The sequence below is a fragment of the Cheilinus undulatus genome, linkage group 15 (genome assembly GCF_018320785.1).
Source record: "Cheilinus undulatus linkage group 15, ASM1832078v1, whole genome shotgun sequence".
Classification (NCBI taxonomy): domain Eukaryota; kingdom Metazoa; phylum Chordata; class Actinopteri; order Labriformes; family Labridae; genus Cheilinus; species Cheilinus undulatus.
In genome coordinates, this window is record NC_054879.1 from 16,964,789 (window position 1) to 17,108,967 (window position 144,179).

The window sequence follows — 144,179 nt, forward strand, 5'->3', positions numbered from 1 at the left end:
CCCACCATGTATGAAAGCTGTTGTTCTTGATGCAGGCAGCCCAGGTTCAAGTGTGGCTCTTGTCCTCCCACCTCCTTGTTTTTCACTCTATTCACTGGCCTATCCCTCAAATAAAGGTACAAAAGTCCCAAAAATAGAACTTTAACTCATTGAGTACCATTGACGTATATATATGTCAGTGTGTTTTTCGGCGGCTGGCACAAGGGGGCGCTCTCACGCTCCATGTGAGTAATTTTGGGGCTTCTGGGATATGTAGTCGGAACACTACAGTCGGAAGTGACGGTAGATCAAACGTCAGAGGTGGACACTCTGGGGTCAAAGAGCAGAGCGATCATTACGGAGGTAATCTAAGCTAAAAGTTCTAACTTAGAAGCTGGAGGAAATTTTAAACTTAACGACAGCGAATCCAAGGATCAGCACTTTTATCGATCTGCCTCGGCCAGCAAAGAGGCTAAAGAATGCGCAAGGTTCCCCCCTGTGCATCGGAGAAATAAGGCGGCCTCTCGCCAGCTGGATGCATACAGTGACAAGCAGGAGAGGACGTGGGCATATAGGCATATATAGGTGTTCTGCTTGACAGAGTCTCTTTCACAAAAATGCATTTTTCTCAGCTTTCTAGAAAAAAAGTGGTCTTTTTGGTGAAACTAGCCTCTATTCAACTTCAGATAAATCAAGAACGGAACAAGCTACAAACAAACATTTTTTTTCCATGATGAAATAGAGTTTCTTCTTTCATTTGAGCTATTTGGTGTTTTCAGAATCATAGTACAAAATATTCTGTGGGTCTTGAAAGATGACTCAAAATGGCCAAAAACGCTGGCACAAGGCACTTCCCATTTTATAAAAGGGCTGGCACTCAATGAGTTAAAAACAAAAATAAACAGCTCAAAAGCCTGCTAGACCACCAGTAACCATGGTACATTTGAAGTCACTTAAATCCCCTTTCTTCCCAGTTCTGATCTTGCATTGACCTTCAGCACATCAACCTTATTTATTTTATTTATTTAATGTTTATTTGCATAGGGACACGTATTATCACTATGTATAGGTAAGCTCTATGTGATCAGCTGATTAGATATTTGTGTCAATGATCAGTAGAACAGCTATACCTAATGAAATGATCGGTGAAAGTATGAACTTTGTGAACTTGAACCTGAGCAAATTTTAAGACCATATAACAACAACAATGATGGTAATACTGTCTCCGGTGCTATTCTGGATATGCTGTGGGGAAGTCTTGTTAAAATCTATTCACATTGATTTGTTTCACATGAAAAATCCAGTGAGAATCAGGCGGAAAAGGATTAAATTTTAAGAACTGGCTTGTTATCTGTTCTCCACCCTAACTGAAAAGACAAAGAAAGATCAATACTTACAAACTGCATCCAAGCGGAGTTTGTGTTTACTCGTAGTAAAACCTTTTATACATACAGTATACATGATCTTTGTGAGCACACATGCATGACACCCAGCATCACGGCCCACTGGAGGCCCCTCTCTCTGTTATGTTCATTAAACCGTATCAGTCTGTTTGATGGAATGACAAAGCACTGAGACACTGTGACCTCTTTAGTGGAGTTCCTTTCAGCTCACAGTTAATTACAGGAATTATTCTTCACCTTATTGTCCCTCAGAGAACTGTAGAGCCTGGAAAGACTACAGATAATGTATCAGAATCAGCGCTATGGCTGGAAAAGATCAGGCAGTGTCTTGTTGGGAAAAAAGGTGCTAGAATGTATGTCTTGTAGATTCATGCACCAAATTCTCAGCTCTCATACAGCTCTAACATTCATCCAGTTAGGCCTTTAAAATCCCAAACTCTCATTTTGAACACAGTCTAATGAAAAAGAAGCCCATGCATTCTCTCACATCCAAAATCACAGCCCAAGAAGTGGCCTTATGTGCCACTGCAAGCACACAAGAGGCCCAAGATTTATATTTAACTTTTGTTAAGAATGGGATGAAAATATCCTAGGGTTGTGTTGCATTGTTTCACTTATGATATAATGACGCCTCTTCACTATTTTAAATATGGGTTTTTAGGGCTGTTAAAGGGATACTTCAACATTTTGGCAAATTCGCCCATTGCCATAATCCTATAGTCTTAGTAATAGGTTTGTTACCTTCAGTTGTCGGTGCAAGCTATTTTTAGATCGGCACTGCTGAGTTTGGACCTGCTGTGCCAACTCAATGTAAGCAGATGGTATTCCGGCTTTCCCTCATCAAACTCTTCAAATACACAATCCAACAACTCCAAAACGCTCTCGTGGACAAGTTGTGACCTGTACATTCACCACGCTATGAAATAATCATGGAACATTACGAGACGGAGATGTTTTAAAGCTAGATGCAAAGCTGAAACTACACTCCAGACATGGCTGCTGCACTGTGTCACTCCGCCCAGTGGTTTACTCAAGAAATAGTTCCAAGTATTTGCTTCATGTGTCATAATGTTACATAATTATACGTTATTATTTCATTATTGTATGTTATTTATTTGAGAGGGGTCTGGCTGTAGACCATACATCTCTGATGGCTACTCTACTGTTCATCTGAGATGACCTATATCAGAAAGTAAGTGCCATAATTTTTCCAGTTTTAGATTTTTTCAATATTCAACTTCATTCATAAAGTCTAGTACAAGCTCAAGCTTTTTAGGGCTGCACAGCAGTCTTGACACACATCTAGTGTACGAGGTCGCTAGCCTTTGGTTGGAGCAAAAGTACCACACGTTGGATTGTGGCGCAGCCTGTATATGTGGACAGTGGAGGTAACAGTGGTACCCTGGCACTATTTTTGTATCAGTAAGCCACAGAAAAGGCTCTTTTTCTTTATTAAATAATTACTGCAATTGGAGAAATCTTGGCTAAAGATTAATGCATACTGGGTCAAGCTTTTAGTGTACAAATTTGCCACACATTCAAAAGGAAATGCAGTCTTCTGTTGAGCAATGAATCTGAAAAACTTGTCCTTTTTTTTTCTTTTCATTTTTTCTCATCCTCCTGAGTCATTTAAGTCAGTGGTTCTCAACTGGTTGAGCCATGGGACTCACCATCAGCTCCTCAAGAAGAAATGCAACATCCACAACCCACTGAAAAGGGCTTCATGATCCACATCTGGGTCCCGACCCACCACTGATTTAAATGAAGCGGAGCAGCAGCTGCAGCTCCCTCTCTCTCTCTCTCTCTCTCTCTCTCTCTCTCTCATTGAAACTTCATTTCAAGCACCTTTGTTGATAAATTAACTTGGATATAAACCATCAAACATTACAGAGAAAGGTCCAAATGTGCACTCATTGTCACATAACAGAGTCTATATTCAAAAGTTTTGCTCTCTCTCACTCTAGCCAACTCATCAAAGCACTCTGATGCCCAACTTGTGCAAATATCCAAAGTATATGAAAGTCTCTATCAGGAGCAGAGTGTTTCTTTTCTTTTTCAAGGAGCGAAAAAGCAAAAAATTCAAGACCATTTTCCTCATACTGCAAATTTTGTAATGAATAGATATGAACTCTGCGGACTCATCGTGTAAGCTTTGTGAGTGTGGTATTTTTTTTTTCAGATTGAGGATCTGAAAAATGCACTTTTGTGCAAAGAGCTGAAGTTTGGTGGCAGTAGAGTATTGAACTTAGGTCACTAAGAGAAATGTATTTAAGTCTAAAAGGATGAATAGCATTAAACTGATCATGAAGCTCCACGGATGCCAAACTGACAATAAGAATGGTACCATGGTGGGTGTATTTTGAAGGTTTTGGCCACAGAAAAACTTGCCTTTCATTATTACTAGATTATGAGATTATTTCTGCATGCTCTTGTTTATGATATATTCAGTCATAACATGATTCAGAAAACTCTTAAGTCTGGTAGCAGTAGAATCCTGAACTTGGGCCGCTGAGAGAGGCTGACAGCAGATGGTGTGTTGTAGTTTGGGATTCCCCTCATAAACAGGAATTATCGAATGTTTCCCCATTGTGACTGTGGACAGGAAATGGCCATCATGCTATAGGGAATTAAATCAAATTGTCCAATGTGTGCATGCATTTTGTGTGGGTGTACATTGTTGGAGCTATTGACTAAATGGACATTTAATTGGTTTTGCAGCAAGCGCCCATTCTGACGAGGATAAACAGATTTCTTTGTCTGTAGACGTGAAGATGACAGAGCAGAGATAGTTAAATGGAGCTCCATTTGTTCAGCAGCACTGCAACTCAAGCTGAAGAAAACAATTAAGATACCAACGGCTAATTCCTGCTTCAAAAAGGATTGGGCTTGTCTGCAGTGGGAGGGGAGTGCTCACTGTTTTCTTGGCAGCTCAGACAGAAGATCTCAAAGTCTGCCAGACCTGAGTCTTACACCAGCAGGGGACCATTTTTAAATCAGCCCTCCCATTTTATGCCATAAAGCCTTCGTTAAGACAAAATGTTGATTGTATGAAAGGCTTTTTTTATTAACAGACTTTATAACTCATACATGTACAGAAATCAAGCACAAAATAAAGAACAATACCAATGGAAACAAAGTCAATCAATAGGCAAACATTGTGCAGTAATTCTTTCCTCCCCTCTCATGTTTCTTTGTATCAGACTAAACAATTCTGTCAAACAATAGGGGAGTGAAGGAGAGTGCTAAGAGATCGATACACCACTGAAATGCAATTTTATTTTCCTTTAGAGCTGAATCAATAGAGTAAATCCTCACAATCTTCATTGTTTCACCAAAAGCAGATTTTGTTTTTAATTTACAAAACCTCCAGTGAATGCAACCCCAACAAAAGTGTTGATAATTATGATGGCAAAATGCCATTCAGACACTTCTTGCCAAGATGCTGTGCCTTACTGGTTATGAATTTACCTCAATTATAAATTCAATCAGTCGCTTTAGAGGGATTTTTTAATCCCTTTATTTTCACGTTTGCTTCTAAACAGGCTTTTTTCACAGTTTTTTCTGCAAGAAGCTGTTACATCTTAATGCCTTATGACTAAGATCGTATTGATTCTGCAACAGCATCATTTTGGTGTCCCTGTCTAGTAATTGTCATTGCATTCGCAAGTGATGTGGTTTTAAGAGTACTTAAACACAAATCTGGTGGTATATCTGCTGATAGATGAGTGAATAAATACTGTATTTCCACCCAGAAGACATTGCTTGATTAATGAACAGTAGTCAGTGTTGACTTTTGTGACACTACTTGAGTATTTTGTGTTTATTTAAAATCTAACCCAGCGCTGTCACTGTTATGGTATTTACATCACTTTTGTATTAAGTAAGAGTCAGAAGGTCAGAACACATTAGTTCTATATTTCAAATTATCCATTATCATTTACTTTTTCATAAAATTGATCTGTGACTGAAAAAAAACCCTGCCCTTTTTTTTGCCACTAAAAGAAAATCCCCAAAGAGTCTGCACAGTTTCTGTTTCTCTCCTTCCTGTTGGCTTGTAGCTGTGAGACAGTAGAAGGTATGAACAGCTGTGTTAGTTCATGTGGGTTGCTAACAGATTAAAGTAGTAGATAAGGCAGAGACGACAGCATTCCCAGGTGGAAGTGTTCCCATGTTGCTAATTTTTTTTTTGACAAAAGGGACAAAAGCATACCTGGAAAGAGTAAAAGTTCCTGGTTATATTGTTGATTTAATGAAACATGCAGCACAGCCTGTGCGTAATGCTGCATCCCTTTGCACAGTTCATTGTCAGATTGTGAGCATATTAACACGAGAAAGACCAAAAAAGTCATTTTGAGTGTTTTCACTTTTACATTGCATTGAACTCTGTTGCAGTAATGATATATTGCTGCTTGTTCCTGACTGTATTTTATTTACAAACGTAATCACGATGAGACAGTTTAAGGACAATGCTGGCAACAGTTGCAGCTGTTTTAACCTAGCTGTCACAGCCTTTATCAAGCCATTCGATGCTGTTGCTTGTAATTCAGTTCAGCAAGTTACAGACAGCTGGTCGCAAGATGTTGCAAGAAAATTAATGTAAAATGGGGCATGGAAGTCTCAGCTGAATGGGTAAATGAATTATTCTCAGCATATATCTCTGTCATAGCAAGACTGAGCTTGAAAAGCATTTTTGTGTTGTTTATATACCATTTATACCACATTTATGAAATGTGCTACCACCCTACCATGGTAATCATAATGGCATTAGAATTTATAAAGTATATTAAGCACAACAAACAGACGAGTCCTGCTGCTCCTCGTAATCTGGCATGTTTTAGATAAAGTGAGCCAATAAATAGTGTTTGGCACTATTTTCAGATGCAACCTTGCTCTCCCACCTCAAACAAAAACTACAACTGGTTATTTCAGCTCAGTTTTTCACCTCGACAACTGGCACATTGTTTTAATGAAGTAAACCTATCATGCTGACTGTAGCTAGGTTAATATTTAGGCGTTAGAAGAGTAAACCCACAGCCATGAATTTATTTGGATGATAAATCTCCATTCAACACCTCTGTTCGGGGTTGGTTTCCCCAGTTTCTCTCCAGAAAGTTGAAGAAGATCAGTAAAACACTGGTGTTCAGTAAAGAAGGGAACTCTAGATGGGGAGTGATGCAGGCTGCAGGTGTCTGTTGGCCACTATCCTCGCTTAGAAATGTCCTGAAGAAGTGTTGTGACTAGGCCCCACTCCTGACAGCAGAAGTTCTCCAGGTGAAAGGGGAAATGCACACTGAAATCTCTGATCTCACTGACAGATAAAGCAGACATCATCTCTAATTTTTTTTTATGAATTGAAGAAACTAGTCTTGCTGATGCCTAGGCCAAACTATCTTTTTCAAAACAGTATTTGTGTCTGTTGTGAAGACACAAATCTGACAAATCTCATGCCACCATGTAATGCAGCGTTAGGAGTTCCTGGTCATTTGAAATAATTTGTGTGAAATTATGCTGAGTATTTGCTAATGTTTCATGGCGTACATGATCTCATAAGCAAAGCGCAGCTGTATTCTGAGTTGATGACAGCTTGTCAACACCAGATCCAAACAGCTGAGCTCACATTCGAATAAAAAGATAATTAATGAGGTCTACATTTCATCACCATCATGTCAGAGGGCAGAGTCTGGATTCACTCAGTCTCATCTCTCTGTGCTCTGTTTACTCTCATCCATCTCTCTCTCTCTGCCTCTCTCCCTCTGCTCTTTCACTCTCTCTCTTTCTGGCCAAGCTTCTGAGAGTCGAGGGAGACAGACGGGGTCTTTGACTTTGGGCGGTGATGCTATCATTGCGAGCTATACAGGCCTGGCTTTGTTTTCTTCCTCCTCCTCCTCTTCTGCTTTCGCTACGCTCACTCACCAGGTTTCCCGTTGCACATGGAATTTCTGAAACATGGAATAATGAGAGGTGTAAATCAAGACACAGAAAATCAGCAGTTTGCAGAAACTCTCAGGGGAACCTGGGTAATATAAAAGTAATCACAAAGAGGTTCGTTTTTTTTGAATGAGTTGAGCAAAATGCACGCTTACCTCATCTACTGAACACTTGTTAGTTATGGAAACTTACAAAGAAGGCAAGGAAATCTATATCAGGGCCCCTGCGGGAAACCTCACATGAACTTTTGCTCTCTATTTATGCTGTCACTTCTAACAAACCATATCAAATCCTCCTCACAGGAGACTTTTTCAGCTAGTTTTCAGTATTTTGAGGTCATTTGGGCTCCAATATCTCCCTTTTCTTCGGACCAAAAAACCTCATAAAAGAATAAAAACCCAAGAGTTCAAGAAAACTGTCAAAAACATGGCTCGTGCACACATTGTTGATTGATAAAATAATTGCCTGTATTATAGAGGAACTGAAGTTAAAAAACAAAAGCAAACACCAGTAAAAAGCATAGAAAAACATCATAGTGTTCTCTGACACAGGGGCTTCAGTGCAGTCCTGAAATGGGCATTAAAATGTAAGGTTTGATTGATTTTTTCAGCTGTTACACAAATAGAAGTCATGTGTTTAAATCTTGAATGCAACACAAAAGTCTGTAGGAGGGTTGACAGGACAGGGTTGAAAGTCCTCAGTCCAGACAGCTGAAGGATGGGCAAGTCCTCAAGTCAGGAAGAAAAACAATTTACAAAAAATGAACTGCAACTTGGATGAATTGTATGCACCTAACTTGTTCCATAGTTTTATCAAACATTAAAATAGATATTCCACCACCAGTTATTATGGCATTGAAACAAACCTATTAAATTTGCACTCTTGAGATCAGTTCTAGATATTTTGACGATGACCATTGTGATATCTTCTCTAGTATGAATAATTTCTAACAGTAATTAGGCACTAAGAGGTTACAGTTTCATGTTAATCCTCTAAAGCAGGCCTATTCAATTAGCGGCCCAGAACCAACCCCCAAGTGGCCCAGCCTGTGGTCATGCCAGAGATGCAGAGGACAACCTGTTTCCAAGTTTACATAAACCCCTTGTCAAGGCGCTTGTCTTGTGGAATCATTTCACATAGATGTCTTTACTTATAGTTGTGAATGGCATTGGTTTAGCATTGGATTCTTTTGAACCAGACACTTTTTTATACTGCTATAGGCTTGTAAGTGGGTCCTAGACTCTTCCTTATGCTGCCTAGGCTTAGACTTGGATCTTCAACTCCCTCTTTTGTGTTTCTATAGGCTTAGACTGTGGTATAAGACTGTTGTCCATGTTTCTATAGGTCTTAACTAGATTCTTGTACCCTTCTTTATGTTTCCATAGATTGAGACTGGGGTCAGAGACTTTCATTTTTACATTGCTATATGCTTAGACTGTGGTCTCTGATTTCTCTTTGTGTTGGTGTAAGCTTAAACTTGGATCTTAGACCCCCATGTTTTGGGCTTGGAGTATGTCTTATGATGATCTTTATGTTTCTATAGGCTTAGACTGGGGTCTAAGACTCATTTTTGTGTTTCTTGTGGGTTCGGTTGTGTCCTAAGGCTCCTCTCCTCTGTATCTTGCTATCGGCATAGACTGGGGCCTTGGAGTCCTCTCTTTATTTTGTTGCTGTAAACTTAGTCTAAGGTCTTAAACCCCTCCTTAGATATAGGCTTTGCCAAAGGTCTCACACTTCTCTTTGTGTTACTGTAACCTAAGACTGGGGTCTGAATTGATGTCATTGTTGTTAAAAGCATAGACTGCGATCTTAACCTTCTCTTCCCATTATGTTGCTTTAAACTTAGACTGGGGTCTTAAAGAGCCAAAGATGTGTAGACTTTGACAAAGCTCTACACTTCTCTTTGTGTTACCTGAGACTGGGGTCTTACACTTCTCTCTTGTTGCTATAAGCTTAATCTGGGATCTTAGACTATAATTTTATGTTGGTATAGTCTTGGGGTATGGTTTTCACTCATCTTAATATTGCTATAGGCTAGGGCAGGGGTCTAAGACTAGTGTTTGAGTTTCAGTGGGGTTAGACAGGGGTCTAAAACTTCTCTCCTCTTTATAGTCTGGAGTCTTAGATTCATCTTTATGTTGCTATAGGCTTAGACTGTGGTCTATGACTGCAGTCCTCATTTTGTTGCTTTAAGCATCAGGGTGTTGGATTCATCATTATGTTGCCATAGGCTTAGACTGGAGTCACAGACTCCTGCAGGGACCTTGCTCTTCTCTGTGTGATGCCATAGGCTTGGACTGAGATCTTACAATTCTCTGTCTGTTGTAGGGAATTTGTCCAGCATTTTGAAATATACCTTTTGTTGTGAACAGTTTCTTATAAATGAAAAATACACCTCCTCTAGACCTGGATTATTCTAACTGCATGATCCACTTTTTAAAGCAGACATTCGGTTATAATCTGTTGTCTAAATAAATAAAAAGTCATGTCATCATCAGGATTGTTTCAAAGCCAGAATTAAGAAAACATCCTTACAGTAAGAATTAGCATCCTTATGATCAGCCGACTGACTATGACGTGAATTTCTGGAGCATTTCTTTAATTTTAGTGTTGCTAGAGCTTGACACATAAATCAGCCAATGGATTAGTCTTTCTTTCTCCTCTTGCAGCCTGCATACATTACTATCAAAGTGACAGTTTTGGCCCATAAGTAGCTGTTGTAATATGAGTTATGAGCCTTGCAATGTGAAAACCCCCCTCCCCTCCCTCTTCTTCTGCCTCTGTGTCTCCCTCCTGCCTCCTCTTTGATGCATATTATCTGTATGTATGAGTGTACACAAGCGGGGCACACAGCACCTCCCAGAGAGCCTACTCAGATTTATATTTAAACTGGGTTATGCTGGGCTAATATCAGCTGAAACCATCAACGTGAGAAATGATCTTACCTATTAGCCCTCACATGCATGTATTAAAAACCAGGAACCCTTTGTTCTGGGATTTGCATGTCTCTGTTTCCCCCAGCTTGTTACACTTAAGTGTATATCAGAATTAGTGCAGGAATGTTCTCGTTCTGCTTTCAAGCTTTAACATAATGCAGATGTTGATCCTGGACTGCATTCAGGTTCAAGAGATGATCGATATCCTCTCCACTGGAATCAGATCTGTGGGAATGGGAATTAAATATCCGAGTGTTTAATGCCAAGATCAGCAATAGATATAACTGTAATCTTTAAATCACTTCTTAAGACACATTTTCACAGACTCACTGTAATAAAATAAACAGTTAAAGTGCTCTGGTCTCGTTCCATGTGCTTGATTTATTTAATCTATACCTCTGGCTTTAATTTAACTCTGCTATTTGATTGTCTGTAAGTGGATATAATCCAGGTTATTGGAGTAAAGCATTTTGTTACCCGTGACCTGTGAGTCCTTAAGCTCGGCACTGTTTAGACTTAAATGCAAACCACATTTTCCCCAGTGCACATAAACAGTGATAATTACAATATTGATAATAAACATTTGTTACCTTTACTCTGACAGAACATTGGCTGAACCTTTGTTTGCACTGACGACTATGAAACACTTCAGTCAAACACATTTCTGCCATATTTTTCTCCGCACATCTTTTCCACATCACTCTCAGCTCATATGGGTGTCACATTCAGGTCACACCCGTAAAATAAATACAGTGATCTAAATCCAGAAAATAAATGATATCAGACATATGCAGGAACAATTCCAGTAAGTAATCAGGTTAGGAGCTGTTTATCATGACTTTGGAAGGAACAAATCTTTCACATAAATCACAATTTATAACATTGTTTAGACCAGACGAATCAAGATGTGATTTAAGGTTATGCTTTAAATCAGCAAATACTTCCTTTGCTTCACTTTGCTGCATAAACAAACTTTTAAGCGCAACTTTGGATTCAATTCAATTTCTTTTATATATAAGTTGAAGTGAAAAAAGGTTTTCCCTCTTCTAATTTTTTTTTTTTTTTTGCATGTTTGTCACACTTAAATGTTTCAGATCATTAAATAAATTTTGATATTAGACAAAGATAACCATAGATAATGAAAGCTATGGTTTTTAAGTGACACCATCGAAACGTGTAATTTATAAACCATAGCTTGTATTTTCTTGGGATAGTGTCAGTCAGGGGGTCATGTGGGGGGTAAGGCCCCCGCGACCCCCAATGGGATAAGTAGTATAGAAAATGGATGGATAGAAGGATCTCAAGGCGCAGTCAAGAATTTAGAGTGGCCTTGTCAGAGTCTGGACTTAAATCTGATTGAGATGCTGTAGCATGACCTTAAGCAGGCAGTTCATGCTGGAAAACCCTCCAATATGGCTGAATTGAAATAATTCTGCAAAGAAGAGTGGGCCAAAATTCCTCCCCAAATGATATAAAAGACTCTTTGTCAGTTATCACAAATGCTTGCCTGCAGATGTTGCCGCCAAGGGTGGAACAACCAGTTATTGGGTTATGGGGGCAATGGCTTTATCACATAGGGTTAAGTAGGTTTTGATGGATTTTTCCCTTAATAAATGAAATCATCATTTAAAAATACTACATTTTGAATTGACTTGGGTTATCCTTGTCTAATACTTACAATTATTTTGATGATCTGAAACATTAAAGTGTGACAAATATGCAAAAAAAATCCTCCAAAATCTAGACAGTTCACCTTCAAGTGTACGTAGGTTCACCTTCACCCTGAATGCATTCTTGAAATATTGTGCTCACAGGAAATGGCATCTCAGCATAGGACCTAATTTCCTGTTGTCTGCAAAGACAAACTTGTCTCTACCTCATTCCCCAGCTCCATAGTACATAAGAGTGAAGTGGCTGGACTTTATTTTTAATTGAAATGTCCTGTCCATGGTTTGGGAAAACTTGTTGATGTGTGCCAAACATTTTATGCCTGACTGCCTCATCAACCTCAGGCAGTACAATAGAGGATGGCTGCCAAACTCCCTCTGAAAGACGACGCAGTACCCGCTGTCTTTGGCCTGTGGAGCTGGGACTGTGAGGATGGGATGGTTGGTGGGCTTCGTCTCCTGCAGGTTGATTGGCAGGAGTCTGAACTGGTTCCACCAGAAGATGGTCAAAATCAAGTCATTAGAAGTGAGGAGGTCCTTTAAGCGTTTCGGGTGGTCTCTGAGCCCAGACATTCTCCTGATCAGACCCAAAATACACACTCAGACATCAGGAGCACGTCTGCCCCTCTACATGGTCTCAGTGTGAGTGTTGGAGTGTCTAGCAAAGATTATAATGTGCCAGGACTGGTCAGGAGTACAGAGAGGATCAATGGTGGAGCTCAGTCAGCCATGGCCGCAGACTGTCAGACACTCGACAGATAGACTGCTGTTACAGACGTTAGGAGGGATCTCACTGTGCACACAGACATCATTTCTTTTCAGACATTCTCAAGTTCACAGCCTTTTTTAGACCCCGCCACGGCCCGAATGTTGGAGCACTGACTCGAGAAGTTGTGCTTCTTGAAATAAGAACCCTTTCTGTAGTAAGCGTGCCGTCTTGTGTCTACATTTGTCATCTTAATTTGGATGTTTGTTCTTGTTTTGTTGTGCGGTTTGTTTTCATGTCTTCATTATCCCCTGGGAAACTCTCACCTGAGACAATTCTTTATCTTTCTCTCCTCCTGTCTGTGAGGTGTATTTTTATCCTTATTTGGTTGTCATTTCACTAAAGGCAGAGAGAAGCTGTGCAAATAAAGTAAAAACTCAGCTAGATTCAAATTGACGTGGCGCTGCTGTAATAAAACAGATTAATGGCTTTTCTTGGAACACCGAAAATAACAGATACACAATTAACAGCAGTGCCTCAGGTGGAGGCAGAGCCACTGCTAAGTGAATATGTTTTCTGATTAAAGTAATAAACATAGATTGGTTGCTGTATAATCTATTTTTTAACAAATGCTACAAGTAAACTCAGAGAATTTCCTCTGAGAGACTAAAGTCATCGAACTGTTTAGTCTGTTTAGTGATACAAACTATAAACCAGCATCACCCATATGTTGTCCTGCAGAAGCATGAAAAGGACCACTTACTTTTTGTATCACTGAACAGCTAACAAGAGGAAGAAAGTAATCAATACTCTTTTACAGTGGATAACACTTCTTAATGGTCAGACATGGTCACATCACAAGAGCTAGTAGCTCTCTATTACCACTCAAGAAGTGTGAATGTATCAATACAGGCTTAACAGAGTATCCTGAATTGAGGAGGAAGAGCCTTAGAGTAAAAGAAATCTCTCCTAAACCATCGACCTTTTTGTGTCCCGCAGACTATCATTCAAGAAGAAGACAAACTTAATAACCTGCAGGTGTGCTACAGTTACACCTGGCACCTAATAGACGTTTCTTTCTTTTTAAGGGAGGTGATTTGATAGTGTTCTGCCACATTCAAGATGGGCCAATCAGAGCAACAGAACAGATGATGTGGTAGGTGTGCAGATGGTAAATCAAACTCTTGCTGAAGCTGGTTAGAGAAGAGCAAAAACAAATATTGCCCAGTTTAAATCAAACTTCCTCTATAGGTTGTTTGCGATCATGGGATCGAGAATATCTGCAGTCCTGCAGACCTCATAGCTTTGACTAGCCAGGCAAACAAGAGTCTTGAGAAGTCTTGTACTGAGCTAAGAGGCTAGTTGAGCCCCATTAACATAAAAAAAATCCTCATATTGTCCAAAAATATTTCTAATTGAAACAGTGATATACTACCAACCAAATAAACCTTGTGGAGTGAGCAATCAAGTGATGATGTGCTGTTCACGAACAAGACTGTGCTACAAAGTGGCTCTTTAATGTGAGCCATTGTTGCTAGCTCCCGTTTGAGTGCCAGTTTCCTTTCCTCCATCCCTCAATCCACATTTAAAAAGCCAAACTGGTACCAAATGAAGAGCCATTTGGGAACCACACAACCAGCTCTACTGAGCTGAGCCGAACTATCTGGATCTCTAAATAGAGATGGATTTCCCATCACAATGAGAAAGACTGGATGTTGGTGAAACGGGCCTCAGGGGAGGAAACAGGGCTAAGATCAGAGTTTAATGAGCTATAACATGACACACTGTACTGGACCAAACTGGACCGCTTTGTGAAAATTGGACCATACACAATGGCTAGTGCAGGCTTTAGACAAAGGCTGTTTTTTTTTTTTAAATCCTGCCTGCTGTGATTTCTCTGTGACTTTTTAAAACTTTTTTTTATTTTTTGGCCTGAATATTTCAATACTTTTGGGATGCAAAAGTAGCTTAGGAAATAAGAAAGTTTATATTTTCACTCATTGAACAATTGGCATAGTTATAAACAGCTTAAAACATGGCCTTTTGGTAATGTTTCTCTATGCAGAAATCTCTTCTTGTGCACCAAGGGGAGTTCTCCAATGCTATGTGACATTATCTGCAAAGCACCTATAGCTGCAACCACGCTAACCTCTCCACCAGCGGTCAAAAGCTTGAAGTTGCTTTAACCAAACCACACTGGTAGATACTGCCTTTTTTATGGAGTCATTACTGTTGCAGACATTTTAATGTTTTGAAAGCATGAAATATTGATTTTGGACTCAATTTTTAAAGAAAACTTTACCCTAAAACCTACCTTTGTTCCCAAAACCTGCTCTTCGAGCATTGCTGTTTTCGCTCAAAATGTCTGCTTGAGCTCAAATCTTTAGCTGCTTGCTCAGATTTCCTGTGCTTATGTGCACAACATTCCCCTCTCCCTTAGGTAACTTCTGCTTCCTTTCAAAATTGCTGGTTTCAGATATCCCCCTCTCTATGGGCACAAAGCATTCTTTGCACACTTGAAATGTATTTCTGCTTTTGGCTTTTTAATGCATTGCTTATAGGAAACAGGCACGGGATTGACCAATTGTGTTTACTCTGCCTGTTGTCGGGTGCCTTTGCTTCACTGCTCAGAGTCCAGTGAAGGGGGCAATCATCCCCCTTGGTACCCTAATTTCCAAAAAGTTTCACTAAAATGAAATTTAAAATGTCCCGTATTGTAAATAAACATGATAAAGTGCTCCTTAGGGTTCCCCTCCACTGGAAAAACTTGGTTGGGTGCCCCCAGGACGCCCTTCCAGTGGGCAAAATGTACCCTACCCTGACTAAATTAAAAACTGTATGCCATATTGCCATTGACTTCTGCTTGAGTTGAATGATACAAGCAGTTGGTTTGCAAATCCACCAGGAGGAAAGAAGAAGAAGCAAACAACCATTCAAATAAACATTTATGTTTCATGCAGAAACTGAAGTCTATCCTGCAACTTTGAATGTCTTTATCATGTTCTTAGGTGTCAACAATGACCTTCATCCTTCTTCCTCATACAGAGCAGCTCAGAGACGTTTAGACATGCCTGGTACCCCATACTCAACCATGATTGCTTCCCTTTGCTTGCCCAAAATAGCCTCCTCAAGCAGACTCCGGCACAGTCCCTGAGTCTGGTATGCTAGTGTTCATTTTAATTAATTGAACCAGACTTTGGGATCATTTGTACTCAGGACTTGGTCCGTCTACCTAATGTGCGCCTCATCACTACCCCCAATGCCAGATCAACTTTGTCTCACCATCCTGCCTCCATCAGTACACATTTCATGCTAAAGACAGCCTCCAGGCTGATATCTATGACAAGTAGGGAGTAAGAAAATGCTGGATAAACAACACAACATATTACTGTAAAAACCCAAACAGTGATTTCCTTTAAGGAGCTGCCATCATCAAATAAAGCCTTGAATTACTCAACTCACAGTCAGAAAGCCTTCATCATTGTTGTTTGTCATGAAGTCTTCACATTTGTTTTACATAGATGAATAGGTCTTTGAAGAAATGCAATTTAATTTGATGTCAACAATGTTGTTGTCTTTCCTTAGATCCCAGTGTAAAAGTTCAGATTTGAGAGCCAGCATTCATAAACACAATTAAGACTGTGAGTCACAGTTTGTTTGTGAGAGCAAGTTTTGGTAACCCATCATCCTGCCGTCATCTGTCTCCTTTTACCCGTCGCTCTCGTTTGTCAGCAGTTGCTCCCTCATTAGCTTGGATAAAATGCTCACAGTTTTCTGGAAGATGACTGAATCCAACATTTGCAGCCATTTGGGTGGGGTTATTTGGAGCAGCTTTGGAGTTTGAATAAACCCCAACGTCCTCGGTGTGCAGGCGCCATAACTCTCCAGTCTGCCTCTAAATTATTCCCAATGGAGCCGCTCGCCGTTTCATCTCATGGGTCACATCACAAACGGTCTTTAGGTCCTGTGGACGGCAGCCTGAGTGAGGATGAGTTGTTTATGTACTTAATAAAGCAGAGCTCAACAGAGTAATGTATGCAGACCCAGTTTTAGCCTGGGTTTTCACTTTAATGTTGGGGGGAGTGAGACTCCCTGTTCAGGCCCGGGGGATTCTGACATATTAAGACATATTTCTCCATAGGATTACATTTACTAAGATAGGCCACAAAACATTAAGGATGGGATACATATATCACCATGGCTGTACCTTTTTAGAGAGGATGCAGCATGAGGGACTGAGCTGTATGTAAACTTATTCATTTATAATGAATGCTAGCACTAAGATAAAGACATGAACCTCTGTCCCCTCTTTCATCATCCTCCCCCTCTTCTTCTTTGTGCTTTATGTTTCATTCCTTTTGTTTACAGCATTCTGTTGTGTCCTTTGTTTGTAACATGTGTTGTATCTTTTTATTTCTGCTTCTCTGTCATCTGAAAAAAAAATCAAAACCATGAAAAGGAAACTGCAAGTACCACAACAACCAGTTTTAACTGGAGGAAATTTAATGTACATTATTTGATTATGCCTTAATTATTTTGGGAATTTAAACTGTTACAGTTCTAATCAGTTCAGATTAGTTTGGGATTATTATGTTCTAACTTCAGGCTATATCTGAAATGAGGAAGTTTTTGAAAATGCAGCTAAATATGGTGCTCACTTTCAGTGTCAAGATCTAGACAAGACTGGGTCAAATAAAACGATGAAAACTTGGATATACTCTATAGTATAAGTACTGATGGATTATTAAGGTAATGCAGTAATTTGGTACGGAATAGCTTCAGGAGTGAAGCAAAAACAATGCTGCACTCTGAGCTTAAATTAAAAATGACAAGGAAAAGTTGAAATGTTGAGGATAAAGTGGAAAGAGTAATTCTGAAATACAATTTCAAGAAAAAGGCAAGAGTGCCTGGATGCAGACAACAGACCTTAACTTCATAGCATAAAGTCAGATGGGCGCCGCCATATCTCATTTTCCAATTCTGGAAGTCACTTGAACTGAATAGTGGAAGTTTGTCGTCTTCTTAGCTATCTTTGTGTGTCACTGCCATATTAATGGAGGCAGGTCTGCCATAAAAGGCAATACAAGCAGACAAAGAGTATGAAAGTTTGTGAACTAAAAAACAAAACTATTAATTAAACTACTAATCAATTTAGTGTAAAAGTGATTTTGATGAACCAATTTGTATCCATATTCCCGTATCACTGAGCAAGGACATAATATGCAAAGCTGGATGCCAGAAAATAAAACAGAAGAAACTGAGACAGCTTTGTTTTTGATATATAATGAATAATGAATAATTGTAATGAAAGAAAAAAAATGGTGAAAGTGGCAAGAATGGGTTAAAATAGTAAAAGAGATGGCATAAATGGGTTAAATGGAGCAAGAAAGGCAAAAAGTGGCAAAAATAGGTGAAAAGCGGCAAAAAATATGCAAAATGAGGAAAGTGGCAAAAAGAAGTGGTAAAATCCAGAGGGGGTGTGCAAAAATGGGTGAAAAGTGGCAATTGGCTCAGAAGTCGCAAAAATGGTCAAAAAATTGGTATAAATGGTGAAAATATAAAAGTGACAAAATGGGTTAAAAGTGGCAAGAAATGAGCAGAAAGTAGCAGTAATGGGCTAATAGCACCATTAAATGCCTCAAAAGTTAGCAAAAATGGTCAAAAGTGGCATAAACAGGCAAAATAGCTAAAAGCGACAAAATGGGTAAAAGTGGCAAGAAAAATCTGACAGAACTTGTCAAGCAATGGCAGAAAGTATCAGAAATGGGCCAACAGCTGCAAAATTGATTAAATGCAGCAAAAAAATGGCAAAAATCAACAGAAAGTGGCTAAAGTAGGAAAAAAGTAGAAAAAAAGATGTTGCACAAATAGGTAAAAAAAATGAGAAAAATTATGGAAATGGGTTGAAATGGCAAAAACATAATAAAGTAGCAAATAAGTTAAATAAAAAGTTGCAAAAATGGTGAAAAGGTGGCCAAAGTAGGCAAAAAGTTGCTAATAGACGTTTCAGAAATGACCAGAAAGTGGTAAAAAAAAAAAAATGTAACAAAAAACAGGCAAAGACAGGTGCGAATATGGACAAAGAATGGTTCAAAAGTGGTAGAAATGGGTGAAAGTGGCAAAAAATGGACAAATAGTGGCCAAAAATGTGCAAAAGGCAGAAAAAAGGTGTGAAAAGTTGCAAAAAGATGTTAATAATAGATGAAGAAAGTGGTGAAAATGTTAAAACGCAGTTCAACATCAGAACCAACACTTGAAAACACTTTTCAAACCCAAAATGAAGTAACTGTTAGCACCAATGCTGCTAATCCAACACACATGCACTGATATCATCAAAACAACAAAACTGGAGGAGGCCATTCTCAGGGGTTTTCAGGCACCCAGCCAATTCTGTGGGTGGGCCTTCCCTTTTAGTTACCTGGTAACCAATTTAAATCTATGTATAGATTATTTTGCAGTTAGTTGCTCTTTCTTTGTCTAGATAATCTGTAACATGGTTGCCCAGTAACTACATCAGTATTTGTGTCGATCATTAAGCAGTTTGTTATTGTCTTGTTAATTAGCAGCACGATACTCATGCATGTTTGGAGATCATTTAGTACTATTGCCAAAAAATAGTCTAGTCAAAGTCTGCAGTCTGGGTCCACATAAGTCTAACTGATGGTTGTTCAAATGCAAGCATGATGCAAAGTGTTAGGATAAAGTAAAAGTTTATGGCTTATTCATTAAACTGGAGAGGATATCTGCCTTCCAAACCCTGCTGAACATCATAGCAGCTGTTTAGGGTTATTATTGATTTTTGAGACATCTTTCTGTGAAATCAAGTTGATCCAGTTATTCTCTGGTCATTTATGTAATCTAACAAGATGTCCATGCTCCATCTCATCTCTTCTCTCATTTCGTTTCCATCACATCTCTGCTGTCCGCCAGGAGTCCTCTCATTATTCATACACCATGATATTCAATCGCCTGTCGCCCTGCATGTGATTAATGCTACATCCCTGCTCATCCTGACTCTGTGTATGTGTTAGACACCTCATCATCAGCCCATCACACGGATCAGTGCTGATGATCCAGCTGGAGCCAGAGGAGGGAAATGCAGCCCTTTGTTTTTGGACCCCTGTACTCTTTTTCGGTCTCCACCACAGAGGGCCAAACCTGTCACTGACACTCTCGCTCTAAGAGCCAAAGAGCTAATTTATCCATTTATATTTATGTATGCAAAACCTCTTCAAATCTGTTATTAAAACAATGCAAATGAAATTGCGTTGCTTTGTTAATTTGTCTCCTTCTCTTCATCCCTAAGACCCTCAGATAGATGTGGATCAGAGTCGTTATGCTGTAGTTATGCACTGCTGAGCTTTATAACAGAATCACTGTAAGGTGATGAGATGGACAAAAGAGGGCCATGGTCTCAGGGACAGGGACTTCACTGCTGAGGCCAGGAGGAGATGAGCAAACGGGACGAGCTGAGCTTGAACACTGATTTAATATCCAAACTGTCTCTGGATCACTGAAAGAACTGTGAATGAAATGCTAGTGAACTTTTAAAGATCCATGATGCTGATTTATCTCTTACATTTTTCTTTTGACATCATTGTTCTGTGTTAGCCAAACACAAGAACTACCGTCTAGTGGTTCTATCCCTCTGCAAGGTATGCAGTTGTTGGACAGTTTCAGTACAGAGGTGGGTCGAATAATTGATTTTACAATTCCCACAACCTTTCCAGTGTCTTTCAGTGTATTCTGCATGAACACAATGCTGCATTCAGGTCTTCCACCGTTCAAAACACTGCAGTAGGTTTTGTCTCAGAACCTCTGTGGTTCATTTCTTAACTTCTAACACAGACTTAAAAGTGCGCCTTTGAGCACTGGTTTGATCTTAGAAAAAAGTCCCATGATGTTAGATCAGGTGAGGGTGATCAAGCACTGTGATTTGTTTTTGAGCCAGAAACCGCTTCACTGAGAGTGCCGTGTGAGCTGGAGCGTTGTCTTGATGAAGAATGAAACCGTCTGCCACAGTTGTCTCTTTCTACTGACTTTCTCTTGCAGTTTCTGTAGAACCTCTCCTTACTAGTGTTGATTCACTGTTGACCCTTCTGGACTCCTCAAAATTTTACCCTTAATGTCGAGGAAAACAATCAACATGGCCCTAAATTTGGACTTGCTTTGTCGTGCTGTCTTCATACTTGGTGAGGATGGTGTTTTCCAGTGCATTGACTTCTAAATAATTTGTGATTCCTTCAGTTTGTTCCAAAATGTCTCCACATATTTGCTTCCATTTTTCCTTTTGATCAGGAGTCAGAAGGTTTGGAACAACTTTGGCACACACCTTCGTCATGTTCAAATGTTCATCCAAAATTTGTTCGTTATCAACTGAGACCTTTTTTGCTAATATTTTTGGACTGAGTTGCTGATCATTTCCAACTTTTTAATTCTTTGTTGAATGTTTACAGAAGTTTATGATCTGCATGGGTGCCCAGAACGTTCATTATCAATGTCACAGAGTCTCTGGCGCCAAAAAAACACACGTGCACATGACATGCATTTTTTTTCCATACATCAGTTGATGTACAAAAAAATTCAGCTGCTGTTTTGTTCAATTTCACCAAAAATCTCAAGTTGATGCACTGATCAACTTTTTAGCTAATCATTTTTTAATGCCTTGTGCATGTGACCACTGCAGTGAAGTGTTGGAACCTCCTCACACCAACACAATCCCAAAACTAATCACCATCACTGGGAGAGGAGAAGTAAAGACGGCTATTCCAGCCACGGCTCAACTACTTAGCCTTCACATTCCTGCTCCTCTCGCTCTCTTCTTCCCCTCATTTCAAAAAGTGGATTGACCTTTTTGCTGCAGGAGGTCTCACAGATTCACTCTCCAGTCTTTCATCCAGGGCTGAAAACTCATTTCAACCAAAAATACCTAGTGTTATCCTTTTTGCACATAATCATATCCCTTCAGCCACATCTTCATCTTCTACTACTGCTACTGTAAAAGTCACAAAGTCAAGATTCTACCACCTCCTCTTTATTTGTCCTCTTCTGAAATCTCACTTTAATAGGGTATTTTTTTCTTAAAATTATCATTTCCTCACTCAGACATGTAAAACTGACAGTTTCCTTAAAAGCTCTAAATGTTGGCCACAGGGTCCTCCAAGAAAAGCTTGAACGAACCTCTAATTAAATGTCTAACCTTGTCAACACAATCAATTGATTCTAACAGAAATCCTTGCTCCTGCTCTGAAACTGAATTTCTAGTATAATATCTTTCCCCTGGTTCCTGCTTGAATCTTAAATGCGTTTCCTCTGTGTCTCAATTTGTCACTGGTATCAGGTAAAACAGTCTTATGCTGAAGTCTCACCTCTCAAGGACATCCTTTTGTTTTCAGCCTGTTGTCACTGAATTTTAAATCCATCCACTATGATTCAAAGAGTTTCAAAATCCTCTAAATGTTTAGGGGGTTTCTTGAATTTCCATAAATCTCACTCCTGCAGAAAACAGAAAAAAAATCCAAACAGATGCAGCAGTGTGAGTGTGTTTCTCCAGTGTTTGTGTGTTTCACCTCTGGGACAGCAGCAGCAGAGCTCAGTGAACTTCAAACAGAGAGGCAGCTCCTCAGGGGTCCATTATGGTGGGACTGATACGCTTCTAATGACGCCGGTGAGACTCTGCCAACAAAGGTAGCTGTGCAGTTAAAGCCAAGGAGAGTCCCGTGACAGCAGGATGACTGACAGCCCCCGGGTCGTTACGGACAGTGGGAGGGAGGGATTCCTGCACCGATGCACCCCTGGAACTGTTGTCCATGAGCATGATTGACATGTGATGGTGACACGGCCTCAGAGCTGCTCATTTCAACATCCAAAACTCAGCTGGGAGCAGCACGACATCAGAGTGGAGAAAGTTTCTTCAAAAGGGATAGAATGATGAAGGCTATTTCAAAGAAAAGGTTCAGTTCACCTCACCTCCTGAGACCTGAGTTTTTGTTTGGATGCATTTTGGGATCAGTAGGACCTGATCAGTTTAAAAGCTCAGCCTTGTCTTTGTCTCCTGAAGGTCATGTTTCTGCAGAAAATACAGACCTGGATCAGTTTTAGAGCATCAGTTGTTGGGGGTTTTCAGTCAGGAAGAAATGCTGTCAGTCATTTCGAGAGGGATGGTGGAGTCATTTCGATGATGGACCACAAGGACAAGGATTAGCACTCAAATCCACACAAATTCCCTAAAATTTCAAAGGAATTATGTACAATTTCTGTGGAAATTTTTTAACATACTTGTAAAATAGCCCATAAAAAGTACCCCTAGATTTCTTCTAATATTGCTGAAATGTTCAGGTAAAACTTTATCATAAGGCATACACATTCAAATAATACCCCCACCATCCCTCCCAAAGAAAACCACGTAAATTACTGAAGATTTTCAAGAAAATTCCTCAAAATTTCAAAGCAAATTCCCCCTAAACTGTATCATAAAATTCCCGCAAAAAACTAGAAATACATGGTCCCAAATTCATGAAAATGGTGCAAAATTTCCCCCAGAAATCCAAACAAATTCTCTGAAAGTTCTGTGAAAATTGACAAAAACTCAAAGGACAACCCTCCAATAAAATCCCTCTCAAAGTCCCCCAAAAATTTAGATTTTTTTTTCTAAATTTCAGTGACGATACCTAAAAATTATAAAACAACCCCCCTCCCCACCCCCCAAAAAAGCAAATAAAAATCTCAAAAATTACAAACACATTTCCCATATTTCAATGAAAATTCCAGTAAATTTCCAGACAAATGTCTTCAAACATCCAAACTCTTGCTCTTCTTCTAGTAAAGAAATGTTGTCCAGTTCTGATAAAGCTGAAGCTGGATCCGAGCTAATCCATACACCGGCCGCCATTGTACAGCAGCTTGCAGTACAACTGAACCCAGCTGTTACTGCCACAAACTTGTGCCAAGGCCAGTCTGAAGTTGGAGAGGAGCAAAAATGTCTTCCTACTAAGAAAGCTTTTAGTGCTGTTCCTCTTTCTTCTTCTGATAAAGAAATGTCAAGTTCTGATAAAATGTGCTTCTAAACTGGAACTAAATCTGGGCATATCACTACACTGGTCACCATTGTTTACAGGTAGAACTAAACTCAACTCATTCTCCTCAAATGATGCTGACTGGTCTGGTCCCCTCTCATACCTAGCATGATCATTTTAGATTAGTGCATCCCATGATGGATCTACCAGAGGACAGGCTTGGAATCTAGACGAGGTTAGATTATTTCAGTCGTCCTAGTCAAAATGTGCACCACACAGTATATGATTTGTTTGTTTTTTGTTTGTTTTTGGTTTTTTGTTTGTTTTACAAGTATGTTTTTAGCACTAGCATCCACTGAATACCACGCCCCAAGCTTGATCTGGATTTCTAATTATCAAACATATCATAGTTATGAACCCAGATCAGAAGGCTCTAAATTGATTGGGAATAGTAAAATAAAAGCCAACTAATAACTTGAGTATTATTTAGATCATGAGTGGACAACTGGTAACCTGGGAGCCACATGCAACCTCACGCTTTGTGGCCCCAAGTCAAATTCTAAATGTAAAAAAAAAATATAACCATAAAGAAAACATGACAAAATCTAGTGAAAATTATTTTATTCATTTTCTTATTCAATTAAAAATGACCTCTATTTCTAAATTATGTATATTTTTATTCTAATTTATTTTTCATTTTTTATTTTTTTATCATTTATTTTTATTGCATTCTTATTTATAAATGTATTCTTTGTTTCTCTTTGTTCTTAATTTATTTCAGTGTTTTTTTTTTGTTTGTTATTTAATTCATTTTTTATTTATTTTATTTTTAATTTATTTTTGATTTAATTCATTTTTTATTTATTTTTAATTTCTAGAATTTAGTTTTTGATTTAGGTATTTATTTCTTTTTCCCCCCTTTTAGTAAATATAATTTGCAACAATCGTTAATATATATATATATATATTTTTAATTCATCACCATATGAAAATAAATATGCAAGTAAAATATAGCAAAATAAGAAGCAACTAAAATGTTCAATGCATTGAAAAAGCAGCTTGAAGTTAGTTTAACTCTGTGTTTATCTCTTTAAACTACCCATTTTCATTTGCATTTAAGATTAAAAACATAAATGTTGGTAAAATAAAGCACCATAGTCTTCCTTTCATTTCATTATTTTAATCTCAATGGTTGGACTGAGAATTGGATTGAGACGTTTTTAACAATCTGGCCCTTTGGCATTTAGATGAAAAATTGGTTGAGACAAGTCTTAAATCAGGTCACTCTCCCAGATCATTTGAGGCAAATGAGTCATTTTACCAGGCTTAAAACTGTCCAACATTTAGCCAGCCTTAATGAAAATAACCAGCACTTTGGAAGTGAATCAAAATAATAATTCACAATTAGTTCATATAGTGTGCATTAAATAAATAAGTATTTCTTACATATTTGAATACTTAAGCATTACTGCCCAGAGCTGCTTAGGGAGTTCAATGAACTCCCACCTTAAAACCTCACCTATGTGCCTAACTATGTTTAAACTTTTTCGTGTCACACATTCATCATCAAGTTTTCACGAGCTCTTTGCCTGTTGTAGACATTTAATGTTAAGCTAAAATTACTGGCTAAAGACTTTTACATTCAACACTTGGCAAGAAAGCCAGCAGGTTTTCCAAAAAATTAACAATTCCTGTAAATCTTCTGTGGTTTCCTTCACACCTGCATTGCATTGTGGGTCTTCCTGTTATTTTGATGACCACAGCTGAGGCTGAAACTGTAAAATTGTACCCCATTAGTCCTGGGAGAAACATTCTGTCTGAAACCTGCAGTTAAAAATATTAAATGGAGCACAAAACCTCAGAGTTGAAAAGCCCTCGCCATCTTTTTCTTCTTCTCTCATCATTATCTAATGCAGCGTTCCATTCTTTGGCACATCCGCTGCGAGTATTAAAGATATTAAAGCCACTGGCTATATATTCATCATTTCTAACCACATTGTCTTCACAGGCCGCTGTTTATGAGGCTGCAGCTGAAAATGAAAATATCTCCATAGCGGTGCAGCTCAGCCCTCCAATGTTTATCAGAAAAAAAAAGGAAAAAGCTGTCTGAGAAGCTGAGATGAAAACGGAAAAGCAGGAAACAAAAAGAGAAAACAAATTGTGAACCTCCCATCGCGGTACTCCGTCATCTCCTCACATCTCACTCTCACACTTTGATGAGGAAGAGGAGAGGGAGGGGGGGAAACTTTCTGATGTTTTTCCTATTTAATGTTTCTGTGTTATCTCCCCGGCTTTCATGGCTCGGGAAGCGGAGTGCTGTTGAGAGGCGATGAGGCGTTGCGGGTGTTTAATGGGTTTTTCGTTTTGAGGAGGCTGAGGAGTTTATCGTAGGGGAGTTGTCACGTTTTTTGGGCCTTCACCCTCACTGCACATGTCTGTAATGTCATTTAACGTCACATATATGACCGTCAGTCGGTGTCTTAAATGCCTGGGGGCTCAGGATGTCAGAGAACATTTTCAGGAGGAAGACGACCCCTCAGACTTTGGTATGAGTAGTTCGAGTAGAAGTCTCTGGAGGCTGCTTTTAATGCAGACCTTGTTGACATACTGCACACATCTTGTTCTGGGGTGTGAATGAAAGAAAAACAACTCAGAAAAACCATACACTCTTCTGCATACTAACAGAACGACTTCAGAAACTTGAGTCTTCAATGGGAGGAAGTGTGTGTGATCTGAGATGTTCCTCTGCAGAATTCATGGGCAGAAATATCGGGCACATCTGCACAGAAGAGCTCCAGTGAGTGAATTAATTACTCACTGATGCATATGGAAGTATCATGAGAATGTGGAGCTCCATCCTACTTTCAGATATGTGGAGGGAGTTACCATATAAATCATACGGCTGCACCCACATCCTACATTAAGACCATAATCCACTCTGAAACTCTCTGACTCACCCAGGAAAATGGATTCCTTTCAGTTTGCTCACAATGGAGATATTCATCATATCATCGAGTTTTACATGGAGACTGTGGCCCTCAGGCTGATCATGTTACTTACTGGGTCAGGTCCCTGCACATGTTGGTTTGTGTGTTATTTCAAATAAAAGTGAAATAAAATAAAACAATTTCTCAGTTTAATAGTCATCATAAGGATGGACTTTTAAAATGATATTTTCATTTATTAAGTGAAAAAAGCCATCCAGACCTACGTGGTCCTATGTGAAAAGTCATTAACCTCCTAAACCTAATAACTGGTTATTCCACTCTTGGTGGCAACAACTGCACACAAGCATTTGTGTTAACAATGAGTCTCTCATATCGCTCACTCTTTTTTGCAGAATTGTTTTAATTTAGCCACATTGGTGGGTTTCCATCATGAATGGCCTGTTTAAGGTCATGCCACAGCATCTCAATCAGATTTAAAGTCCAGACTTTGACAAGGCCACCTCATGAACGACTAGTCGAACATTCTCCCGAGGATTTTATGGTAGAGAGCTACTTTGTCTTGTCAGTCCACACAATATTTTCCCAAAAGTCTTGGGGATCATTCAGATGTTTTTAGTCAAGTGTGAGATGAGCCTTTGTATTCTTTATTGATTTTTTGAACTCTCTGTGACTTTCTAACAAGCTCTGAAATCATGAAGTACATCCTTGGCGCCTGTAGCGTAACCAATGGAGGGAAAACCACCCTCACCAACAGACCGGTCAAAAACCTGCCCAACTGTTGTGTGGTCCATCAGGAGGACTTCTTCAAGCCCCATTATTAGTCTGAAGTTGGTGATGATTGATGGAACCATGAATTCCTCTCACTCAGAAAATCCTGAAGGAAAATGTCTGACCATCAGTTCATGACCTCAAGCTTAAGAAAAATTGTGTTATGCAGCAGGACAATGATCCCAAACACCTCACTAAGTCCAGATCTGAATGGCTTGAATACTAATTGAAGATTTTGGAGTGGCCCAGTCAAAGTCTGGACTAAAGTCTGATTGAGATGCTGTGGCATGACCTTCAATAGGCTGTTCATGCTGGAAAACCCTCTAATGTGGCTGAATTAAAACAATTCTGTGAAGAAGAGTGGGCCAAAATTCCTCCACAGTGATGTGAGAGAGTCACTGACAGTTATCATGAATGCTTGCTTGCAATTGTTGCTGCTAATGATGGAACAACCGGGTTTAGGGGGGCATGACTTTTTCACATAGGGCCAGGTAGGTGTGGATGGCTTTAGGCCCCTGATAAATAAAATCCTCATTTAAAAATTGACTTCTGTATTTCCTACTCTCTAAAAGTGAAGATCATCTAAGGTCATTGTGAGTTTAGTGAGGTGTTTCAAACAAGAGTGCTTCTGTTTACATAACTTTCATCCATACATATCAAACAGAGTTTCTGTTGTAGTTGTTGGATCATCTGAAATATTTCTCCTCTCCTGGATGTTTGGGTGGCGTCGTTGTTGACATACCACATAGGTATGTACACAGAGCCAACACCTTCAGCTAATCAGGCAGCAGCAGCACCGCACACACAAACACACACTTATGAAAAAAGTATTTAAGTTCCCGGCAGGTAGAGCCTCCCTTACCTGCTCCCAGCTCAGGTATTGTATGTTCAGACAGCCGGCTCCACCCCTCTTCTTTGTGTGGATGAATGGAAGTTGTTAGCGCCTGCAGCTCACGCTGTTACGTGTAGAAAGAGAGACTAAAATAGATACACTGAAATCACTTAATCCCCTAAAACATGCCTCTTCGACTGGCTTCACCTGGACCCAGACTCTGTTTGATTTTCAGCTCCATACTCCCACGTTTCTCTCATTGGGATCATTAGTCATAAACTCGTCATCGCTCTGTCCTCTGTTCTCACATTAGTCATAATTATAAGGTCACATGTGTCAGAGACAGTGAAACCTCTCAGTGGGAGCGCTGGGGACAAAGTTTTATTTTTGTATCGGTTATGTTGTTTTTGACTGTTTCTTTGCAGTTTCAATCTAAAGACAATAAAGTCAAATAATCTTTGGCAATGGTTTAAAACATCTAAACATTGTTATTAAAATCTGTTCATTTAGACTATTAAATATGATTTATTACTTCAGTATAGCCTAACCATGACAGTTGTTCATACTTACTATGGTTCACTGAAAGAGACTTTAAAATCTTGATGTCTGGCAGCAACACATCCCAAAAAAGTAGAGACAGGGCCATGTTTACCATTGTGTAGCATCATCCCTCCTTTTAACAACAACCTGTAAACATGTAGGAAGTGAAGAGAGCAGCTATTGCAGTTTTGGGAGAGGCCTATTGTCCCATTATTATTTAATGTATGACATGGTATCCATGGCTGCCAAAAAAAATTTTACATCTTGAGACATCTGACCACAGAACAGTTTTCCATTTTGTCTCAGTGCATCTTAAAACAGCTTTGGCCCAGAGAAGACAGTGACGTTTCTGGATCTTGTTCACATATGGCTTCTTCTTCATATGATCCAGCTTTAACTGTCATTTGTAGATGTCACAGTGAACTGTGTTGACAAACAGAATCCAGCACAGAATCATGCCTGTTTTTAATGCAGTGGCCCCTGAGGACCAGGTGACCACAAATATCCAGTATTGATCCAGTATCAGAGATTTCTCCAGATTCTCTGAATCTTTTACGGTATCATAGACTATAGATGATGGGAAATTCAAAGTCTTTGCATGTTTAAATTTTTTAATTGTCCACAATTATTAGACAACTTTTTCAAATATATGTAAACATGTGCCCATCTTTACTTCTGAGAGACTCTGCCTCTCTAAAATGCTCCTTTTACACCCAGTCATGTTGCTTACCTGTCCCCAGTTAACCTAATTAGTTGCTAAATGCTCCTCCATCTTTTTTTACATTAGCCTTTGTTGCCCCATCCCAACTTTTTTGAGTGTTTGCTGCTGTGTTTGCTGCCTTAAAATCCAAAATAAGCTAAAATTTCCTTGAAATGGTAAAATGTCTAAGTTTCAACATCTTATATCTGTTTATGTACTACTGCAAATACAACATGGGTTCATGACATTTGACAATAACTGCATTTTGTTTTTATTTACATTTTACACAATGCCCCAACTTTTATTTGGAACTGGGGTTGAAAAACTAAAGAACAACAAAGAAGCAGGACTTCTTACATCAGCTTTGTCAGTGATGGAGGAGAAACTAACCAGACTCATCTTTTTGAAAACAGAATTTTGCTGCTGCAGGATTTCATTCCTTTTTAAATATTTGTACATTGTTTTTGTTAAACTTCTTTAAATGAAAGGAAATGTTAAGCTAACTGAGCAGTTTAGAACAGACTGCCGAGGGAAGAAATACTGCTGTGAGCCAACTTCATAACTGGAAACAGGAAGCGCTGGAAAGAAGCTCTCTGTAAGTGAAGTCGTGAGCATCATTGGTGCAAAAAGTGATGCTAATAGACAGAGACCCTAAAGCTTTGTTTTTGTTGTTCTTGTGTGAAAGTGCCTCAATAACTATCACTATTATTTACTATTATTATCACTATTACTGTAAATGCATGTTGTCAAGTGAGTTGCAACCACTTACAGTTAAAAAAAACTCAAAGTTTTAACTAGAAACATCAACACTTGATGATTGATATTGATTTACAAAATGTTCATTGTTCTTATAGTACATTTAAAGACTTGTGCATGTGCTTGGATAGTAATTTTATTTCAGAACAATGACAAGAACCTTTTTTAGCATGTTTTGTTCTAACTATCCACCACAGCCTTCTTCAGAAATGTTGAATTCTCCCAGTAACAGATGCCCAGGTCTTCTTCATCTCTGATCCACAAGAGGGATATAATCCAGAACCAGCAGCCCTCACTAAAAGAAAGTTTTTTAAGCTAATGCTATTCTGCCCTGCTTCTGATAAACAGCCCCCATTATCCACTGGAGAACAGCTTTTTCCTGGGTAAATGTAAAACATGGTTCATTCCAGAAGCTTGAACTGATGCTGTGGTTTCCTTTCAAAACGAAGGAAAGTGTATGAGGGTCTGTTGTTGTTTTAACAAACATGATATTTATTTTTTTTGGACTTTGTTTGCACCACAGACTGAAATATACTCTAAGGCCAGGGGTCTAGGGTTGGCTGCAGAAACAACCAAAAAAAGATTGTTTCATTCTGATCACTTTGCATATCAGAGGTTTGTTGTTTGTTGCTCCACATGGAAATTTGTGGGGTTTTTTGGAGGGTGCATTGTTCAGAATCCCATTAATGAATTTATAAAATCATGGAAATTGATGTGCTGTTGTATCCAAAGGTCATAAGCCCCAAACTGGATAGTTCCATGTCTTAAAGGCAGATTTAAAAGCACTGAAACAGCACAAACACCGTCTGGAAACATAAGGAACCTCTTCTGCTAGTCTGATACATTAAATCTTGCTGCAAGGATTGCATCTCAAATTCAACCTTTTTTTTTCCAAAAAGCAATTACAGACCCAGTGGCCGAGTGTTTATGCAAAAATAAAGCCAAAGCTCTGACCGCCCTAATGTGGACTTGGCTGAGAAGGCGGCCTATCTGGACGGCTGGCTGTCCCAGCTATAATCTTGCCTGTTGCTCGATAGCCTGGCTCAAGGACTCTTTGGCTGAACGGACAGTTAATGGTGGTAAGATGACGGGTTATACGAGCTGATTTGGTGGCTGGCTGACTGGCGCTAACCAGCTCGAGTGGAAGCAAAGTCTGGCTCGTTGCGGCTGAGTTTCTGCCTGGTTGTTTTCTGGCTGGTTCTCGTCCTGACTAACTGGCAGCTCGGCTGGTTATACAGGCTGGTTGCCTGGAAATGTTGGCTGACAAAACAACGTGCCTGACTCACCAGCTTAGTGATAATTTGGCCCTGAGCTGGTTGTGTTTCAGAGAGCAGCCTTCATCCCACTGATAGGAAACAGGATCCTTTAATCACTGCCTCCATATTACACCAACAAAGAGGGAGCCACAACACACTCAGCACCCACACCTTCATCGCACTGTGTGTGTTCTCTGAGTGAGGATGGCATTTAGGCCTCCTGTCTTACTCTGACAATCAAAACTAAGTCAGAACCAAGTCTATTTCTTTGATTGAAAGGATTCATTTTATACAGGAGTTTCCAAGCTATGGCGCCCTGCAGTAAATCCTTAAAAGAACCTGAAATAAGACCTTCATTAGAAAACGAAGTTCATACTTTACCGTATTGTTGTCCTTATCAAGTAATTGATTAAATCTGTAAACAAACATCTAGACGAGAAGAATTAGTTGGCATGTTTTTTTAATTACTAAACCGAGATGACAATGAAAAATGGTTGACATAGTGACAACCAAAAATAATATCCCCATTCACTGTAATGGATGTCCCCTTCTTGGATGCCCCTCTGTAATGGTGAACTTTTAAACATGCTTGTTTTGTCCCTCATAAGGTCCAAACTGCAACTTTAATATTGAATAAATCTGAATTTCTTTGAAAAAATGTTGGTCCCATGTTCTCGTTTGGAGGGACTGGTGGATTCTGATGCCTAACCAGTCACATGCCAAACCAATTCTTGCTACCCAAGGTCATGTTGTTGTTTTATTTGTATTTCCATTTTTAATTTCATCAGTAACTTATCCTTGTCTCTGTCCTCCTGGTCCTGATCCTCATGTTTCCAGCCTTCTCAGTCCACCCTGCTCCTGATTACCCATAGTGGTGTCTTGCTATCCTGTTTGTCTGTATAAAACCCAATAATGGTTGCTCCATTATGGCAAAAAAAAAAAAAAAAAAAAATCATAATCCTGATTATTTAATCACCTCAGGGATCATGGTTATCAAAAATGATTACTCATTAATTTGACAACATTTGAATCAGATGCAGATTGTGATAATGAGTAAATGTTGGTGTTTTCACAAGTTTTCAACTGAATTATCTCCTTTACTCCTGAAAAAAGATAAAGTTGTTCCTTGAGAAACTGCCAAAATTTCCATCCATCCATTTTTCCATAGAAAAATGAAGTACAATAAAGTTGAAAAAAAAAAGCTTGGATTTTCTTCTGTAATGTTGGACCTAAGGTCTAAATGCAACATTCGAAAAAATTAGACTGTGATTTCTTCTCTTTAGCTGTGATTGATTGTGGTACCTGGGAGGCAATAACTGGGATCAGCTGTCCGTCAGCTTATCATGGCTGGGCGTGTGACTAAGGTGTCTGGCATGAACTAACACAGATCTTTATTGATTTTAATGTTTAAAGATATCCACAATATTTCTATAATGAAGAATTTGTGTTATGAGAATAAAGTTGTATTGCCTGTTCTGATATTAAAATATTAATTATCAAAGTTTAAAGCAAAGGTAATCCACCTTTTTTCAAATTTATTTCATAAAAATAGTTTCTTTTGAATGCCCGTTATTGTCATTCTGACAATATTTTGCTAGAGATTTGCTAAACTTTTGAATATCTTGAGTATCATTCTTACTCAGTTACATGAAAATGATTTGTGTATTTAGAGAAATTGTAAAGCTGATAGAACACGTTCACATACTGTGCACTTTATTTGTACCACAGCTGTAAAGAGAGCTGTGTTTGAGGTTATGTGGCAGAATTTTACCACTGAAGTCCCATGAAGTAAAAACTTTTTCTCACAAATATGTGACATTAAGGTCATAAATTAATAGAATATAATAATTCTTTTTAGAATTTTTATTATTTTTGGGCTTTTGCCTTTGTTCGATAGGGCAGCTGAAGAGAGACAGGAAATATGCACCAAACAAGTGGCAGGATTGGGACTTGATCCTGGGACCAGTTGGTTGAGGACTGAAGTCTCTGTATAAAAATGCGTAATTTACAAACTGAGTTAATTGAATGAGGTGATTTGAATCTTCTAAATTTAACACTGATCTCATTATTTGCAACGTTTCACTCACAAATTTAAGCTTCTATTGTCTCACATTCACAGCTTTAAATCTCCTCAATTTGTGACTTTATTTAATGAATTTAAGACATTACTCTCAAATTGTATAATTCAGTTTAACAAATGTATGACTTTTATATTTTAGATTTCCCACTTTGATCTCACAGATTTATAAAATTAATCTCAAAAAGCCACAAATCTAGTCTCCTACACATTTAACTTTGATCTCATTGAAGTCAAATTTAATAATACACTGAGAGACTGCAGGCAGTTTTTGAGCCTTTGAGACCTCAACAGCATGACCAGGGCCTTATGGCAACCCTAATACCCACCCAGACAGTACCCTAGAGGCCATGCTTGCTGTATCCACCCCTTACTCCACCCTAAAGGTGTGGACTTTGTTTATTTTCACGGATTATTCCCCCTGGTAATATGCAAGGACATCCAGAGCATGGCCGGGGTAGTGTCAGTCCTGCTTCCTGGTGCCCTCTGGTAGCTTAATCGTTACATCTATGCCTTATTTCAGCTTCAATTTTTTGGCCCAAACATGGCTTAAAGCTCTGCAACAGTACTGTATAGACTTTAACTTTACCATAGAATAATATGCTCCATCACTATTCCTAACTGTTTTATGAGATGTAAATACTTCAAATGGCCACATTTAGCAGAACCGGTCCATTACATGTAGTCTGACCCATCAAGTACACCCAAACTGAGATAAATAAGATATAAAATATGCAAGTAGACAGTCAGATCCTCTTTCACTGTCCACTAGTGGGAACAGATGAAAATGTTGTGATGATTTATTCATGCAGTAAAGAGAAACAAAGCACCACGAGCAGACAGCGCGTCCATAGGAAAAACATTTTATTGAAAAACATTTTCAGTTTGTAACAGACTGGTGGAATGTGTGTCATTTATCCTCACTTTGACTTGTTTTAATTTTTGAAACCATTTTTCACAGCCTGGCCATCTCATACTGCGAGGAAGGGAGGGGGGACAAAAGGGCAACAGCCACCCAGTAACCATGACATGACTAAAGAAAAACCAGGGGAGACGAACAAACGATGCAAAGATAATACTGTGTTACTCAAAACTGGACTGAAATCAAATCAGAAACAGAACAAAAAAGAAAAAAAAGAAACTAATTCAATAAATATTTATGGTACACACTTATGGCACAAATATGCAGCAGTCGGTTTGGCAACTTTTCTCTCATTTTTTAAACCAAATTACCATGAAACAGTGCAAAAGGGGAGGGAGTGGGGAGGACACGGACTTTCCATCGAGCGCTAGCTAAAATACATAGCAAAAAATTCAAATTTTATACAAAACATCTTACTTTAAGAGTTTATAAAAAATGTTTTATTGGGTTCTGGTCAATATTTACATAAGCTATTTACCAAAAAAGTAGTATGCTCTCTTTTTACTGAAGTGTAATCCATTTTTTCTGAACTTTTTCTCCATTTACTTTCCTAAAAAGGTGAATAAGGCTATTGTAACAACCCAGGATCCATATACAATACAAACATTAATGTATTTACAGTTTTTTACCTACAGAAGTACGGTGCAAAATTACTGAGTCAAGTGACCAAGGGCTGACCATACGAGCAAGGCATTTTACAGTAGCCTGAGGTGCTTCTCTGAGCTCCTGTGCTAAGACTCTCGCAGCATCGCCGCCACATTTCAAACAAAGAAGCGATCCGGGTCAATGTTGGGAGAGCGTTAGTCGAGCGGCAGCTAAGAAAAGGACGTCAGATTAAAAGAAACTAATAAGATTGTCATATTCTGCCGCAGACAGACAGCAACTAAACAGCCACTTCTTTGTGTTTCGTCTTTTCTTGAATACCTGTCCAGGTGTGATATAGATGCTTTAATGGTTTCATTTTTCACAGTTTACCTTTGTACTACGGCACATCGTTCTAACAGAAAAAGGATCAAATAATACTCGAAACAATGTAGGAACTCAAACTGAACAGCAGGCTTGTGTGACGTACTTTTGTGTCGTTTGTTTGTCGTTACATCTTTCAGTGGTTAAGAACACTTTCCATAGGTGTTTTTTTTTCTCAGAATTGATTAAAAAAATAAATAAGAATTGCATATTTGCAGATTTTGTAGCCTCTTGGAGGCACAAACCTCAGATCATACAAGGCTTGGCTTTTCGGTGAAATTTGATGTTGTTTAAAAACAAATGACGATGGGCTGAAAACATGCTCGGGGAGCAGCTTATGATCCTAAGCTGATGATTTTAATGAGTCACTGAAACTTTCTCAACACTCACACACGTACACACATGCACAGAGAACATGAAGGGTGTGAATGAGGAGATTTGGGGCACTGGGTGTTCATGGAGTTATCCTTTGGGAGATGCTACACTGAGTGAGTGTGGTAGACACAGCTACTCTGCCCTTTTATACACCAATGTGAGCTAGTCGGGGTCCCACCACCCCGCGCCCCAAGGGCCGGGGCCCAGGCCGCCCTAGTCGAGCCCAGAGTCTGTGGGCGAGAGCTCGTGAAAATACAGGACTCAGCGGGTCGAGAGATATCAAATAATCAAAAACCTAGATTGCATAATGTGCACTTATACCATAATATATTAACATTACTTCTTCTTTTTCTTCTCCATCCTGCCGACAACGCCTGTGCTCTATGTGTCTATCATAAATAAATTCTGCTTTTTATTTTTATTTTTTCATCTTTGTAACATCCTTTTTTAAATGTACATCTATTAAGTAAAAAAAGAATAAATCAAAAATCACAATATGGAAATGCTAATGGAGAATGGGAAACAGTGACAATGTAAGTAGATGTCCCTGTGCTTTTTATAAAATCAAAAATCATCAACACGGTCTCACTCCAAGCCCTGTGAATACATCAGCTCAGTCAGAGACCTAAAACTTCAAAATAAGAGTCCTTGGTACTCCTCAGAGACTTTCTCTACATGTGCATAGCTCTGTGGTCAAGTTAGATATATAAATGTGCAACGTCATGTTTGATTTCACATAAAGAGTTTGGGACATGTAACATTTATTTGCAAAACATTGGTGCCTGATAAGTTAACTTTTAATTTCATTTGATTTCTTATTTGTACATGGGTTTTGTCAAATGTGGTAAACAGGGCTCAATCTTTCTTCTTCTACAGTACAGCTCTTCTCTGCCCCTCTCACTAAAAAAGCTCTCACTTTAATTTAAGGAAGGAGCAGAGGGAGTGATTTTGAGAAAACAGACTTTGAATACTGCAAAATAACTTGCAAAATTTGTAAAAAGGATATGGCTACCATTCAAGGCAACTATTGTATTTTATCAAATCAAAAGGTCGTTTTCCTGCAAAAACAAGTAAATCTTGGTCTTTCACTCAAGTTTTTTTAGCTCCTTTACTTGGTTTTCCTTAAGGAAACAAGGTAATTCCTAGCAAAATTTCCATGCTATCTCAGGAAAATAGCCAAAGATGAAACCTATGGTAGGACATTCTGCTGTAATGATGGGCTTTGTAAACAATTAGCTTCGTTCATTCATGTTTTATTCCGACTACAGTCAAAAAATGGCAACATTTTTCATTAAATAAATCTTAAATAATCATATTCATGATGTCCCTTTAGGAGGTGGTGGTGGGTCCTGATTCCCGACCAGTCAAGAACCACTGATGCAGATGTCAAACAATCAATAAAGTTTAGTGATAAGGCTAAACAATTTATCTGAATTTAGATTAAATTGCAATATGTCTGATTGCAGTTTTCAAATGGCAGAAAGTGCAATATTTCTTTAATGTGAAATGAGTGTCAGAATACAGGTTTAATACATTTTTTTTTGCAGCAAAGATGTTAAACTCCACACCTCATGCAAGCATTCAAGTGTCATCCTTTCCTTGTGTTTGCGTGATTTTTGTAAATGAAAAGTGATAATGATTGCTGCCATGACCGAGCAGCCCTTGTAAACGTTTTGAAAATACTCAAATTTGGTTGAATAGCGGTGCATAAAAGATGTCAATTTATGTTTGAGGGTTTGATCATTTTTAAATGCATAACTTGATGTTGCATAGTTACCTTTCCTGACTTGAACTCAGAGCGTTGCACATGCAAAATTGAAGCTAGAGAAGAATGTATAGCATCAGATCTTGAAGCTTTAAGCCAGTTTCTAAGCCGATGTATTCTACCAGTTAAGAGTAAGGGCATGCTGGAATAGGAGAGCACCGATCATGCAGACTTTGGGCCCTCAGGGCACCCTTAATCATCATTGAACCCCTCAGGGTAAACATTACAGTACCTAGAGCTGTTTGAGCCAGCTATGCTAACCTCTACTCGATCTCAGGCCCTTCTTCTTCTCTTGCCGTGGCAGTAAGGCGAAGTGGATTTCTTATTGCCCCTAAAACTCGTCTGAGTGAGAAGCTCTGAAGAGGCGAGCCGTCGCTGCTGCTCACTCTGACAGGATTCAGCTGCTCTCCCATCTCTAGCTATCACTGCGTCTTTCTCTCTCTCTCTGCAAAGAGTGGAGGTACCAGGGGGTTAAAAGTGCTGCTCTATGTTTATGAAAGTCCTCCACTCTTCCCAGGAGCCACCTGGGCAGACGTGACGTGCACTAGAGTCCCTAAACAAGGGCACAAATAGAAAAAAATCCTCACTCTGTCTTCTTTCACCACTCCCTAGCCACTGCGGGGTCACTTAACATGATGCAACATGTCACTAAAGGAAAGAAAACCTGCGTTTGAACGACAACAGGATATGAAACAAGATACAAAGAAAGCCTTCAAGTAAAATCTGAATGGATGAGGAAGAAATGGCGCGATCCACATTGAAACCCAAACAGTTCACATTGAGACAGCGTGTCTGTGTGTGTGGGTGATGGTGTGTATATGTGATGGTGGGCATGTGGGTGGCAGGGTGAATGGGTGATCTCCGTGAGTCAGTCAGGAAAGTCCCAGAGAGGATCGCTGCAAGGATCTCTCTCCTTTTTCCTCCTCCGCCTGCTAAATCCACAGAGTCTCTCAACAGTGGGCAGCCATTTTGAGAGTTCATGGTCAGCCGATACTCTCCTTTTTCTGTCCTCCTCACTCTTTTTTGTCTCTTTAGCTCTCTTTTTCCAAGCAGTAGTCTCTTTTTCTTCCCCTCCTCTCGTGCCAGGAAACCTTCACGTCCGTACATCCATCTGTCCGTCTCATTTGAAAATAGCAAAAGCACAACTTTCCAATCCCACAATCCTTGCTGGCTGCAGTGCACAAAACAAAACAAGGAGCAACTTTAAGGGGAAGAAGAGTTCGTCTTCTTTATTTCCCCGAGAGCTCCGGCAGCAGCGGCAGCGTCAGCCATTCTCTGCCCTCCACCGTTTTAATCCGAACCAGAGCCACAAAGTATCAGCGAAAAGAAAAACTAGTGACAAAACATCAGAGGAGAGGAGGAGGAGGAGTCGACAGAGTGAGAGAGAGAAAGAGCAAGAGTTTGCGGGCGTGCCGGCTGTGCCTGGCCAAATCAAAAACCCGCTCTGCCCGAGGATTGTTCCGGTAAAAGTTCCACGTCAGACTTTGTAGTAGATGTTCGCCGGACTCTGAGGCGGCATCTCCTGAACTATGTAGACCGGGTGTCCGTAGTCGCCGCTGACCTTCTCGTAGTGCGGGCAGAAGACGCTGTCAGCAGTCCTGAGCGGGATGATGATGTCGCTGGGCTCCGAGCCGTTATTGTTCCCACCTCCGCTCCGTTTGGGCGTGGCCAGGGTGCTTAGAGACAGCGTGGCCGCGTGCTGAGGTGAGTGCTTGCGGTGCCGCCGCCGGTATTTCAGCAGCAGCAGGACCAGCATGATGATGATGATGATGAAGATGACGCTGCCCGAGGCGATGCCCACGAAGATAGCCACCTCAGAGCCAATGACACTGGAGGACTTTCCCCCGTTGTCATTGTCGTTGCTTTCTCTGGGTGATACACCTGCGGGAGAGACGGAGGAGACAAGGTGAGTCAGTGACAGAATGAGCTTTGCTTCATTTACATCCAAGAGTCAGGCTGTAATTATAAAACCAGTAATTCCTTCATAAAACACAGATTAGACTCAAAACAAGTTAATTTGTTTGACATGCCATCAAATTAAATCTAAAGGCAAACGAGTTTACAACGGCTCCTAAAGGCTATGATCACAGGTGAGGAGCACAGACGGCGTTTCTATCACTAAGGCAGGATATGCCCAAAGAGAGTTCAAGATTTCATTTGGTTGAAAACTGGTTGAAAGAAGTTTTTATTTCAGTCAGGACCACGTTGTCAAGAAACACAGAAAGTTTTAAGTTATTAATATTTTAATTTTGTCATAAGCTATGAATTGCAGTTATATATATTTGACTGTATGGCTGTTCTGGGACCCCCCCTGCCCTATCATGAGCCTTTATGGAAAACATCAAACAGGACCAGCAACCCTCCTCCTTCCTTTGCCTACAAGGAAAGCCTTGTAGGAAAGGCAGGGAGAGAAGCAGCAAAAAAACCCCAGAGCATAGCAGAAACCAATATCAGCAGAATTGTACTGATGTCACATGCAGCATAATGGAGGAGCTGGGGTGGAGGAGTGTTGTGAAAGCAGATTGCAGCAAGAGTAGCAAAGAGTAGGCAGGATAGAGCAGCTTAGATACAGCAGAAAGAGTGCAACTAGCCAACTGGAAGCTTAGTATGAATAAACTCGCCATCAGACTTGTGTTAGATCAGCTGATCTCAGTGAAATGGCAGCGCTTGGCACTGTGACCTGCCTGAACTAATCCCCTATGCTTGATTTTTTGAAAGCTGATTTAAAGTTAGAAACTGTTGAAAGCAGAGTTATTTCAGTCAGGATTACTTTTTCTGTAAACATACATAGTTTGTAGTTATTAATATGGTTAGATGTTGCATAATTGAGGAGCTGGGGTGGAGGAGGGCTATATGCCATATGCTCTATTTTTGATAGCTATTTCAAAGTTAGGCTAAGTTCTTAGTTTTTATATTTAAATGCTATCTAGTTTTAGTCACATTTTAGTCATTTACAGGGCTGAACAATATATTGTTTTTCAAAGCTGTCAGGGGACTGCATACTACAAGTTCAGCTTCTTTCAATAAAGTTCAACACTTTTTTCTCTTGCACAATTTGTTGAAATAACATTTCAAATAAATATAGACTCTTTTAGTAAAAGTCAGAGACCAGTAGCACTATCACTTTAAATTCAGCAAAGTTAAACACATTACAAATGAGAAAAAGTTTCCTCACCAGAAAAACACTTTGAAAATGAACATTATTGGTAAAGGTAATTGGTTACTTATCAGAGCAGCTGTGAGTGAGTGCTTTTATCACTCACTGTTAAAATAATGGAGGAATGTATGAATGAAAATCTTTCATTATGGAGTGCTGAGGCACAATAATCATCAAAACATTGATGAAATAATTGCTTTTAGAGCAATTTTCCTAAAAGAAATTCATGTGTTGCAGCAAGTGATTATACTCTGTGCAAAATTGAGACAGAGGGAGAATCACACATCCCGGCCAGTCGTTGTGTGAAGTTGGCGCGAATTTGTGATTTTTTTTCCAAAGCTACAGAAATGTGATTCTCAAACAGCCCACGCAATCCTGACATCAGAAAGGTGTGTTTTCTCAAATCCAGTCGAAGCTTTCTGCCTTTAAAGAAAGGAGAGGAAAGAAGTGGAAGTAGGAGCTTTATGATGTTTCTTTTCCTTCCTTCCACCTTTTTTATTCTCTGCAATCTTTTCATCATGTCAGCGTGGAGAGGAGAGACCAGCAGCTCAGCGGCTGAGGGCGTAGCCTGCCTATAGAAAGCTTTTGTATAAAGGTCACATTCGATCCGTTGGCTATTCAAATTCAGACGGTGAAGACTGCAACCTTGAAAGTAGGGCGAGCTCTGCCTGATAGGAGCTACAATAGCCGGGGCAGAAACAGGCGAACAGCACTTAGATAAATTGCAATTTAAAAGACATAAGAAGTAACTTCATTTTCTTACTCAGCTGAACAAAAAATAAGAGAGAAATATCTGATGTCCACATGAGACATGATTTATGAAAGGCGAGCCCCGCTCTGACTCCCAGCGATAGACGCTCTGGTTCTCGTCCAACACTCAGGGGCCGCTGTGTTGTGTTCTCCGCGGGACAGGAACGGGGGGGATTATTGTGTCTCCCTGTCTGCTGCTGCTCTCCTGAGGGCCTGACACTGCTACTCTCTCATCGAGGGAGTGGATACGGGATGGCAGACAGAGCAAAGAGAGGAACCTCTCCATGTTCTACACGGGGATTATGGCGCCTCAGACTCTCCGCCTGTAGCACTCCGCCCATGCGCTATCCTGAGAGGAGCCGGGATGGAGGGATGAGACATGAAAAAGGACAGAGGATGAGAGGCTGGTGTCTGTTGGCGAGGATGCCAGTGTGGATTTAATCCTTTAAAAAGCAGCTCTCATGGCATGTCCTGGGAAGGAGCATTATATACAAGCTCATATTTAAATCAATTAAAAAAAAAACAACCGGTTATAATTTATTATTTAATGTTTATTTGTATAGGGTCAAGTATGAGCTAAATTATGGTTTATTGTTGGAAATGGCCTTGAGATTTGCTTAATTCTAGAGTTGATAAGCATATCAGAAATGTAAAAATGCTGATGCATGCTCTGTTAGTATACTTTCTTTTGCAGAGTTGAAAAGGTTAGCAGACAGCCTTTTCATGCTGAGGTTGTAAACAGAAAGTGTGAGGAATGACCACACCCTTCATGAATCAGGATCCGGCTCGGTCAGCTTGTTTTTGTACTCGTTCTCTTCCTCTGACTTTCTCACTGAGGAAATTGCCATTCTGATTTTTGTCATTTGTTTTTTTTTTAGCTGCAATATAATATGAGCGATAAGAGTGAGCTGCGTGTCTGAGTCAGGAACAAGCGTTCGTCTGTGTTGAGAACAGGTGGTTAAAAAAAGATGGCAGACAGCGATCGGATCATTTTCCTGAAAATGTCACTTAAGCGGCGGGTTGAGGCTGGACGGCGTCCAGTGTGGAGATACCTTATAAGTCCTTAAGAGGCCACAGATGCCTATCAGCTTTATGGGCAACATTCAATTACTGGCTGATGAATCGCTGACCTTTCTTTCCTTCACTTCTACGCACACACACTTCTCGGTGACTTTCCCAAACACACAGGCTTCACTTAGCGCTATCTGCTCCTGCTGCTCTAACAATCGTCCACCCAAATGCCAAATTGTTCCAATAAATCCTCCTCTCAATTACCGCTTTCTCTGGATTTGAACACTGAAAATGTGAGCTCACCTGGCTTCTGCAGCACTTCGTTAGGATTGAAGGTGTCCTTGTTGTCTGGGTTCTTGGGAGAGAAGGGGACTCTGGTGGGGTTGTCTTTGGGTGAAATAGGATCAGAGGGATCTGAAAAGAAGCAGATATGACAGTCAAGAATTAATGTATCATTGTTTTTACATCAGTGCATGCTATTGGTGTTGGGACTCAAGTTAGAAGAAACTTTGATTGACATTTTCGGATAAAGGTGAAAAAAGTTTGAATTTATTCAGGTGAAAAGCTCAAAAAGGGACCAATCCTTGGAATCATAGCCCCTGGTTAAAGTCCATGCATAAAAATGCATTTTTCCCAATGAAAAGCTGAGATTGTTATTCTTAGGGTCTTTTTTGGCTTCATTTTAAAGCTACAAGACTCCACTGAAAAAGGCCTTTAAAGAGTGTCCATGCACAGTTAAGGTGAGCTACAGTTATGGCTTTAGTAGGTCATTTAAACAGGCTGCCATTCTCATCTTGGTATGCAATCATTGAGGCAAAAATTGATTTATTGTCCACCTCTGCAAACATACTTGTGATCAAGGCAGCCCATAAGAGGGGATCGGGGTAGAACTTTCTGGGGCCCAGACAAATGGGGGGCCCATGATGGTCAGTTATATGACAGTCCATTGTAATGTCAAGCTGTGGTATCCATTTTTTTTTTTTTTTAAGTTTATTTTTGGGCATTTTTGTGCCTTTATTAGATGGAGGAGGACAGTGGATAGAATCAGGAACAGGGTCAAGAGTGGGGGAGAGACATGTGGTAAAGGGCCTCAGGCCGGATTTGAACCCGTACCGCCCGCGTACATGGGGAGCGCCTTTAACCTCTAGGCCACCTGCTCCCCTGTGGTATTCATATTTGATTTCGTTTCACTTATCCGTTTCACCTGAATAACCACTCTTACCAAAGCAACAATTATCTTATTTATTTAGGCTGTAGTATATAGCATTCTTAAAAATGTAGATCCTTTTCCTTAAACAGAATCAAAATGGGTTAAACGTAACCAAAAACAAAAGCCAGAAAAGGTGGTGCAATGAAATTGTAACAGTAACAGAAATGGGTTAAAGTGGCAAAATAGTGTGTGTTAAAAAGGGGTTAACAGAGGCAACTACAGCTGGAATGTGGCAAAAAAAGGGAGGAAAAGGGGAGGAAAGTGTTTACAAGTGGTGACATGGGGTTAAAAGTAGCAAAAAATGGTGGAAATGTGGTTAAATGGGATTACAATGTTGTAAAAACTGAAAAAAATTGGTTTAAGAAGTGGTTTAAGAAGTGGCAAAAATAAATAGTTTCAACACCAGAACTCAATAAGAGTTTGACACATTTTCAGGTTCAAAGTAACAAAACCGTTAGCCAGGATGCTAGCAACAATGCTACTGATTCAAGACATGTGCCATACTATCAATAAATCACAGCTAGGGAGGGTTTATTTCTGGGTTTCTCAGGGGCCCAAACAATTCTGTGGGCAGGCTTGGATGTTATAAAGCTGATTTTGGCTTCTTATTGATGCAAAAAATGTACAGAAAACATTGCATGAATCACCTAATTTACACAATCCCACCGATGAGCTACATAATCAAGGCACAGCCCTTTGTCTACAAAGCAAAAATCATGTTACTTTCTGTGTAGTTTGCAGAGTTACTCAAAGTGGAGAAGAAAGAAGGACTTTTGTTCAAAATTGAACTAATATCATCAAAGCAGAGAGATTAACCCAATATGGAAATCAGAGCCAATATAAATGTCCTTCTTTTTCATCATTAAGTCTTTTGGGTTAAGACTCCCACGCTGCCAACATCTTCTCTCATGTTTAGCCATGAAAAGATCCTCTAGTCAGAAAGGTGACTTCTGCCAAATAAAGAACTGCTCTGAGTCAGGATGTGGATTTAAAAGCCTGAAATTTGATTTACAACATCAGATACTGACATCAGTTATGCCACTATATTTGCTGATGTGGCTGCATCATTGCATCCCTGGTAACTGTGGAGAACACTTTGTCTGTCTAGTGTGTGGTCTGACCTCTTGGGATGCAACTAGGGATGCACAATATGTAAGGGTATCATTAGTTTTTTTGTTATTATTTTGTTTTCACTTGTGGATATCATGGTAGAGGACAAATAAAAATACAGCTACATCCCAAACAAGCAGGTAACCAGAGCTCACAATCTGTTTCTGCGGTGCTTCTTGATGGATATATTTGTATCCCTGCATAAACAGAAGCTAAAGGCTGTTTTTATTTCTTCAATGGGCCCACTTGGTTTAAATATTCAGTATCTGTTGTTCTTCTTCTGCTGAACAGACTCAGTAATAGTCGCTTTAAATGCTGAAGTAATTCACCTAACATCTGCTGTCATAATGAATACGACTCTCAGAGCTCAAACATAACAAAACCACACTTTATCTACTGGTTTTAGGCTGCTTTTCTTAACACTACAGTTGATTTTAACCAATTTCAGCACATTTTGCTTCCACTAACCTTCAAAGGTCCTCAAAAGTGCTGAAAACTCAAGGAGCAAACTGCAGGAAATTAGCACCCTGGGTGGCATCCAGGCAGCTGATTCATGACTAATTTTTAGTGTAATTAAGAAAAGCGTCTGATCTGTCTGATGTGACTCATGAAAAATATGTTTATGTGCATCTAAACCAGATCTGCTTGAATAAAAAGCCATATAGTTAAAGTGCACAACAGCAGATGCTCGTAGTGCATGTGTTTGTGCAAGCATGCTCAATGTGTGTGCGTGTCAGTGTGTGTTTGGTGCATTAGGACTTCCGCTAGATTACATCTCCTGCCCCCTCACAGCCCCAGGTGTCATGGAGACGATGGAGCTGTTTGCAGTGCAGCCTCCCGTGACCTTATTAGGGCATTTTCAGACACTCACACACCGTTAGGCTAGTGCCTGCAGGCGCTAGGAGCAATAATAAAATACTTACTTTGTCCCACTTTCATGATTATCTTCATGGACTTGGTCTTGCACACGCCCCCCTCCTGGTTGTCGATGCCCTCCATGGTGCCGTTAGATGTAGCTGCAGAAAAAAGAGAGAGGAACAAGGTGAGGATTTACGGCTGCTGAGAGCATCTGGCGAAGAAAACGATAAAAAAAAGACCAAGGCAGCCATATTGACTGTTTTTAAACCCTGCAGTGGAGTAACCTTGTGTGCAATATCACCTTGGCTTTCTTCAACTAGCATTCACTTTTCCTTATATTTTTCTATTAAAACTGCAAAACATGAAGCCTTCTGACTTTTTCTATCCTTTTCATTAACAGTCATGATGGCTGCATGCATCGAAGAGGGTTTCCTATTTCATTGTTTGCTTTCAGTCTCTAGAAAGTCAGTGTATTTGCTCCTTTGCAATACTTTTGCAACCTGTTTAAAAATGTATTTTATTTTTGAACTTAAACCAAGGTGAAACAACCTCAAATAACCCAAAGACAGCAAACTTAGAGGAGAAAACTCATTTTTTGTAGGAATAATCTTATCCTTGCATCAGATATCGCTCTGATCCTGCAGCAAAAAGCTCAGTCATGTGTAGGTTACACTGGCTGATCTATGAGACCAATCTTTCCCATTCAGTTCTATGCTATTCCTGCAGCAACCACAAGCATGTGTGCATGTTTATATGCTAGGCCAAGGCGACAAAGATGCAAGAACAGAGCTAATGTAAAAGGCAAAGTAGCTCATGGTTTTAACACCAACATCTTCTGCAAGCAATTTCTGCAAAGCTCCTGTTCTGAAGGGTCGTGGTTTGACAATGAATGTAAACTAATAAAAAAGGCAGGCAAAAAGAAGTTAGGTTGCATTTGTAACAAGGGGAGGTTTGAAAGTTGCAAAACACTTGGAACCACAGTCATCCTGTTAATTTTCTTTCTGCAAAAGCTCTGCCACGCTTCTGCAAGAATATTTGCAGCTTCACTGCAGATATCTGGAGATACTATGATGATACAGCACAATGCTACAGGCTAAAAACATCCACAGATCACACACTGGGAACAACTGCATGAAGGAAACACTTTCTCAGTTTACCAAAGATATTTTGAAAGGCAATGCAAGCAATGTGGACAAGACGGGGTCACAGCATCATACATATAGTGCAGCTAAACCAGGGTTCACTGTGACAGCAGAGGACGAGTAATGCATGTTGGTGGTAGGAAGGTTTGTGATTACAATTTCACTTGATATGTAGTTATTGAAAGTTGCTTAAGGCTTATTAGACAATATCTTATCTTAAGCAAAATTGTAACAAAAATTGAAAAAATGAACAAATTTAAATGACCTAAAATGTTCCTTGCTTTTGGAAAGCATCCCACTACCCATCCTTAAGAGTCTTGCAACCCACAAAGGGGTCCTCGCCCCAACTTTGGGAACTACTGCATGAGACAACTCGAGCAGACCTCCAGATGACACTGTCGGTAAAAAATGATTTAGCATTGGAGATTCACTCAACACAATATCTAAACTCGCAAGGTCAAACATGACTTCAGCAGAAAAACAAAATTGTAGGACAGTTGACCTCCACAGCTGATCGTCCCAGCAGGTATTACAGTTGCAGCAAAAATTTTAAAAATGAGGAAAAAAAAAAAATCCAGGCTGCATGTTTGATAGTTAGATTACAGGTTGGAGAAGCTCTGACAGGATGTGGAGCTGTGAAATAATTGCAATCACAACATGTACTTGAGGGGTTTTTTTTAATAAATAATCATTTGTATCAAGCCTTGAATCAGGATATGCCTCCATGATCACTGGGACAGGGCAAATCTGGCCTAAAATTTGGCCTAAAGTCAAATGGACTTTGCCTTGCAAACCCAGTCTCATCCTCATACCAAGGAATATAAGTCATTGGTCAAAGACTATCTTATGTTATCTGCAGATACCCAAAGGCCTGGTATCTAATCTGTATCAGCTACAAAAGCTTGTGCAGTGCATGATTGTACGCCTTAGCTTGGTGTAATCATGCAAATTTTCAACATGCAAATGTTTGTTTTCATGCAGTTAGACAAATCTTCTTTTTTATCTGTTATGCAGGCTGACCATTTCTGGTCTTTTGGGAATAAATCCATTTCAGCTGTATCCATAAAATCCTTTAATGCATTTTTGAAAAGCTTTTAAAAGTGACAGATCAAAGGTAGAATGAATTTGTTTGTATTTCACACCCAAAAAACATAAAAGGTTTCATTTAGTCTCGTTTCTGCAGGTTGTTTAGCTGTCGATTTATTATTGCATGTTTATGTTTGTAAGAATACAAATCCATGTCCTGGTGTTTACTTCTTCCTATTCCAAGGCATTTGCATCATCAATGTTTATGGATATATTCATCTTTGGATTGTAAAATGACCAATTAAATGTAAATAATGTATAAGCAGTAAGAAACAGAGCCATGGCCATTCCAGTAGTTCAGTAATTCGTGTGAGGCTTATCTCAGAAAAGCAGCCACTTCCTAAAGACAACAGAAGCGATGAACACCCCCCACTGTGGAGCCAAATGAGGCATCCCCCTTTAATAAAACCACAATTCACCTGCTCATCACCTTGGTGTCTGAATATTTCACATCCCCAGAGTCAATTAGCCTGAGTAATAGTGATGGTAATACCTCTAACTGTGCTGATGGGCCTCGTCAAGGAGGCAGTTAAGAGACGAGAGGAGAGGTGGTGGAAGACGAGCGAGAAGAATGCAAAGACAGCAGCAATGCTGGTGAGAAATTTGGTGGTTTATCCTGTGTTAGCTCCAACAGCACTCCAGAGAGAGGTAGCCAGATATTTCAGATCTAAAAGCCAAACTTTGCTGCCAAAGGGAGATCTGCCGACACGAAACTTGAAAAAAAATCAGGTGTGTTAACATGAGAGGAGCAAAAAATTGTTGATAAAAGTAGGGCACTTCTCCAGGAGAGGCAGGGAACAGACGGAGGGGATAAATACCTGGATGACTCTCAGATAAAATGAGCTTTAAGGATCTAAATTCCTTGTTTAAACTCAGGAGAAAACAGAAGTGAAATACTAAACGCTGTGTTTAGAGGACAGCAGCAGATGTTGCAGGAATCTGGAGGGGTGGAGTGCGACGGCGGTCCACATGTGGCTGCGTGCAGGAACAGGGAGGGACTTTAGGATGGAGACTGCTCTTAGTATTAATTAAGGAAACTGGAGCCATGTAAATGTCACGCATTTTGAAGCTAATTTAAATAACCTTATGATGCATAAAGACCGTCTTTAGTAATGTGAAAAATCAAGGCTAAGTAGCTCTGGCAACAACAGCTGCTTGTATGTAAAATCCAAGACAAAACCATAACAGAAGCTGTTTTTTGAGTCATTCTTGCATAAAATCTTAAAGAAACACAAATATAAGTTTGTTTGTGAATCATATCCAAGCATTTAAAAGGTGTCACTGGCATTAAACTTGTTTCAGACCTGCACGTGGCCCTTAAATATAAAGAACTGCAGACCCCATTGTCTGCTTCTATCACTGCTCCCCCCACTGGCCCCTCTGTGGCACTGCAGCTAGCTTAGAACATGAGTGGGGACCAGGACCAGGCAGAAAGGAAGGGAGGGGGCTGAGTGAGTCAGGAGGAGGGGGTAGTAGAGCTTGTGGTTTATCAGGTCAGTAACACAGAGGCTAACGAGCTGCCGGGGCTTAGCAGCTTGGCTTCCCGCCAGAGCGCAGTGGCCCGCATTCACTGCGACTGCCCCCCTCCGCCACCACCTCGCTGACCCCCTCTGCCCTCCCCTCTGCTTCCTCTCTCTCTGCCCCCTTCCTTCAGCAGCACCCCATCCTCCCCTGTTTCCTCTTTCCACATCGATGCTACCACCTTCTTCCTTAAGGGTACAAAATGTAGAATTTTGACCCTGAAATGCCCAAAATAAACTAAAATGACCACTCCTATGTCATGTTTTTTAGTCAAGTTCTCCCATTACCTCAGGGTTTTCCAACAGTTTTTAAAGCAAAAGAAATTTGAGAGCTATAAAAGGGCACATCTTGTCATGGAAACACTTACAAAGGCTGTCCATTTGTGTGAAAATAGCTCAAAGAAGAAGTTTAGCTGTTGTTTTTGAACAGGCATCTACACACTTAGCTATATTTTCTATCCAAATGTACATCCACTTACATTGTCTTCATGATGTTAATGTCTTTGAGGGCCTTAATTATCTTTACAATAGGAAAGCAAGCAGTGTAACTGCATATTTTAGGTTATTTTAGGCTAGTAAGAGTCATCGATTGCCACACCCTTGTAACATCTACCTGGACTGTCACTAGATAATCCAGTACCAGTTGCACTGGCACACCAGGGCTTCTGGGTGTATGTTGACACTGATAGCAAACTAGATAAGAACAACCCATCTGGGTACTTTGCCTCAAGGATTCCAGCCTCTACATTTCTAGATGAAAACATTCCATCAAAAATAAATGGCAGTAAATGAGGAAGATGAGATCTTGAAAGATTTAGAAGCTTAAAATACAAACAAAGGGCATCCTATGAGCCACACATGACCAGAGATGATGTATACTGACCAAAGCTGTGATTTTTTTTTAAGCTGGATCAAAAATGTCAGTGTCAAAGCAAAAAATATAGTTTCTTTCATGTTAAATCAACAAGGTTTTTCTTACAAACAAAATGGCATTCTCCTGGCTTATGCCTTCCTGGTGAAGAACCATTCAACTCCCCTGGTGCTACGGCTTCCTATCTTACCTGCCATTAATATAGATGTCTTCTGGTGCCAATACTGCAGATTCTATCAAACAAGGAGCTTATGTGTGTCAGTTTGCTTTCATCGAGAGGTGATATCAAGGAACCAGTACCATGATTCTCTGCTACCCTCACTGCTTGTTGTTGTTTTGATTCAGAGCCCCCTAGTGATGGAAGACACATACAGGGCACTTAAACTCCCCCATCGTCTCCCGTCCTTGTTTCCCCCACTCCTTTTCCCATCACCTTCAGAGCGATCGAGAGGCGGCTGCTTCTCTGAGAAGGATTTGAAAAATGAAGCTGTGCCACTTCCTCCTCCTCCTCCTTGTTGTCCCTTTTCTCTTTCTTCCTCTCTTCCGCCCTCCCAGCCACCAATCATTTTGATCCGAATCCCCTTGCTGCAATAAGACGGTGATGGGAGCGGACACAAAGAGCATGTTAACAAGGCCTCCCTCCCTCCTCTCCTCTCTTCTCCTCGCCTCCTCTCTCCCCCATCTCCCTCTCTCGCTGACCTATGGCTTTCCAGCGGAGCCCGAAAAGCACATTACAGACAAAGCTCCTTAAAGGCTTGTGCTCCTGTGAGTGTATGTTTGTTTGTGTGCTCATTTCATAAACCTTTTAGCACAACACTCATGATTTTTACAACCCGGCTGCGTGTCGCTAACCATATTAGCACTGTTTACTTTGCAGGCTGATTGGCTCGTTGTCGACATGTTGTGTCGTTGTGTTTGGGTGCATGCATGTTAAAAACCGCCTGAGCCTAAGAGGTCAAAGGTCCCCGGTTGCACAGAAGGTGTATTTAGGCCACTCCATCTTTTGTTCTCTCCTCCCGCCTTCTCTCTGCTCTATTAAATCATTTAACACATCACCGCAGAAGTTAGAAAAACACAAACCTCGCCAAGCCTCGCAAAAGTAATTTTTCTTTAAACTTGGCTGCAACATTTAATAGAAATCTGAAATAACCCTCCAATCTGGAGCCATCTTAAACTTTAAATCTTCCCCTTTAAATGCAGAGTAAAGCGGTGCCAGAGCTGCAGCCAGGAGAAGCCTGACTTGGATTTAAACAGAATGTGATTGTTGAGTCGGCTGAATGACTTGGCCCTCCTCAGACCGGGCCCAGGCCGGACCGGCTGACAGACGAGCTGGATAGAGTTAACCAGCTAATCCGTAATGACCGAAGGGGGGAGGTGTGCAGGAGGAGGTGGAGAGGGGGGAGAGGGATAGGCCTGGTTTGTACAAGATCCTTAGAAATATTGCTGGCATTACAGCAGTCTGATAAGACTCAGGAGGAGAGGGAGAGGCAGGAGGAAAAGAAGAGAGGAGAATCAAATCTGCTGCAGCTTGAACATGACCTTCTTCGGCAGTACCAGAGAGGAACAAAGACCCTGTTTACATTTTGCATTAACATCTATGCTCAGTAATCAGATACCAAGACGACTGCTGCTTTACACTTTGCATTTTCTCTCTATCTTAAGTGCAAGCCTACTCATGCAAACTACTGCTGCACAATTTGGCAATCGTGCAATTATGCTGCATAATACTGCAATTGGATTGAATTCAGAAATGGTATCATGAGTCTGTATTTCTCAGCTTGAACATTCATATATGAAGTAGCATTTACAAAATACAAAACAGAAGTTTTTACATCACTGCTAAAAAAAACACAACTTCATATTTTCCAAAAATACAAAGTTTTCCTTGTTTCAAGACAAAAAAAAACCTCCAAACATCTCAAGTTGAAGAAATAATACACCTTCTGATTGATCTGAAAATTGATGTAGGATGGGCAATATGATAGCAAAAGGCAGGCAAAGTAGGAAAAAGATGCAGAAATTGGCAAAAAGTGGCAAAAAAATCGTAAAAAATAAGCAAAAATGTGCAAAAAGTGGCAAAAACATGTGGTAATACAGGATGGGAAAAAGGTGCCAAAATGAGCTAACAGTTAGCCACCAATGCTACTGATCCAACTCACATTCACTGATATCATCAATACATCTAAACTGGGGAGTTCCTATTTTCTGTTTTTTTTTAGGGACAATTCAAATAAATGGAGGTGGATTAGCAATAAGCTAAGTGGCAGGCAGTACATCTTTAACAGCTTTTCTCCCTCATTTTGTTATAAACATTCTTTAAAAGTGCTTTTAAAGGCAAAAACAATCTACTTTGTAGGAAATAAACCTTGTGAGGGTGTTGGTTAGATCAAAATGATGACTCAGTTTCAGTCTGGACGTACCACTCAGCACCATCGCTCCTCACATAAACTGAACCAGTCACATAATACAAACTACCTTATCTAGTCTTATTGCTGTAATCCAACTTTCCTCTCCCCCTCACTCTTTCTTTCTCTCTTCTAGTATCCTATGACATCCACTCATAACCTTTTTTTGCTCTGTATCTTTGTTATTTATGCTGTTTGTGCTTCATGTCATTGTGTCACTGGTTCATGATTTTTTTTCACTGATAAAGGTTGAAAAAAGGGATTACAACTCAATATCCGATTAGCAATGTGGATGTAAATGCCAGGTTTAAACTGGGTCAAAGAGTGAGAAACAAAATAGAAAAACAGGAATTTCATCTTTACCATCTGTGAAACCTCTGCAATCAAAAACAAACCAGAAACAGCAAAAAAAGGGGAAACAGTGCTGAGAGAAGCACAAATATATGCCTCTAGTAAATAGATAATGTGATTATTTTGCAAATTCTTTAAAGGTAAGCCTGATTATGAGAGCCAAAGAAGCCAGAGATATTTTTAAAAAGAAGTGCATCCAAACATAAATGAAGCACGCAAAGAAAAGATCTCTCGCTTTGAAGGAAGTGCTTAAAACCCAAGCATCCATTCTTGACTTTATGAGAGGAGAAAAAAACCTTGGAACTGGCAAAAAGTCGAAAGCTTTTTCTTCTGCTGGCTTTGTTAAAAACAGGCTGAGTAACAACCCACGCAGAGCTGCAAAGCCAGCGTTCTTTAGGGTGATACTTGTTCTAAAGTAATGCTATATAATCTGGAATTCACAGAGAAAAATGGCATGTGGTGCATGAATTATTTCATCTTGATTAAATGTACTTGTATAGAAATTAAACTGGCTCGTTTAAAGACAGAACAGAAGAGAAAACTCACCAAACAAGTCAAAATTTAAGTTTGGGATTGAGCAGAATTGTACAAATGACTCAGAGTGTATGCATTTCTTTCAGTGCCGGGTCTATTTTTGACATTTTAACACTTCTGATGTGGTTGAAATGATGTTTTTCTTCAACAAATAGCAGGAGTGTGTCCAAGAAGGGCCTTTAATTTGAAAGCCTGAAGGTGTAAAATTAGGTTAAACCATGCAACGAGAAATCAGACCCCCTCCTGTTCCTTATCCTTGACATAATTTTGCTCCCTTAACTTAATTTTGTCCAGTTTATCAAATCAGGAGAGCAGAAAATCACCTTAAAAGACTTGTGAGCCTCTAACTGCCCTTTATTAATGTAACTAGCAAAGAAAGAAGTTGAGCATATGTCATATTCTATGTTAAAGGAGTGTTTTTGTAGTTTTCATATAACATATAAGTTAGTGATTTGGTTCAATAAGTAGGATAACTTCATGTCTGATTTAAAATAGGAGCATTTTTGCAAGCTTTCCATAGCTCTGAGCTGCAAAAGTGAACCATCTGTAGTCCAGCGAAGCTTTGCAAAAGCCTGAGAAACTTTGCTGCTGAAATCTGCTGCTTTAAATTTGCCAAAGTCTGTGGGTATAATTAATACACAATGCACCGCCGAAAGACAAAGCTGGGCCACTCATAAATAGTGGAAGAGAGCAGCATGGCAGCAAGAAGCAGAGACAGGAGGAGATAGAGAGAAAGAATTGGGGAACGAACGGACAGACTGAATGAGGACAGAAGAAGAAGAAGAAGAAAAGGAGGAGAGACAAAGGCAGCCATGATCTAAACGGCAAGTGTAATTGCCGTCCATCAGGTTGCTGTGGAGCGTGAAGCCATCATCACAGCACCGGGGTTATGAGCTAGTTAAGAGCCGTCAGCACCGAGTGCACTAATCTGCCGTGACAGTGGGCGCCTTCGTGTTCAGGACCCAGGTGACCCTCGGAACAAGGCCAGGGCAGAGCTGGGTCAACCTCAATACCCAGACCGGACTAATGATGACCACAGCAAGCAACCAATCATGGTTCTTCTCTCAAAACAAAAGCAAGAACATGCAAATTTATCTAAAATCAAGCCAAATAACGGAAACTTATTAAGACAGTCGTGGGTGGTTTCTTGTAAGCTGGTGTGCCAAAAGTTGAACACCATAAAACTTTATTTAACATCCCAACAGGCCTCAAAAGGAGACATGCCTCTAATTATCTCCTGATAAAACTTGTAGACAGCAAAGATGGTACAAGTAGAGAAGAAAGAACATTAATGGGTGCGGAAATTAGCATATTAATCAAAAAATCTAAGTGGAAACCACAAATCTGATGGTGCTTTAACCAAAATCAAACAATCTCTATACCTGTTTGACACCACAACAAAAAAAAACGAAGTCCTAGACACCCAATACTGGGACCTTTACAGGTTTTAATGACTAAAAGTTGCAGGAAAAAATCCTACACACCGCCTGTGCTTTGCTCCTCTCTAGCTTCACCCTTTTGTCTTAACTTTGCCCTTAGATTTGTGCAATTCAAGCAGTGTTCTCTTTCTTTCAGGTACACATTAGAAATAAAACTTGAAAAATAAACAATAATAATATTTTTTCTCCTTATTTTCGATCTTGTACTGTAAAAGCACAAAGCTATCTTATTGAAACCTGCCTTTATTGGTGGAAACGTGCAGCAGCACCAGGCTAGCAAGCCTTCAAAATGTAACGGGCATTTATCTTAAGTTTTACAATATTCTGAGAGATGCTGATGCCATTTGGCACACTTAAATTTTCCCCATGCTGACACAATAACACTGACAGCACTGTGAAACTTTGAACCTGGCTGGATCATGCATCTTACGCTGCATATCTCCCAAAAAGTCTCTCTCTTGCCTCAAGCTTTTTTTTAAAAATGCTGCAGTTTGTGTCCAAAATTGTGCCCATCCCTTTTGCCTCTGCAAAAGTATCTCGAGAATCAATATTTGAACCCATTTAAGAGTAAATTCATGCAACATTCATATTTGTATCAGAGCTGTGTTGTTGGTGCAGGACTAAAAAATCTGCATTTAATTCTTCAATCAGAAACATTTATCTTTGCTAAACCTGGACTTCTTTTGTGTTTGCTTTATTTTAAAGGCTCAAGCTCTGGCCTCTGAGCAAGGATGATGATGTATCTGAAGGCACTACTTTTCTTTTTTTTTTCATTTCTTGCCCGCTTGTATTCTTTTTCTCTCTTTCTGTCTCCCTTTTTCTTTTCCAAAATTATTTTTGCTCAATTGTATTTCATTTACTTATTTTCATCTTGCATTTTATTGCTTTGCATCTCTTTAATGTCTTTATTTGCTTAGTCTGACATGCGTTTTAATGCCTTTAATGCCACATATGTTCTTACTGTTTGAATTGTTTTGTGCATAAGTGGTGCTCATCCTCCCTTACCTTAAACTTCTTACAAATATTTTACACATTTTTCCATGCATTTTGCGCATCTCTCCATGCATGCAGTGCTTATTATGACTTTATTTTGTCAAGTGCTGCATAAATCAAGTCATTTCTCTTCTAATTATCATGCAGTTTTGGTTATTCTGATCAAACAAAGAGGAGGAATGCAGATTTTAAATGCATGCCAGTTATAGGAAGTATTTCTTCCCTCTGAGCTGAAGTTAAGTTCTCATGACAATGAGAGCAGCATCAGGTGACGGGACTATTTCCTGTTGTGATGGAGGTGAAAGGTGATTAAAGTCTTGATGAAATTTCTCTTCGCACGTCTGCGCTGACTGTAAAATCATGTTTGTCCTTCTTCTGCCCTCTTTAGCTCATCTGTCTCTCTCCATGCCCTCGTTCCCTTTCACTCCATTCCTCCTCTCTCTCTCTTTAGCTCTCTTTCCTCTTCCCTCCCTCCCTCGCTCTCTGACGTCACTCTTTCTGCCCCCTTTCCCTCCTCATTCATCTCTCTCTCTCTCCCTCTTTAGATCATGTAATCATCTAGCTCGCTAGTTTCTCGGCTGCGGGCCATGCTGCCTCAAACAATCACATCAAACTCATCTGCTCTCAACTGGAGCAGCATTGTGCGCCGCCACTTTAGAAAGGGCACACACACAAACACACACATGTGCATGCAGAAAATACACAAACACACCCGCATGTGAACGCAGGGGGATCTGCACGCAAACAGACGCATTCACACACAGTCTGCATGCAAAACACACGTATGTGATGGCATTAAATATACTCTGACACGCTTAATTTGTGCACCTGACACAGGGCTAACCACCTATCAAACTTCACAATAAGAGCACAAGATGAGACGTCAATTACAGGGGCCTGATGATGCTTTTGTTTAAAGGTGGAGTGGGTTCAATTCTTCCCATCTAATCAAGGTCTACGCTCCAACACAATACACAACACGAGGCAGCACTAATCCAATCGGTGGAGGCTGAGATGGGCAGCATTGATGTGCAGGCCTCGGCGATTGTGAGAAGAAATGGAGGATTAAACGGCGGTTAATTAATTACGTATCGAGTGCTCACTCCAAAAGACTAATGAAATCCTCGCGGTGAGTTTTCTGAGGCCGTGTCACACTTCGATGGAGCTTAGACAGCTCCAGGGAAGGAGGGGTCCGATACACTCAAACACATACAAACACTCTCAGAGTGATAGAGACGAGGTACTTTCACATAAAGGTGTAGTGGATAAGTACGGGGTAACTACAGGTAAGTACAAACACTTCACTGCTGTGCTTAAGTAGAGTTTCAGGTGTCTGAGTTGCACCAAAATGGTTTGACTAGATACAGGCAGATATTACTGCCTATGATATAAACTCATATTTATTTTTACAGCCTGCATATGCCAATAATTACGGCAAATATGAGGTGATATTTATGGCCAGTGTAGACTGATTTATACACCTGATCTATAAATTTATACACCGATATCTATAGGCAATATAGGACAACATTTACAACCAACAGAGGCTGGTATTTATAGCTGATATAGGCTGATATTTACAACTGATATAGAGCTATATTTGCAGCAGATAAAGGACCATTTTACAGGTGATAGAGGCAAATATTTACAGTCAGTACAGGCTGATATAAATGCTAGTATAGGCATACATTTACAGCCAATATAGTGGGATATTTACAGCCAATATTTACAGTCGATTCAGGCTGATATTAATAGCAAATATAACCCAATATATACAGCTGATAAAGGTCTATATTTACAGCCAATATAGCCCTATATAAATACCTAGTAAAGGCATACATTTAAAGCCAATATAGGCTAAAGTCTTTTGCCAGTATAGTAATATAAGCTGTTATAGGTATAAGCAGTTAGGTATATACTACTGATAAGCAGAATTTACAGGCAATTAAGGCTGTTATTTATTGCAAATCAAGGCCAATATTTACAGCTGATACAGGCAGGTACTACTGCCTATATATAGGTTTAGATTTAGAGCCAATGTAGGCCCATATTTATCCCTGGTATAAAGCAATTTTTACAGCCACCATAGGCAAATATGTACGGCCAGTATTGGCTAATGTTGTTAAAGGCTGATATTTACAGCTGAAAAAGGGCAATATAACATCTGAAATAGGCCCATATTTACAGTCAATGTAGGCTGGTAATTATAGCTAATACAGTCAGATATTTACAAATGATGTAGGCCCATTGACCACAGATATACACCAATATGTACTTCAAGTAAAGGCTGGTATTTACAGCTGATATAGGCCGGTATTTACAGCTGGTATAGGCTGATATTACCTCCAATATAAACCAACATTTACAGCTAATAAAGGCAGATATTACTCCTGATATAGACTCATATTTACAGCTAATATATGCCTGTATTTACCACTGATATAAGCCGATTATCACTGCCTACTTGAGTGGATATTTAAAACTGATACAGCCTTAACCTTACTGATCCATGAGGCTAATATTACTGGCAATATAAGCCAACATTTACAGCCAATAAAGGGAGATGTCAGTCCTGATATAGGATAACATTTACAGTTGACATTTGCTGATTTTTGGACTTGGTTGTAACAACACTGAAACGACATAGTGGGACCTATTTCTTTCAACCCTTTCCCTGTATAAATCACAGAGTCATTCATTAAGTTCAAGAGTAAAAAACTATGTTTTCATAGGTTTTGCCCTGCTGAGTCTTTAAATGAGCTTCTTTTAGAGCTAAAACTTAACTTTTACTGTTGTGAAGATGCTGAATGGGTTCTTTTTCTGGTTTTAAAGTATCTGTACTCTTACTTTAGCTAAGCATGTGTGTGATTTCTCCACCTCAGAGTATTTGTGCATGCATTAATTCTGATACCTTCCTCACGCCCACAAGCAAAGACTGACACTAACACCGCTGCTGCAAATAAAAACATGAATGTGTCTCCACCTCCGCACACCTCTGTGTATTTCTCTCATTCTGTCTCTGATGTTTGTGTTTGTGCTTTCCTCCCTGTGTTTACCCATGCAAAGCTGGAGCTTCTCCAAACGGGCCGTTTCAAAATAAAAAAAAAAAAAAGGAAACAGCACTAAGTACACAACGCAGCGTCACAATGCAGCTGCAGTGGGCTGTTAAAGCTGCAGGACTGGAGGCCAGAGCTCGCCAAGAAGAGGCAATTAACAGCAAAACGTGACACGCTCCAGCGGAGGAACAGCTCCCTCTCTCCCCTCTTTAGGCTACACATTAGCATTTCGGGGGAGATGTGGAGGGAGGTGGGATGGCGGCGGCAGTGGTGGCGGCACAGGGAGTAGAGAGGGAGAGAGAGAGAGGGAGAGAGGGAGAGGGGAATTTGCAAGAAGTGCAAAATTGGATTTTTCCAACCCTCGTTTTAAAGTTCTGGATTGAACTTTCCAAGCGCTCGCTCTGTTCCAACTTGTCGACTCGGCAGGCTGATGAAGAGGAGGGCTTTTTACACCAGGCGTCGGGAAATTGAATATTCTCGTCTGCTCAGGCTTTGATAGAAAGCCACGAGGAGAGAAATGCATTTTACAGAAAGAGCGATGGATGCAGCTCCAGCCTCCTGAGGGACGATCTGCCACTTACACGTACCTGTGACAGTCTATATTGTACTTTCCCACCCAGATTACACTTAACTCAGCTGTAAGATTCTGTTTTACCTGATTCTATTTGGATTCTGATAAAAACCAAAATAGCTGCTACTTTCTCATTCAAAAACACATTGATACATCTTAAAAACTTGATGCATTACTCAGGCTTAACACAGTGCACAGTATGCTTTAAACTGCTGTCTGTAGATGTATTTAAATATTATTCTGGGCTCTGCAGAGCTCCGGCGTCCTGCAGAGAGATCTGTCAAGCAGCTGCTTACAAAGAAAAAAAAAACAGAACAGGTTCACTGACACAGTATGTTCATTCAGCTCAGCTTCAGGTGGTTTAAACCAAACAGTAACAGTGTCTGCTGTGTCACCGGTGTGTCGTAGCTGCAGGATATTTGCATGGCAGGGCACATCTCACTGTGTGAGCCTCTAACAGGTGCTAAAGTGGTCCTGCAGGTGAGACACGTATGCAAGCAAATACTGCAGGATGAGCAATTAGAGCAAAGCAGACAACTGAGCTAAACCCCAGCTGATAGAATGTTTTGAGACATTAAGATGATCTTAATAAATGAAAAATTCTCGGATTTTGAGCTTGAGAAAAAAAATAGTGCAGGGCAGTTAATGGAGTTACAATTTCAATGTGGAGCTTGATCTGTCATGGATCTATAAAGGGGCTCTATTTGGCAGAGAAGCTGATGACAAATATTTAATATTTTATAAGACTGTGTCCAAACCAGAAAACTTGGATTTACGGTGTCACTTCAGTAGCAAACAAAGCCAACATGGATACCTGACTGACTCTTTAATCCACCTGTAAAGCACCAATGTGTCTCATCATCCACACCCACGACAGCACGGCATTAGATGCGGTCTGTGCGAGTCTGTGTGCTCAGAAACTACAAAGGCTTCAGACTGAGGAGACGCAGACACCATCATCCCTCCTCTGCTCCCTCCATCCAAACGCTGCAGTTAATTATTGATGAGCCGATGCTGCTGTTTACTTATCCCTGATCTCCCAGAGCTCCGAGTCCTGTCTCTCAATCTGATCACAAAGTGGAAGATCACAATCTGGGAGGAAATTTCATTAAACCTCTGAACTCTGCAAGAGAAATGAACTCGCATGTGCATTCGATGGCATTTGTGCTTGTTGGGACGTCATTTATGGGAATACCTTCAAATATTTCACATTCATAGAGAGGCTATGCAAGTCAGTAACCATAATCACTGATGTATGTTTGAAATTATGTCATATTATGAAAAAAATTCAATGATTTTAGACGATTTGTTTCCATGGTTGTCAAAATGCTCTATTCTTTTAAGGCAATTTGTTTCAAAATGATCCTAACTCAGTTATTTTAATGATCAGTGGCATCAAAAAGTACAGAAACGCCATGATCTCCAGTCAAACCAAAAAGAGAGTGTTGTCTAAATTGCACACCAGCAACATTTGGGAACACAGATGAAACTAGCAAGGATCAAAGGTTCTGCTCCTGCTCCAACTCCTTTTACTGCTGAAAATTGCATGCAAACTCCTTCAAACTGCCCAAATTGCGCAAAAACATTGGCAAACCCTTGCATCGTGCTCGTCCTCCAACTACAAAAGTTTACTTTCCTTCATACTGTGTTTCAAAATGGGAAAATCTTCATTTTTAATTGATCAGTGCCATCAAAAGTGGAGACATAGCATAACCTTTACTTATATTTTGGACTATCACTGCCTAAATTGCAAAAACATGTTGGCAACTTTTGGTAAAGTGGGAGCAAGGAGTGAGGATTTGCCACTGAATTTGTGCAGTTTAGACAGTGCACAGAAGAATTTTTAACAGTCAGAAAGGCAGAAAGAACTAGAAAAACGTGGCCCTTTCAAGCTGCATCAACCTTTGAAAGTGTTGCCAGTATGTTGGTGCAATTTAGACAGTGATGGTCATAAACATGCCATTAGATCAGTACTTTCTGATACCACTGACCACTAAAAAAATGAAGATTTGATTATTTGGAAACACAAAGACTTTTAGGATATTACAAATTTTGACAACCTCAAACGGGTAATATATTTGCAATTTTTTTTTAGCAGTTTAGAAAATTTGTTTTTGAAGTTGTCAAAAAGTTCTATTTTCTTAAAACCCTTGTGTTCCAAAATGATAAAACTGTCAGTCATATTTTCTTGTTTTTCAGTGTCTAAATTGCATAAATACATTTGGAAATGTTGGTGGAACTGGCAAGGTCTAAATGTTTGCCAACATGTTTGTGCAATTTTGACAGCATGCAGGAGTTTGCCAGCAATTTCAGCATTTCAAAATATTTAAGAAAGCTAGTATAACTGGCTGGAGATGAGGTTTCCTCACTTTTCTCCTGTTGCCACAACTTTGTCAAATGTTGCCAATGTATTTGTGCCATTAGACAATGTTCTCTCCCTCTTTTGGTTAAAAACATGATTGAATATCATCGCGTCTCTTTTGATATCGCTGATCATTGAAATAGTGGAGATTTGATCATTTTGAATAGTAAACGATTACAACCTCAATATAAGGCCAACATTTTTGTAAAACGTAGGCAATTTTTAGGGGTTAAACTATAATTTTTGATGACTAAATTAAAGACTTATCTGATATTGGGTGTCTAAGACTTCTGGTTTTGTTGCCATGATATCAAACAGGTTGCAATATTGTCTGAATTTTACTATAATCACGTCAAAGCTGGTATTTCTGGTGTTGTGACAACCATTAGTCATTTCTTCACATAAAAATGCCCAGATATGTAGAGTGTTTCACCATTCAGTGAATAAATATGGAGCTCTGATTTTTGGTCCAGCCCTACAGCATGCCATCCATTTGTTAAACAAATTTTTGCTTCCTCTTTCACAGCGAAGCATTCGGATTATAATCAGTGTTTCCTGCTCCTCTTTCCTCCTCCCGTCGCTCTCCTTTCTTCCCCTTACTTCTCCTCAGTCAGAAATATGGCTCTCCACTCAGTGTGACAGCTCACAGATGGCTGTGGCACAGCCTCACAGATGGTCCTATCTGCAGTGCACCCCCCATCAGCGCCACACAGATGGTTCAGTCCACCTCCCGTGTTCTCAGACCAGGGGGCCGTCGCTACAGCCCATCACTACTTCCTCCCAGGACGCCGCGAGTACATCACATGAGCACATCACAGGGAATCAGTAAAGCGGAGAGGCCACACCCTCACCAGGAGACTGGATGCTGACTCATTTCTGAAGAGCAGCTGAGACGACCCTTCAGCGTGTCTCGATCAAAGAAGTTTGTTTGTGATGGATGAGGGGGTTCGGATTCTCTTTAATGATTCCACGAGCATTTTGGGATCTCTGAGCATCAAAACTGCTCCTCGAAAATTTTCTCCTTCAACTTCAGAGTCTTATAATCACATTTGGATCTTTCTGGAGGCTTCATTTAGATGAGCTGTGAATTTTAAAAACCCTCACGCTTCCTGTGAACAGACTCCCAGCCTAACTTCAAATGAGTATTTACTCCTTTATATATGGTATCTTTCGGTTCACTCAACAACCTCAATTAGAACCTAAAAAGTAGAAAGTTGATGACCAAGGAAGCAACTTTACCCTCAACTTAAACCTCAGCCTCATCTGCTTCAGTTTATTTCCAATATATCCCAACCATATAAAATAATTTACAGCACAGAGGGAAACTTGATGAACTTGTGTTCAACTGCTGTAGCATCAGATGGCATTACAGGAGAGGTCCTCACAAATATAGAGCTTTAAATGCTGTTTTTAACCAGAAACAGTCCCTCCAACTCTCCACAGTCATCTAACCTCACACACGGACAATTAAAAGAAAGCTGTGCCATTTAGGCTGCAGTAGACCAGGAATTCTAGTATCTTGGAGCTAAGAGTCTTTGTTTTGTCAGTGGAGTTTTGTGGATTTGAAGAAAGGATTGTTTCTGGCTAGAAGAGTCAGTAAAACTGCCACTAAAGAAGCTGAATTTTTGTGATAGTCTGACTAAAAGTGGGCTTTTAAAATGCATGTAAGCCTGTATCAAATTGAAACAAATCAAAACTTTCCAAGCAAGCGTTTGTTGGGAAAAACCTGAAGGTTTTACAGTACTGCCTTTAAAAATAACTAAATATTGCCAAAAAATGAAAGCTTTCCCTGTTCTGAAAATAAAGGTTCTTCTACAAAGTATAATAGTGGCATTATAAACCTAAAGGCCTTTCTGCAGGCATTTTTGTAAGCCTTTTAAGTACTATTGAATACTAAAAAAGTTTCAGCCTTTTATGCAATTATGTAAATGCACAATCTGACATTTGTGCAGTACTAATCAGGAGATGGAACTGTTTCTGCATGTGCACGCCTCATCCAAACCCAACCCAAGTCTTGTTCCTACCATAAGCTAAAGGGAAAATGTGCATCCTATTTGAGCCAGAAATAATGCAGACAGTATTTAAAAATGCACAAAAATGTAAAGTTTGTCCATGTTTTCACTATTCAGCACACAACCAGTTAGCTGCCTGCTCATTTGTTTGCAAAGACAAAGAAAAAGAACCAATAATAACTAACTAAAAGTTGGCCTTTTACCACCTAATGTTGTGGAGTTGGTGAATAAATCTGTTTCCCTCAGTGCATGTAAACTGGGATAAGTGCAGTTGTCCAGTTAGATATATTGTGCTAGTTTGACTAAAACAGACTTTTAAAATCCACTTCAACATGTCAGTCTGACTTAATAAATATGACCTAACACACCTTAATAATGCAGCTGGAGATGGATTCACTCTTGCATGCATATGCCTCCATCAAACCTTGACTAGGAGTTCTGAGCATGCTCCATGGTCTCCGACCTGGATTTAGGCCCACAAAGCATACCGCAAAAATCCTATTCTTAGCAGAGGTTGGATATCATCATGAGTTAGAGGGGTATTGTGCATCAAATTTGCACTAAAAGTGAAGTGTAGAGAATGCAGGAGATGTTTAGAGCTATAAAACTGTTCATGGTTTCATTGTTTGACTTGCAGCTGTTATATTTAGCTGTATGACTGCTTGTTATCAAGGTCATCTGAACCATGTCCAGTAGGAGTTCGCTGAAAAGGGGGAATATCGCCACCTATCACTGTATCAGTCAGAGATACTGTCGTCAATCAATGGATTTCCTCCCTTGCTTGTAAACTGGAACAAAGACAATATCCCAGTTAAATATATTCATGGAGCTACAACTGTAGCTTGGGTTAAGTGTGAATGCAAGCATACTGAGAGACAAAAACAGCATGCTTTGATCATGCACATTTCCCCTGATTCCTTTGTAGACATTAATGCTTATGTTGCAGCAGGCTGAAGCAATCTTCCAGATTTATGGCAAAACTTTTGTCCCAATAAGTCATTCATGCCCTTAAATATGTCAAAAAAACATGAGTGAGGTTTTAAATGCAGGAATTAGCCTTCAGCGCAAATGCACAACAATCCTGACCCTGAAATGTGACACGTGTCACCAACAGCTGGTGCTTCAACCTTGCCTGACTGTTTAAAAGGCTGCTTTTCCCCTTAAATTATGCAGAGCCTAATTTATTATCCCTTCAGGGAAAGACGTGTACTTACAGATGATGTAGTAGTCCTTCCCTCTGAAGAACTCCAGACCCCACAGATTGGGGCTGAACTCCTGAAACTTGAGGGTGAACTTGACGTCCTGGTCGGGTTTGACACAGTTGAGGAGCGGCGTGTCGGCCTTGGTGATGGTGCAGCTCTCCAGCTGCTCCCTGGGCACCATGTACACCTTGTAATACTCCACACCATCGCCCACCCCGCCATCCACGCGGGGGCACACAATGTCCAACTTATCCCCGATTTGGGGGTACAAAACCACGCCTTGGCCTGGCACAAATCTGAAAGCAGAAGCAGAGAAAGAATGGAGTCAGCTGCAGAAAACTGATGAGAAGTCATTCATTATGCATTTCAGATTGGAGTGTTTGCCACTGAGCTCTCTATATCTCACAAAAAAGAGAAAGCTTAATTATTGATGTGGTAATTACTGATTGTGTTCATTAATTTCAGATGATGGCGGATAATGCTGGAACGTGTGATGTGTGTGATGGATGTGTGCATGGGCTGCAAAGTGACCCCCATATCTGACGATGAAATCATAAAGCACTTTTTTCTGCAACATGGTGGCAGCGACAGAGACGGAGAATAATTAACGGGATAAATGAGGAGAAGGCGGCGTTCCTCTCGGATGCGAAGGAAAGCGGCAGAACGACGACAGCATACAAAACAGAAAATTTCAAAAAAACAATAACAAAAGCATGAGCGACAACAGGAGGAAAACACACTGAGAGCTGGAGGGGATTTGTCAGGGAGTGGAGTTAAATTTGCCTAAAAGTAGAATAATGTTGCCATTTAGTCTCAGAGTCGTGTGATCCCCTGCAGCATTCCTATGTTTGCACATGCTCAGACTCTCGCACATTCACAGCAGAAGCTGGAGTTGGGGTGAAACCTCGTGTTTATCAGCTAAATGAATTTGCCCCATGCTTAAATACGATTTGAAATGTTAACTGTGACGCCCAGGAGGATTTACACGGCACGCTGTGAACGCTGTTGCATGAAAACAGACGTGAACACATTAATCAATGATTTATGAACGTGTTGTGGATATTATTTAGATTTATAAATGTCGATCATGAGCACTTGTGACTCCATGTGTGTCTGTTAGGAGGGAGAATCAAACCATAAAATGATAAATCAATGACCCACAAACTATTCTGATAACCAGTTAATCCTAAAAGCATTTTAAGCACACAATCCCTCAAAAGTGAGGATTTCATGCTTTTTTGCATCAACGTGACCGTAATCTAATACATTTATGATTCTCTAATGAAATAAGACATCTGATTGTGTCTGATTGAATGTTTTTAGTATTTTCTGCAACTTTTCTTATGCTAGAATGGGAACTACATCATGGAGTATGCATGCAACTTGCAGTGTTTCTGCAAACAGCCTCAAGTAGCTGAACCTGGCATTAACCAACCACAGGATTAACTGATTTATAGAGCTGGAAACTGAAAGATCAATTGATTATGAAGGTAACTTGAGGTTACAGTCTGTTTTGAAAGCATTCAGTTATATTTCATTTTTAATTACTAATAAAACAGTCCAAAACCTTTTCAAGGACATTCTGTTTACCAAGAGAAGAGCCCTTAATCCTCACACTGAAGTGGGCCAGCTAATGCTGTTAATAATTTGTGTTATGAATTTATTTTCATCTTTATTTCTTTCATGTTTTAGCTTTTATAATCAAGTGGCACTCTTTTTCCATCTTATGAGTGTCACAGCTCTTTATTGCGGTTTAAATCTTCATTATGTCTATTTCTATGAGAGGCTCTTCATGCATTTAATTTGCTTCTTGTAAAGCGTTCTAAGGGCAATTCCACACCGAGGGTTTGTTTGCTTTACCATGTTTTTCTATCACTTTTTGCATAATTACCTCAGCTCAGGTCTGTGTTTGCACAAGGACATTTACAGGGGGACCAAAATGCACGATGCAAAAGGAAAATGCTCTCTTATTTTTCTGAATTTCTTGCAGGGAAGTTTGTGAGGTAAACAGCTACTAGGTGACTCTGATTGTTGTTTCATGTATGAAGACACTGTTATATGATTTATGTCTTATGCACTTCATTTGTACTGTATGTACTCAACCTGAAGTTGCAGCAGCCAAAACACATTGTCTGATCACAATAAAGTCTTTTTCAGTGAATATACAGCCTGCTCCTGCAACCTGCCCCCAACTGACTGGCACTCCTTGACGCCTGCCTAGCTGTGGCTCCTCCCAAGACACTTTAAATTTCAAAATGCACAAAAATCTACATGCATCAATGTAGGATCTGCTCATTGTTTTCTTTGTAAATGATACCATTTGGAATATAGGCAGAACTAAGACTTGAAAATGATCTGTTGATGAGCTAGAGCTGCTGAAGTTCATCGAGAGAGTTGAGAAGATGAGCGCATTGATCCTCTATTCATAGGAAGAGTTTCCATCAGGTCTGCTTGTGCATCTGAGCATGCAGGGCTGGCTACAGTCAGGTTTAATCCAAAATGTGCAGTGCTTCCTGATTTTATGTTGCACTGAGGCTGGTAACTTCAAAGAGCTGCACTAGAATCTGAATAAGTGGACTGCAACCCACCTGTGTTTTCAGCACAGTTGTTTGGTCTTTACCGGGGTTTGATTGCTAGCTTTCACACCAGCATGAATGCACCACATTAACTCAGCAGATGGACTCAAGTTCACTGATAAGGTGTTTGTTTAACCCTTGACAAAACAGGTCAGATGTGAAAATGCCTAAAGTTTAATTTCTTCGAAAAAAGGGGAAATTAATCCAGTTTTAATTTCAAGTATGATTTGGTTTCCCATGATTATGAAAATAAGATATTTGTAATTGTATATATCTAAGTTTGATGAATGAATTTGATGCAAATGTTGTAAAATTAATGGAAATCCATGTATTTTAATGGTGATCACAATCTCAGGATTTGGATTTTTTGCCATAATGGAGTAGCCCTAATGAATGTTGCAGGACAAGTCAATCATTCTAGGGATGCAGGGTTGTAGAGTGTTCAGCATTGTCACCTTAGAAGGGACCAGGTTTGAATCCTTTCAGCCAGAGCCTTTCTGCATGGAGTTTGCATGTTCTCCTTGTGCAAGTTCTCTTGCTTCCTCCGGATGCCAAAAAACATGCAAGTTACGTTAATTGTTGTAGATATGAACGTCAGCTCTGTGATTTGCTGGCAATCAGTCCAGGATGTACCCCGACTGCACACAAAAGTCTGTAAGCATACTTTTTGTACCTAAAATGTCAGGGCAGGCTGAGCGTCATGACCTTTACCATATATCCTGGAAGAAAACACATCATCTCTCATCATCTCTCCCCTAAATCCCTCCCTGCTCATCTCTCCCAGTGACGACTGAACGCAGCGTAAAGTTTTTTTCTCCTGACTACAAAGACATTCACCGCGGGGCAGCAGGGGAGCCTGCTCGCTGGGGAGCAGTGGCGAGGCTCAGTCGATTCATAATTAACAAAGAGCGCTAAATGAAATAGTGGGGGGAAAATCGTGGCATAATCAGTTTTATATATATAAACACAGAGGCTGCTTGCTCTCACAGAAACATTATTTCTTCTCTGTCACACACACTTAGACGTACAGAAACAGACACATGCATTATTTCTTTGCCTCCTCTTGCAGCATGCATCATCTTCAAAGCTTACGGCAGGAGCATGTGCACAAGAGAGCACGCATATACACATGCACAAGTAACGGCTAACTAGGCCGAGTGAATATTTCTTCCTTCGCCTAAGGACACACTCAGCCGCGCAGTGTGTCCGGTGACAGAGAGAGGGAGAGAGATAGAGAGAGGGAATGCACGTCTATGCATTGCAGCGTTACACATCTGTGAGTTTGTGTAAAGCTGGAGGGGTGGGGGTGATAATGTGGCGTATGGTATGTGTATGCATTGACCTTGTGTGAGCGTGGTTGGAGCGATCCACTCATGCATGGATGTGGTGGGCTTGTGTGTTTACACGGGGGTGAAAGCAGGCATGCATGTACTGATTGTGTCAGTGTGGGTGTAGCAGAGCTTGTGGTGGCCCTTATTTATCCACAGAGGTTAATCTAGAAATGTTTCAGTAGATTTAGCGAGATCACATGACAAAGAGGTGAATGGCGGATCCATACAACACAGCTGAGCCTCAGTGATGCAGTCAGACATGTCTGCTACATTGGTAACCAGGCTGTTGAGTATTGTCCTCAAAAATTAATACAAAATTCAGGATGTTTTGTGCATTTGTAAAGAGGTATTTAACCAAACAAGCAGCTATTTAGACTATTTAGAACAGTGGTTCTCAACTGGTGGGTTAGAGCCCAGAAGTGGGCTGCAGGATGCTTTTCAGTGCCTTGGGAAAAAATCAAGCCCTCTAAAACATGCTTGTTGTCCTCTATCACTGTTTAGACACATTTGGTGCTGTCTGAGGTCCAAACTGGGATATTTTGTCTTTATATAAATTTAATGGGTTGAAAATGATCAGAAATCTGGGTCATTAAGAAGCAGATAGTCAGTCCTGAGTCTCAGTAAGTTAAGGGGCACTGGCCTGCGTGGTTAACAGGTGGAGTGCTTCTGAGTTTCTTCAGGCTTGAATATGATCAGTAAACATTTGACTCTTACTATCATAATGAATTGATTTTGGACTATTTCAATCTCAATCTGATCTTAACTTCAGATTTACCTGTTTGCAACATATTGCAAAATCTAAATCAAGCATTTTTAGCACAAAATTTTCAGCACTGAGGGTTGCTGATAGCTCTCTGAGTGCATGAACATGTTGTGAGAGCAATGCTAAAATCATTTTTCTTACTTACTGTGATTAATTCAGACCTTTGTAATCTGCTTATTGCAAAAGCTCATATTATAAAAACATTTTAACTGGCATTTATTGTATTTCCTTTATGAATACTATCCAAATATTTTACAAATTACAATACAATCAAGTGCTAGACAGTAACGCCAGTATAAACACTGGTATTGGCAGTTTAGTGGCTTTTTTCTGCAACTTTTTGATAGCATCTCTGATGCAATGTTTTCTGAATTGCATAGGTTTTTAGTGCCTCTTTATCAATCGTTTAGTGCGGTAGCATCCAAACAAGCTGCATTTTCCCAATAGACAGAGCCTTTTGTCATGATCCGATATCAAACCTCTAACCTGCAAATTTCCCAGGATTTGTGTGCACAGCATGTTCAAGACAGAATCTGACCTTGCTTCAAATGACAGCATGCACCTTTGCCCATAAAGTCCACAAAAGCAGAGCAGAGGATCATGCAGAAAAACATATAAACAGCATGTTTCTTTGCACTGAAAAGGTTGATTGGCTGCTTGTTTGCTTCCTGTTTTGACGGATTCAGGGGTGAGACAAACGATCAGGGGTTGTTTTATTTTGAAATTGACTAGATGCTGTGTGCATTTCTGTGCATGACTTCCTGTTTGGGTTGATCTACACAGTGCAGTTTGATGCAGGCTTAATAAAGACTCTACTGGAGCAGAGTGGAGCAGGCAATTCTGCGATGTATTGCACAATGCAGACAGAACGCGATGCAGAAGGACTATGTGAAAATTGGGGCTAAATATGAGCAGATGCAAGCAGAGTTAGAGACATGCATCTGTAGCAGACCATTTACTTCTATCACTGCCTGATTGATGACATGCCCATGCTGCCGGTGAGCGTGCGGACAGGTGGTTACGAGTGAATTCTGAATAAACCAACATGGCAAACCCTGAAAGTTAAGCATCACAAGTGCTCTCTGCACTTTCTGTTCACCGATTAAATTTGCGGATCACTTCTTTCCAGCTGTTATGCAGGGAGACTTATCATTTTAAGCCCGTCATTTATGTAAGGAAACATTTAAAATTAGCATTTGACAAAAAAACACAAATTGGTTTGATGTAAAATCAATAAAAATGCAAATGAAAGAGGAAATATCTTCCTGTGACATATGATCGCTGTGTGCGTGTGGGCCTGTTCGGCATGTCTAAATCTGATATTTGGAACCATAAAGGCGACATCCTGCTCTTTCTCTGTCTTTACAATTCAAAAAATGAGCTCTGCCTTAGCCAGGGGCAAAAAAAACAAGACGAATACCATCGTCTCGATTACACTGTTGTGTTTGAGCCAGCTGATTTACAGCAAAGTGCTGCATAATGAAAGCATTCAATAACACTGTCAGAGGAGATAAAACTGTGCTTTAAATGTGGGTTTAACGATGAGCTGCCAAGAGGCTGATTAAGGCTAAATATGACTTATTCTGGTTGGTGTCTTTGAAAACACAAGGAGGAGGAGAGATGGCAGAGTTGGACACTCATTCAGGATTTTCTGCTGCCTTCTCTCACGCTGGGAGATTTGTGACAGGTAAAAAGACGCTACATTGAAATGGCAGGTTTGACAGGAGTGGTTTCATTCACATTTATGGCAAAATTTAAACAAGAAATTCTACAAAAGAAAGAACAAATGTATGCAGGTTTCTATCTGCTACAGCTATTCCAATATTATAGGTCAAGATGTCGAGCATAAAGTGGTGATACTTGTGGAAAAAGTGACTACAGAATCACAGGGTTCAACGCTGTGTTGCTTCACAGTTGATAGCTCATATCTTGGAAGCTAGATAAGAGATAAACAAGAGGAAGCAGGGTTTTATCAGTGGAAAAGGAGTTTTAAACAACTTTTTTCTAAACTTAAGCACTCTTGGAAGAGTTCTAGTAACAGCCTTGGGTGCTAAATTAGGCGTGCTAATAAAAAGACGTCATCGCTTGTTTGCTAAATGTGCTTCAGCTGCAAAAAGTCACACTTTCCTTTTATTGATGCACCAACCACCTCCTTCAAGTCCATATTTTGAGCGTTTTACACTGCAGTGTGTACACACATGTTGGATGACAACCCCAGCACAGACAGGAGGAGGATGCAGCTCCAGCGTGGACAGAGAGGATGAATAAAAGGACACAGAGAGGGAGGGACGGACAACAAATAAAAGCCTGCTCCGCCGTCTCATGATTGTAAATGTGTTTGACCCCTCCCCACCCTCCTCCACCGGGGCCCCCCAGCCCGGTTAAAGGCACACTTGGCCCTTCACCCCTCCCCTAGTCTTCCTCAAAATAAAAGCCTCCTTCTTTAGGAAGACTCCCTGCACCATAAATATTCTTGCAGCAAAGAGCCGAGAGCCGTTTATCACCGAGGTCTGCTGCTCGTCTGGATGTTAAAAGCATCAAAGGCTGATTAATCAAAATGGGAGAGAGGAGTGAAGTATGTAGTGACAGATAAGAAAACAGAACTGAGATTCATTTACTCTAAGTCATCTAGAGGCTATATAACTGATTCAGTGAATAAAGTTAGCCTTTTAACGCCCTGTCATGTCCTGCAAGTGGAACTTTTATGTGATTGTATTTGTACTTTTAAAGTTACATGTGCATGAAATGACTCTGTAAACATGCAACTAAAGCCTTACAGTCATAACATCTCAACTCCTAGAAAGCTATTCTCTAAAATCACATTTCAAATATCACGATACAATCATAAATGTTCTATTCTTTCAAAATAGGAAAAACCTGTCGTATAAACCAACTAAATCTGGCAAATGAACTGTAAATAATGCCGAAACAGGATGACATAAACAGTTCTGCAATACAAAGCCCTAACAGCTGATTTCTTGAAAACAACTCGCTTTAAACAGCCATATCTGACTTTGTCAGCCTTTACAGGAGTTGGTAGAATATTTTAAAGAAAGTCTATGTTGCAAAAGATAGTATAATTTCACATTTATTGTTATGTTGCATAAAAACAAAGCTTTTAGTCTGGAAATCAACATATTAATTAGCTTTAAATGATTAAGCAGCTCAGTTATTCTATTTTAGAAGATTAAAACAATCCACATACAATCATATATTGTAGCAACAAATCAACTGAACTTTATGGCAACGATAGTACAGCAAAAAAGCTAATGGTCCAATAACCTAAAACTAATGTATAAAATGCTGAATTCTTCTCTTTAACAAGTTAAAAAATAATTTATGTAATTATTAAATGTTGAAGTGTACAGTGAAGTGAAAAAGCAACCCAATTTCATGCTTATCATTACAAAACCAAAACTTAAAAGTCCGATGATCATTTTCTTTTTAATAAATAAAACAAAAATATCTCGTTTAAAAGAATAAATAGCTTAAATAATCATGTATGACTCTATAAGCTAGTAAAAAGGTAACAAAAATCATTTATATGCTACTTAATGCAAACTTGGTGAAACCAAGAGCCAATTAATCACCATGGTGATGGGTTACTTGCATTTTAAAATGCTCATTTATTCTCTTTAATAAGATTTTAAAAACATAAAATCCAACTTGTGGTGGTTAAAAAATAGCATACTCTTAAATTATATTATGTAGCTAAAAAGCTTGTTAAGCAAGGCACAGCAGTGAGCTAACAGGCAATTAATCAACATGTGAGCTTTTCTTTTTCATGAAAATGCATCAAAAGTTGAATTTCTTCTCTTTTACGACATTAAAATGTCAAATGAGCTTAATCACAGTTTGCTTAAAGTATTAAATGATTTGTAGTTACAAAGCAAATATTGTTTATATCATATATGAGATCCTGATAGTCAATTGATCAAAATATTATTTTTTTTTCTTTAATTAAAAAATGAAGGAAAAAGCTGATTCTATTTAAGTGGATTAGAGCAATACAATTGAACTTTTAAAGACTGTGGAGAAGCCAGTGCAATGGTAAAAGTAATATTTGAATCAAATGATTAAAAAAACTTCATGTTCATTGTAATATAGCAAAGAGTTAAAGCTATAAGTCGACTAATCGATGTCTTACATTGTTTTTAATCATTATAAAAATACAAAAAGATGAATCCTTCTCTTTTGCATTATTAAAACAATTCAAAACATATATAAAGTGGCATAAAGCTGTCAAACTTGATCTTAACTGTTCCATAGCAAAGAGCTAAGAGCCAGTTAATCCATAATTAAGTTGTTTTTATGAAAGAAGCAAAAGCTGATGCCATTTTTAAAATAGACTGAAGCAATCAAATATGTTTGTATAACACTTTTAAGAGACTACAGTAATATTTATATGTAATATTCAGTAGCAAAAATGCTGATAAATAGCAAAGAGGTGATAGTCGATTAATCAACATGTTGCACGGCTTAATCAATTAAATACAAATGATACTGCTTTAAACAATGTTCAATATCAATACAAAGTGATGCAAACCTGTAAAACTATGTAAACTGTGAACAACAAAGAGCTATTGTAAATTAACAGGTAAATGTATTAAAAAAGTAGAAAATCCTTCAATTTGACATGGGTCAAACATTCAAATATGACTTTATGAGGCTTTAAGAGAGTAAACATTATGTTAATAAGAGGCAAAAAAAGCTGGTAAACTTCATGTAACTGTAAAATAGCAAGGAGATAGAGTTAATAGCTGATCAAACAACATATTAATGGGTGTTTAATTATTAAAGAAGAGCGGAAAACGCTGGATTCTTCTCTTTTACAAGATTAAAACAATGTTAATAAGATATCAAATAGAAAAAAGGGGACAAACTTCATGTAATACAGTAAAGACATGAAGCGCAGAGTGGATTAATCAATGTGTTGTTTGATTTTAATGAAGATTAATCAAATATTTTCTTAGCTTTATTTAAAAAAAAACAAGGTAATTAAATTTCACTTTGTGCTTTCTGAACATTCAGGTAAATTATTAACTTAAACAATAAAAGATGGAAATGAAAGAACAATGTTTGCTCTTCTCTCTCTTTTGTCATGTCGTGCACTATTTGTCCGTCCCTACGTCGAGCCTTACGCTCCTCATGAAGCGTGACTCAGCAGAATAAACCAGCTCGGAGGTAAAGAAAGCAAAAGAAGATACAGTAGCACTCGTCTTTTCTCCCCCTCTCATCGCTGTTTATCTCTCTGCTAAACAAACACAGCTAAAACAGCAGAAGAAGAGTTTACAGGATGAGGCTGACGCAGCTAAAACCCCCATCTCTCTCCTCGCCGCTCGCTGTCGGCCCATTTGGCAGAGGGTGAGAACGGCCCCAGGTGCTGAACTCACTGCCTCTACATCTGCGCCACACTCAGATACATTTAAAAAGAGGATTTTATAAGACTAAGAAGATGAGGCGGTAAAATCAGACAGCTGCAATTTTCTGCTAACAAAAGGCCTTCGCTGCTCTTCTCAGAAAAAGCTTTTTAGAGCGCTGACCTCTGACAAAGATTGCTCTTTAAAGTCGGAGCTCTTTAGAGGTTGGACACTGACTTTTAGTTCATTTTTTCTAATATGGAGACACAGATCTGAGGTGAAAGTGGAAGTAGGAAAGGGCTGGGCAATGTGGACATTCCAGTAAAGAATCAAACCATAATAATGAAACATGTTTGATATTATAGAGACAAAATTAAAGTCATGGACACCAAAAGCTAAAATAATACAATCATAACTTACAGACTCCTCCAAAGTTATTTTCTAACCAGAGGAGAACATGTATAAATTGCATACTTAGGTTGGCAACACTATGTAAGGTGGGTTGCCAACATATTTGAACAAATTTTCCTGCATTTTTATGATAAAAAAACATATGAAAAGTGGTTGGAACAGGCAAGGAGTTAGGGTTTCTCCCACTCTTTCCCACTAAAATCCATTGTGTTTAATCATTTTCGCACCATTGTTTTTATTTAAATACACATGATTATATTTTAAAACACCACATATTTCCCTATATTTAAGAAAAGCTTGAGGGGGGAACCATCGCTCCTCTCCAGACCCACCCCAAATTCTGTTGCATTTGTGCAGTTTAAACAGCGTGCCTAGGACTTAGAAACATTATTTTAATTTAACACAAGCTATATCGATATTGATGTTTTTGTTTGAACTATTATCTTGTGTATATTGGTGTATCTCTCAAAACTGATATATTTCCCAGCCCTAGGATTGTTTTCTCACCATGTGTGACAGAATGAGCTGACCAGAAGCACAGGTGGGTGACACCCGGGGTGAATCCTGCAGAAAGTTTACCACCTCACATCTGTTTCCCTCATTTATCTTCGAAGCGGCTCGCTTCACCTTTAGGTTTGGTGTCTTTCTTTGGGTTTGTGTAAATGTGTTTGGGGGAGGAAAAAGGAAACGTTTGGGGCAAAAGGAGCCACAGGGGAGAGGAGGAGGAGCTGGGATCTGCTTCCTGAGAGGTTACGACCGCTGCATCTGTTGCCAGTAAAAAACAAACTAAATGTGATGACTCTCTCCTGTGTTTTTCGTACCTTTCCATCCTCATATAACCTCTTCCTTAATGTTTATTTCTATCAGTAATTTGGGGGGGTTTTGTGAGCCATGGTGACCGCTCAGTCGTAATCCCTCCGTCCTTGTTCTCCTCCTGTGGCCCTGAAGTTATCGGAGCTCAAAGTGGAGGCTGAATATTCACCACAGATCAAGAGCAACTGTTTGAATCCCAGCTGCAATGCAAGGATTCATTAAGGCGGCAGACAAAGAGGCCGGGTCGAGGCACAGTGAGGGTTAATCCACTGTGATTCTTCTCCGCGCCCCAGCTTTCGCCCTCTGTCGGCCGAGAGAGACGGAGGACTTTACGTTGAGTGTCACCCAATCCCCCTTCTCGTCCTCTCTGGTTGTGTCTGCCTTCGGCCCACCTTTCATCCAATAATCCAGGCCTGTGGGATCTGAGCTGGCCTAGACATAATTACCCTCCGTCCCCCAAGGGGCCCCCACGCTTTCTTCTCTCCCTCTCTGATTCATTTCTATAGTTTTTTTTTGCCCGATTCTTCCACTTGCACACAATCTTAATCATCATTTTCTAATCATTAAAAGGCCACGTCAACCTCCATAACCCCAGCAGGGTGAGCCTGCAGTTGAACGTGGCAGGATTTCACTTTCTGCTTGAACTGTCGGTTGATGTAACAAGGGTTTTTCCAGCAGTCAAAACTCGGAGGCGGCACTCTCGGCCTAATTTCTCACTGACATCGACCCTCGTCAAAGCTGGACGTGTGTTTTTGTAAGATGCACCTTTAAAAGACGACATAAATGATGAATTTGTCATTTTTATGAGCAAATATGGAAACACACTGATGTGGCAGGGGTATCAGGATCAGTCCAGGGCACCAGAAAGTTTCTGCCAAGCTACCAACGAGAAAGGAAGGACAGCAAAGTCATTTTGCATCAGCTCTTCTGTCTTCTCAATCGTCAGCAGCTTTTGAAAGACTTTATTAGATATTCGGCGCCTTCACAACTTGGTTAAGGTGTTTTATGTGAAAAAAAACTTAAAGATGCACAAGTATTTAGGAAAAAACATCCAAAACTATAAAAAAGGAAAAAAAAAAAAACTTTTTCTAGGGATAGTTCTGAAAAATGATCAAAACCTTCAGAAAAAAACTCTTACACACGGTCAAAACTGTACAAAAACTTAGGCAACATTTCCACATATTTTGGTTGCCAAAAATGATCTTTCTTTATGAACTCAGTCATGTTCTATTACCCAAATAAGGGCAGTACTGTCTAAATTGCATAAATAGGTTGACAACACTTAAGAAAGTGGTTGCAAAATGTGAGGAGGGAGGTGAACTTCTTCAGATTTTCTAAGTTGCACAAATTGTATGTCGGCAACTTTTGGAAGTGGTTAGAACTGGTTAGGAGCAAGGGAAAGTACATATTTTTCAACATTTTGTCAACTTCTTTATGCAGTTTGGACAATTTGCAGGAGTTTGCCTGCAGTTTTTGACATTTATACAGGAAGAATTGCCTGCAAATATGATGACAGGACTTTAAAAAGTGTTTTTAACAGGTGAAGAGAGAGAAATTCTCAGACAACACACGTATTTTCCACATTTTGTCAACTTATTTGTGCAGTATTGATAATTTGCAGGAGTGTTCCATCAATTTTTGACAATTAAACATGACAAACTGCCTGCAAAAATGTTGACAGCACATGACAAGTGTTTCTAATAGGTGAAGAGTGAGAGGGGCCAACATCTGAAAATGTTTTAATTCATAAAAACTGCAGGCAAACTTCTTCAGACTTCCTTAGTTGCACAAATATGTTGGCAACTTTTAGAAAAGTGAGTATAACTGGTTAGGAGCAAGGGAAACCACACACTTTTTTCACATTTTGTCAACTTCTTTGTGCAATTCGGACAATTTGCAGGAGTTTGCCGGCAATTTTTGACAATTAAACTGTAGGAAAAGCCTGCAATTATGAAAACAAAACTTTAAAAAGCAGTTTTACCAGGTGAAAAGTGAGAGAAGCTCACTTTCTATATGTTTTTATTAGTCAACATTGCAGGCAAACTCCTCCACACTTTCAAAATTTTACAAACATGTTGGTAACATTTGAAAAGTGGGAGTTTTCCTGACAACTAAACACAAAGATCTGCCCGGCAACAATGAGTGAGTAAAACCAACTTTCACATTAAAGTAAATCTTTAAGTTTATTTGTCATTATATATCATTATTTGTAGATACAAGTTTCTCACTAATTTATCTTATTCATTGTTAGTTTTTTCAACGTGTTAAGCATGTTTAAGTTAAATAAATGCATGTAATGTTGTGTTTAATAATTAGGATCCCAGTACCAATCAAAATTATTTTTGCCATAATCCAGCACCCCAACAGTGTTTTCAACTGCAATGAAAATATAGAAAGTTTAAAAAATGGTGAATTCTGTGACAGGGGAGTACAGCTTAGGTGAAGAAGTAAACTTGTCTTTGTTTGTGTTCCTGAAAATAGTCATTTTGGAAAATGTAGAGCACAAAAATACAGCAGAAACAAAGAACTTAGCCTTCACTGTAAGACTGAACTGAAACAGGTGGAGTTGTCTCAGCTTGAAAATCCAAAATAGCCTTTTCAGCGCTACTTTCTGAGCTAAGAGTGCACATTTTTAGTTTTAAGCAAACAGTACTTGATCACATTTGAATTATTTGGCAATCATCCTTTAATCTGCACAGTTTCCATAAGCATAATGCCTTTGGGCATCATGCTTTCAGACAAAAAAAAGCTGCTCTAATGTGATCTGATGTTGCCTGTTCAGGTTCTTTTGCACATGTTTCTGGTACTAGAGTTGGTTTTGTGGTCAGACACTTTTGCACCAACTCATTAAGAGAGCTTCCGTCCGTGTGGATCAAGTTTAATATTGCATGAATGCTGTGCTAAATGCAGTGGCAGAGTGTTTCCTGGTTCAGGGTGCCCTTCTCAGTCATTGTTACATTAAGACGCTCAAGTTACCCTAACTTGGGTGGAATAAATGTAACACATACAAATATGAGGAGCACAGTCATTCAGTTCGCAATCATTTAAGTCATAAATGCGTACAGGGTAAGAAAGATACCACCATCTGCTCAATTCGAGCCAGGGAAAACTGGTAACTAAATTAAAACCACTGATCTTTCTCCCTCTCTGTCGCTCGCTCTCTCAGCTGAAGAAAAGAAAATTAGAGGCTCCACGGGGGGTTCAGGAAAAGGAGGGATAGCTGGAGGAAGAGGGGAGGGCGTCCTTACAGCACAAGGCCTCGTCAGTCATTCATGATGGAGCTGCATCTCTCTGGCCGCCCCCGCCCTCCTCCATCTCCTTCTCTGTCTCTCTCTCTAACCCCCCTATGTTCACAAAAGGACCCACAGAGGTGCCCCCGTCGCTGCCCGGTCACAAAGGGTCTTTGGGCTTCTATGTAATCTCTTAATGAACTGCAGTGGAGGAGAGGCAGCGCTCCTTTTACATAAACCATGTAAAGCAGGCCTCGCTTTTGTTTCTCCCTCCCAACTACAAAATGGATTACCAGAAGAAGGGTTGGGGAGATCGGGGGAGGAAGGAGGGCGAGGTGGTGGGGTCATTCTCTTGTTTTTCTCTTCGGAAGGTTCATGCATAAGGGCAGTAAAGTAGTAAAGCGCAAACAACAATGAGGTTTAATCGACACAGCCGAAGGCCCTGCGCTGGGATTTTTCTATATGCACACACTTAGCATGCACATACGCACACACTCCGAGTGTTTCTTTATCCTCTCCCCCGGCCTGCACGCACAAAGGCATTAGACCGGCCCAGCCTTCACATTTCTAACATTCATCCTTCCTTGAATAGTCAAAGAGGAACACAAACTAACAGAGACACACAGAGGCCGGGACGACTCGGGCTGTGGAGCATATTGCTGACCTGCTGAATAAAGATATTCACGCTTTGGGCTTCTCTTTCTGCAAGCGAGGAGGAATAACCGGCTCACGCACAAACAGGCACCATGAGGACTGTCAACAAGCTGTGAAAGGGGATAATAAAAAGTTTGTGTGCCGTTTATTCAGTTTTCTATCAGGGATGAAAAGTGTGAAAATGAGAGCAACATTTTCCACCATGGTCTGTCATCGACGTCTCCAGCCTGGTGATGGAAAATTAAAGAGAACAAAGAGCGCTGGAGAGAGAAAAGTCCAAAGTATTTTTAAGTTTCTGTGAAAGATTTATTTTAGCTGCAAACTGGAGTCATTGTTCTCACTCTGCATGCAAAAAATGCCACTAGAGAGGGGTTTTAACCTGCAAAGAAAGAGGCGTCTAATCGCACAATGATATCACTCCCTGCCCTTTTACCTCTGAACTTCTCACCCAGACAGAACGCAAAGAATGCACACATGCACAATGCTAATTCCGCCGGAATGCCCGCTGCATTTGCGGCAGCCCCGAGGCCTATATTTGCTCCAGGGACGCACTTTTCCTCCCCTTTCTTTGTTTCTTCCCCCCAAATCAAAACTGACACGCCAAGTGGAATGACATACTAATTTGGTGCAGCTCTAAAATGGAGGTTCCATGCTCTGGCTCTGTGAGAAAGGTGTTTTAAAAAAAGCACAAATGACTTGTTGGGTTGAGACTTATATAAAAGGAAGGCTCTGCCTAGAAGCTGCGTCTATACATAGCATCAAATTTTGAGAAAATATTCTTAGCAGTGTTTATATTTGCTGTGATCTGCCACTTTGCATTGGCTCAAGGCTACAAAATCTCCCAGCACGTCAAACTCGTGAATAGGTTTGCTGCTTGAAGCATTTTGGCTTTGTTTTGTCTTCACAGTCTCTCTATTGAGGCCAAATGCTCATCAAATGGGGCCGAATGCACTGTGGCATTAACATATCAACTCACAGCACAACACTATATGTGACACAGCGCCATTTGGGCTGGGAAGTAGGCGTCCTGAGAGGCACCTAAGCCCGAATAAACATCAAAATGTATCTTTAATGATGTAAAACCATAAATTAGAGCATCATGACACACGCTCTGCACACAGATGGCCGTGGCAGTTAAGAGGCGAGAAGGCCGAGCGTGCTGCATGAAACCCAGATCTCCGTCCTGTACATGAAGCAGCAAATCCTCCCTTTCTATATCCTGAATTTAACCACACAGCAGGCAAACACCTAAACGTAACTCTCATTTCTATGAGTTTCACAACACAACAACAGACACCTGTTAGACCATTATAGCGTTTCCATTGTGAGCGTTTTACCGAGGAAACACAAGAGACAGAGAGAGGCTTTCTGCCTGTACCAGAGCCAAAAGCTGAATTATTGAGCGAGTTAGAGTTTGGCCGTGACGAAACGGTCACAAAGAGCGGCGCCCCCCGCCGGGCTGAGAGCAGGGTGTCGAGGAGGAGAAAGACACCTTTTTATCAGCAGGAAAAAAAGGAGTTTAACCGCCTTTCTTGGCCTGTTGGGAAATTCAGGAGCTGAACGGAGGGAGTAGATGATCTTGAATGGGTGGATGGATACACAAAAAAGGCAGGAAAAGGAGAAAAACATCTTCGAGGGGCCCATGTGAGCGCCTGATTTCTTTATAATCGCCCACTAGTGGTCAGAGATAATGCACTATTTATTCAACACTAATACAAACGGTAAAGAAAACCCTGAAATATAAAGATCTGAATGCATTCACACATATGCTTCTATAGCTAAGTAGGGCTGGGAAATATGGACCAAAAACCTTATCAAGTTATTCTTTTTTGTTAAATGGCAACAAACTTAAAAGCACAAATAAAACAGCAACAAAAATAGAAGTCCTAGTCATCTTAAATTGGGGAATAGTCAACATCTACACCTTTAAACACCAAAATGATCTAATTTCCATAATTTTAATGTTTGGGGAGCATCAGAAAGCCTAGAGACTTCATAAAACATGAAAAGAGCAATGTCTTAATTGCACAAATGTGTCAGCAACATTTGGAAAAGTGACTGGAACTTGTAAGTAGCAACGATTTGTACCACCTTTCCAAAAGCTGCAGAAAAACTTGCGCAATCTAGACATTGTAGAAGAGTTTGCATGCAATTTGTGACAATTGAAACCATAAATTGCCCATTACCGGGTGTCTAAGACTTTGATTTGAGTTTATGTGGTATCACATAGGTAAAAAATTGCTTTATCTTTATCAAAAATCCAACTGCTTCTAAGATAAACCTAAAAAAAGGTCATTCTAATGACTAAGTTGCTCTAATATCTCTGCAACATTTGGAAAAAAAGACTTGAGCTGGCAAGAATCTGGGGTTTAAGCCCAACAGACAATTTGTAAGAGTTTTTATGCTTTTTTTTTGCAATTAATGCAATAAATTGCCCATTATAGTGTGTTTAGGACTTACACACTTGGTGCCGCAGTATCACATTGGCATAAAACTCTTCAGTTTATTAAGAATCTTCAAAAAATAAACAGAATAAACGCAATTGAAATGTCTAAACTGTACAAGTACGCGGGCAACATTTACAAAATAGTGTCTGGAAGTGACCAAAAACGAGGATTTGAGCCTCGTATCCAAAAGTTGCCGACGTATTTGTGCAATTCATACAATGTAAAAGAGTCTACATGCAATTTTTTACCAATAAATGCAATAAACTGCCCATTAATGGACATTACGGACTTCTATTTTCATTGCTGCAGTTTGAACAGCTGTCAAAGTAATTTGATTTTAACTTATAAATTAAAGAGAAAAAGTAATGATTATTCCCCATTTGAGGAAAACATTTAAAGACATTGTGGTCTATGCTGATGTTGCTGGTAGTAGTTCTTCTTTTACTGAACAATAGACTTGGCAGCTTTGACTAAACAAGATGGAAGCACTATGTGCTTACTCTCTAATTTGGAATATATAAATATATCATAAAACCTCGATGACTGCCCAGCCCTACATTTGAAACAGAAGCCTATTTATTCAAAGTTTTCATCTCTCAAACTATCTCCCATCCTAATGTGGCCTAAATGAGCTCATTGTTTGCTCCATTATTTCATTATTTGTGCACAAAGTGCTGTGCAGAGCATCAGAGGCCCCGAGCAGGAGCGTCCCAGCAGCAGTGGCTCCGTGAAGCCGGCGCCTCGTCATGTTTCCATTTTCCCTTCAATTCCTCTCATTAATACCAGCGAGGGTAAAAATAACGTCCAATAATATCTGATCCTGTACAAACACAAGTGTGAGGGAATGAAAGGGAATGTTAATGAGCTCAAAACGGCTTCAAAGCTCTGCTATTTTTACCGGACCTGTTACAAAGTAGAATGATTTAGAAGATGCCCGCTCCAAGTTCTTTCTGAGGGAGGAGGCGATGCGTAAAGTTAAACGTCAAAAATCCATTTCAGAGCGCACAGACACGACGATACATCGGTTAAAAAGCGCCAGAATTGTGTCGTGAATGATAAATAATGAATACATTTCAGAAACTGCAGCTCTGGTTCCTCATGAGGCGGGTTTGTGATGTTGAGTGGCACCGTAACGCACAGCCGAGCGGGGCCTCTGCGCGTATAGGCTACGTATTCCCCAACGGCGACGCGCACAAACAGCAAATCCATCTATTTGACTATTTAAGTGTGCACTAACGTAACGAGCAGCAATACGGCATCGTTTACCTTGGCAGATGTTTGACTGATGGTTCAATTATTTAGGATAATTGTTAGAATATGAGGCGGCTTTCAGGAATAAAGTCAGTTTGGGGATGTGTGTGTGGAGCTGCAGAGCGGGCTGAGGCTGCTGTAGGATTTTAATAATGCACATGGGAAATTCAGCGTTCAAATAAGCTGCAAAACTGCGTTATTTAGACAAGAGGAAGAGGCCAGGGTGGATTTAAATTTCAAACCACGCAACTGCCCAAACTCTTTGTTCTTTTGTTGCAGGCTGAGCTGATTTAAATAAACAGCCAAATGTCTTATGATTTGACGCACTGAAGCTTTGTGCCGACACTTAAGTGTCTGATTTTTCTACGGAGTCTGGCATGAAATCATCCCCACACTGGAGAGCGCGCACGGCGCTACGAGGGCCGATGACCAGCTCGGCTTGAGCCACTGGCTCGGTATCTAAGGCTGAAATCTCCCTGCATGTCACACTCAAGCTAAAGTTTGCATCTTAATCCATTTTGGCTTTGTTTGGTCTTCACAGTCCTCCTACTGAGGCCAAATGCTCATCAAATGGGGCTGAAGACTGTTGCATTTACATATCAACACTGTATGTGACACAGTGCCATTTGGCCTTGGATATAGGTTCGCTACGTGCCACCTTAACCGAAATTAACCTTAAAGAATTACGTTTTTGAATCTAAAATGAGGTAAAAGCATAAATTAGCGCGTCATTACGCGCAAGAATGCGCTCCACTTACTTGGTATTTGTTGTGTTCCAGTAGATGGACTCCAGGATGAGCGCTCGGCACAGGTCCACTTTGAAGGCAATAAACAAAACTCCAAAATAATATCTCCACATCGAGTCCCCCATGGTGCAGCCTGCGCGCCTCCGACTCAATCCTTCTCCAAATAAAAATAAAAAAAGAAATATGTCCACAAAAAGAAAGGACAAGCTCTCCGCGGCGACTGCTTCACCTTATATCCCGATCCAGAGGGGATACGCACGGACCACAAGCCCCGATCAGACGCGCCAGAGCATCTCCTGCTCCAAAAAGCAAGGGCGCACGGCAGCAGTTCATTCAGCAGACAGTGCGTTAATATTCTCCCGTGTTCAGAGCAGAGCAGGATTCACCCCGCTGTTATACATCCCTCAGAGAGATAAAGTGGCGGTGTCCGCAGCGCAGATAGAAATCAATAGAAATATAAATCCCCCAGCAGTGCAGTCAAAATCCAGAGCAGAGAAAAGCAGAGAGAGATGGCTGGTGGTGGAATGGTGAGATATTCCCCTTTCAGCTGGTGGTGAGCAACAAACTGTGGGTGACAGCAGCAGAAAAATGAGATGAGGTCGGATGGTCAAAATCAAGAAAATGACAAAATATGAGAATGAAAGAACTCAAAGGAGCTGAAATGGAAGTTCTCATACTAGTAGAGGTCCCCAAAACAAAGCACGCGCTGCGGCTGGCTCCCACAGATCCGTCCCACACACGGCGTACACGGATGATGCCTCAGCGCTGCTCCGAAACCTGGATGGAAAGTAGCTGCAAGAGCGCGACTGGGGATATTTGGTAAGGCTGATTTTGCACAGGCCCCGCCCACAACCGCAGCTGATTGGTCCCTCGGTGAGTAAGTCAGTTGGATTGCAGCTGTCCGTCAAAGGGGGGCAACTGGTTCAGTGGTGAGCGGAATGGGAGGAATCGCACTTTAAGGCCACTTTTACCAGTAAGCAGGTGGCTGAATCAGACGAAATCAAACTAAATAAACCCACAGCATTTCTTTCATAACATTTAATTCATTCATTATCCTTAAAAGTAAGATTTCACATCAATAACTACCTTAACCAAAAGCAGCTGTATGCTTCTGTTGCGCACAGATAAATAATAACGCGCTCTTCTAGCGTGTTTTGGACATCTGTAAATGACCCCGTAATAAAACCATCAGGAAAACATTTGCAGCACTGAAACACAGAGATGCATTTGTCTCCACAGAGTTCAATACAATGAGGTTCAAGTTTTTCCGAAAGACACGAGCGCCCACTAGCGGAAAATCTGCTTTGGAGAGCTAAGGAACAGACACACAGCCATCGAACTGTTTGATTTCACACCTAAATAAACTTCAAACATGCAAGTACATTTTTGGTTCATTAATAGTAAGAAATATAGCATTTAAAGAGGATAGATTAATAACTTTTAGGGAAATTTACTCGGTTATTTTGTCAACTTTAAAGGAGTTCTCTTGGAATTATTTGGCATGATATGGGTAGAAGAGGTGGGAGAAGGGGCATTAGGGAGGAAACACTAAAGGGGGGGTTGGGTCAAGCACCAAAATTCAAATGGACACAAATAATAGGCCCTGAACTTCAAAATAGCAGCAGACACTGACAACAACTTTCTGTTCTTTTTCTATCTTTTTAAAAGTTTGGATGGGATTTTGTCTTTGGAAATTGTGGATTAAGAAACGTTTTATAAGCTGCTGTCCAAAAAAAGATTATTTTGATTTCCTCATTTTCATAATCAGGCGTTAAATGTTTGTATCCTTAAGGATACATAACCATGAGAAGGATGGAAAGCATCAAACAAACTTTGGTTTTTGGCTTTAAAATCTAAAAACAACCCATGAAATAAAAGCCTGGCGTATCTGTTCATCTTGATTTCACTCCTGAATGAATATTACTGATGAATTCAGCAGCTCCATCATTTATCAGGGGTGTAAAAGGAGGATTTGCAGCCACTACATGGACAAAGTATCTGTAAAATTGGCGCACAGGATCACCACAAGGTTCATAAGTTTAAATAAGTTTGTTTACATGTACAGATAAGGATTATTTCTTGCATCTAAAGCTGATATGGTGAACGTTTGTACATTTGTGCACACTGTGCGCATAAAATGAATCAAAGAAGGATCTAAAGGATTATGAAATGGACTAAAAGTTGGTCAAGAACTAGTAAAAGATGGCTCTTTTACCGGCACATGTAACAATAGAAAGAGATGTCATAATAAGGCAAGATGGCAGTGAGAAAAGAACAAAAGAGCAGAAATACGCACGAGATAATAAAAAAAAAAAAAAAAAAAAAAAAAAAAAAGCATTTACTTGCAAAAATGTAACGTAATATTTCAAAAACAGCTTCATTACATCCAGGGAAATTCATATGGGTTTAGGGGCTTTCCAAGATGGCAAAAATGGAAAAAACGCACAAAAAGAGAAAAAAAAATAAACAGAAGGTAAAGTTTTTAAAACTGTTTATAATCCACAAAAGAAGTCCTAAAGCAATCAGGGAAATTAAATTCAATATTTTTGACTCTGAAGAAGTTTAAACCTCTCTTGCACTGTTTGGATGACACTCTAATATTTACGCTGTTAGTCCTTGCACTGAGCCATTTAATCACTAATGAAACATTATTCTAACGTGCACTAAAGTTCCTTCAAAGTCCTAACTGACATTCACACTTGCAGCAAACAGAACTTTTAGTGAATGGCCTCTAATTTGACGCGCACACCTCTGACAGCTGCAGCTCCGCGCAGGTAACGCGCGAACTTTTCACACTTTCCAACGACTTAATTCGATCAGGTTGGTTTCTTTAAAGGCAGCAGCTGTGGATTGGGGCTGTTTGCTTAGCTGATAATCGCGATGGTAGGCTATAACACAGGCTGGGTAACTGACGAGTCCGATCCCCCCCCTCTTCTCTGCTCGCTCTCAGCGCTGGAATCCACACGCACAAAGGCGCAGCGGCTTTACGCACAGCCTGGATGTTTATTGCAGCAGCCTGAACTTTTACATTAATTACATTCAGAGGCGGCTGAAAGGGAAATGTATTTTACAGACTGACATGTGCAGAAGCCCCTCAGGAACTTTCTCTAAATATTTAAGTGTATGGGTTTCTTCACTGGCTGCAGACCAAGGAGAAATCCCTCAAATATATAACCACCTCCTATGTAGCCTTGGACTGCGTAAAGTAACTTTTGGGGAGGATTTTGATGGTAGTTTGTCTTTTGTGGTTTTGTTTTCTCTCCATAATCTCTCCATGTGTCTAGGTAAAGTCTAGAAGTGGCTGAAATATCCCCCACTATTTTCTGCACCGCAGAAAATTCACAAATACTTTTTATTTTTTTAACTTAAAACGTGTCCCATGCTGCATGTTTTACCCTTCCTACCAACGCTGAATGTCTTTTAAATAAAGTTTGCGTGCTCCCTTCATTCTTCTCATCATCTCAGTGGAAGTTTCAAGTTTCTTTATTTTTTTTAAATCCCTCCTTTCTGCTTCTTGCGGTTGAAAACACGTCAGTCATTCTGTGGGACACATTTCAGCAGAGCGTCTTTTCCTGCACATCAGCTCCATGCACAAACACCTCCCTGTGAATCGTTGAGGCTGCATTTGCAAACAGGAAAAACACCAGGAAAGCACTTCGACAGCTACAATCAGACCTTGTGACAGCTAAATGGACATTCTCAGATAACTGGCTGCTCATTTAATGACAATTGGCGCAAAAACTCGCTTTAAAGTTTGATAGTCACCAAATGTAATTAAAGTCGTCAGATTAAAGGCTTTTGGATATCTTCTTAATTCGATTTTATCGTTTATCAGCAAAAGTAATATCTTGAAATTAATTCAAGTCAAGCAAAGTAGAATAAAAAAAGTTTTATAATCTATTTTAAACCTTTTAAAAGTTGTTTAAAGCTGCTGTATTTCAGCAGCTTGGCTTTCTGCATGCTTTTATTGACATACCATGATCCTGTGTGAGCTGTTCCAGGAAAAAGGAGCGGGGCACAGAGAGCACAGGCCCCGGTGCAGAGTGTTTGTTCAGCGGTGAGAGCGCAAGAGCAGCCGGCCGGGCACCGAGGGCCGGGGGCGTCCTGATACGACGAGGGGATTACACAAGCTCCATTTAGGGGAAATATGAGAGGAGTGAGGGGACTCTGAGCGTTTACTCCACGGTACAGACAACTAGGAGGTATCACTGGATGAAAGAGAGAGGGAATAACCAGTAATGTAAATTATGAGAGGACCAGTATTTGTTTTATTCCCCAAGGAGAATTAAAAAAGTATTCTGATGACTAGAATTCAAGGAGAAAATGAGCCAAATATTCTCCTAATCCTACTGTTACTATTTAGGGTAGTTCCAGTTTTCAGAGTTGTCATATGTCAGATTTAATGTCTTATTTTCACTACACCCTTTGTTCCGAATGACTTCAGCTCTTACAGTTACTCCATTTTTTAAAAATATGTCTGTATAAGTGTTAACGCCCGGTTCTGTCTGAATGCCAGCTTCAATAAATGGAAAACTTCATTTTTATTTGATTTAAAAGCTGGTTTAAATGATCACTAAACCATGTTTTCCCCCACTCTGTTTAACATGATGATTTCAGTCTTATTCTTTCCATATATCATAAATTACAAAATTAAACTACTGTAGTATTAGCTGGTTACTCTAACTCAACTATTCCATATGTTATTATGTTAAAAAGACTTTTAAACACCCAATTAAAGAGAATTAAAGCCATTTTTGGATATTGCAGCATTGGTGCTTTTTGGATTCCCTGCTCACCTTCCCCACTAATTTTTTATCTTCAAGTGAAAGTCCTTCAGACGTGCATTTCTCCATCTTCTCCTTCTCATGAGTATGGGCTTAATACATCTTTAATGCCAGGAATGGTCACATGAGCAAGCAAATCCACTAAAAAGAATATGAAACGTATACATCGCGTACTGGCATGGGCACAGCACAGGGGGTAAAATGGGTGCCGATTCCAGGCCCACATTTAGGACTGGAGCCCTTGAGAAGCCTTGAATAACAAGCATGTTTTATCCTTTTTCTTTGTGGTGTGTCATGATTGAATCAAAAGCGACTAAATGTCAGTCGGCATGAGAAAACAAGGAGATAAATAAAACCGAATGGTTGATATCTTGTTCAGGAGGGACCTAAAATAATGTCATACTTTGGGAATAGGCTAAAGACAAATTAATGTGAGGGTTATAATACAATTAAATTTAATTTGACCATACTAAAATCATTGCTCGTTAATATAAGGAAATCATAGTTCAAAAATATAGTAAAATTCATAGATATTTGCAAAATGACACAACCTTTTCACTTGGCTGGCCAACTAAGGGGGGGCTCTATGTAATTATCTTTCTGGGGATCCAAACTCCCTGGCAGCAGCCCTAGCCTAGTCCAGTCTAAAACAAGAAATCAAGTAATTGATTTCTGCTTATAATTCCAAATCAGTTTGGGCTGATAGGGATAGATACTGATACGTTAATGTAGTTCAGAACTGAAGCTTCAGTCCTTGAACACTTTGAAATTTAAGGGATGAGGATGACCAAAGGAAAGATTACAGCTGATGCTGAAACTTATTTGTACACGATAACAACAATACAATATAGACGATAATAGCAGCAGATTTATCTGTTATATATATCTCTCAATATTGATTATTAACTTCCTTAAGCTAGAATCTGCTAATACTGATATCATGCATCTTTATAAATTTCTCAAAATTTTCAACCATTCAAATTTATTTAATGACAGATGTTGCAGTTTGGATCTGAGATGGGACAAAATGTGACTGAAAGGGCAAAACAAGCATGTTTAAAGAGTGCATCATTACAAAGACCTGGCAGGAGATTCCACGGATAAACACTTTGGAAGAAATGCTCTCACTTTCTTTGCTGCGTTCACACGGATCCCTTTACAACAGACATTTAAACTGCAGACACATGTTCCTACTGGTCTGCTTGAAACTATGATAACTGTTTTGCTTCTGAAGCAGCTGTTTTTAGCTGTGCTGTTGATGTTCTTTGTATCATTTTGTTTAATGCATTTTATTGCTTGTACCCTGGACACCATTGAAAATGAGGGCATGCCCTCAGTGATTTTATAAGATTTAATAAAGGTTGAATGACTGAATAAATAACGATGAGTCTTCTAAGTTGCACAAAGAAACCCACTAGATTTATACATACTGAAAAACTTTTAAAATTAAAGATTCACGTGAAGGCTGCCATTTTTGTGCATTACACTCAGGGCAATTACGTCACATGGTTGCATTGTCCTTTGTCCAACACAGTGCCGACCTTAAAACCTTTTTAAACTTAAACCGGAGTGTAGCATCAGTAAAGAGGAAAATAAAGAAGATTCAGATCTGCAGATATGAATGAGTTATCTGAAAGACATACAGTGAGAGGACATCAATACCCAGAGTGGCAGCCTTTATGCCAATCTATTCTTCAAAATTTCTCAAAATGTTTTAATCTAACATGTTTCTTTGGACTACATACAAACAGCTACAAAAAACTAATGTAGGTCTAATAAGGCTGATATTTCTTATTGTGCAGGGTCCCTTTTAAAGTTCAAGGAGCGAAGATTAACACAAAGCAAGAACATCCTACCGATATGTATGGCTGAAAATATCAGCAAAAACTTAAAAAACATAATTTCTGATCATAATGAACTTTTTTGGATATTATCTGCCAATACCACAACATACTGACAATATTGTGTATCTCAAATCTCAAGAAAACAAAAACAAAAACGTACTTGTTTTCATAGCAAATTGTGTAAAGTTAAATAAACAGATGTGTGGTTGGACATTTTTCCACTAATACTTTTACAATGGACATATTTATGATGCACCCCTGGGTCCTGCCTCAATGGTCAACTACTAATTTAAATGACTTTTTCACACTTTTGTTTATTACTCAATCAGGCTCAATTACGTTGAGCAGCAAACCTGAAAAAATGTAGGAAAGTCCATTAATGGGAGTGTATGTATGGTTGATGCTGGAATGTTTGAGAATCTAAATAAATTAACATCAACTTCTGAGGTTGTTTCTGGATGAAGATCAGTGGTAAGTGAACTACGCTGACGTTTATAACGAGGATTTAACATGTTTTGACATTTCCAATTGGATTGTTTAGTCTTCCCTTAAATCCAGCCCTTGGTGCAGCACTTACTAGAATCACTGAGTGTTTGTTGACGTTGTTTGTCATCAACTTTAATCCAATGAACAGGAGCTGGAGGAGAGGGCGTCTCTGCTGATCTCAGGTCAGTCTGCAGTGATCTCATCCAGTCTTTGTCACATCAGCCTTTACTTACTGGAAACAAACCAACGACAGCGGCTGTTAACTCAAACTGGAGCTGCCAACAAATGAGATAGCTTCATGTTTCTATGTCCAGCTTGACTCGGGTTAAAGCATAAGTACGAGCTAAAAAACCTAGAAAGAGAAAACAAAAAAGGCACCAGAGGCAGAAAAACTTTTCAGTTGCCACTTTGAATAGTTGAAAAAGACAGTTAATGTGATGCAGTTTAAGTCAATAAAACTAATTTCAAAGGAGAGTAAAGCAAGGTGAACCAATTTGAGCTGTCATCCTATAATTGTTTCAAAGTTTGTGAATAGATAGAAAAAAGGAATAAGAGGAGTGTTTTCAGACACGGGTGGAGGCATTCATGGATTTATTGAACTGTTCAGTCCCTTGACAATTGGGGGGAAATTACATGACAAATTTTAATTCCCACAATTTAACAAAAATCTTTATACCCACCTGAGGTCAGCATGGCAGTTTTGACCACACACACACACTCACACAATCAAAATAACACACACGCATGCTTCGTCATTCACTCACTGCTGCTGACCTCACACCTTGTCTTACCTGAACTTGTCCGTCCTCTACGAATCAAGCGAAGTCGCCAAAGTTAATTCACTACACCAAATCTCAAACACAGAGCCTTCTCTCCCATAACAGTCTCATTAAACTATTTAGCATTACTGTGACTTGTTTTCTGATTGTGAAGCATTTCATACAACTCAGGAAGAGGGGAGAGGGGCAGTGGGAGTGAGCACATCACAGGAAGGCTATAAACATTACATCACACAGGAAATGTTCCCTCTCTCTCGTTACCCTTGTTAGTTGAGACACATATCCTGCTGGAGGTTTGTAGTTCTGGTCATGGTCAGCTTAGGAGTCGAGGTGGAGCCCACCTGTGCTGCCAGATTCCCTTTTTCCTGCAGGATAACATGCTTCTTTGACCCTGTTTACACCTTGCATTGACATCCGAGCTAAGTAATCAGATACTATGTGGTCCTCAATGTGAGATGTGGCCCTATCTCAATGTGTACTAAGGACAGGGAAGTGGTCTGGGATGTCTTCATCTGGACTGGTTAGGTAGTGAAAACCTGCAAACATGCCGGCATGAAAAGACTGCCCCATCAACAGACTTAAAAGCACGTTTATGACAAAATGAGGGTGAAAAGATGTTAAAAAGGCACAGCTAGCCCCTTCACACATGGTCTATTGCTTACAAAGAAGCTAACGGTGCATCTTCACAGCTTTTATCTTTCATTCAGTCATTACTATACATTCAAAGCAGGGCTTCTTGCATCAGGGCCAAACCACACCTCCTCAACAACTTATCATGACCCAAAATTTCAATCAAAACTGAACATTTAAGATGAAAAACTGGTGCAGTTTAGATCCAAGATTGAACTAAAGATATATCCTTCAAAATAAAGGCGTATCACAGACTTTTGGCTCCACATTTTTTTTCCCCCTGGCACACATGTGGGACTGACTTTTGGGTTACAACCCACCAAATCAAGGATTCACTGGAAATGGTCAAATTAGGGCTGTCAAAAGATTCATATATTTAATAAAGATTAATCTCAGAGTTTCTGTAGATAATTGCAATTAATCAAATTTTAAATCCACCATTTTGCATTTTAAGTAGATTTTTCTTTTCATTTTGGATTTTTTTTCACTGTTTTTTAGGTAAGTAATGAACCTATTATGGGTTGTAAAAGAAATATGGGGACCGTAAACTGGTAAAGGTTTGATAACTCAAGGTGCAGATGACTTTTGACTTGTCTACTGAGCTGTCAGTTTTTAAAAGTGAAATGAGATTGGGATGCACGATATTATTGGCATGATATCAGTATCGTCAGATATTAGCTTAAAAAGTCAATTTTGGTGATGATATTCTGGCTATAAAGCAGCTGTAAATATCTGCAATATGGATAAAAAAGTTTATGGAGTTTTAGGCAGGACTAACAGACCCAGGTCAGCTGAAGTCTATTCATCATCATTCCTTACACTTTAAAGTGAGCTTTCAGGACTGAAGTGTTAGGTCTGAACTACATTTAAATACCATATCAATATTGGCTAAAATTAATTTGTAAATATTAACATATTGAATATAGGCAAAAATCCAATATTGTGCATCCCTCAAATGAGACAAGGCAATGAAAAGGAGAAGTGGACTTATTGTAAATCACTGTGGCTGCAGGGAGCTTGAGTCAAAGTACAACAAAGCATGTGATTAAAAATGTAAATGCACTAGTTATGATTAATGCAATTCATCTTAAAACCTCCACTATTTAGTAAATAAACTTTCTGGGGTGCCGGGTAGATTGAAATGACTTAATTCGAGGCAAAAGGTGACCTGCATGGTGGATGAACACAAGCAAGCCATGCGTAGCCTGAGAGCCTGAGTACAGGGCAAGAAAACCCGAACAAAAGATATTTGTGGATCTCATTACATATTTGTGGATCCTTAACAGCAGAAAAGTCGCAAAAGTCGTTTATAAAATGACACCAAAATTATTTCTGGGTGTTATAGTGCATTTTCATCGAGCAGCCTTGTTCAGTTCAGCATGGCATGGTACGCATTTATTTGTTTTTCCATTATCAAAAGTTGGAAAGGGTCCCAGAATAACTGACCCATACTGAGGCACCCTTCTGTAGCGGTACTAAGCATACCTATCCAACCCTAAAGGGTGGCGCTACACACATTTAGCGAGTGAGGGTACAGGTGTCTGTGGGGTCTACAGTATCAAACTGTACTGAGCCAAACATGACCACTCGTTAGAAAATGCAGCTTTATTGACACCAAGTTTCAATCTAAGATGTATTAACGCTAAATGTGAACGAACGTACTCAAGCAAACTTGGTATCTGATTACTCAGCATGGATGTTCGTGCAAAATATAAACAACTTTGTAATTTATTAAAAACATAAAAAGCAACAAAGCTGGAGCTATTAATTTAAAGATGAGGGTTACAGAAGTAAAGACGGTGGAAGACACGAGTCTTTCAATTGGACGGGAAGTTAACTGTGCTTTTAACGGCTGCGACAGCCACTTTGGAGACCTTACTTTAAAAAGAAATCAAAACAGGAAACCACAGGACGACTCCCAAGCTGCACATGAGCGTTACAGTAAGCTGAGCTAGACAGAGTCACACATAATCGTCTATATCAGGGACTGACGTCTATTGTAGTTTGCTGGCTGTAAAGACATGTAAGAAGAAGAGCACAGGCGCACAGATACTCGCTGTTACACCGGAGTTAAGACTGTGGGGACATGTTATAGCATTCTACATCAAAAGTTCAAGTTCCCTAAAAAATAAAACCGAGAAAAAAGCACAAACAAGAGTCTTCTGTGTGGAGAGGAGGGATGGAGGGAGCAGTCAGGTCATTCAAGGGGGATAAGAACAGCCTCCTCTTCCAAGGCCGGCTGGAACAACATGGCTCGTTTTCACGCCGGGTCACACCCCCTTTTCCTCGGCCTTCCATCAGCACTTCCAAAACGAAGCGATCGTTCTGTAGAGGAGGAGAGGGGGCTGGGTGATGAGGAGGGAGAGCTGGATGAGGGATGAAGGCAGGACGCAGAGGGAGCAGTCTCATTCGGTGGCCTTGAGGGTGAAGGAGAGCTTGGGCCTGGACTTGCCCTTTCCCAGGATGATTTTCTGCTCCTCCTTTTGCTGTCTCTGACGGTCCTGCTCCAGCTTCATGCGCTCCTCGTGAATCTTTCTCTGCTCCTCCACAATACGCAACTGATCCTCGGCCTGTCAGATGCACACAAACAATGAGGTCAGACAGGGACAGAAAACAATAATCCTTCAAACCAAGAGCCCACAGACTGCTGGCATTTTCTTTATCCCCCCTTGAAGATCCAGCATTACTCTGTCTGCTTTCTTTTTGTGTGCAGCTGTTTGCTCGCCTGAATCGAACAAACACAGTGTGTAAATTAGTCAGACTTAAGCTTATATAGCCAAGAGGAAAAACAAACCCAGTGGATTGTTAACCACGGCTGATAACCATCATTTCAAAGCCACTCAATAGAAGCAGTCCCTGCCAAAAGAACTATTAAGTTATTCGGTTATGTTGTGGTAAAAGCCTCAAGGTCTCAATCACTTGAGGATTTATAATGAAAGACACATTAGTGGCATTGAGAGCACAAAAAGAGAACACATTACATGTCCCTGTTTTTGTTCTACACTTACTAACTACGCTTACCTTTCTTAGAAAGTACCGACAGAGATTAAAGTTAGAAGTGATTGGGAGAGTTACCTTTCAAACAAATAAAACAATGTTTTAAAAACATGCAGAGAGGGGCAGGGGTGCCTCTAAACAGTTAGTCAAACATTTTGCAGATTAGCAGGATCAGATTTTACATCTTTAAAATTTTTGTTAAAATGCACAAGAAGTTCAACTTCTGTACACAATATTAGCACTCAGTCAGTCATCATCATGATTTAGATATGATGGACTGACTCTGTGTTGCTGCTCATAACTTTAAACTGTTAAATAATCAGAGCATACAATGTTCACAGATAGAATTGTCAGATTAAAGATATTAACTGAAAGTATAACATTTATATTTCTTTGTATTGTTTACTTTCTGGGTTTTCTGAGTTATTCCTCTGAGGGTGCAGGATAGTCAAAAAGAAGCCTCCCCTCGTCCTTTTCAGATACTGATTAACAAGTCTGATGAACACTGATTTTGCTTGATGTTTGCTTTCTAAAGGTTTATGTAGCCAAAATAAAAATATCTATTAAATTAAAAAGCTGCAAAATAATGAGTTACTTAGGAGCTACAAGTGAAAAATAAAGCCAACTGATTAAACTTTTAAGGTTCAAACCTTGGAGGGATTATCCCTAAATTGAGCTGAAACCATAGGGTATCATTCATCAAGCACTCTAGAGAAAATTTGTCCTTTTAACCCTTTAACTCCTGAGCCTCTGGACACGTTCTTATTTTAACTATAAATGGCACAGAAAGTGTCTTGTAAGTGCTTTCGCCCATTATTCTGGAATACTTTAATATCTGGCAGGTGTGTACAATGTACTGCATGTTTAAAAAGTGTTTTTTTTTTTAAACTGTTTAAATTAAAACTGAGTTGCTGGGATCTTTTCTTATTTTAACCATAAAAGGCCCAGAAAATGTCCCGTGAGTATGTGCTTTTGCCGATTTTTCCACAATACTTAGAACTTTTAATATATGGCAGTTATTTACATATTACTGCATGTTAAGTGTTTTAACAGTTTAAAATGAAGACACACAAAAAATGGGGGGGGGGACTTTATGCTAGAATCTTAGTGGGAAAAGGGGAAATTACAGAAATAACCACATGCTGGCTGTAAAGCACAGTTTCTTAGCTTTCAGAAACTGTCTGAATTTTTCCGATAGCACAAACAGTCATGCAATTATGGTCATGTAAAGTGTGCTTCAACAGCACGTCGTCGACGACACGCTAGGAGTAAAAGGGTTAACCCATTTACGAAGTTTTGCTACAATTCTGACACCAAGGGTTTTTTTCCTTCTTTTAACATATTTACATGTTTGAGTTAATGATTGTATGGCTACTCATTATTTAACTCAGAGGTTCCCAAGGTTTTCAGCCCACCACCCCCATAATTACAGTGCTAGACCTGGGGACCCCCAGTGTGTCTGTAGATGGTTAAAGCTTAGTTGTGCAGACTTGCATATGATTTATTTTTTAACCTTACTTTAATTTTGGTGTAAATCTCACCAAATACTACAGTTTTATTTTAAACTGAACTAATTTTATGTTTATGTTTTTACAATAATGGGTAAAATATATAATTTTAAATAAATTTAAAATGGGCTTTGTTTTATGGAAGGCAACACACTCGTAGAATCTCGTGACCCAAACTTTGGGAACCAAAAGTTTATCTGAAGCTGTCACATGTGCTGATGCCCGTCTTTGCCAGGACAAAAGTTTAGAACGCTGGAGAGCACTCTAATGCACATTTAAGTGATGATAAACTGGAGGAAACAATTAATTATGCACTTAGCAGCACTCAAATATGCTAAATTGAGACAGTAGTATAGAGTACACAAGTACTCTTTTATTTCTTGTTCTTTTTCCTTCCAGATGTACTTTTTTCTTATGTTTTCCTTAATCCAGTGTAATATCACTTGTGATGACAGCGCTGATTAAACTAGTGATATAATCAGATGTGTATAATCTATAGTGATTGTTATATCGTATGATCACACTTTCTACGTCTGTTTTCTGTTTTTAAATAGGTGTTAAAACATTTTATTAACCGCTGCACTTCTTTAAGTTGTCTCCTATCATTTTTTAAACAACTATTTAATTCATTCTGTACTTTTTTCATTGATCTGATGCTTTAATCAGCATTTAAAATGTCTATCAGAATTTCAGTGGGTTCAATGAATTGAAATAATTAGCTGAATAATTTTTCCTACTATTTTTTTAATGATTGTCTGATCCTTAATTTTGATGTCTTTTATTGTGATATCTTGTTTTGGCTCTTTGTCATGTTTCATTTTCTTGGTTTTATTAGTCTTTTTGTGGCCCTTTAAGCACTTTGAATTGTTATATGTATAAATAGTGCTCTATAAATAAATATATCATGCCTTGACACGACTACAAATCATGCAATTAAATCAGCCTCTTTGTGGTTCATTTGGAGCAGTACTATGCCCACTTTAGAACCACTTCATTCTTCACTTCTTTGACTTGGTGTCCAGTGCACAGTCACTGGAATAATCTGATTTGACATGTCTTCTGAAAACTTGATATAGGTTGAAAAGAAATCAAGGGAACAGTAAACAAAAAAAAAAAAAAAAAATAGGGGGAAATGTTTGATGGCACAAGGTGCAGAAATGAGACATTAAGGAGCAATGGCGGACTTATTTTATAATTTACATTCATTACGTACATATTCATTAGGGGTCAACCAGTTATTGGCCAGTTATTGACCAGTTACTGGCTGGTTATCAGGGCCGGTGCTCCATTTTGGCTGCTTATCTATATCAGTGTGTGACTTTGCCGTTGGCTGAAAAGATTAATTATTCTAAAGTGCACTACTTTGACAAAGCTGCCAGTTGTGTTTTCCCCTCTGACTCCGTCTTCACACTCCTGTCTCCCTAATGTGATCTGATTGGCTAGACATCATATGCGCAATAGTCATATCCATTTTATGTAGTAATAAATTAGTCTAGTTTATATGAATGGCAGGTATACGTCCAATCACAACTAATATTCAGTTAACATATGAAAAAGAGAGACAAAAAAGTGCTTCGTGTATCCCTGGAATCACCAGAGCTAATGGAAGTGCTTGGAGTGCTTAAAAAAGGGTGGAAAATTTAAGACCAAAATATTGTTAAGAATGGTCTAGGCATTTGAGGAAGCTTGAAAAGTGTAAATTAAAAAAAATAAAAGCCTCTAACATTTTCAGAACAATCTCTAGTGCCTTGATCATTTACACAATGTTTTTTTTTGGTTAAGTTTTCACCCTTTTTCGTCCCTAAACAACCAATACCAAGTGGCCCCTGAGATTTTCCTGAGGTCAATCATGGTTTTATAGAGCTTAAAATAACAGATTTGAGGGGCAAAACAAGCTCATCTTTGTGTTAAAATATTATACAAGCATGGTTTTCAGGGTCTAAGGACATAAAGAGTGTAGCCCCAAAGTGGATGAATGGTTGTACTCATTTCACAGAAACCAAGGCAGCATGCAAAAACGGTTAAATTGAGGGTTATGAATATGACAGAAATGTATCAAAAAAGAAGCAGAAAAGCAGCAGTTTTGCCATTCATGGAGCAGGGCGTACCAGTTTGGCCTGAGCCTCGGCGATCTTGCGGTTATTCTCCTCCAGGATTTTTTCCAGCTCCTCCCGCTTAGATTTTTCTTCCTCCTAGACGGGTGACACAGTTCCATGTTAGCGCACGAACAGGCTACGGCCACAAAGCATTTTATGTCCATACATACACACACGCTTGCCCTCTAATTGTCACACACACACTCGCCACCCCAGCACACACATACACAAAAAAAAACTAACTCAATGCACCACAGAGAAGTTTGTTTAGCCTCTCGCACATAACCACACTGCGGCATTCTTTGCAGTCAGCCTGAATTGGTTTAAAAATACAAAAAATGGGGCAAAAGCATAAAGAAACTGGGGGGAAATTAACCCGCTATTTTCCCCCTCCCTCTACTGCTGTTAATACCCTCCTAGAAAAAATTAAATGCTTATGGTGCTCACATTAAAACTTAAACACATGAATTTAAAAAAGGGGAAACCCACTCATCACACTCATAGATAGAAGACAGATATAAATGACAGACAATACAATCTAGAAGAAAATACATTTGCTGGTTTTTAACATCATTATAAGCAAGAGAAAAAAGGATACAAATAAAGGAGGGAATAGTTTTGGCTCACCAATGCACGTATACCTACGCATTTTCCTTGCCTGTGTACCTACACAACTGGTGAAAGCTTTCGGCATTAAACGGTTGAATATTTACTGTCTCGTCCGGACTGTGTGGCCCCTGCAGAGACAGAGAAGCGCTCCTGGGGTGGGTGGGTGGGTAGGTAGGTAGGTAGGTATGGGGGGTATTCTGCCATACCGCGCCCGCGGCATTCCTCTTTATAACTGATCTCTGTACTGCTTAGCCTGCGCCTGCAGCCACAGCTCATTCTTTGTTTTAAATAGTTTTTTCCTTTTCTTTAGCGGCTCAGTCCCCACTGAGACGATGGGAGAGTGAAGGAGAGTACAGTACAAAGTGGTGTGTCTGTGTGTGATCGAGGAAGACCGGACCACGGTACACTTACAGTACAGGACATGAGTCACGGGCTGAGCTGAAAGGCTGCAGGCCAGCTCAGGTCAAGTGCTAGTTAGGAAGGTTGGTGAGATGTGTTTCCAAAATAAAAACAACACAAATGTATTTACAGATAACAATATCAAACTTAGCAGCAACCCTATAGGAAAAGCAGGTCATGAGTAAAAACACAGTACATTTGTTTCTCTGAGGAGAAAAAGCTCTTTAAAATCATAAATATGAGAAAAAATATTGACAGATAAAAGGTCAGACCTGAGAAAGTTAACCCTGTTATACAGTAAAACATGAAATGAAGCAGTCCATCGGTATGTGTCCTTGTTAGAGAGAAGGTAAAGGGGGGGGGGGGGGTGGCTGGTAAAGAAAACCTGTACGGGACAAACTCTCTGTCAGTGAAAAAAAAAAAAAAAAAAAAAAAAAAATATACAACATCTCTACACATGAAATATTGTTTAAATCTCAGATTTCTGGAGTAAAGTTGGCCTTGTGCAATATCGATGACTCTGTAGGCGTCTAACTGAAGCTTTTTCATCTGAATACTTCACCTACAGAAGAGCTGTGCTAGTTCTACTAAATGCAACACTTCATGACTAAGAGCTGGAGAATCAGACAGAGCAGAGTGGTAGCATGCAGACACAGCATAAGGGAGAAAAGAGATGACCGAAAAAGACCAGGAGGTGCCATCGGACTACATTTCTCACCCTATTAGTACCGAGCCACTGATTGCTCCGTGTACAAGTTGGGGTCACTAGGCTTTAGCTGCCCCCTCTCATTCACAATACATTATTACTGTAGTGTAAACAAATCCCATTTTCTTAACGACGCCCAGGGAGGTGGGGCACAGACTGCTGTCTACCTTTATTCCGTCTGAGCTTGTGCTAACTCTAAAGTGGCTGAAGATGGGTCCTGTAAGAACTTAAAACCATTACAAGACTGGGCTTTGTAGTAGAAGTCAAACAAAAGCCTACATTAAATAAACTATGGTTTGTCTTCTCTTCTATTTTTGACGTCTGGAAAGTTTAAAAGTGGCCAGCGATGTACAGAGGTGGTTACTGTAAAGCAGAAATATCATCTTAAAGGAAAAAGACAGTTTGTTTTATCACAGACATCAACAGAGATGCTTAAAATCAAAAAAGCAAAACACAAAAAAAAATCTAGGGGATAAAATATGATATTAAAAAAGGCTTTTTTGTAACCCTGCCATGGCAAAACTGTCCCTGGGATATCAAGAAATCTCCTTGAGATCACAAATATAAGCCTTACAATGTACATTCTTTATCTTGTCATGAAACAAGTTGTTAGGAGCCTTGCTTTTCTGTAATTTTAGGCTTTATCTGAACAGCTGGCTGTATAAAAATGAATATTATGGGTAATAATAAAACAAGCAGATGTGGCTGATTGTAAAGTTTAATTTCTGATATAGCAAATGAACCAGTGTGTTACAGCTTCTGTACAAATACTCTTATTTTAGATATTCATGAACTTAGAAATGACCAAACTAATGACACTTCTTGATAGTAGAAGTAATTTAAAATGCTTTAAGATGCCTATATTTGTTCTACATATTGTCAGCTTCATTTTGCATGCAAAGAAAGAACCTAGTATAGTGCTGTTAATCTAGATTCGTAATTTCCTTTCTGAATGGCCTCTACTGGGCCTTGAAACTCTCTCCTGAAATGCTGCTTCTACCATGGCGTGAATCCTTTCTAAACATAAATAAGGAGGAGTGGGAGGTCCCTCCATCCTAATATCAGTGGTAGTAAGGCACCAGTCAGAGCAGGTGACTGGGGGGGAAATAGGGATAGGGGTTCAAGGGTTGGGGGGGTATTTAGGGAAGGAAGGGGGCTTCGTTCCAAACGACCGAGCGTTACCTCTCTGGCCTTCTGAGCTGCCAACTCGGCCTGCCGCTGCCTCTCCAGCTCCTCCAGCAGCTGCCGCTCCATGATGCGCTTCGCCTCCTCCACACGCCGCAGCACCTCCCGCTCGATCTCGTCCTTCCGCTTCTCAAGCTCCTCCTCCACTCGCTTGGCCACCAGCTCCTCCACTCGCCGCGCTGTCTCCTCTTCGATCAGCTTCTCCTCGATCTCCTGCTGCCGACTAGAGGTGGAGAAAAGAAATGAAAGGAGGACAGAATTAAGACATGAATAAATCTGGGGCTCATTTTATCATAACACTGATCAACTGCATAAACAAGGACGAACAGTATTGTTCACCATTTTTCCACATCAATGATTCCTGCCTAAGCTCTTTAAAATCTAAGTTCTATCACTGTAATAAACAGCTTTGACAGGGTTGATTTTCCACTGGCTTGTTCTAGCATGCAGGTTGGTTTTGTCGATCTGCATTTCCACTACATCCACACAGCGAGGCTGACCACAAGGCCATAAAATTACAGTCACTGTGGTCACTCCCCATCGAGAGTTAAGGCATGCACAAGAGAATAGTCCTGGATGGCGAATTTAAAGGTAAATTATCAAGGACGGAGACTGCAAAAAGGTTGCACAAGAACATTGTTCTGCATTTTGCTAAACCTGAAAATCAATGGAATTGATCAATACTGCTATCGAGTCTCGTGGGTCCAGAAATGTGACTTTAAATCAACTCACTTGAGAGAAAAAGCATCTGTCCAGAATTTTTTCCAAGATTATTTTTGGCCTCTGTTGCCTTTACTTAGATAGTTAGCCGATGAGAGACGGCATATATGGGGGGCATGCACCAAGCTTGCACCAAGAGCAGGAATCCATCCAACATCCAGTGCACTGACTGGACGAAGAATACAGTCTGTGAACGTGGGTGCCTGCTCTGACCAGAGCTAAATCAGTACATATCAAAATTTGACTTTACTTTGTAGAAAGTCTGGTTTGTTAAAAATAGTAATACAATGTTGTAGGGATGCACGATAATTATCGGCAGATATTGCATATATTTTACATATTTTTATTATCCTGATAATAAAATATTAACCAATAAAATCCACAGATAATAAAGGCATTTGTTTTCTTTCTCACAAAATACATTCTGAAACAGTATGTGGCGCTGCAGTATGAGACCCGCTGTTAACCACCAGAGAAGAAGAGGGAGCAGTATTAGCGGTAAGAGGCTAAAACAAGGTGGAAGTATTCAGTATTTAGGGAGGATAACAGGACAGTGTTTGTAAAACTTGCCCCACAAAGATTCCAAAGAGAGGGAAAAAGTTCTGGCACAAGAAGTTTAAGACAACGGATCTTAAAAGTCACTTTAAAGTCTTCATACCAACGAATTTAAAAAGAAGTGGCAGTAGCTGCGAGCCGTGGGCATTAGGACCAAGCCAAAGCTAGGCAGAGTGTTGATTCAGCAGGCATCGTAAACTGCCGAAAGTTTGCTAGAGCCAAAAGGTGCAATGCTAAAAAAAAATGACAAAATCAGTCTCACAGTCTCCTGATCCACTGTTGCTTTCATAGACATTTCCCTGCCTGCTATGTTTGATGTGGTTTCATTCAGTCTGATCGACATTAGGAACAGAAGTTCACAGACCACGGTGGACTTTACATTTGAACCTATCTCTGATATGACCTCAGTCAGTACATATTTTTAATCTTTATGTAAAACATCAGCTCTCTTTATTTCTGATTTATGCAGCAAAAAGAAAAAAACAGACCCCCACACATCTCCATCTGTTAAGAATGACAGCCTGTAATTATTTGGTTTTATGTGTAATTTGACATGAGTCAGCTGAATTCTTGTTTAGTTGACTGAAATGTAAGATTTGACCACTTGACAAGATACTTAAATTTATTTCAAGGGAGAACGTATGACAGTTGTTTGTATTTTACTTTGGTACACAAATGTTTAACTAAAAAAAGGACAGTTGTAAAGTCAGAATACTTCTTTGTTTTTTGATGTAAACAGGAGTGATGTCAGTTAGAATTCATTATAGAGATCTTTGCTCACTACATATTAACCCCTTCTTACCCACAGATGTGCTTAAATACATCAAACAAACTTCTTTTTTAAAATCAACAATTGAGAAAAAATTATCGGTTCTTATCCGTTATCGGCAGGAGTAGGAAATTAGCGGTTATCAGTATCAGTTCAAAAAAATACTTCGTGCATCACTACAGTGTTGGCATAAGTGTAGAAAACGGTGAGATGAATAGTAGTTAGGTATTAAACATGGTGATACAAAGTTACATATTGATGTACCTAAGTTTAGGTAAAATGACTGGTGAAGGTAAATAAAACGCCATCATGATCTGTTAAATATGACTGAAAAAGATAATGTTAGGGGATGCACGATATTATCAGCATGACATTATTGGCAGATATGAGCTTATAAAGTGAAATGTCTTTATCTGCCGATATAAACATTTCTGCCGACATTTACAACTCTTATTCTGGCTATAAAAATCTGCCTACATCCGTTGTAAATACTGGCTGTATGAACAAATAAGATAGTGGAGTTTTAGTCTGGACCAACAGACCGTCAAATAAAGTCTCTTTATTCGTCATTGTTCCTTCCACTTTAAAGTCTGAGGTCAGTCTTAAGGACTGAAGTTCTGGGTCTAAATTACATTTAAATATCGGTATTGATATCATCTTAAATTATTCTGTAAATATCAGCATATCAGATATTGGCAAAATCCAATATTGTGCATCCCTCGACAATGTAGGTTTTGGCAAGTTACTTGAATGAATACAGTAGTTTGGAGGGGAAACACACTGCTTTGAAGCAATATACAATAGACACACAAATTGATTTCAAAACAGAACTCATGTTTGACCAATTAAAACTACTTTTCTACAGTAATAATAAAGTACTGACAGCAGTTCTGTTAAGGACTCTGATGTAAAAGGAATACTGAGGTCATCAATATAAAAAAAAATATATATATAAAACTTACAATCCCTGTCCCCAGTAAACTAAAAGAATTCTAAGGGACAACGTAAATGGAGCCAATGCCCAAACTCCCTCACATCTTCATTGTAACCAACACCTTTATTCAAAGTCACTGAGGCCCATTATATGCAAAACTACTGATAAGGCCAAACCTTCAGTTAGCTGCATACAACACAGTCCATCTATATTATGTAACTACAGCAGCATCAATGCTTTGAATGAATGAGCCTGACCAATACAACAGCTGATGGATGGTGGTCACCTGCCATCCTGTTTGCTTGTTGAAACCACTTTTAAATGCTTCTTTTTTGTCTTTAAACGCACTCTGAACAGGAAGCTATTAAGAGCTAAGAGTCATGTTGTCACATTGCTTCTGGCACCACTGTAAACACACAACATACCCTCCCTGGGTTTGATTTCACCCTGTCAGCCAATAGGAAACCAGAGATCTTACCCAGCCCATGCCTGAGTCCTTCCTTATCTACCGAGTCTCAGTGACATGATATTTACATTTGTATGCCTAGTTAAGTGGCCCTGCAGCTATTACGCCGTAAACGAGAGCCACTTAGAAGGCCAGGTGTGGAGCAGTAGCTCAGGTCTCAGGTGTCTGCGTGCCCCTGGCTACCACAAACACTTTCACAATGGCAGCTTCCCTCTCCCTTCAGACCAAACCTGCCGGCAGTCAATGAACAAGCTGTGGCCATAATGTGACACCAGAGAAGTACTTTATGATGCAGAGAAGTGACAGGGTTGCACTTTAACAGCAGCTACTGAAGCAGCAACTTCCCTGCTGAATCAGCTGACCCAACTGCTGTTTTATGGACTATTTGAGAGCATGCATACCAACAGTGCATACACTATATAAAAAATGGTAGCACAAAGTTTAAAAAAAAATCATGAAATGTGTGCTATTTGTGTAAAATTCATACTAAAACATTCCATAACACTTTTTTAATAACCCATAAATACATTTAACTACCTATATTGAACTTCAATCTTGTGTTAATATGGGCAGACGCTGCTGCATATTAGAATTTTTTTAAAAAGCAATGCAAATACAAACTGGACATAGGGATGGTGGTTTGATAGATTCCAGTTGACTTCAGGAGTACTGACAAGGTGCCACAGAGTAAAGAATCAAACCGAAAACTGATAAGGTGCTCTTGGTTTTGCAGCCATTACAATCTGATATCGCTGTTCTAGGGTTCAACCACAGGATCCTGTTTGCACAAGAGTGAGCACTACAGTCCATGTGATTGAAGCACAAACTCCAAATACATATTAACCGAGTAATTATAGGTGCACAGTAAATTGTTTTTCTCTAAAGCTGCACAGTGTAATTGTTTACTTATGGATTCATTATCCAAAAATTTATGTCAGAACATGTGGCAAATGTTCTTACTACTAAGATATTGAAAGCACATTAACATCAAAAGTATGAGAGGTTTGCTGTGATATCCGGTTGGTCAAACAGTTAAAGGGAAAGCAAAGAACAAATTATTTTAATTCATGAGAACTGGTAGGTCTACAAGGGTTGTAGATCCTAACAAATTGTTTGCAGTCACATGATACTGATCGTGTGCGAATGTCAGATGACGGGCAAGAAGTATAAAATACCATCAATTGGAAGGGGGAAAAGTAATAACACTAAAGCTCTAAATGGATCTGAACACTGCATTTACCATCAGACAATTTCTATAAACACTGATTATGATAAACTTTTAAAAAAAATGATATTTTCCCCCTCAGGTTGATCACTTTGCCTGGTGTGGAGGATATCAATTACTCAGCCCTTCAGACCTCATACTACATGTTTAGCCAGATGAAAGGTGGCAAGAGTCTTGAAGTGTCTTCTAGTGAGTTACTAGGCTAGCTGCACCCCTTTAACTGATTAGCTCCCCCTTTTTGTCATAAACATTCTCCTGATGGAAACACTGATATACTATTGAGTAGGGATGAACAATAAATCACATTTCTGTCATAATCCAGATGTGCGTATGCACATTGGTCATACTGCAAGGAGATGCAATTTACGTCAGTAATGTAATGTCGAGACGGCAGGGCATAGCGTGGGTCTAAAAGCTCAAGAAGATGACAAAAACCCAAATTCTCTACCACGGAGATGGGAATGTGTGTCCAAAGCGAAGAATTCAACCACTTTTTTTGTTGTCTTTGTTGACTTATCGCTCTCTCGAGAGTACTTGTCTGTTCTCTTAAAGTCCAGAAGTTGTTGCTTCGGTGAAGAGGCCTGTTGCTATAGTGAAGTCAACGTATTTCGCTGTATGTTTAGTTCGGAGACGACGGATCAAATTTGTAATGTTAACTGCTGCTACCACCTCTGGAAACGGTCATATTACAGATGCTGCAAGTGGCCACAGGACCGTTTTCACTCTCAGGTTTGAAGTTTTTCTACACCGCTGACATTTTAAACACAGGAATGCTAATGTTGCTACTGCTGCTTTGTTGTGTTACTGATGCATTTACGCCCTGCTGTAAGTTGTGCTCAGTCTACAACAGCTGACGTAAATGATCGGCTGGGCTGATCAGACCAAACTGCCGATCTCCAATCAATTAAAAATGCTTATATTGGCTCTGATCCGGTACATACAATTGGGATCGGGACATCCCTAGTTTAGACTGTATTTCAGAAAAACATCACTGTGGACTGGTTGGTGCATCTCATTTGATTGACAGATAGCGGACAGGAAGTCGCGCTTAGTGGGTGGGCCGTTAGGTTGATCCAAAGTTTGGTTGAGACCACGATTACAATGTAGAAGCTGCCATAGATTGGCTTCAAAAGTTGTTTGAGTCTGCCTATAGCAAGCAGATGGCTGACACCACACATGGTTTGTCTAATTCTTTCTACAGTCTATGGTTCTTAGCCTTCGTCTCTGTGTCAGAGCCACTGTCAGAGGTATCACAGTGTGATATTCAAAATATAGAAATGATAGAAAGACCCAATTTCAGAAAAAATACATTAATTTTATTCAGTATATGTACATAAAAGGCACTTGGTTTATCTGGTTATATTTTAAAAATCCCAAAATATCATAGAGAAAAACTAACGAAATGTCTATTTTTTCTAGTATCCTTCAGCCCTACTACTGAGCAAATATTGTGTGGTAAGGGACTGGGTAATGACGTGTCGTTTTTAGAAGACACCCTTTCATATGAACAACAGGAGCTAGCTTCTGTTTGAGAGCCAGTTTCTGGAACCAAAGGAGGAACCATCTGGGTGCAAAACAACACGCTTTTCCAACTGAGTTGAGCCAAATGATACAGATCTCTAAAATGCGATGGATTCTCCATCACAACTTGCAAGTCTGTAGGGAAATCAGCTGTAGATACACAAGCAAGACCAGGATTTATCATGATAAACTGTACTGTACTGAACCAAACCGAGCCACATGGTGGAAAAAGACCATATTATGAGTGTTGTCTGACTCTACTTCTCCAGGCTTCTCCAGGCAGTCATGTATTCTTATATGCCCACGCTGTAAGCTTGAACATGGCCCCGTGTGTTGCACGGTGTGCTGTGTTTGGCACGACCGGTCATTCAGGGAATTTTATAAATTTCTCCGATTGACCCGACAGTTCTTTCTGTCTTTCTCTTTCTTTCAGCTTTATCCCTTAAAATGTGTTCTCCAGGTCAGTGGATGGTCTTAAAAGGTCAGATTTTTATGGTGGATGAACTCACAAACAAAAATGTGGTTGCAAATTAAAAGTGAAAACCCTTTGAAAAATAGGCTATATTCCTGTATTGTAAAAGTTCAGCTTTCAGACATCATCAGACCACCTAGTAAATGATGGAACTTTATTCTTGCTAGAATGTGAAATATTGCATTCATGCATAAAGTAGAGGATGTTAGCATGATTAAATGTTCCTTTACTTTAATGACAAATTAGAAAATAAGAATAAGCAACAATAGAAAGAAGTGTTCGCGCCCAAAAGTTCCTTGGAGAGGAGCTCTAAAACCCCAAACACGGCGTAATTTATCTTCCTTTCATTTTAATTTTAATAAATGTGAACTACCATTAGAACTTCATTGCACTTTGTAAAATATATTTTCTTTAGAGAATCTGTTAATACCAGTTTTTAATATAGAAGCAGTTCATTTAAAGGACCCAAATTCTTTTCTCATTGGTCTAGTACTACTTCTTTTGAAAAAAGCAAAAGTGATTGATACAAAAAAAATTAATATTTCCTATTAGATTACTTGACTGATCAACAGAAGAATTGATAGAGTACAAAAAGAACTGATTACTGCAGCCCTATTTTTTATATTCTTATATTTTTCTAAATGGTCCAAACAGAGTCTTGCTTGAGTTTGAAAGTTATGATTCAGTCTGTTGTATCCATTCAATTGTCTTTTTTGATGTGGCATTTGAACAGGTCATGGCATACACAAGACCGTCATCTGATTTACTGGGGTTACTTGAACACATGACATACAGGTACAGCTCAAAAAATGAGAATATCATGAACAAGTTCAATATTTTTTGTGACATTTCAGACAGCGAAACCCATATATTATTACACAGAGTGATATATTTCAAGACTTCTTGAAATGTTGATGATTATGGCTTACAGATAATGAAAACTCAAAATTCAGTGTCTCAGAAAGTTAGAATAGTACATACGATCAATAAAAATGATATTTTAAACAGAAATGTCAGGCCTCTTAAAAGTATGTTCATTTCTATGCACTCAATACTTGGTTGGGCCTCCTTTTGCATGAATTACTGCATCAATGCGGTGTGGCATGGAGGCGATCAGTCTGTGGCACTGCTCTGGTGTAATGGAAGGTGTAATGAGTTTATTTAATATATGGGTTTCACTTTCTAAAATGAGTGACAAAAAAAATTGTACTTTTTTATGATATTCTAATTTTTGAGATGTACATGTATAGCAGTCTTTTAAGTCATTAATTCCACTTCAATTCTGTTGATTCAACCATAGATTTCTATACTGGATGCATATGTTTAACTAACAGGATTTGCTACACAGTTTGGGAGCACTTTACAGCATTTATCTGAGCAGATAAAGAAGACAATGGTACTGGAGCAGCTGAAGCAAGTGTCATGAGTGCATGTAATTCCCAGCACAGGGGGTTATGATTGCATGCTACTGGCAGGCAGAGTCTATTTTTTTCCTCAAGTCCACAGTTAAAGGTACCATTTTTTGGTTCCATTGGATGCATAATGCTGATTTGTTTTTAGCTTATGTTGCCCTTGCAAGAACTGATCTTTGTCTTTACATCAGTGATATTATAAACTGACATTACATCACTGAGCCTGATAGACTTGATATGTAAGACTTGTAAGCTAAAACTTTGTTGATTTTCAGGTATTTTAACAATACAGAACTAGAAAAGCATTCAGAGAGCGCAGAATAGAGCCCGATCAATTTATCGGCGGACCGATTAATTTGGCCAATTATAGCGTTTCACAGATTAATCAACATTGGGCCAAATGTAGCCGGTGTATTAACTTTTAACTTTTTTTTGCTTTCTCTGCTCCTGTCAATCTGTGTTGTGTCTCCATGCTGAACTCAGCCAGAGTGCCTGTCCCCTCCCTCTCAGACACATAGTGCAGCAGCTCTCCCTCACTCAGTGTTGCCAACTTAGCGACTTTGTCGCTATATTTAGCGAGTTTTCAGAACCCTCTGACAACTCTTTTTCAAAAAAGCAACCAGAGACACATCTAGCAACTTTTCTGGTGTTACTGGAGAGTTCTGGAGACTTAAACGTGAAAGCACGCTCTTCTCACCGGGCAGCGTTGCTGCCGTGGGACCCTCTCCACCCCTAAGCACTCAGAGGCAGCCTTGTCCTCGCGCAGTTTGGCTGCAGCAAAGTGGAAACCGGGCTTTTACTTTGAAAAGCACAAACCAGAAAAGCTTTCATACGGTGTTTATCTTTCCTGTGACATATTCTAACAGAGTGGAGACAAAAATTCACTAATAGTAGATCTTTAGAGAACAGCTTTAAAAAACAGGCACATTTAAGCTTGTGGCCTTCCTCAGGGTTATCAAGAAACACATTGTAAACATATTCTATGTGCATATCTGCCAAAACGACGTAAATATGGCTCTCCATTTATCATTTTTCTGTCTAATATTGTCCACAGCCACAGTATAAGACTATTATACAGCATTTTAATGTCGTCTAAGTTGCATCTTTGTGAAATAAAGATAAATGCAACTGGTTATTCACATGTACCCATTTGTGTATGTTTATTGTATATAGCCTGTGTATATCAATGTTCTTCTTTCATATATTGGCAAAAATATTGGTTATTGGCCAATATATTGGATATCGGCTTTTTTTTTAGCCCCCAATATTGGTATCGGCTCCAAAAATCCCATATCGGTCGGGCTCTAGCGCAGACCTCCACCATTAGCCCTATCTTCCAACAGTACAGAATCCTTTAAAAAATTCCTGAAAGCAGACGGTGATCCGGATCACTCCCAAAATCTAATCAGTTCTTCCTTATGCCATTTCTGACATTTCCTGAAAATTTCATCAAAATCCGTCCACAAGTTATGTTGCTAACAAACAAACTAACTAACTAACAAACCGTCCCGATCCCATAACCTCCTTGGCGGAGGTAACCAGGTCTGTTCGATCCCCATCCTTAGTCCTTCTCAGTCAACAAAGGCATAAAGCGCCCCCCCCCCCACCCCAAAAATATAAAATATTGGTAAAAAATATATAATATTGGTGCATCCCTACCAAGTACTTTTACTCATACAAGGAGTAGGCCTGTGTATATGGAGCCTTAAACAAACAGAGAAGTAGGAGGACATAGTAAAAAGAGGATATAAAAAAACAGCAATAAACATATTAAGAAGTAGAAATATAATAAAATGCTCAAAAGGTGCAATGAAGGAGCTGCAAGTTGCATGAACTGCCTATGGGCTCAACATAATGTTTATCTATGATTAAAGTTAAAAGTAAATGCATTAAATTACAGTTGCACCAGTCCCTCTCACCCCTGTCAATACCTATCCTGAGGACACATATATAAAACATTGCCAAAGCTTTGAAACATAATATTATCATTACAGATAGTCTATACAGTTGAAACCATGTCTGCAGTTTGGTGCAACTGTAACATAAATGAAAAGGACAAAATATAGCCTACTGCATACTGAGTTCTGCAAGAAAAGGCCACTTTAACAAACGTGAACTTTGATAATATTATGCATGCATTTAACTGCTAGCACTGGGCACAAGTCAAATAAACACAACAATAATACTACACACCGAGTTCAATGCCACCAGTGACCACGTAAGTAATCCTTGATGCAGTGATCACCTGCAAAGATGAGCTGGCAGCTTCAGTGCAGCAGTCAGCTCTGACAGGGATATTTATCTCAAAGCTTAAGGCCCTAGAGAGGCTAACTGACGTTAGCACGCTAAGGCGGCTAGCTTCTTAGCATTAGCGTGCTAAAGCGCCAATGCTGTCTATACAAATGGAAAGAGTTAGCCGAGCTAGCGTTTAGCTTAGCACATATCCAACTCCAGAGCGGCCAAGGTTATATAACACAAGCACCGCGTCCCTAATAAAACAATACTCACATTTTCCTCTGTCTTTCCATCTCTATCCTTCTCTCTTCCTCTTCTTTCCTCTGCTTCTCGTCCAGCGCATTTCTCTTGCTCAGCGTCCTCCCAAAGATGTCGATCCTCTCCGGCGGCGAGGCTGCTCTCTCTCTGCGGGACGAGGCTGTGGTTGACCGGGAACGGGAGCGAGAATCTCTGCGACGGCTCCTTTTCGACTCTCGGGACTTGGACCGCTTCTTGGACCTCTCCCTGTCTCTGGACCGTGACCGAGACCGGCTCCGTTTCTTGCTGTGCTTGCTGCTTTTTGAGTGTTTAGACCGGGATGAGCTGCGGCTCCGAGAGCGGCCCATGATAACTACCTCTGTTAGTCCAACGGTTACACCAAACTAATGTGATTTTTAACGTAAATATGAGCACTATCTAAAATAAAATCACACAAACTCCTTCTCAAACGTGCTAGGTATTATATCAGGTGGAGCTGAGTTGCTGTAATAGCTCTATTTTGCAGAAATAACAATTCAAATCGGTTGTTATTTTTCCCTACAGACGCGTTACAAAGAAAGATGGCGGTTCTTCGTGTTTGTAGTTTCCCAGCAGCCACCTCGGCTTTCGGCATTTTCCGGCGGTCTTCGGCACTGCCCAAAAACTGCAGTCATAGGAGAAAGGTAATGCAACATATATTGCACTAATGCATTTATATAAATGACGTTTTAGTTATTCGTGCGTTCCGTTCTGGGTACTGCCTCAAGTAAGATATATGTATTAAGAAATCCGCGCTACATTGGCTGAATGATGGATGATTTTTTGTGGGGTTTTTTCTGCAAAAATTTCCCCACCTGCTAATTCTCAGTTGTTTGGTTAATAAGGTAATCGGCTAAGTGTATACATGGACCTGGGGGCAAAATCTTTATTAAAACAAGCACAAATTATTCCTACATAACTTTTTCATGGCCAACTCAAACTAGACAGTGTCCTAGCAAACCAAATCTCCTAAAACTTTCAAGAAGCTCTAAGTGCAGCCCATCTTGCATGCTGTGTTTACTTTATTTTGAGCACAGTTGACGTCTTAGTGTCCTTCAGCATTTGACACCACAATGTCTGTCCTGTACCAGCTTTGACAGCAAGACATGTTACTCACTGTATGCCAGAGCTAAATTAATAGTTGGGTCCACAAAGTCTCCATGATAAACTCTAGGCCTAAGCTACATAGTTTATGACCACATGTACTTCTTGTTGTAAAGCGGGGTGCACTAACAGGCAAGGCTAAAATAGTCATCTATGGCCTTGCTTTTCAACAGGTGACTTTTCAGTGGGTTGTAAATAGTGCATGAAAAAATAAATATGATGTGCCTTTATTTTGAAGAACATTTCTTTGTTCTGTTACATATCTTATTCCATCTGAAGTCCAAACTGCCCATTTTTTCATTTAAAAATTTGGTTATAATTGAAATTTTAAGAAATTTTGGTTCCAATTTGCTGTTAAATGGGTGGTAGTGGGTCGTGATACTAGACCAGTTGAGAGCCACTGGTCTATATGCTAAAAGACATGGAAAGAAGGCAGAAGTGGGTCACACCCAGGCCTGAAAAACTGTTAATAAAATATCATAAAAGTGCATCCAACTATGTAGTGTGCAAGGAAAGACTCTAAAGCTACCAGAACCATCTCAAGCATAACTATAGCATATATAGTGACCTAATGTCAGCACTACTTCAGCTTTCCACTGCAGTGAGTGACGTCATGGTAGTCACATGACAGCAAGAGGTCAACGGCTTACCCACTCTCATACATATTCCCCAAAATTCCCCAAACAGTTTATGTTGGGATTTTACTCCTTGTTGCCAACTCTAATGAACCAGTCTTAATGAATGTTTGGTTGCCCATTTGGGTCAATAGCTAAGTTGTAGTAAGTAAGAATGCTGGAACGCATGTTATATGTTACGTGTTGCATTACCAACAAGTCATCTCTTTGGCACATTTACGTCAAACTGTGAGCGTTAGAAAAAAAAGTTTATTCAGTTTGTCTCATTCCTTTATGATCCATACTTTATAGTGGTGCACCGATCGATCGGCCAAAATCAGAATTGGCACAGATTTCCTTAATTTTGGGGGATTGGTGATCGGCTGATACTTAGATAAGATCGGTTTCATATGTACCTCTACCTACTAAAATGTGAAAAATAAAAGACTAAAGCGACTGATATAATTTTGGAGTTCGGACAGCAATGCTCTAAACTTTTCATTTATATTTGAGAGAACTACCTCATGTGCAGTTAAAACAACAAGTTTGTATTGTTTCACGGGTATTGTTCAATGTTTTTCAATAAATTAAGATTGAAACATTGAAGGTGTGTGCTGTCAGTTATACAAAAAAAAAAAATATCGGTATCGGCCAAAATCGGAATCAGCAGGTCAGGCTTTTTAAAGATCGGTGATCGGCCAGAAAATTGCAATTGGTGCACCCCTAATACTTTATGTTTATGATGATCTTGAGTTTTTTAGGGGGAAAAAAGGCAATTACAAATCTACATAAGTTTATATTTCTAGTCAGACAGACACGGACAGAACTCCCTTTCCAAGTGTACTGATTGGCTGATGGACACAGAACATTGTTGTTGGGAGATGCAGTGAAAGAGGGAGCTGAAGAAAGAGTAAAGGAGTTGTGAGGAGGAACACCACTCAAAACTTACTTAGGCCGGCCACACACTACAGGATTTTAAGCCAGATTTGAGACAAGATTTTCCTCCCCAAACAATCATGGGGGCGTACCCCGAGTGGAGCCTCATCACAAACGATTATTTGTCCGAATAATCCTAATGTGTGTGGTGTCAACACAATTGCTTTACTCCATTGGAGCCTGCCAGACCCGAATCAGTAATAGGTCATAGTGCCTCTGATGGAGCATCCAACCAATGAGAGCGAGCAGACGGGTAATGTCACCAGCTGGATCATACACACTTTCACCACTCACAACCATAAACACAACTGTAGCTTCATTTCAGCCAGGATTTAATCCTTAGGCTTTTCCTTGTTTTATGATTTTTGCTGCACCTGTAATGCATGCCAGGGCAGCCTGTTGTGGAGGGACAGCAAGAGGATATCGATAGACATCCGTGTTTGTTTTTTTGTTCTGAAGTCACATGATTACCCAAGGTCGTTTGCAGGTTGGCAGGGGTGTGGTCTCCAGTGATCTGACAGTCTGGCTGAGTTGTTCTGCGTTCAGAAGATTAAAGATGAAAAATCTTTGGAAATTGTCCTGAAGTCTGTGGTTTCCCAAAGTTTTAAAGTCGTTGCAGATTTAAAAATCCTCAAGCGGCCAGCCTTAGGTAGTCTGAAAGTCCTAACTTGTTCACATGTACACTGAAATGAAAATCAAGCAGTGACATAGCCACCACTGGGCTACCACACAATCTGTCTCAAACATGCTGGCAAGATTGCCTGGAGTCTGGTCCAGTTCAAATAGTTTCTACAGTGTTTGTTGACTTGGACAATGACAGTAGAATAGTTGAAGTTCCTGATCAAGTTCTAACTGCTGCTAAACCAAACTGTGGGTGTTTACATGCGGTGCAATGCAGGACCTGCTCGCTGTTATCCCAACATAATTCACTACTATACCTCATTTTTTCAAACTGCCTTTTTCTATCCCCATACAACTTATATTTAACTTTGCTTGTGTCCATTTTTAAAGGTTGTTCTCATGCTTTATCAGGCCCTAAAGTGACACTTTTATCATAGCTCGTAAATATAGCGACGAGAACATCAGATAACCGACCAAGAGACAGAACCAGGGAGGAAAAAAAAACACAACTTGACAATGACACAGTCCCACACTAAAAGATTGCCATCCTACTCTGGTAAAAGGAGGCCATTGTGATAACTCTCCCTGGAGTGCTATGCTCAAAATAAACCAACATTACTATATTTAAAAACACATAATTCAAAACCCAGGGATTCAGCCTTAAAAAGGTCACAGCGCTCAAACTATAAATGAAAGTGTTCTGACTACAGAAGGGTTTTTTTGTCATTTAGTTTTTTTCTAATTACCTGCAGCTCTCAGCGCTCGTGTCTAATTTTAGTTGAAAGGAATAATTTGTTCAGCGTGCAGCTTCAATTGTAGATCAAGAATACTTTAGCCGTTGTGAACTGATAAAGGTTGTCAGATGAGTCATTTGCATACTCACAGAGATAAAAAGCACTTTTGTACTGAGTTACTGTGCACTCATCTGTGAGCCTGTATTGTCAGATTAAGTGTGAGCAGCTCTGCAGATATACAACTTTCCCTAGAATTAAAGCAAAGCGAACAACGATGTGATTTTAGTGCCTGAAATTGAGGGCAAATCTTGGTTCATCCATCCAGGAAACGCTTCTTCGCCCTCCATCCCTCCTCTTTTTACTTTCTACTCTGCTGGAAGCCAAAGAATCAATTTTCCCTAACTTGTGGTTGTGTTTTATTTTAATGATCCACAAATTCTGCTCCCTGAGATGAGAGGAATCAGCATTAAAGAGACAGAGATGTCTTGTTTTTTGCTCGTGTAACAGGAAGGGAGAGGTGCCTTAATCCCCTTTGATGAATAATAGAAAATGTTTCATGGAGGTAGAGAGGAAAAGAGTTCCAGTGCAGCTCCTCTGGGAAAAATGAGCTTGAATCAGGGAAGCGGTGGATGTGTAAATGAAAGAATTTTGCAGAGGTTGTCTACTTGGCTGCTGGGTGCTTTGGGGTGAGGCAATAACATGAGCAGGGAAGACAGGGCTGTTAGGGAGGGTTTCAAAGAGCAGGTTTCATATTTCTCTAATCCGTATTTGAAAGGATGCCTTGCAGAGGTAATCTCAGGGAAAACAATTTGGATATGTCACTAATAATGACATGTCAGTCAAGGCTTAAAGGAGTCACAGAAGCACCTCTTGTCCTTTTGCTGAGAGAAGTTTTTTGCTGAAATGGTGAGCAACTCTGGCACACTCTAGGCGCATTTACACAATACATTAACAAAGGTGTACTAGTATCTATCCATTCAAGATACCAGGTGGAGATTGTTCCTGCTTTATGTGGGTACAACTTAATATATACTGAAAGCTCAGTAGCTTAAACTGCATATGGAGGTGGTCTAGGATGCCATAAGGATGCATGCATTAAGGACCATCCAGTCAAGTGATGTGATGTGCAGTATTCGACTTTTAAACTAAAAGCATGGTGTTAGATATGGGATGCCCAAATCATCACTGTCTGTGGAAACTTCACACTGGACTACAAGCAGCATGGATTCTATGCCTCTCCACTCTTCAAGGTCTCAGAGTCTGGAGGAGGAGTGGAGAGGCACAGAATCCACGTTGCTTGAAGTCCAGTGTGAAGTTTCCACAGTCAGTGATGATTTGGGCTGCCATGGCATCTGCTGGTGTTGGTCCACTGTATTTTCTGAAGTCCACAGTCAACGCAGCCATCTACCAGGACATTTTAGATCACTTCATGCTTCCTTCTGCTGACAAGCTTCATGGAGATGCTGATTTCATTTTCCAGCAGGGCTTGGCACCTGCCCACACTGCCAAAGGTACCAAAAGCTGGTTCAATGACCATGGTGTTACTGTGCTTGATTGGCCAGCAAACTGGCCAGACCTGAACCCCATAGAGAATCTATGGGGTATTGTCAAGAGGAAGACGAGAGACACAAGACCCAACAATGCAGACGACCTGAAGGCTGCTATCAAAGCAACCTGGGCTTCCAATACACCTGAGCAGTGCCACAGGTTGATCGCCTCCATGCCACACCGCACTGATGCAGTAATTCATGCAAAAGGAGGTCCAACCAAGTATTGAAGGCATAAAAATGAACATACTTTTCAGAGGCCTGACATTTCTGTTTAAAGTATCATTTTTTTAATTGATCTTATGTAATATTCAGTTTTTTTGAGACACTGAATTTTGGGTTCTCTTATCTGTAAGTCATAATCATCAACATTTCAAGAAATAAAGGCTTAAAATATATCACTCTATGTGTAACAAGTCTATATAATATATGGTTTTCACTTTCAGAAAAGAGTGACAAAAAATATTGAACTTTTTCATCATACTCTAATTTTTTGAGATGCACCTGTATATGACATTCATTCAGTGGCAGAGATCACATAACCTTACAAAGCAGATTGATTTGCCAGACTCCCATATCTGTCATCAGGCAAATCCATCTTATAAAAGCTCCAATCCACAACGTTTGTGTTGAACTGAACGCTGTTCGGACCAATCAGCGTCATTTGAGGAGAACGAGGCGTTAGCTGCAGGCGGGGTTTCGTTGGACTTGATACCATTCGCAATGGCTGCCTCCAGTGCAGTGATTAGCTTTTGCATAGCGCCAGCTTTACAAGAACTGGATCATGTTTCTGCGTGTAAAAAGGAATAAAAACAACATTAAAAGCATTTCATGGTGTAAAAGATGTTTTCGCTCTTTGGAATGAGTTCGTGAGATTTCCACACTGTGCGCCCTCCCCCAGGAGCCTAGTTTGGGCGTTGCTTTTTTTCCCTCTTCCTTCCTCTTGTTCTCCTTTTCAGCTAAGTAAAAGGGGCGCCGCTCATGTGGCTGACCCGCAGTTCTCCCACTCCTGTCCTCCCCTGTTATGTGTCAATGTCTTTTTTTTTTTTATGTTTCTTGGACGGGATGTAACTGAAAGGCAATTTCCCCCCCGGCGGACCAATAAAGGAATTGATTGATTGATTGATTTACAAAGGGGAAAAGGTTATTTGTACTCTGAGTTGTTGTATACAATGGCTGCTAGTGGGGGTATTAGATCGGATGCAGCCACAGCAGCAGTTTGTCAGAACTGAACATTTCTTTAATCAAACAAGGACAGAGAGCAACACAGAAAGCTTTTCGTGATAGAGAAGATGTTTTTGCTTTTCTCTCGGTCTGTTTCTGCATGGGTTTGCAACTGTTACGGGTGGGGTCTGCCGCTGCGATAGCTGTTATGTAAGCTGTAGAAGAGCGGCAGTTTAATCAGAACCACATTTCTTTTTGAAACAAGAGCATAGAGCCACACCAAAAGCTTGTCTTGGCAGAGAATATGTTTTTGCACGTCTCCCAACCAACCTTGGCATCAATTTTATTCACTGAGAAGCTCTATCATTAACAATTAATGGCAGCGGTTGCCTGTCAGCTCAAGAGCAGTGCATGCATACAATGTCATTTTGTCTTGTTACTCTGATTGGCCCGTCACGAATGTGACAGAATGTTCCTCCAACCACTATCTGAGAATTCTTTGAAAAGTCCTGCACTTCCCAAACGCTTTTATGGGAGCTTTACCAGATGAGTGTGAAACATCCACATAATGGATGTAGTCTATCTGGCTTGTCAGGTTACCAACCATCAGGACATGCAGCCATGTACCATTCTGAAACTAGAATGATTTATTAATTGCTTATTGAACTATTGTTCAATCATTCTTGATGTTTTGTGGCTCACTGCTTTGCCTGTAAATTGTCGTGAGAACAACTAAATATTTATAAACTGATGCGCAAATGTTTATTTCGATTCTTCTAAAACTATTTAGTCAAAAACAGCAGGACATACTTTAAATACTTTGTACGGAGACTGTAATCTGAGCATCCCTTATTACATGTTATATGTAAGGTAATTTTTTTATAAATAATTCTTTGTATGTAGTGTAAGTAAGATTACACCATTTTCTGTTTACATGCACCCACTATATGACAGCGCTTACAAAGATGGTGCTCCAACATTATGTTGAGCTTTCACTAATTCCACTGACACCCAAGAATTTACATAAACCTCAGTAATCTTTCAAGTCAACATCATTTTAAAATGCATACAAAGAGAGGCTGGAAGCATTTATTTATAGAGCACCATTCATACACAAAGCAATTCAAAGGTGGTAAAAAAAAAAGAAGCCTTAAGAACACTAAGAGCATCAGCAGAAAGCAAAAATACATTTAAAGTGATATTTATTTACCAGAAGTGAATAAAATAAATAAAAACAACACCTGGCAAATGCAAGAACTTCTAAAAAATCACTTATAAATAATGTGTATGCTCACAGTGCCCCCCACACTCACATGCAGATCCACAGGACCCTCTATGTCTATGTCAGTCCACTCTTTACTTTAAATGCTTCCACACTTTACCAGTCATAACTGAAATCTTTACTACAGACATTGGGTGTGTGGTTTTATGCTCTGGTTGAATTGTCTAGTGTGTGCTTTCAGAAAATCCTGGTTGAGACTGTCTTTTTGGCCCTGTCCTCCCTTATTTTCAGAATCATTTAAGATTTGAAAATCATCTATTATGTATGCACTTCAACTATGACTCTGTATTGCTGTCTGATCCAAAACATGTACAGATTTTTTAAAACATCAGTTTGAATCATTTTGATGTATCCAAAATTTTCCTTAGAGCTCTGTCTTATTCTCTCTAAGCAGTAAAAAAAAAAAAAAACATATCCCATCTCTTCTGGCTCAAGTTAATCAAAAAGTCCATCCCTTTCACATGGTGTGATCAAAGTTGGCCCTCTTCTTTCATGGGCACTTTTCAGGTCCCCTGACCCTGCCCCGTGGTTGCTCTTCAGGGGGAAAAACACTTAACAAACACAGGATCTCTTTTAAAAAGCCCCGCCACATTGTCACATTGTCATGTTGATGGCCCAAGGGTCCTGGCATAAAGAGCCTTTGAGGAGGGGGACCTGAAAGCAAGCTTTCCCACTCCACTGGCCTGAATGAGAACGCTTCTTTCACCTCAGGCTGGGTATGAGAGAGGTGAGGAAGAGAGGTATACAAAGGGGGAGAATGGTGGAGGTGGAGATTGTAGGAGATGGACGTGATTGAGGATGGAGGGCAGGGGAAGTTTGGGGGTGGACAGTTGCAGGAAACTGTCCCAATACTGCACCAGTGACCATTGGTAGCCAACAATTAGTACAACCCCTTATTGGAGCATGTTATAAGCTTGAGTTACCTTCAACAGCAGCAGAGCTCTGATAGGAATTTTTATCCCTTCAGCTAGGAGTGACTAAGGTTTGACCATGAACTGTGATAGGTTTGGTTCTAAATGTTGTCACTTTGTGGTTGAACTATCATGATGTATTGTCAGGGATTGACTATCCATGCGGGAATGCGGACAAGCTGGTGCTAAGAGCTGACTCCTTTTCATAAACAATGGGGGCCAGATCTGGTTTGAGAGACACTTTCCCTTTTTTCTTTCCTTTTTTTGGTTGTTTTAAAGATGTAAAAAAGGCAAAATGTCACCAAATGAATAGCCATTCAGGAGCTGAAAGACCAGCTTTTGAGACAAAACCCAAATCTCTGAAAGAGACCCAATTCCCCTAACCCTGCCAATTCCATGTGTGCCAGTACACGTTGATTCTACACAACCAATCCAGTCCAGATAAAGGCATCCCAGACCATCTCCATATGTAGTCTCAGGTCAGGTCAGGCATGGAGGCATATGTCAGTTTGGCACGTTGTGTTATCAACCTTGGCCCTGTACTGCTTTGGCCTCATGATGGCCATCATCCAGACTTGCTCCAGGCCTATTCCCCATCTCTCCAGGTACCCTCCTATCTGACCCCTCCACGACGCATGCTGCTTCCCTCAAGGTCTGGTCCAACCCACCGGGTCCCTGTCATTCAGTATGTGATGAGCTGGATCAGGCTCTGTAAAGCAAGTCAGTTGCCACTTCTGTATCCAGCAACTAACCCTTCCCATCCCTGCTCTTCAGAGCACTTCAGCATTAGACACGAGGTCTGGCTAAAAATACCCAAAAGGCCTCACGAGAGTATAGTAAGACTGGGAGGACCAAGGACTGAAAGACTCTGACTTTCATCTGTATTCTCAGATACCGTGAGTGCCACACTGCCTTGACCAGGGAAGCTGTCCATCCGTGTGAGATGTCAAGTCTGTGGTTGATCTCAACCTTGCAAGACAGGAGAACTGCTCCACAACTGCCACGCTTTCACCATCCACGGACACCGATTCATTGGCAGTACCCAGTGTGTCCCTGAATGCCTTGATCTATGACCACTGCTCAGCCTCCTTGTATGCAGTCTGAACTATTGGGTATCTTCAGAGGGCACTGAGATGCAGCAACACAAAGCATTTGGGATTACTACTTGATGCTGAAATGCCCACATTGGCTATAAATCCCTAAATCCCTGTTACTACATTGTCTAAACGGAGTATTTGAGTCTTGAGTTCTAGGCCTTGTTGTCGTGCCCCTTGTACGTGAAGCCAAACAGATTTGGATACTATTGAACCAAGCAACAGGATTTTTTGGGTCTATTTGGATCAAATTCGACCATCTCGTGGTCCCTCTCACATTGGATTTTCGAAATTGTAATAATACATCGCCTTTTGGGTTTGGCTAGGTTTTGCAAAGGTCCATCATGGAACACTTTAAATACAGTTCCAGTCAGAAATCTCATGGCCTCTCTGTCTACCTTTTTTTTGTGTTGTTTGTTTAAAAAGTAAACTGTCACTTAGGGCTGCAACAAACGATGATTTCAATCATCGATGAATAGGATGATTATTTTCCCCGATTAATCGATGAATCGGATGTTTCCCGTGGGGCGGGGTCCCTTATTAAAAAATTTAACATGGATATTCCAACCCTAAAAACTAAAACAAACATTTTTTTTAGTTTTGTTGAATTAAATAACACAAAAATATAATAAATTACTTTTGAAAATTAAAATGATATTTTCTAATTATTACTTTGCCTCCCTCCTTACAAAGACAAATAAACACTAAGATCATATAACAACAGCCTGAGGATATGATTTGAATGAATGACTCTTATAGTGGGATTATGCTTTTATTACATCCTCTTGCAGTTTTTTTTTTTTATCCCAGAGAAGCCACAGGTAAGCCTCAGCCTCTTAAAGTTATTGATATTATAACTTATAAACATTTATCACTCACGTATTCAACAAGCTAACGTTAGCTCGTTCATGCTTGTCAGACCACCCAGTCTCTGTCACACACACACACACCCACACACACCCACCCACCCAGCAGCCATGTGACTGCAGCTCAAGCTTTTCCCCTCTCTCCTGTTTTAGTGGACATTTAGAACACAAAGTGAGGCAAATATCATGAACACCTGACAGTCCAGCGCTGTTTTTATCCAGTCTGGTATAGTAACAGAAACGACACTTAAGTTCCACAGGAGTGTTTACGACAACGAGCTATTTTTAGATAGCTAGCGTGTCATCTCTGTCATGAGACACGGTTGATGATGAATATATCTACTTAATTTTTCCGCTTATCACCGGATTATAATCAGAGAAGTACTACACCAAGCCAAAGTAAAGTTTGACAGTCGTCTGCGTGTGATGTAAACAGCTCCACGTCACGCCAAGTGACGCCATAATCACGCGACACAACGAATCGACACATAATTTGTTTACAACTTTTCAAATTATCGATTTTTATCGATTCGTTGTTGCAGCCCTTCTCTCACTACCATAGCATGGCATGTTTTGTTTATTATTCAGCCATTAATTATTACATTACATGTTGTTAAGTCAACCTTCTGAGACCAGTATTGTCGTATACAACAAGAAGAGACACAGGTTATTAAAATTTAAATAACTTTTAACCATACATTTTAGCCTTTTACTTTTTTCCCTGTTGAAGATAGCCATTGTGCCATTCTAATGATGCTATCCATGCATTCAATTTCCTTATGGAAGCCTTTCTAGAAAGCCTGGAACTTGGGTGTCTTTCCATGATCAAATCCACACCAATAATTCTGATATTGAACATCTTTTATCAATTTTAAATCTGTTTGTAATTGTTTCTGCTGCTAGCTTAGAATAACAACTGCCATATTGTATCCCACAGTGCTTTGTGATAGGCTGACAACCAATAGTAGGCTGTTTTTTTGTCATAATGTGCTTTTCAAACATTCTAGAAATGGCCTGAGTAACTCATGGAGAAAGAAAGCCTGTGATTGGGCCCTCTGTGGTTCTGCTGACAGGAAATGCTTTCAATAATGGCACAATTAGAGCCAATGCAGAAAAGCACAAGGACTTTTTTGTAATAATCAAATATTTTGAAGACTTTTTGTCACCGAATAATTATATTAATATTGTATTATTTTCACAAGAGATGGGAGAACAGGTTTGTGCAAAAAAAAGTCTTTGTCATTATTGTTCATAACATCACAAATCAAAATCTCTGAGTTTTATTTTTGTTTTTTTTCTTTTGTCTTTATAGTCCCATAACTTTTTCAAAATTCGAGTGACATTACTGCAGCCCACATATTCTTAAAACCCAGGTCAGAGATGGTGACTCGAGTCCGCGACTTGGACTCGAGTCGCACTTAAGTCGCACACATCAGTGACTTGAGACTTGACTTGGACTCATGCGCTAAAGACTCCAGACTCGACTCGGACTTGTGATTTGAGACTCGTGCAAAATCTTAGGTTTTTAATTTTTCCATCATGAGCTCTTGTCTCCCTGTTATTTTTTGCCCCTTTCCTCCCCTTACGTTTGACAATTTGTGCGCCTTTTACACAGCGCCGCACCAACAGCCGCTCTCCTCTCTTCCTCATCTTCATTCATGATGCATGTGACACACAACAGCAACTCTCACTGCACACGTGCTCTGAAACGCACGCTAAAATGTTGGCAGTGTTAAAATATGATTTGGTAATATTTCCTTATTATCATGCTGTATGTTTATGGGGAACAAACTAATGTTAGAATCTCTACATCGTCGCTTATTGAGAATGAACGGACATAAAAGACGATAGGAACATTAAAACTTTAAATATGGTTCATGGAGGCAGAGAAACAGAGACAGATGGATGAGAGGCTGTAACAGATAAATGAGTAACTAAGGAGTCTAGGAGATTTCAGCTGAATAAAGTAAAATTTAGCTTGATTTACCCATATAAAAAAAAATTTATAACATAAAGGATGACAAAAGTTTCTTAAGGAGAATGGCCAAAGACTTGAGACTTGACTTGGACTTGCAAAAAACAACTTGAGTGCATCTCTGGCCCGGGTTGTCCTAAATAAAAATGATGTTCACAGCTTGACTGTGCACTATGTTTTACAAGCTTTTAAAGACAATGAGTCCAGGTGAGACAAGATGGTTAAAACATAGCAAAGGGCTTGATAGGTTAAATGTTGATAAAAAATAAAGAACCCTGAAAGCCAAAATCAGTTCAATCAATGACAAAAATTTGGTCAAATATAGAAAAAATCACCTCAAAGATGTTTACAAATATTTTTCATTACTAAAAATATGACAATAACTGAATACAATCTTGAATGATCATTTTATCTCTCTTTTTATTTTTCCTTTACTTTATTTCATGTTATTATATATATTGCTTTTATTGGAAGACAAAGATATATTTTCGGAAACTGGAAAATTTAAGTGGAGAAAGTTTTTTTTTTTTTTTTTTTTTTAATGTATAACTTTATCAATAGCCAAGCACATAAAGTTTTGGGGAAAAAAACTTTTTTTTTCAAGATTTTTATCTTACTGCACCAGCCCACTAGAATGACCCATATAGGATGCAGCCAACTTTATAATGGAATAGATAGGTGTTTAAAGTGTGATTTGTACACTGAATCTAACTATCTTTTTTCTCCTCTCCATGACTTTGGATGTCTGTATCATTTTCTTTATACTGAAAGGAACCTACTTCATTTTCAAGGGATTTCTTTCCACAGGTCGGAAATACGATTTTGTGAAAACAGCTACTGAGACTCCTGAATGTGTTGTACCTAAGGTCAAATTTTCCAGTTCTTTGTAAATGGTTAATGATGATGAAGGCTACATATTTCTATTTAGAATTTTCACAGGAAATATTGGTATATCTTATTCAGCCAGGTCATAGTTTAATCCTAACAGCAGCTGAAATGTGTTGAAGAACTTCATGGGAATATTTGCTAATTTAAATTTAGATAAATCCTTCTACTGTCCTTGTTTGTCATCCCCTATCTGTCTTCGTGTCGCCCACACATCCTCTAAATATCCACTGACCAGATGTCCATCTTCTGACTGACCATTACTCAAGAACCGCCATCCCAACGATTCACTCAATTCAAAATCACTAACCCTTAAAAGAGCTCCCCATTCTCTCCGACCACCATATGCCAAACGTCTTTCTCCTGACGATTTATTTGTGTCAGAGCGGGTGAAGAGCCCGGCTCTGTTTCGCATGTGTCAGCCATGTCCCCTTCCTCTTAAGAGATGTAATTAAGTGTTAGAGGAGCTTCAGAGCTGACCTCTACGACAAAGAGATGGCGGGAACTTGGCTGTCACCACCACGTTTATGTGACAAGCGATGGTCAGCGCCCTGGATCATCTTTCTCGAGAGGGCTGAACTGGACGAGAGAGAGAAGGGCAGGTGATTGTGAAAGGCCAAACGGAGAGGTCAGAGGTTGGTTTTGAAGTGAAGGCCGACGGGGAAGCTGATCTGGCTAAGCTCTTGTCACTATCTTCATCTGAGACGAGCAGTCTCCTCTCGTCTTGGCTCGGCACCCCGGAGGTCTCTCTCTGCTCTGCCATTCAGGAGTCCACTGAGCAAAGGTTAGGTATCAGAGCAATTATCAGCTGAAATTAAAAACTGTGAGTGAGAGAAGACGGGCAGGACTATATTTGCTCAACTGAAAAGTTGTATGAAAGGGCAAAGCATCGACAGGAACATGATCTATACTGTGTGCCGACACACCCTGTTTATGGAGGAGGCTGCAGTTTAATGTCAAAACAGGAGGGAGTAAAGAGTTTTACTTTAAAGACCACAACCTCTCTGAAGGTGTCTTTGCCATTTCCTTTGGTCCAAAGAGAGTAGGATTTACACCCTTGACTCTTTCGTCTCCTTCCTCTTGCACCCATGTTTCCTCCACAGTGTACATGCACTGATAAGTTGCACTATAGCTCAGTGTGGCTATTAAAAGGACCCTTATCAAAGTGTACAGGCACCTGGGGAAAATCCATTCAATGAAGTATGTCCAACTGTGTCACATAAGGTGGCATAATACCGTCTTTCAGGTAGCTACACCTGGACCTACTTCCTGTTAACATTATTAAAGTCTGGTTTATATTCTGCATTGAATCTATGCCAAAGATAGGTCATTTTGAGCACTATTTACTGATCACTGGTGTTCATGGGTTACTCTGCAATACTCCACCCAAAGGTTACTCAGCAGTAGGATTTTTATGCCACTTCCAAGTCCCACAACCACATTTTCTGCACAGGAAACCAGCTTGTAAATATTGATCTGCAGTTGCTTATATGGCAGTTATTGAAAAGAAGAAAAGAGAGGAGGTATTTGAGTTTATCAGCCAAAGCTGGCCACACACTACAGGGTTTTAAAGGCATTGCACAAGAAGAGCAATGCTCATAAATGGCCTGAAAATGCAAAGAATTTGGAGGTGAATTTTGGAACACCTTTCCATTCACATCACATGATTTTCCAAATAAGTTGTGCACATATTAAAAAGGAAGTTTGCAAAAGTCTGCAGTTACACTATTCTCTGGTAAACTGAGATAAATTGGCGTGAAAGATAAAATGAGGTTTCTGCCTCTCTTTCCTTTGGTCCATGTGTAATGGCATTATACCCACAGGTAGGAGGTCAGTGCTGTTTCATTTCCTACACTGCTTCTTCTTTTCAGCAAAGTTGGCTGGGAGGAAGGACCAGCTTTTCAACTGAATAGTATTAACAATAATAGTAATAAGGGCAAACTTGAGGTCTGCTGCAGTGTCAATTTTGTCGACTTAAACTATGACTAAAAATGTTTATTGACAGCCTTTTTTCCATGACAAAAACTAGACTAAAACTAACAAAAATAGATCTGTGATGACTAAAACTGACAAAAACTAAGTTAAGTTTTTATCAAGATGACTAAAACTAGACTAAAATGTAATGTAGTTTTTGTCAGAAATTCAAAATCCATGATTTTCTCCACAGTGGGTAAATGTGTCAAAAAACATTGCAGCAGTAGCTATTCTGCCTCTCAGCTGTAGAAAGCAGAGACCCCAGGTTTAGCAGAGTGCGTAGAATACACTACCATGATTTGGTTCCAGATTTAAGCAAGAAAATAAATGCTTGGACTAAAAGTGAAAACTAAAATGTGAGGACCTTTTATGGACTAAAACTAGACTAAAATGTTTTGAGTTTTTGTCAACTAAAACTAGACTAAAACTAAAAAGGATAGAAATGACTAAACTGTGACTAAAACTAAAATGCATTTCATTTAAAGACTAAAACTAACATTAAAAATAGCTGCCAAAATTAACACTTGTCTGCTGCAAGAGGGACCTGATTGACCCAGAGCAGTGATTAGCCATATACAGAAGAGAGTTTGCTGTTTAATGTGTAATTGGAGTAAAGTCCTGTTTGCAGCTGTGTGCATAGCGCTTTTTCGTTTTACATGGACACATGTTGGGCTGCCTGCTGCCTGTCTCCATCTTTTACCAGCCTAGATAACATCAGAATAAAAGACTAAAATAGCTGTGCTCTGGCTAGGTACAAATACAGTAATCATATGAAAAGGAAAAGCAGCATGTGGTGTCATTGAGAGGAAAAGATTTTGCTCCTCTGTCTGCCTCAAAACTCCTCATCCATTGGCAAAGACTCGTGTTTTGATTGGTCAAATTTGTACTCATTGGGAGTGACACTTTGAAAAAAATCCAACTTACAGTGTCGGACACAATTTTGCTCAGCGAAATGACATTGCTGGTGTGAAAGCTAGTACTGACTTGCTACATGCTTGAAAAAAAAAATCACATTTCAGGCTCACTAGAAAAGCATCTGTAAGTGCTATGAAGGCATGGATAGCATCATTAGAATGGCAAAACTGAGGGTTTCCAGAGATTAAAAGTAAGTGGCTTTGATTTTTTGTTAAAAAATGTGTAACTTTTTATAACCTGTGTCTCCTCTTCACATATATGACAATGTCAGCCTTAGAGGGTTATTAATACTCAAGCGGTTGGTGCCCACATGATTAGTAGTCTCTTCAACCTTGAATCGTAAATACCAAATGTTGGTTGCTTTTAATTATAGCACTAAAACCTTGCAAATGCATGGCTCTTATTGCATGTAAAAGAGTATGCAGGATTTTGCTTTGAACTTTTTGTCTGACAAGTTGCCCTGAATGCAGGTGTCTTAAGAAATTGATGTGCGAAGTATTTTTTTCTATCACTCTCTTACATTAACAAAAGGGACATAACAGCAATCTTCATTTTCTCTCTCTCCCCCCCTGCCGGTGTCAGAGAAGATCATTCAGTAGTTTATTGGTCATGAACAGCGGGCTACAGATAAAAAAATATATATATATATATATATATATAAAAACAGACCGCTTGGGCATAGATCACATATTGTAAACTCTGGTTAAAAGTATGGGTATGTGTAGCACGTTATTCAATGCTATAATTAAGAAATGTCAGTAAATCTGAGTATATTACAAACTTTGCTAATCCAATGCAAACACTGATGCCAGGGGTTATTCACAAATTATAGTAACACATATCCTATAAAAAAAAGTGATTAACACAATCATTTTAAATTTCTCTAACTTCATGAAAATGTACCAAGTGAGCACAGAATCACAGGTCTGTGTTTGCTGAACTGAAAATATGTATGAAAGGGCGAAGGATCAACAAGAACATGATCTCCGTTTACGGTGGAGGCTGCAGTTTAATGTCAAAACACCAGAGGATAAAGTGTTTTACTTAAAAGACTCTCCAACCTTCTTGAGTTGGCACATCCTGTGGTCTAAGGGAATTGATATTTATTCATGTGACTCTTTCATCTCGCTCCTCTCCTTCCTCCTGCACCAGCGTTTCTTCTACAGTGTGCAAAGAGAGAAAGCACGGTGGCATGTGTGAGCGTTTACTGCATGGGAAAAAGAGCACTCCTGAGAAACTACAAACAGGAAGAGAGACATATCCATCACAAGCACGCATCCCCCTCCCCCTCCCCCTCCCCTCCTGCAGACAAACAGTCCACAATTCATTCTCGTTGCTCACTACTGTTCCCAACTGTAACAATGGAGGTTTCCTGGGGTCATGGTGACGTTGTGAGAGACGAGCAGTCGGTGTGAAAACTCAAGAACCGGCGAATAGGAAGCAGCCAAGGTCTTACTCAACATCCAGCCATCACTCAAAGGGTCTTTCTTGAGAAGCCTGTGTAACATGCGTTCATATTCATGCACCATTTCCTCACTGAAAATTCATCATCAGAGCATTATGCAAGAATTTCACAAGGGAGGTAAAGCTCACTGGGCTGCTGCCCCCGAATAGCGCGTTTTTAAGAGCAGAAGTCAAAGCAGTGATTTTCACAGACTAAAGCAGCCTCACCTCTCAGATAGGAACTCTCTGGCTGCTGTTCAGGAATCACGTTCTTTAGACCTGCACTGGGTGCTCATTCATTCAAGACTGGAGATAGATGAAAACATCAAACTGCTTCTGTTAGTCTGATATCTTCAGAGCAGCATCGAGTATATATCAGAGTGAACGAGGTGTTGTGCCCCTCAGGCATTGTCAAGCAAACTCTCATCTGCAGCAGCTTGATGTGAAAAGAAGCTTCTCTGTCGTCCTCACAAAGCACAGACAGCTGTGATGAATAGATGAGTTTGCCATCCTGCATTTATCCACCCAAACCCCCACCTACCCCTACCCGTTCCTCCTAGACCAGATTGTAGAGAGGCTGCAGGAGTGTGGAGCAGATGTGTTAGCATTCACGCATACACAAAATACAACCACCACATCCACCTGTCAGTCAACTCAGACACTCTTCTTTTGGCCAAATTATGAGGCTTAACACAATTCAAATCCAAAAAAAGCTGGGGAATTGTGTAAAATGTGACTTAAAACAGAATACAGTGATTTGCAGGTAATTTTCAACCTTTATTCAACTTAAAAAAAGAACAGAACAAAATACAATGTTCAGACAGATCAACTTCATTGTGTTTTGGAATTATAGACTAATTCTGAATTCGATGCCAGCAAAACGTCCCAAAAAATTTGACACAGGAGCTTTCTAACACAGGACAATATCACCTTTTCTTCTGTGTCTGGGGATTAAAGACACTAATTGTTGAAGTATCCAAATTGGAATTCTTTCCCATTCCTGTAAGATGTACATCTCAAATTGATTTAGACAGATCTGGACTTCATGCAAGCCAGTCTAAGCACTCTTTTACTGTGAAGCCATGCTGTTGTAACTCATGCAGAATGTGGCCTGGCAATGTCCTCAGAAATAAGCAGGAATGTCCCTGAAAAGACATCACCTGGATGCTCCAAAACCTGTATGTAGTATAGGTTGTCTGCAGTCACATGATTTGTTTTCCAACAAATACAGGCAATAAATCGTTCTATATTATAACAAAACAATATTAGCTTAAACAAGGGCTGAAAAGTTTTGAAAAAATATCTAATTGCAATGATTTTGACCTGTATTGCAAATTCGATATGAACTGTTAACAAGAAAAAGGGACAAAAATGAAGATTGTTTGTGGACTATTTTTATAGAATTGCACTTGAATGATTGCATCACATCTCTGCTGCAAAAAAGAAAGGTTTAAGCAGTCACAAATTAAACAAATTTCAGGTTAATGAAACATTGCATCTTCCCCAATTTGATAATTGCAGCAGGCCATATTGCGATCATCATCAAATTTTTTATTAATTGCCCAGCCCTATTATACAGTAGTTGCAGTGTTCCAAGACTATCTAATTTTAACAACCATAAAAAAACTAATACTGCACACCTCACCTGCCCATGTTCTGAGGTGTATTGCTCATTGGTACTTCAAATTCCAGTTCTAAATAAAATGACAGAAGATGATAATGTCTTTTCTCATACATCCTTTCTACTCTTTTAGCTGTCGTTAGTTTTGGTTGTCTTTTATTCTGGCTTGACATATGAGAACAGCTAAAGCAGCCTCTCCATGGGAGCATTTCTCCAGTCACCAGTTATGTTATTAGCAGCTTGACAGAAGAGTCCAACTCTGCAGAGAAACAAAACGGATTTTTTTCTAGTGGATGATTCTACATAAACATCTATTTTTGAGATTTTTAACATATGTCAACATGAATAAAGATCTTTAAAGATATCCCATAAAGACGAAAGTCGATTTAAGACCTTGCTGTGTAGCTCCCACAGCCGCATTATAAATTGTGGCATGTTTAGATGGAGGAAAGGGTTTTATTGGTTCTCTGGCTCATCCTGTTAGCTTCAGTGCTGCTCTCCTGATGGGAGGAGGGACCATAAAGCTAATTTCACAGTGTGTTTGTCAGGGCTTGTTTGCTGAAAAGGATGCTGGGCGCCGTTGTACCAGCTTTAAAGATACATAAGCACAGCTAAAGACTTGTTTAGGAGTCATTCATGGTTCCGTATGCTTTGGCTGGTCATGTTTTTAGTGTGGCAGATTCCCTGATGTGAAGATTTATTGTAATTACTGATTAAGCCATTTGTCTACTGATTAATTTGCACGTAAAGTTAAGCATTAAACCTTTATTGTTATTGGTTAACATAGCATTCAACCCAGTGCTAGTTATCAGCAGTTAAAAATGTTACTGTAATGTCCAGTTTGTTTTGCAATGTATTATGGTCTTAACTAATGATATGATTATAGAACCACTGGCATCAAAATATTGATGTGTTGATTTTAAAAAGTACAGCACTCTACCCAGAATTCCCTGGTGGACCATTACTTCGTGACTCCTGGTACTTGTAACATGAACGAGTTTGACGTGACATGAAGTAAATTTGCTGTAGTTTACAGAAGGATAAAGGCGATGATATCAGACAGTGGTGATAGGAAAATAAAGAATATTAAGAGTTGAATGTAACACCATACAGCAGAATAGAATGCTTTTACATTATCAATTTATCATGACATAGCCATTATACTGGGCCACATATGCTGGAGAGTTACCAGTGACTGTTTCAAACACTGATGTTTCTATGCACTCAGGAAAAAGGTGTTGGTTCAAAGGTGTTGCCTTCTAAAATGCATGTAAACTTGATTGAGTGAAATTGTCTGAAGTCAAATTTCTATAAGTCAGACTAACATGCAAGATAATGCAGATGAGGATCAACTACTCTTGCATGTCTACACCTCAGTCAGACCCAAACTTGACTAGGTGTTAAGTTCATGCTCAGCAGTTTGAATGCCGGGGTTAACCATAAACGTTTAACATAGCAGATGATGCATTGTCGTCATGCTTTTGCAGAGAAGGATGTAATTGTAACTGGATGCATTGGTGCTAAAATAAAGTGTACACCAATGGCACCCTCCTAATAGGTCCTGGACCCCAGGTTGGGGACCAGAGATGTGGAGTATGTGCGAAACGACAAAGCTGTTAAGTTTGTCCATGTTTTCAGCATTTGACTTACAACCAGTTTGCATGCTAACATTGTAGTTGGTCAACAGGCAACAGGAAGAATCTCCAGTAGTAACAAGCTGAACAAGCTACCTATCATATCTCAGAGGGCCATGACTCCTTTAATGAACTCATTCTTCCCCCTGTGCTTGTATACTAGGACAAAGATAGTCCGGTTCAGTGCATGTAAACATAGTGACTTCACCTGTTGGTTTCTGAAATTCATCCGGCTTAATATAATCAAAATGGGTGAGTTATCAAAGTGTTAAAAGTGTAAACTGTAAAAATGTTTGTTTCTGTGGTTGCCCCTTTAAAATAGTTTTCAGTGGGACTTCTTCAGCTTTTTGAACTATCCTCTAGTGGCCACTTGAGGAACTGCAATATTTGCCCTTTTGCACTGATTCCAATTTTCAACTTTCAGATTAGGGAAGCTGTATTTATGCCCCAAATTATACATTAGGGGAAGAGGGATTTCAAGAAATTTAAGAGGCTTGTTTCTGGGAAAATAGTCTTACTTTATTTTTTCAAGAATAATCCCGGCAAACATCTTTTAGATCAGAAAAGTTGTCTTATTTTGAGATAGCTTAAATAATCCAGACAAAATGAATTTGTTAAACCAATAACAAACTTTGACTACAGTAAGGTGTCCATGTGCTACCGCCAAACAACAGTATTCCCACACAGTTACCACTTGAGTGCCAAGCCTTTCCTGTGCATAACTTAACAAAATGACTCCACCAATGTACAAGTTCCATTTGAAAGCTTCATAAGAGTCTCTTTGAACAGCAACCCCACATTTGCCACCATCACCCATCCACAAACAGTTGTGTATTAGAGATTTTTGTATGCTTATACCTCACCGCTGTATAGAGGAAGAGGATATGTGCATATCTGTGTTGATTCACTGTGAAGTCACTCAGCTAACTACAGGTCTGGCATGTATACTTCAGCATTTGTGTTGCGGTTGTTTCTTTGTTTTGGCTTTCATGTATTTGAATTAGTCAGAACAATCAATTGCCTTTTTCTTTTTTGATGTTTATTCTAGATTTATTTTGGGCATTCTATGCCTATGGTTGAGGATATGACAGTGGGTAAAGTAGGAAACGTGAGAGAGACTGGGGAATGACATGCAGGAAAGGAGCCACTGGCCAAATTTGAACCTGGCCAACCAGCCTGTGTACCTGGGGTGTATAGACTAACCATGTGGCAGTTTTCACACCTACTCGAGTTTTTTCAGTCATTCTAAAGACTCACTGTTTTTAGACATGATTAAAATGGTGCTCATGCACAAGCTTGCAAATCTGCCTTGAAATGTCACTTGTTACTATGTAAATCCTTTAATGGGAGCTTTCTTGTGTGTAGACTGTAATTATAATTGTTCATTTGGACCCAGAATCCATGAAGGGATGAGTGTAGCTTATTTTGATTTTTCTACCATTGGATTCCAAAAGTTACTCTGCAAGTCATTTCTAACACTTGAGCTGTTAATAGAGATTTTAAAGTTACAAACAACAGAATCAATTTTATTATGTTCCCACTTGAACTGTGACTTACTGTCTTAATAACCTCCTTGATTCTTTTTAACCCCATACTCTCCGTAGGTCGGGCATGTGCTTGTTAACAATTCAAATATACAGCATCCTCATTCCATTAACCCATAAAGATTCCCATCAGGGGTTAAACGTGGCCATAAAGAGCCTCTAGCTGTGCCCTGCCCTCTCCCCAGCCTCCCTCCTCACCCTTCATCCCCCGTCCTGTTTGGTGACTGATGTCCTGATTAAACAGAGAGGATGATTGATCCATCATATCCATCACTCTGTCTGTCTCTGCCACAGTATGGTGTCATCCCTCAAGTCTTTGTGCTGAATTCCAACCTTTGTGCCGCACACGTGTGCCCTTGTGTGTACTTCTGTGTGGTGGATCCATGTGTGTGCCCTGCCTATGTTTGTAAAGCTCCCTCTATTTCAGTGTGAGAGTGTGACAAATCTAATTTGGTCATCATCGTCAGTGCTGATCTAATTTCTTTAGCATATGTGTTGGAGTGTTTGGAGACACCATATGTTCATTGTGTGATTTTGGGGGGTGGTGAAGTTTTGTGTGCACGTGTCAAACACAGTCTAAGATGTTTCTGGGTCTAAATAGAGTCTCCCTCTCCCCTTGTTTCCCCACTCATCCATCTCACTGACAGTGGCAGAAACAGTAGCCTCCCTGAGCGCTCCTACGGGGCCCTCAGCTAACAGTAGGAGGCCCCGCCTGTTATGTATGGAGGCCTTGTGTGCCGGAGGAAACCTGTTTACAGTCGGGTTAACTTGTTGAGGACACCCTGCCGTCAGTGGGTTGACCTCTGGGTGGACCTGTATGGAGCTGCTGGGGCCCAAACTCATTTGTCTGCTGGATATTCTGACAGCTATCGGAGGACCCTTCACCTCTTTTTCAGAGCTGTAAATCAAACTTAAACAAATGATCTGACAAATCCATCCTGTGTGCGGTAAAAGTACCCAAGAAATGTGAGTTTGTTAATTCCATCTGACACAATGTGAAGACCACAAAGATAAAATACATTCTAAGAATATTGGGGATTCACAAAGTTGGACATTTGCTGAGACAGCAGCTATTTGTCCCTTTATAAATAGAGTACATAATGAAGAGGTGGAACTGTACAACCACTAATTCCAAAATAGTTTGGACATTGTATAAAGTATGAATAAAAACAGAAACAGTAATTTGCTAATCCTTTTCAACCTTTATTCAACTTAATACAGCACAAAGACAAAATATTCAGTGTTCAAACTAACCAAATGTATAGTTCTTTAAAGAAATACACACATCTTACCACTATAATTGGCACTGTGTCTGTCTGTCTTGATTTGCACGCCACACCGTTGCTCCAATTGCCTTGATACTGCTCAGAAAAGTTCTTGGGTGTACTGGTTCAAACCTAGTGCCATGACAAAGTGACAAATATGTACAGATTTTCTACAAAATCCCAAAATGTTGCGCTGAGTCATCATTCAAGGAACTCTGCTGTGTTCCATTCGCCTTGGCAGCCGGAGCTGCAAATGACGACACACCTGAGTTGAAAGCATTCCAACTGCTATGAGCTTGTATTCGGGATTTTAAGAATGCAATATTTTCCATAAAAACTGGGACAGACACAAGAAAAGGCTTAGAATGTTTCAGAATGCTCAAAAACACATGGCACACATCGCAGGATAGAAGGTTAATTGTTAACAGGAGTATACTCCAGGCTTAGGCCACAGTAATATTTCCTTTAACCCTCTAACCACCTAGTAGTTCTGGTGCTGACTAGCAAGGGTGGCAACATTTAGTCAGCTAATTGCACACATCATTAGTGACAGCCAATATAAGATTAAGCTTCTTTCTCACACTTTTGTTATAAATTAGGGGTCCCATGCAGTACAGCAAACACTACACTGGCCTGAAGGAAAGTCCCAAAGCTAAAGGGAAATAAAGATTTTCAAGGAGGGATGCACATCTAAAGAAGAAACAGAAGTTCTGTGTCTGCATCCTTGTGGGTGTCCTTTTTAACCTGAGTGGAGTGCCAGATGGGTGGGGTTTTCTGAAAAAAATTTTAAAAAAAAGACAATATGAGTGCCAAACCATGAGACAATCACAGGAAAGCAAGTTAAATCACTGTGGCAGTTTTGCAGTGACCACACACAAACTGTCCTTTTACCCACACATGTGGAACTCCCAGCTGCTTAAAATAATATGAAGAATAATTTAATAAAACGTATGTGACCCTGGTGCTTTTGGGAGACTTGGGTGGAGAGAAGGTCTTGGTAATGAGTTCCATAAGAGTGCAGAGAGAGAGAGAGGGCAGGAGGACAGGGACAAATGGAAAAAAGGAGCTGTCATCAGTGTAAAGGCAAGCTAAAGGAGGCTGGGACATGTGAGGGAACTTCAGCCCTAAGAAGGGGTGTTGTCTTGAAGTATTTGCAGTAATAAATCAAACAGCATAATGGAGATAGAGCTCAAAGTTTGCTTGTGAAGCCTTTACTCGGACAGATCTCGGTTCGATCCTAATTATCATATCAGCGCTATGCAGCTAAAGCTTTTCATTTTCAGAGTCCCTCCCTGTAGCAGTAGAGAGATCAGCAGGGTTGATAGCAGGAGACCCAGAGGGCTGCTAACATCAGAACATGAAAGACAAGCTATTCTTTCATCCAGACAATAGAGGTGGACAGGCCTCCGCCTTAATTCACATTCAATATGCAGAGAGCTGCTCCTGCAGGAGGTGGCTTCTTTTATCCGAGTCTCTGCTGAAACACTCGCTCCCTCTCCAGGGCGCTGCTAAACTTAGCTGACCCTTGACTCTGAGTGTAAAACCTTCCAAACCCTCGGCCCTAAATGTGGCCCATGCCGGTCTTGTTAATGTTGGACAGGAGGAGGAAGAGTGAAGATCTGAAGACTTGTAGTTCAGTGGGGAATTGTTTGACAAGGATGTTGATGTTTAGGACAGTTAATTAATTCTCATGTTTGGAAAACTTCAAAGATTTCCATGAGTACTAGTAAAAGTCTTTAGACAGGTGTAGCGGAAATGAATCTCATGGGGCCAATGAAATAAGCTTGCAGAATGACAACAAGAAAGAAGATGTTTTAAACTAACAAAGATCTCCCTCATTGGAGAAATCAGTGTCAATGTTCTTGTTTTACATGTTTGATTTGTACATGAATGAAGGAGTAGAAACATCACAAGTTTAAGAGTAGGGCCAGAAATGCTCACAAGAACGCTCTGATGTGAGTCCCTTTGAAGAAGTAATACATCAAACTGGACTGGACTGGGCATTCTGGGCATCCAGAATACTCAGAATGCCTCAGCTCTGCAGCCTCAATACTGAGAAATCAAACAGTATACAGTAAATGCTCTGCATAGCAGAGGTCACACTGTCATCTGTCTTTGAATCTGTGACAATTATGTAGACTAAAACTATATTAAAAATGCTTGTCCACTAACTCTTTCAATGAAGAAGAAAAGACTTTCTAAGACTACTATAAAGATAGATTTTTGATGATAAAAACTCATACAAAATCAAAATGTAATTTTTATCATGGAGACTAAATGAGACTAAAATGTAGAGATTGAAAAGAGACCGTTCAAGGTATGTCAGTATTTTCATCAATATATTTTAAAGTGATTTAGGTATTAGGGAATTAACCCTCTGAGACTGACATTGTCATATACAACAAGAAGAGACACTTTATACCCTCTGGAAGCCATCCCTTTTCTTTTTCCAATTACGCTATCTATGACTTCATAGCTCTTACGTAAACTTTTCTTAAGAGCCTGGAACATGGGTCACTTTCAGGGATCTTGAAATCCACTCTGTGACAACCAATGGCAAGCTGTTCTGTTGTCATGTCACACTTTGCCAAACTGCAAATGTCTTTTTTTTAATTCTTCTAGAAGACCGTGAGCTGGATGCTTGAGAGCTGGAAAAATGTTGATGTTTTGACACTGGAGATACAGCCAAATCTGCTTGCTTACTTGTTAAACAAGGTCAATCTTCACTTTGTCCAGTAGTAAGTAGCTGAGAGGAGGCATAATGCCACCCAGGCATACTTCTGTCAATAAAAATATTTTTCTTAATTGCATGTAAAGGTTGTTCTCAGTCCTGTGATACAGATGATGTATGAATGTCAGATGAGGAAAGTTTGTATCTAAATGGACCTGTACACTGCAATTATCATCAGAAAATGTACATCCATTCGCTACTATCCCAATCTTTTTTTAAAAAAAGTGATTTCTTTTCCCATAAATTAACCAATTATTCTGGCGTAGAGGCATCGATATCACAAATGACTTAGTTCTGCAGACCTCCCAACACGTCTCAACAGATGAAGAGAGATACATCTAGAAGAGTCTTGTTGCTAAGAAGCTAGAGGCACCCCTTTAACAGTTTTTCTCCCTAATTTTGTCATAAATAAGCCTTAAATGGAAATTAAAAGCTTGATATCATTATATTAACAACCAATTTAGCCTTATGGGGCAAGAGACCGAGTAAAGATGTCTCTTCATTCTAACTCTTAAATGTAAACCATGGGAGCTAGCTCCCGTTTGAACGCCTGTTTTCCTTCCCACAAGTTTCGATTTTAATGAATCTAAAAAGCCAAATTGGCCAAATGATCTGGTTCTCTTAAAAAGGATTTCCCATCACAGAGAGAGAGACTGGACAGACATCAGTTGAGTAAAACTGGGTAAAATCTTAGTTTAATGTGTTAAACCGTGACAAACTGTACTGAACTATACTGGAACACTCTGTGGAAATGGACCATACAAGAGCAATGCTACTGCTCATCCAGGCTTTAGATGGGGGCCTCATTTAGCAGCTGCTGCCGTTTCATTTGACCATTTTGCCTTTATTTGACGGGAAAGCTGAAGACAGACAGGAAAGATGGAGAGAGAGAGAATGCAAGACGACATGCACTAAGCCTGCGTTGAGACTGGGAATCGATCCCAACCAGTGCATTATGGACAGGACTCTAGCCCAACAGTATGGGCACCTGCTCTACCCACCAAACTGCACCGATGGTTCTACATTAGCTTTTCAAACTTAGTTCTACTTTTCCTGAATGTTTAACTACTTTCAGGACTCAAAAATAGCTTAAGAGTGCTTTTTTTAAACTTTATATGGTTACACACCACAAAACTTTGATATTTTGATAGTGCATCTCTGTGCAGAAATCCCTTGTTGCCTACCATCTGGAGTTTCTAAGATGTTATCTTCGAAGAACCTATGCTGGGACAAGGACAGTTGTCCAGTTAATTCTCCTAATGTAGCTACACACAAATGAATTAACTGCTGAGGTTTTCACAGCATATTTATGTAACAGCACCCTAATGAAACCCTGCAAACAATACACCTAGAGACATTGATTCTGATACTGTAATAGTATTATATAATGTGTTCTTTCTGCCAAATCACACTGTGTCTTGCCATTACAAGATGGCGAAGGAGCATGACAGGAGCTCCACATACACATGTCATCAGACATACATACACCTCTACTGCCACATTGTCTCTCCTGCCCTTTAAGTGGCATGCATAGGGAAGCCAAAACATTACAGGGATGTGAATAGGACATCTTTAAATTTCACTGTGAACAGGGCTTATATATGTGTTGCAAGAATGAATTACTTTAAGTGTAAGCTTTATTAGAAAGCTTTAACTGTTCTGAGATGATTGAACCAAGTGTTTTAACAACTGAACAGGAAGTGTAGAGATTTTTAACCGCTGGCTAATCAATTCTTTTCCCTCAGACTTCACACCACACATCCATCTCTCCCTCTATTCCTCCCCCTGGAGTCTTCAGACGTCCTTGCTCTCCTTGACACATCCAGGATCCCCCACAGGACAAGCTCTCCAATACCCAAGCTCTGTGCTGGAATTTGATTAGTCAGTGTTTCCCAAAGACCTCACATCACTTCACACAGCACATACACAAATACACTCCAAACCCCCCCCCCCCCTCCCTCTGACTGTTGTTTAGGTGGGGCTGCTGTGATTGACAGCTCCATTGAGGAAGATGAGTGGCGTGACACTGACTCTTTAAGTGTTGGAGCCTGAATTGGGCACGCCCAGTGGCCTTATGACACCAAGTGAAATGAGTATGACACCTCCTGGGTGACACCAGGCTGTTTAACGCTGTCACCCCACCACAAACAAGCACTCAAACCAGCTCACTCTCAATCCCAGCTCATCAAATATCAGCTCAGTCAGTGGCCCAGGCCTTAAATGGGACCGTTAAGGTTCCCATCAACAACATTTGTGGATGCTGTTTTCAAACTCAACATGTGAAGTGTCTTAAAGTCTGTCAGAGTCAGTTTAGGTTGGCAGTCCAGGTGGATAGATGGAAGGAAACAAACACAGATCTTATAACCAGAGGATGAACTCTCCATCAGACTGATGCTACAGTCCAAAAAATATTTTTTACTCTCATTAATCTACACTCAGAGCCCCATCATGACAGAGTGAAACAGCACAGCAGAAATTTTTTTTTGCAAATATATTAAAAATAAGAAACTGAAATATTAACTAGACATAAGTATTTAGACCCTTTGCTATAAAACTGTAAATGTATTTAGCTCAGGTTCCTCCCATATCTCTTTATCTTTGCTGAGATATTTCCCCACCTTGATTAGAGTCAACCTGTGGTAAATTAAACTGAATGGGCATGATTTGGAAAGGTAAACACCTCTCTATAGAAGGCCTCACAGCTGACAATACATATCTGAGCAAAAACAGAGCCATGAAGTCAAAGGAACTGCCTGCTGAGCTCAGAGACAGGATAGGTGACAGGCACAGATATTGAGAGAAATGAGTCTGTTTTTCTTTACATTCTACACAGCGCCCCAACTTTTTTAGAGTCTGGGTTGTAGCTTATTCAAGTCCAGGTGCCTCTTATGGATCAAGCTTTGGATAGTTACCATCAAAACTGATACTTAAGCAGCCTGGTGAGTGACTGCCATTAGCATCAAGCTAGTGTATCATTCATCATGACATTTGGACGTTTGGTGGTTAAATACAGTTAGTGCTGTTAATACAGTATGTCTGTTAACAGTCTTCTTTCTGGGTCTCGCCAAGACTTGCCTCTCTTCCTTAAAAGGTCATCACATCGGTTGTAATGATTGGTCAGGTACCACTATGTAGTTTGTCATTCCAGTCAATTAGGGATTGTGATTGTCTAATCTGACACAGTGACCACCGTAAAAGGCAAAAGATGGTGTAGTCTGGCTGTCAAGAGGATCTGGCTGCAGACCTCTGTGGTGGGGAGTTTTGGGCTCATCTGTTGAAGACCTCTAACAATGGTGCGACCTCCACTGTGGGACAGGAAGTGACTTACGTTACCTAAGCCAGAACCAGAACAATGTACTGAATGACATATAATGTCCACTCCCTGCCAGAGGTTATGGTAAGTGGCTGTTTTTCACAACAGCAGAATTTTATGAATAAAAATCAAAAAGTTTACTGAAGGGAATATTTAAATTGAACACACCACAAACTAAGGAAAACCCAAAGAAGAATATGGTAAGGCACCCAAACCCTTAACATTAGGGTTAAGGCTGAGGTTAGGGTTATAAAAAAAATAAATTACAAACCCCAAACTAAAGAAAAACCCAACAAGGGTTAGTATGTCACTTCCCGCCCCATGGTGGAGGTTGCCCCCATTGTAGAGGTATGCAACAGACAAGCCCAAAATGCCCCACCAAAGAGATCTGCAGCCAGATGCCTCTCCTGACTTTGGCATTAACCTGACCATGGAGCCATGCACAGAAGCACTGTTGCTGAAGGAGCACCTAGATACTTGCTATCCAAGGCAATTAACAGTGCTTTTAAAGCATTGAAATTTACCCACCTGTGATGTTTTGCTTTCAGTATGAACACTACAGAGAAATGAAGGGGAGACAAAGTGGTTTCATCTCTGTGCTGGCTTCAGAGGTAGTAGCAGACATGTAAAAGAGGCA

At 39.8% G+C, this 144,179-nt stretch overlaps 2 protein-coding genes across 2 annotated transcripts; both read right to left on the bottom strand.

Annotated features, from left to right (window-relative positions):
* Positions 1–34,360: 34,360 nt before the first annotated feature.
* Positions 34,361–85,538, bottom strand: efnb2a (ephrin-B2a). Its single transcript, XM_041807064.1, has 6 exons — positions 85,439–85,538; positions 84,774–85,326; positions 65,192–65,475; positions 45,701–45,793; positions 42,761–42,871; positions 34,361–39,420 (listed from the first exon to the last, which is right to left on the bottom strand). The coding sequence occupies exons 2-6, from the start codon at positions 84,884–84,886 to the stop codon at positions 39,017–39,019; spliced, it is 1,005 nt and encodes a 334-aa protein (XP_041662998.1). The 5' UTR covers positions 84,887–85,326; positions 85,439–85,538; the 3' UTR covers positions 34,361–39,016.
* A 9,458-nt stretch (positions 85,539–94,996) lies between these two features.
* On the bottom strand, positions 94,997–113,931 carry arglu1a (arginine and glutamate rich 1a). Its single transcript, XM_041806624.1, has 4 exons — positions 113,367–113,931; positions 102,782–103,007; positions 99,898–99,981; positions 94,997–95,854 (listed from the first exon to the last, which is right to left on the bottom strand). Exons 1-4 carry the CDS (start codon positions 113,696–113,698, stop codon positions 95,690–95,692), a joined length of 807 nt encoding a protein of 268 aa, XP_041662558.1. The 5' UTR covers positions 113,699–113,931; the 3' UTR covers positions 94,997–95,689.
* Positions 113,932–144,179: the final 30,248 nt, after the last annotated feature.

Excerpts from the sequence above, each read along its gene's own strand:
- efnb2a (XM_041807064.1), bottom strand. The coding sequence starts at position 84,886 with ATGGGGGACTCGATGTGGAGATATTATTTTGGAGTTTTGTTTATTGCC. Across the intron at positions 65,476-84,773 it reads TGGAACACAACAAATACCAA|ATTTGTGCCAGGCCAAGGCG; the intron begins GTAAGTGGAGCG and ends TTCTGCTTTCAG. Across the intron at positions 42,872-45,700 it reads AATCATGAAAGTGGGACAAA|ATCCCTCTGATCCTATTTCA; the intron begins GTAAGTATTTTA and ends GCTTCTTTTCAG.
- arglu1a (XM_041806624.1), bottom strand. The coding sequence starts at position 113,698 with ATGGGCCGCTCTCGGAGCCGCAGCTCATCCCGGTCTAAACACTCAAAA. Across the intron at positions 103,008-113,366 it reads ATGGAAAGACAGAGGAAAAT|TCGGCAGCAGGAGATCGAGG; the intron begins GTGAGTATTGTT and ends CTCCACCTCTAG. Across the intron at positions 95,855-99,897 it reads CCGAGGCTCAGGCCAAACTG|GCCGAGGATCAGTTGCGTAT; the intron begins GTACGCCCTGCT and ends TGCATCTGACAG.